This window comes from Eucalyptus grandis, chromosome 11, assembly GCF_016545825.1.
Source record: "Eucalyptus grandis isolate ANBG69807.140 chromosome 11, ASM1654582v1, whole genome shotgun sequence".
In the NCBI taxonomy this organism is placed as follows: domain Eukaryota; kingdom Viridiplantae; phylum Streptophyta; class Magnoliopsida; order Myrtales; family Myrtaceae; genus Eucalyptus; species Eucalyptus grandis.
Window position 1 is genome coordinate 4,369,544 of NC_052622.1, and position 139,503 is coordinate 4,509,046.

At 39.9% G+C, this 139,503-nt stretch overlaps 15 protein-coding genes, 1 long non-coding RNA gene and 3 pseudogenes across 22 annotated transcripts; 10 read left to right on the forward strand and 9 right to left on the reverse strand.

The window, feature by feature from the left end:
• Positions 1-14,959: 14,959 nt before the first annotated feature.
• Positions 14,960-16,868, forward strand: LOC104424534 (rhodanese-like domain-containing protein 14, chloroplastic). Its single transcript, XM_010036996.3, has 6 exons — positions 14,960-15,389; positions 15,543-15,589; positions 15,943-16,035; positions 16,145-16,283; positions 16,376-16,478; positions 16,546-16,868. Exons 1-6 carry the CDS (start codon positions 15,164-15,166, stop codon positions 16,658-16,660), a joined length of 723 nt encoding a protein of 240 aa, XP_010035298.1. The 5' UTR covers positions 14,960-15,163; the 3' UTR covers positions 16,661-16,868.
• Positions 16,869-17,367: 499 nt separating this feature from the next.
• LOC104424535 (vacuolar protein sorting-associated protein 26B) lies at positions 17,368-22,597 on the reverse strand. Its single transcript, XM_010036997.3, has 13 exons — positions 22,436-22,597; positions 22,234-22,347; positions 21,790-21,833; positions 21,603-21,676; positions 21,028-21,102; positions 20,852-20,924; positions 19,861-19,905; positions 19,635-19,746; positions 19,087-19,153; positions 18,931-18,975; positions 18,656-18,711; positions 18,214-18,389; positions 17,368-18,026 (listed from the first exon to the last, which is right to left on the reverse strand). Exons 4-13 carry the CDS (start codon positions 21,645-21,647, stop codon positions 17,845-17,847), a joined length of 876 nt encoding a protein of 291 aa, XP_010035299.2. The 5' UTR covers positions 21,648-21,676; positions 21,790-21,833; positions 22,234-22,347; positions 22,436-22,597; the 3' UTR covers positions 17,368-17,844.
• Positions 22,598-23,515: 918 nt separating this feature from the next.
• LOC120289465 lies at positions 23,516-25,378 on the reverse strand (annotated as a pseudogene).
• Positions 25,379-43,060: 17,682 nt separating this feature from the next.
• Positions 43,061-46,566, forward strand: LOC104424537 (metal-nicotianamine transporter YSL3). Its single transcript, XM_018865771.2, is given in 12 exon segments — positions 43,061-43,181; positions 43,264-43,437; positions 43,538-43,948; positions 44,041-44,213; positions 44,383-44,480; positions 44,580-44,626; positions 44,629-44,713; positions 44,800-44,989; positions 45,080-45,194; positions 45,308-46,054; positions 46,057-46,092; positions 46,095-46,566. Coding segments are annotated over 10 exon segments (1,998 nt in total). The 5' UTR covers positions 43,061-43,181; positions 43,264-43,437; positions 43,538-43,581; the 3' UTR covers positions 46,235-46,566.
• Positions 46,567-47,550: 984 nt separating this feature from the next.
• On the reverse strand, positions 47,551-49,383 carry LOC104424538 (probable 6-phosphogluconolactonase 4, chloroplastic). Its single transcript, XM_010037000.3, has 3 exons — positions 49,092-49,383; positions 48,687-48,822; positions 47,551-48,273 (listed from the first exon to the last, which is right to left on the reverse strand). The coding sequence occupies exons 1-3, from the start codon at positions 49,268-49,270 to the stop codon at positions 47,809-47,811; spliced, it is 780 nt and encodes a 259-aa protein (XP_010035302.2). The 5' UTR covers positions 49,271-49,383; the 3' UTR covers positions 47,551-47,808.
• A 1,675-nt stretch (positions 49,384-51,058) lies between these two features.
• LOC104424539 lies at positions 51,059-52,290 on the forward strand (annotated as a pseudogene).
• A 1,073-nt stretch (positions 52,291-53,363) lies between these two features.
• On the forward strand, positions 53,364-55,180 carry LOC104424540. Its single transcript, XM_010037001.3, has 2 exons — positions 53,364-53,779; positions 54,714-55,180. Exons 1-2 carry the CDS (start codon positions 53,583-53,585, stop codon positions 54,937-54,939), a joined length of 423 nt encoding a protein of 140 aa, XP_010035303.1. The 5' UTR covers positions 53,364-53,582; the 3' UTR covers positions 54,940-55,180.
• Positions 55,181-62,487: 7,307 nt separating this feature from the next.
• LOC120289517 lies at positions 62,488-65,044 on the reverse strand. 4 transcript variants are annotated; one of them, XR_005547550.1, is made up of 3 exons: positions 64,739-65,044; positions 64,195-64,380; positions 62,488-63,860 (listed from the first exon to the last, which is right to left on the reverse strand). It is a non-coding gene; the product is annotated as an uncharacterized LOC120289517 (long non-coding RNA). The 4 variants fall into 4 exon arrangements; XR_005547551.1 differs by having other exon boundaries at positions 62,488-63,643; positions 63,723-64,380; XR_005547552.1 differs by having other exon boundaries at positions 62,488-63,059; positions 63,579-64,380.
• A 1,325-nt stretch (positions 65,045-66,369) lies between these two features.
• On the forward strand, positions 66,370-73,609 carry LOC104424543. Of its 3 annotated transcripts, XM_039305535.1 has the most exons (10): positions 66,370-66,506; positions 66,863-67,449; positions 68,698-68,916; positions 70,244-70,519; positions 71,076-71,145; positions 71,267-71,322; positions 71,484-71,559; positions 71,698-71,734; positions 72,952-73,066; positions 73,159-73,544. In XM_039305535.1, the coding sequence occupies exons 4-10, from the start codon at positions 70,245-70,247 to the stop codon at positions 73,397-73,399; spliced, it is 870 nt and encodes a 289-aa protein (XP_039161469.1). In that variant the 5' UTR covers positions 66,370-66,506; positions 66,863-67,449; positions 68,698-68,916; position 70,244; the 3' UTR covers positions 73,400-73,544. The 3 variants fall into 3 exon arrangements, with proteins under 3 accessions (XP_039161469.1, XP_039161468.1, XP_039161470.1); XM_039305534.1 differs by lacking the exon at positions 66,863-67,449 and having other exon boundaries at positions 73,159-73,609; XM_039305536.1 differs by lacking the exons at positions 66,370-66,506; positions 66,863-67,449 and adding an exon at positions 68,020-68,584.
• Positions 73,610-76,951: 3,342 nt separating this feature from the next.
• Positions 76,952-90,829, reverse strand: LOC104427007 (annotated as a pseudogene).
• A 1,474-nt stretch (positions 90,830-92,303) lies between these two features.
• Positions 92,304-93,254, forward strand: LOC104427008. The gene has a single exon (XM_010040165.2). It carries the CDS (start codon positions 92,304-92,306, stop codon positions 93,252-93,254), a length of 951 nt encoding a protein of 316 aa, XP_010038467.2.
• A 4,292-nt stretch (positions 93,255-97,546) lies between these two features.
• LOC104424544 (auxin-responsive protein SAUR32-like) lies at positions 97,547-98,336 on the forward strand. Its single transcript, XM_010037002.3, has one exon. The coding sequence runs from the start codon at positions 97,678-97,680 to the stop codon at positions 98,071-98,073; it is 396 nt and encodes a 131-aa protein (XP_010035304.2). The 5' UTR covers positions 97,547-97,677; the 3' UTR covers positions 98,074-98,336.
• A 4,066-nt stretch (positions 98,337-102,402) lies between these two features.
• LOC104424545 (CDPK-related kinase 3) lies at positions 102,403-108,179 on the reverse strand. 2 transcript variants are annotated; one of them, XM_010037003.3, is made up of 11 exons: positions 107,255-108,179; positions 105,812-105,942; positions 105,521-105,562; positions 105,309-105,417; positions 105,072-105,150; positions 104,206-104,502; positions 103,956-104,065; positions 103,569-103,673; positions 103,288-103,350; positions 102,954-103,121; positions 102,403-102,868 (listed from the first exon to the last, which is right to left on the reverse strand). In XM_010037003.3, exons 1-11 carry the CDS (start codon positions 107,795-107,797, stop codon positions 102,731-102,733), a joined length of 1,785 nt encoding a protein of 594 aa, XP_010035305.2. In that variant the 5' UTR covers positions 107,798-108,179; the 3' UTR covers positions 102,403-102,730. The 2 variants fall into 2 exon arrangements, with proteins under 2 accessions (XP_010035305.2, XP_039161471.1); XM_039305537.1 differs by having other exon boundaries at positions 107,248-107,379.
• A 3,488-nt stretch (positions 108,180-111,667) lies between these two features.
• LOC120289411 lies at positions 111,668-113,871 on the forward strand. The gene is made up of 2 exons (XM_039304268.1): positions 111,668-111,883; positions 113,474-113,871. The coding sequence occupies exons 1-2, from the start codon at positions 111,761-111,763 to the stop codon at positions 113,567-113,569; spliced, it is 219 nt and encodes a 72-aa protein (XP_039160202.1). The 5' UTR covers positions 111,668-111,760; the 3' UTR covers positions 113,570-113,871.
• Positions 113,872-115,139: 1,268 nt separating this feature from the next.
• Positions 115,140-116,758, forward strand: LOC104424548 (small heat shock protein, chloroplastic). The gene is made up of 2 exons (XM_010037006.3): positions 115,140-115,501; positions 116,166-116,758. The coding sequence occupies exons 1-2, from the start codon at positions 115,246-115,248 to the stop codon at positions 116,594-116,596; spliced, it is 687 nt and encodes a 228-aa protein (XP_010035308.2). The 5' UTR covers positions 115,140-115,245; the 3' UTR covers positions 116,597-116,758.
• Positions 116,759-117,750: 992 nt separating this feature from the next.
• LOC104424549 lies at positions 117,751-119,024 on the reverse strand. Its single transcript, XM_018864756.2, has 2 exons — positions 118,870-119,024; positions 117,751-118,773 (listed from the first exon to the last, which is right to left on the reverse strand). The coding sequence occupies exon 2, from the start codon at positions 118,554-118,556 to the stop codon at positions 118,050-118,052; it is 507 nt and encodes a 168-aa protein (XP_018720301.2). The 5' UTR covers positions 118,557-118,773; positions 118,870-119,024; the 3' UTR covers positions 117,751-118,049.
• A 1,778-nt stretch (positions 119,025-120,802) lies between these two features.
• Positions 120,803-127,150, reverse strand: LOC104424550 (polyadenylate-binding protein-interacting protein 11). Its single transcript, XM_010037009.3, has 11 exons — positions 126,890-127,150; positions 126,218-126,804; positions 125,735-125,845; positions 125,564-125,608; positions 125,408-125,480; positions 125,211-125,323; positions 125,008-125,067; positions 124,879-124,926; positions 124,715-124,783; positions 121,367-121,428; positions 120,803-121,256 (listed from the first exon to the last, which is right to left on the reverse strand). Exons 2-11 carry the CDS (start codon positions 126,347-126,349, stop codon positions 121,196-121,198), a joined length of 774 nt encoding a protein of 257 aa, XP_010035311.2. The 5' UTR covers positions 126,350-126,804; positions 126,890-127,150; the 3' UTR covers positions 120,803-121,195.
• A 5,011-nt stretch (positions 127,151-132,161) lies between these two features.
• LOC104424551 (60S acidic ribosomal protein P1) lies at positions 132,162-133,447 on the forward strand. Its single transcript, XM_010037012.3, has 3 exons — positions 132,162-132,326; positions 132,418-132,627; positions 133,143-133,447. The coding sequence occupies exons 1-3, from the start codon at positions 132,258-132,260 to the stop codon at positions 133,194-133,196; spliced, it is 333 nt and encodes a 110-aa protein (XP_010035314.2). The 5' UTR covers positions 132,162-132,257; the 3' UTR covers positions 133,197-133,447.
• A 1,277-nt stretch (positions 133,448-134,724) lies between these two features.
• On the reverse strand, positions 134,725-138,636 carry LOC104424552. The gene is made up of 7 exons (XM_010037013.3): positions 137,747-138,636; positions 137,198-137,357; positions 136,872-137,048; positions 136,702-136,785; positions 136,419-136,500; positions 135,813-136,255; positions 134,725-135,005 (listed from the first exon to the last, which is right to left on the reverse strand). Exons 1-7 carry the CDS (start codon positions 138,073-138,075, stop codon positions 134,958-134,960), a joined length of 1,323 nt encoding a protein of 440 aa, XP_010035315.2. The 5' UTR covers positions 138,076-138,636; the 3' UTR covers positions 134,725-134,957.
• Between the last annotated feature and the right edge of the window lie 867 nt (positions 138,637-139,503).

A 139,503-nucleotide genomic window follows, 5' to 3' on the forward strand; every position in this document is an offset into this window, starting at 1 on the left:
ATTGGCCCGTTAGCTTTTTATTATACAAGAGAGAGAAATCATATATATTGTAAGATGTGCCTGATCGTTTTAACCGGCTCATTTGTTTGAGAACTTTATGCATGAGCCACATCAATTGCGAAGCTAACTTGGCGTTATGGACAGAACCAATCATATATTTTTCATGATTTTTTGTATGATAAGTAGGGAGTTCAATGACGTCATGTTGACATAACTAATTCTTTCGTAAAAGCGCATAGAAAGATTGAAATGAAATGGATGTGCTCATACTCATTGCTCAAATCACCGTGACATATTGCTACGATATGTATATGACTACATACTTTCAGACACTTCTCAAAAATCCCTGTTGGTCCAAAATAACAAAGGAAATGGTTATATATTGTAAAAGAAAAAACATCCTTCATGCTTGAAAAGAAACTAAAGCAATTTATGAATATTGAAAAAAAAAAAAAAAAGTCAACAAGAAGTCAGAGGCGTCGTGACCCTAATAAAGACGCGTAATTACGTCGCAATTTGTTTATACCATTTTTAAAATGAAATGCACGGCATGATCCCATTTTGTAGAGCTGACTTTCCATCCCACTTGCGCTGGAATCCTTCTCGAATTGACTTTGGTGGATTAAAAAGTGTCACATTTCATCCCCCAAAAAAAAAAGAAAAAGAAAAAAACCAAGCTAACGATGTGATCTCACCAACCTTATGTGGAATCTATCTGAGGATTTTGACGTAAATTGGCACAATCGATGCGGAGCTTCTTAGAAACAGCACTTTTGGAAGAAATGAGGCTCGTCGAATTCGATGACCATGTCTATTTATGAAATAGAGGAGAAATTGTTAAAAAAAAAGTCTTAAATCAATTATATTCGCACCAATTTAATGACAAATCTTTCAATTTGGTTAATTTAATCGTAAATTTTTTGACGATTTGTCAATATAATTATTTCGATCAATTTTGACCGGAATTTGCTTTCGCGGACACCGACACGTAAAATAACTTATGTTGACATGAAATTTTTTATATGTTTTTAAAAATTTATGAGTTTTTTTTTTTTATAAATTTTATTCTTTTTTTCCTTTTTCTTTCCTACCAATTCTAGCAAGTGTTGCCGCCTGACCCTCACTAGTCACAAGTGAGGTTGGGTCGAGCTTAGAAGAAAAATAATACAAAAATATAAAAAAATTAAAAATGTATATTATAAAAATTACCTATGTCAATATAGGCAACGTCACGTCGGACAGTTAGCATTCACATTAGTAATTTCACCTCGAAGTTTGCCAAAAGGGCTACATTGACAAATTATTAAAATGTTTGAAATTTTAACATTGAATTGGAACTAGCACAATAGATTTAAAGTTTTTTTAAATAATTTCCCCTGAAAACAAAGGATCATTGTTCAGCACATATATTTTTGCTCCGATATTGTTTTTTGATTTTTTTTTTTAACAAATTATTAGTGTACAAATCAATTTTTTTTTTTGCTAAAGAAGAAATTAGATAGGGGAATCTATTCTCGTGATATTCTTGCAGCGAGTTGCATATAAGTCAAATGACACTCACAGAGGAGATCGGTCCTTAGCACGACCTTAAAAGGCTATGACCACTGGGAAAGTCCAGGTAGTGGGAGGAATCCCCCACGAAATATATAGGATCCCCAAGGCGCCCCCAGCCACACAACCCTTCGGAGTTGTGGGAGGCCCACCGGTGATCCCTCGCGACGCCTTCCCCCGGTACTACCCCGGGGCGTGGTACAGGGAAATGACCCGGTCCGGGGTGGAAGGGAAGAAATTCCCTTTCACCCCGGTTGGCTGGCTGGCTGCCCTTGACACATGACTTTTGCGGATTGTCGATTTTTTTAATATTAAGAATATATAGGTGACACAAATCTAGACCTATCAAATGAGTGTACCAGGTCAAGGAAAAAATGATTTGATTGAAGTTAACCAATTTAACACATTTTGACTAGATTTCATATAATACATATCTAGTGATCTATATTCAACCCATCTTGCTAAAACACTTTCATAGTTAATCTAATTTAAGAAAACTCATACCCAAACTGAGATTAGAGCATGGGGTGAGCGAGCGTGAGAGAGAATCATAGAAGGGAGTTGAGTCTAAATAAATTGTGAACTCATTTAACACACGCAATATTTTAGGTTTTACCATTCGAAATCCTTTTATACTCAATTATTGAATATAATTAATCCATAGAACAACTCGGCTCATCAAATATGGGTTAAGAAATAGGTCTATGACCCATTTTGATAGGTCTACGGATATCTAAGTAACTTTGTTGACATAGTTTCATATTTTTTATGGGCCTCTCCTCGTCTTTCTCTCTTGATTGTGAAAAATTGTTAGATGTACCAAGTGCATACCTACTAGATTCGTCTTGAACGTTCTGAATTGAATAGTCTCGACCCGTTCGAGACTCTCCTCGGCCTCAAACCTAGTTCTTTTCTGTGCACATATAGAATGTGGGCACCTCAAGTTAAAACCTGAGTTTATTGCTCAAATCACCATGATTTGTTTACGCCATTTTTAAAGGAATATATGACATGATCGATAGCTCTATTGCAATCATGTCTGTCCACTTTTTTCTTTTTTCTTTTCTTTTCTAGAGCTGACTTTTCATCCCCCTTGCGCTGGGATCCTTCTCAAGTTGACTTTGGTGGATGACAAAGTTTCATATTTAATCAGAAAAAGAAAAAAAAAAACAAGCTGGTGATGTGATCTCGCCTGCCTTACATGGAATCCAGCATATTAGGACGTAAATTAGCACAATCGATGCGGAGCTTCTTAGAAACAACACTTCTGGAAAAAATGAGGCTGGTTGAATTTGATGGCCGCGTCTATTCATGAAACAGAAGAGAAATTACTCACAAAAAAAAGTTTCTAGTACATCGCAAACTTTTTTAATTTGGTCGATTCAATAATAAACATTTTAATGATTTGCAAATATAGTCATTTTGATCATTCTTGGTTGAAAATCGCTGATATGAATGTCGACAACAACACATGGGATGGCTGGTGTTGACTTTAGTGGATTGCAGTGTCACATTTCATCCACAAAAGAGAAAACAAAACAAAAAAACAGGCTCACAATGTGCTTTGGCCGGCCTTACATGCAATTGAGAGTTATGACCTAAATTGGCACAATTGACATAGAATTTTTAGAAACAGCACTTTGAGAAAAATGAGGCTTGTTGAATTCGATGACCATGTCTATTTATGAAACGGAGGAGAAATTACTAAATATTTATTAAATTTATCATTTTTTTAATTTAATTTCCCGTACTTCCCCATTTTAGGGTTCTCATCTTATCTTAATCAAAAACCTAAAAGACGTGATGTCCATAACCATGCCTCTCTCTCTCTCCATCCCTCCTGTCTTCATGAAATGAGTCCAAAAACTAGGTCCGATGAACATACTTCCAGATTTGAACACCGATCTTCCCTTTAAAATGTAGATGATGGTACGATCTTGAGCAAGCCAGACAAAGAAGGGTCTTGACAAACAACGAAAAAGTTTACGCAGAGATCCACCGCAGAAATGCGGCAATTGGCACGTTAGGGTTTTGTTATCCAAGAGAGAGAAACCGTGTATATTGTAAGATGCACCCGATGCTTAATTTTGATGGAAGGATTCTGTTTTGACGAACTTTACGCATGAGCCACATCAATTGCGAAGACGACCTGGACGACCTGGACGACCTGGCATTACGGATGGAACCGATCATATATTTTTCATGTTTTTTGTATGATAAGCGGGGAGTTCAGTGACATCATGTGGACGTGACATATATGACCTTTGTTATATTAATTCTTTTGTAAAAATGTATAGAAAGATTGAAATGAAACGTGAAATGAAACGGGCGTGTTCATATATATTGCTCAAGTCACCATGACTTATTACTACGATACATAGATGGTTACGTGTGGTACTATGCTACGTATATGATTACGTGTGGTACTATGATACATTGATACTATGCTACGTATATGGTTACGTGTGGTGCTATGATACATTGATACCTATATGATTAGGTGCCATTGTTGGTCCAAAATTACAATGGAAATGGTTATATGTTGTAAAAGAAAAAATATATCCTTCACGCTTGAAAACAAACTACAACAATTTGTGAATGTTCCTACAAAAGAAGTCAACAAGATGTCAGGGGCGTCATGACCCTAATAAAGATGCGTAATTACTCGCAATTTGTTTATACCATTTCTTAAATGAAATGCACGGCATGATCGATAGCCCAATTGCAATCACGTCTGTCCACTTTTTTTTTTTTTTTTTTTGAGCTGACTTTTCATCTTCCTTGCGCTGGAATCCATCTCGAGTTGACTTTAGTGGGACCAAAACAAGCAAGCTGATGATGTGAAGTGGCCAGCCCTATATGGAATTGAGGATTAGGATGTAAATTGGCACAATCGATATGGAGCTTCTTAGAAACAACACTTTTGGGAAAAATAAGGCTCGTTGTTTATGAATCGGAAGAGATATGACCAAAAAAAAAATAAAGAAATCCTAAATCAATTGCAATGTACTAATTCAATTGCAAACATTTTAATTTGGCAAATTCAGTTGTAATCCTTTTGACATTGATTTTAGCTAGAAATTACTGACGTTGACATTGACGTTGTCAAGTGCTGACATAACTGAGATGAGAGCATGAGGAGAGCAAGCGTGAGACAGAGTCATAGAAAAGAATTAAGTCTAAATAAGCCATGAACTCTTTAGCATACATAATATTTAAGGTTTTAACATTCAAATGCTTTTATGACCCATTCACCAAAAATAACTAATCTACATAACAACTCGACCCATTAAATATGGGATAAGAAATAGGTCTATGGCCAATTTTTACAGGTCTACAAATATTGAAATAATTTTGTCGACAAGATTTCATATTTTCTTCTGACCTCTCCTAATCTTGCTCTCTCGATCACGGAAAATTATTAGATATACCAATTGTGTGCCTACTAGATTCGTCTTGAACCGCTCCAAATTGAATAGCCTCGACGTGTTCGAGCCTCTCTTTGGTCTCAAACCTAGTTCTTTTTTGTGCACATGTAGAATGTGGGCACCTCAAGTTAAAACATGAGTTTATTGCTTTAACACCAATTTTAAATAATACACGACATGATCGATAGCTCTATTGCAATCATATCCGTCCACTTTTTTTTTTTTTTTTTTCTATTCTAGAGCTGAGTTTTCATCCCCCTTGCGTTGGAATCCTTGTCGAGTTGACTTTGGTGGATCACAAAGTGTCATATTTCACCCACAAAAAAGAAAACAGAAGGAAAAAAAAAAAAGGCTGACGATGTGATCTCGCCAGCCTTAAGTGGAATCGAGGATTGGGATGCAAATTGGCACAATCGATATGGCAAGCTGAGGATCTGATCTCGCCAGCCTTACGTGGAATCAAGAATTATGACGTAAATTGGCACGACCGATATGGTAAGCTGAGGATATGATCTCGCCAGCCTTACGTGGAATTGAGGATTAGGACGTAAATTGGCACAATCGACATAGAGCTTTTTAGAGACAGCGCTTTTGGAAAAATGAGGCTTGTTGAATTCAATGGCCACGTCTATTCATGGAAAAAGAGGAGAAATTACTGAAAAAAAAGTCCTAAGTCAATTGCAGTCATACCAATTCAATCACAAACATTTTAATTTGGTCAATTCAGTTGTAAATCTTCTAACGATTTTCAAATTTAGTCATTCCCACCAATTTTGGCTAAAAATGTCTGATGTGAATGCCAACAAGTGCTGGCATGGAAAATTGAGAAGAGAGACACGGGTGAGCAAGTACGAAAGACAGTTATAGAAGTGAGTTGGGTCTAAATAAGCTATAAACTCATTTAGCATATATAATATTTTAGGCTTTACCATTCGAAACCCTTTTATGACACATTCACTGAATATAACTAATCCACAGAACAACTCGACCCATTAAATATGAAATAAGAAATAGGTCTATGGCCCATTTTAATAGGTCTACGGTTATTGAAATAAATTGGCCAACAAGATTTTATGTTTTCTTCTGACCTCTCCTCATCTTGCTCACTCGATCGAGAAAAATTATTAAATTTACCAAGTACATGCCTACAACCACTGGGATTCGCCCCAGTGGCCACCCTTCCAACATGGAATGGGGAGGTGAGAAGTTCAAATCCCCACCTTCTCAGGGAGGGATGGGGTGGGGACACGTAAGTTTCAGGAGTGGGTTTCGACTCCCATTAAGAGTGAGTGTAGAATAGGAATAGAGTGGGATGACAAAAGAAAAAGAAAAAGTACATGCCTACTAAATTCATCTTGAACCGTTCCGAATTGAACAATCTCGACCTGTTTGAGTCTCTCCTCAGCCTCAAACCTAGTTCTTTTTTGTGCATCTCAAGTTAGAACATGAGTTTGTTTCGCTTTCTTTCGGGTCCCTTATGCGATTTTTCCCTTGGATAAAATTTCTTCTACTCGCAATACCTGCCAAAATTTTCAAAGCTTTTCTATACCCCATCCATCAATTTGTGGAGGGCAAATTACATGCAATAATGAGTTACCATGTTTTCTCTTATAAGGAAATTTCGATGGAGGCAAAACTTAATTTTAAGGCCCAAAAAATTGGGTTATAATCGAAAACTCACCAAAACCTTCAATCCAACCTATCTGTCCGTTAGTTTTAATTACATAGGAAGCAAAAAAACTCTCTCGACATGCAGAGCTCTCTTCTACCGCTAATGGTAGTTTTCATTGGTGTCACCCTGTTTTAAACCCTAAATTACAGATTTCGTCCTCTTGCTTTCTGCGATGTTCGAAGTTCCCGTCTCACCTCCTCTTTCCGCTCTTCCTCGGTCTCGGTCCTCATCCTTGGGCTCGTCATCTTTCGCCTTTATCTTGCAAAATTCTCTTCCCACGTTCCAATTCACCAAAGTATGAATCTATCATCGCCCCATCTATCGCTGTAGCTGGTTTACTTGGGATTACCTATCCTTATCTATGCAGTTGTCGTTTGCAGCCTTCGTTTCACCAAACACCATGATCTCCAATTGTCAACCATCTTAGTCTTTCCTTCCTTCGTTGTATTGTCAGCCATACCCTCTGCATGTAGGCTTTTCTTCCTCACCTCGGCATTTTGTATTGATAGTTACTCATGGAACCACATGATCCGGATGAGTCATCTCGCCTTGCTTTGCCTGTGCAATAGATTGGGTAATTTATGGACTGAACAGGAAATTGATGTTTAGGAGGAATTGCCGTCCTAGGAAAAACTTGAAGAATGCCACAGAACCCTAGTTGGTAAGATATTCACCAATTCCACAGTTAATTTACAAGCTTTCCAATCTACCATGAGGATTGCTTGGCGCACAGAACAGGTAGAAATTTCTCAACAGGATATGGGTATCTATGTGGCCAAGTTCAAGCTGGAAAGTGATAAAACGAGGGTTAAAAATGGAGGCCCATGGCGATTTTCTACAAACTTGGTGCTATTTAAACCTTGGAAACCAAATACTCCTCTTCACAGGTACGATTTTTCAAAATGTGCATTATGGATTCAAGTTTTTGGTCTCCCCCTAGAGTGGTCCACTGCTCAGTTGATAAGCAAGGCAGTTAAACGAGTTGGGCGGGTGCTGGAAGTAAGAGTGGATAATCGGGATGGACTTATCTCGAAAGTAGGTCGTGCTAGGGTAGAGTTTAACCTAGACGATCCTTTGAAACCAGGCCAACTGCTTCGGCTTGATGGTAAAGCCTTTTGGCTGGACTTCCGGTATGAACGGCTCCCCCACTTTTGTTATTCCTACGGCAGGTTAGGCCATTATGCAATGTACTGTCAGACTAAACCTTTTAATGAAGCCAAGATGGCGGGTAAAGAAAAAATAGCCTTTGGTCAGTGGCTACGCGCTGAAGTAAAAGAGAATAGTCCATACTGGCGAGCCTTCTATGAAGACGGGTCTACATCCGATGACCCTGATGACGTTATCCCAAAAACTCCACCTTTCTGGACGCCTACTGCTCTTGCTTTGCCATCTGCAGCAAATATTGAGAAGGTAGTTCATCAGGAAGGCATACACGAAAAGAGAACAGTAACTACTTATATGATCCCCCTCTCCTCAAAAATGAAAGGAGTTCAAAATTTACCCCTGGGAAAGGAATCCAGTGTTTCTATCTTCACAGTGGATACTGACGCCGAAATGCAGCAACTGACCCCTATTGTGGAAGCAAGAGATACTGTCCCGACCCTTGCCAGCTATTACGAGAAAGTGCTTTGATTCCAAAGACTGTTCGGGATCAAGGGCATCGACATAAACTAGCAACAGCTGCCAATAAGAAGAAAGCCAAACCATCTTACCTTCCTACTAAAACAGGGACAGCAAAAAAACTTAAAAGGTATAATCCCTACGATCTATCCTCTCATGCATCTGAGCAAGTTGACGATACTCACTTACTTGAAACTCTGTCATGATGGCTGATGAAGTCGATGGAATCGGGCTGAGGTGGCTTGCCCGAAAAAGCCACCGGTGGCAAAATGAAGATCCTTTCCGGAACCATCAAGGTCTTGGCTCTCCCCTGACGGTTCAAGCACTAACAGCCCTAGTGGCTAAAGAGAAGCCGGATGTTATTTTTTTGATGGAAACTAAGAACATAGAGCTGGTTCTTTCTAGAATTCAGCAGAAACTGCGTTTTGTTAACTCTTATACTACTAGCCCTGTAGGCACAACTGGAGGTCTGGCTATGTTTTGGAATTCTCATGTTTCTATACAAGTGGAAATAGCTACTCCAAAATTTTTTGATACTATTTGTTCAGAGACAGGAAGGGGAATTACCATGCGACTGACATGCATACATGCTCCAGCGACTCCTCATTTGCGCCAACCTTTATGGACTGCTCTTAGACGCCTGGCTTTCATCAATTCTTTACCCTGGGTTTGCGTAGGAGACTTCAATGAAATAGCCTACCAGTGGGAGAAGTTTGGTTAGAGACTCCCTGATGTTTCACGAATGCAAACCTTTAGAGAAGTATTACATGATTGTGCATTAATGGATATTGAAAATAAAGGATGCGCTTTTACCTAATCCAACAATCGCGAGGGGGATGAATTGGTTAAGGAGCGGTTGGATCGAGTTCTGTGTACCTGGAACTGGCGGCTAACCTTTTCTAAGGCTGAAGTCTTGGCTTTCCCAGCAGTCGAATCAGATCATAGTCCTTTGCTGATTAACACTGAAGGCCAGCAGCGCCGTAAAGGTAAGATCTTCAAATTCGAAGCTTACTGGTTGCAACATCAGTCTTGTCGGAAAGTTATTCAGGAGGCCTGGTCATTAGCTCGGGCAAAGGGATATAACCTGTCAAAAGTATTAAAACAGGTTAGTTGGGCTCTGTTGCGATGGAGTAAAGTCAGTTTTCCTAAAGCAAATGAACTTATTGAGAAAATTCAGCAGCAACTTCAAACAATTACAAATCAAACACATGGTTCTTATGACAAGCAGTTAGTTCAACAGTTGAAAGACAAGCTCCACGATGCTTGGCAGCAGGAGGAACAGTATTGGGCATCGAGGTCTAGGATCAACTGGCTCCGGTGGGGTGATAGGAATACTAGGTTCTTTCATGCCACCACTATTCAACGCAGAAATAGAAACAGAATTAGGGTGCTGCTCGGTGAAGACCAACGATGGGTTACTAATGATCGAACTCTCAAGCAAATGACGATGGATTTCTTTTCAACGCTTTATAAATCAGAAGGAGCTCGTGACTATGGACCGATTCTTGATAAATGTGCAAGTGTTGTCACAAATGATATGACTATGCAACTCATTTCAGAAATTACCCGAGACGAAGTAAAAATTGCCGTTTTTCAGCTGGGAAAGAATCAGGCCCCAGGCCCGGATGGCTTCAACGGTCTCTTTTACCATCATCATTGGGATATATTAGAAGATGAGGTTTTCTTCTCGGTTCAACAATTCTTCCGATCGGGTTCTATGCCACCGGAGCTAAACCGAACCTCTATCACTCTTATTCCAAAAGTCTCGAATCCAGACAGCCTAGATCAATATAGACCCATCAGTCTTTGTAACTTTGCATATAAGATCATTTCCAAAGTGATTGCTAACCGACTGAAACCCCTCCTACCTGACATCATTTCTACCGAGCAAAGCGCATTTGTCAGCGGTCGCCAAATACAGGACAATATCCTAATAGTGCAAGAGGTTCTACATCAGCTCAAAACCAAAACTCGCAAGCGAAAATTTCAGGCAGTTGTAAAAATGGACATGAAGAAAGCATACGACCGACTCGAATGGGATTTTATCCACGACTACTTACTCAGGTTAGGCTTCCATTCTACTTGGGTTAAGTGGATTATGCAATGCATCACTACTGTTTCAATAAGTGTTAAATTTAATGGGGAATAGTTAGAGTATTTCCACCCCACGCAAGGAATTCGGCAAGGAGATCCTTTATCTCCCTATCTGTTTATTCTTATGGCAAACATGTTGACTACTCTCATCCATCAAGCTATCCACATGGGAAACCTTAAGGGTATCCAACTAAATAGGTGGTGTCCTACATTGACTCACTTGTTTTATGCTGATGATGCTATCTTCTTTCTTCACGGGTCAATACAGGAATGCTAAGAACTATCTAATATTCTAAATCAGTATTGTCATGCAACGGGACAAGCTATTAATAGAAATAAGTCGGGTATTTTCTTTAGTAAAGGCTGCCCTGACCGACTTAAGGACAATTTAGCCCAGGAAATCAGATTACCTATGCTAGCAAATACTGGGAAATATCTTGGTATCCCATCTGATTGGGGACGCTCTAAACAAGACATGTTTGCATGGATACTAGGCCGAGTTAATAGCAAGCTTGACGGATGGAAGGAAAATCTTATCTCTAAGGGGGGAAAGGAAATCCTTATTAAGAGTGTTGTTCAGGCCATCCCACATTACGCTATGTCCATTTTTAAGATACCTATTTCGCTTTGCCAATCTATCGAAAAAAAGATTGCCCGTTTTTTGTGGCAAAATGACAGCCAGAAATCTGGAATCCATTGGAAACATTGGGAGGTTCTGAAAACTGGGAAGAAGATAGGAGGTCTAGGATTTCGAGACCTAGTGGCTTTCAAATGAGCTATGTTAGGTAAACGGGCGGCGTCTAATTGAGAATCCTACTTCTTTATGGGCATCTCTCTTCAAATGTCTGTATTTTCATTCTCAAGACTTTTTAACAACTTCTAAAGATACTAGACCTTCCTGGGGTTGGCAGAGTATCTTAATGGGAAGGGAATCCCTTCCTAAAGGCAGAATAGGCGGAATCTATGCTGAACAAGAACCTGACAGAGTTGCTGATTTGATTGATTCAGATACTAAGCGATGGGATCTGTCTTTACTGGAACGTTTTTATGATGCGGAAACTACTGCAGAAATTCTTAAGCTACCGATCAGGCCGGAATATATGACTGACAAGGTTATCTGGCCGTGTACTGTTCAAGGTGTGTTCACTGTAAAAAGTGCCTATAATGTTCTAAGACAGGAGGATTCTACTCCTATAGTTAACAGAGCTTCTTCCTCATATCACCCACCAAAGCAACTATGGAATACCATATGGAAGATCCAGATTGCTCCCAAACTAAAATTTTTCCTCTGGTCACTCTGTCAGAACGCATTGCCAACAAAAGAAAATCTATATCGCAGGAAAATTAGTGTTTCTCCTATCTGTTCCCTCTGTTCATCCAAGCTGCCTGAAACTATCGAGCATTTATTTTTATGCTGCCCCTGGACCTCACAGGTATGGTCTCATCCTCAAGTCAGAGTTTCTACTCAACAAACAGCAATTCATCGCATCGAGGAATGGTTTAATCATCTGTCTACAAAAAACCAGACGGTACCTGGATTGGAGCTGATCGCCACTCTGTTATGGCAGATATGGAAGTCTCGTAATCGCTTCATCTTTATTCGACAGAGACCCGCCCCTTTCAGGTTGTTGCCCGCTCTCTTGAACAGGTTCGAACGGCGCGTAGCGCGGCTTACTGTACCCGGCATCGGTCAAACCGTCGCGTCCCGATCTCGGTACCCTATGGAGGCCTCCAGATCCGGGCGCTTTAAAGATCAACATCGATGGGGCTTATCAACCAGGAAGCATTATAGGATCAGTCGCTTATATTTGCCGTGACCACACCGGTAATTTGATTGAAGGATTCACGAAGATCGTACCTGCAGATTCGACATTGAAGATGGAGGCGGAAGCCCTGAATATCACTCTGCATCATCTGATCAACACCAAAGAAAATAGGGTTTCTCTCATCGAATATGATTGTCTTCTCCTTGTTGAAGCGGTTCGGAAAACTGATGCATCTCCATGGGAGATCAGACCCTTGATCACCGAAGCTGTAGCTTTCCTCTCGCGTCTTCCCCATCTGTGTGTTCAATTTTGCCCTAGAAAGGCTAATTTAGCGGCAGATTGGGCCGCGAAGGCCTGCAACAGTGGCTCTTTACCTGAAACTTGGGCTTCGTCCCCTCCTGCTCCCTTGTTAGCTTTATTAGCTTCTGATGGTCGTCAAGCAGGTTGTAATTTTCGGTTCAGCTAATGCAATGTTTCTTTCCGTCAAAAAAAAAAAACCTATCCGTCCGTCCCTCTCTCCACCATCGTTCTTAAATTGTAATTTCTTAACAGTAGAATTAATTGTATCCAATTGGTGCCTCTCAAGTGTTGTGAAGCCAAGAGATTCTTGCCATGAGAGGAAGAATCTGTGTATTCTTTCATAAAATTAAGCTGTTATTACGTGAGATATTGTGAGAGGTTAATCGATAGATGACGGCTAGTAATTTTATTAATTTTGGGCTCGGGACAAGTAAGATGTAGGCACTCCCCCCTCTCTTGACATAACAAACACATGCATTGCACGCGTGATGCCACATCCTATTTTTAGAGTTAATCTCAATTTAGAGATATTGTCCAAAAAGTCCTAAATTTATTGTAAGACAGCCAATTTAATCTTCAATATTTTGATGATTTGCCAATTTGGTCATGACTCTTTTGCCAATTTAGTCCCAAAGATTTTTGAAAATTTACTAGTTCAGTCCTACATATTAGGATGATTGGCCAAAAGGACTACATTAGCAAAATAATTAGAATGTCTGAGATTAAATCAACACAAACGAAAAGTTTAGGACTAAATATGACAAATTGTCAAAAATTCTAGGACTTAATTAGCACAATCGAAAGGTTTAAGATTGAATCAACCAGCATATAATAAGTTTAGGACTTCTTAGATAATTTTCTCCCTTGATTTATCTTTAAATTAAGGCTTCTTCTTTTCTTTTTTTTATCTATCTTGTTTTTTCTTAAATTACCCCTACATAAATAACGAGGAAAGATTAACAAGTAAGTTAGGAATAGGGACTCTTGGATATTTTCTTATTTAATTTGCATAATGCTTTATTCAATCTAGAGGTGTCAAAATTGGTATACAGCCCATTTATGGACCCATTTTGTTTAAATGGGTCGTTAATGGGTCAAGCCTTATTTTCAAAGCACCCATATTGGGTTCTAAAACAGAAAGACTGAAATATATGGGTCTTAAATAGATCTAATTTGCACCCATTTAAAACTCATTTATCAACCCATTAAAAATTGACCTAGCAGTCTCCCTCTTAGTTTCCACCCTTCTAGGCTTCCACGAATCTGATTTGCTGCCACCTCCATCGCCTATCGCCGTCTTGCCACCATCGATTTCCGTCGATCTAGCGAGACCCGAACTCACCGATGTCAAGCGAGGCTCGAGCCTTGTCGATCCGGCGAGCCTTGAGCTTGTCGGATCTAGCGAGGCGGAGGCGTCACCAACGTCGGGCGAGCCTCGAGCTCGCGGTGGCCAACCAAAGAAGAAGAAGAACAAAAAAGAAAAAAGAAAAAGAAAAAGAAAATTAAAAATTATATTATGAAAAATAATAAAAAATAATAATTAAAATTCGATTTTTTAAAAAATAATTATTTTAAAAATTATAAAAATTATCCATTAAATTTGTGTTATATAAAACTATATTAGCAATACCAATTTTATATATATATATATATATATATATATATATATATATATATATATATAAGAAAAAGCTTTCTTAAATTTAATTAAATGGGTCGGGTATGAATTATATGGTGGGTCGGGTATGGGTCAAAAATTTTGTACTACAATAAATTGGTCATAAATGGGTTAAATGAGTCGATTTGGATCAGACCATTTATGACTTGACCCACCCATTTAACGGGTCTAATTCAATCTTGCATTAGGGCTCTATTCTTCACAAGTTCCTAAGACTCGGGAAGGGAAGTTTTGTGATTTCTGCCTTCAGATTTAGCCCATCGTAATGAAGTAGACAACAGCTTTTGCCATCGAAAAATGATTTATGCCCTTCTTGTTCTTGTTGTCCATTTCTATGCTGTGTCAATCTGACCATTGTAAGTGGCCACTCTTCCCACATGAAAAAAGAAAGTGGAAGGTTCGAATTCACACTTTTTCGGGAGATTAAAGTGGGAACGATTTAGTTTCAGGTATTAGTTTCGACTTCCACGCCTTACATAGAGACCAGGCAAAAGTATAAGAATGAGAAATAAAATAGAAATAGAGTAGGATCGATAAAATAAATAAATCTGACCATTGCCTCAAAACGGCAGAAGTTAAAAAGTTCAAGACAAACTTGCTTCAAATTGTTGGATTGGGTAGAAGTCACGCGAGATTTATTATTTTCCGCAATTCAAATGCATATCAACATGTATCGCCTCGTGTTGTTACTTCTCGAGCCTCCGTCGTTCTCAATGGGAGGGCCCGCGGGAGAAAGGAAAGCATCGGATGGATGAGGCTAGAATAGCAAAGCCACATCAACAAGTGCAATTTGGAATGTCCACCACAAGTTCAGATTCTGAGCAAGATAAATATCCTCAAATCTCCAATTCAAGTGGCCCCATCGTCCCTAGACCGTCTCGTGTGCAGAAATATCCCCAGAAAACATACCGAAAGAACTCACCAAGAAAATACGAAGTCTCGTTGCCAAATTTCCTTGTCATACTATCAAAAGACCAGTCTTGATTAACACAACAATTTCCAAGTGCTGCGTTGCTGATTGAAGCGCTGGGGATAAGAGAGAAGGAAGAAGAAAATGGCGGGTCTAACTTCGGTCACGCCCCATCCGGCATCTTCATCTTCTTTGCACTCCAATTTCCAGTCCTCGCCTCTCGTTTTCACTCCGAGGGCCGCTCACGACCATGCCCCCTGCCGCGCCGCGCTTGGATCGTTCGGGCATTTGCACAGGAGCTTGTCGACACGATCTGTTGCTGGCGGGCTGAAAGTCATGAGTGCAGCAACAAAGCCTGCAAAGTCACCAGGTATTCATACCGTGGCTAGTTGGCCGCCCAATTCATTGGTAATGTTCATATTCGCTTAGAGAAGCGAATATGTCTCAGGAGTATCTTGAACTCCTAGCCAGTTAGCTTCACCAACACGAACTGATTTTTCTCTAATTTATCTTGAGGGATTAGCTGAAGAAGAATGGAAGGTGAAGAGGGAATTGCTGCTCCAGAAAAGGGTCTCTCTCTCTCTCTCTCTCTCTCTCTCTCTCTCTCTCTCTCGCATACATAGACATGCTCATTCACGTGTGCAAAAGGAGAACAGTCTGTCCCTGGGACAGAGAGGACACTCCATCTGACAGGAATTCTCATGTCTGTTTGAACGTCCAAATGACTTAGACGAACTTAAATAGACATGCCGTCAATCCTAATTCATTTCTGTTGCCTATAATTGTTGGGAGAGATGTCGAATGAAGTAAAACATGACAAGGGGCTTAACTTACTACATATTGGAAAGGGATGGATTTGCTCAGTGATCCTTGATCAGGAAAGTGAATTAGCTTTTGAATTAAGCTGAATATCTTGTTCCCAGGTAAGGAGTGTGGATGTGAAGGAAGCACTGCGCCTTCAGCAGGAAAATAAGTTTGTAATTCTTGATGTACGACCTGAAGCAGAATACAAGGAGGTTAGCTAGTCGATTTGCTGTCTATCATCTTTAATTTTTGCACGACCACGAATTGGATCCATCGGACATGCTGGATTGAGGAAAATGTGTGCTCGTTTTTATATGGTAGGCTCATCCGCCGGGGGCAATAAACGTGCAAATATATAGGCTCATCAAGGAATGGACGGCATGGGACATTGCGAGGCGAGCTGCATTCGCCTTTTTCGGCATCTTCGCGGGCACGGAGGAGAACCCGGACTTCATAACGAGTATAGCCCTGTCGTGCTATCTTGCTTTCGACGGTGTTCCCTGTGTTGCGAAAGATGTGAGACTGATCTTCTTAACCTCCTGTTTGCCACAGCTGTGGAATCGAAAATCGGTAAAGATGCCAAGATAATCGTGGCTTGCTCAGCCGGTGGCACGATGAAGCCATCTCAAAATCTTCCCGAAGGACAACAATCAAGGTAATCATGATTTGATCCTCTAATATGGAGATCGTTCGATAGTTACTCATCAAGCTCTTTCCTGCAGATCACTTATTGCTGCATACCTGCTGGTGCTCAACGGCTACACCAATGTCTACTATTTAGAAGGGGGCTTGTATACATGGTTCAAGGAGGGACTGCCGGCAGCTTCTGAAGAGTGAAAACTCGAGCATCATACCGTCTCTTTTTTGATCATTCTCATTTAGGAAAATCACATGGGATATGGCGGTCAATGTCGCCTGTCGCCTGTCGCCAGTCGTACGATGAGTACTTTGATGACCATGTAAACCAGACAGCTTGATCATTGATATCTTGCAGGAGTAAGACTACAAGAATGCATCTCCAATCAGAACATCGATTTTTTCTTCCCATCCGTCCCAAAATGCATCGAAGTAGAAGAATTCGCGCTTCTTTGAATCCATTCTATACGTGTGGCAAAATGAATGAAGCAGGAGTTGAAAAATGCATCGATTACGAAATTTCCTTTTGTGTGAGAAATGGCCAAAATTTCCTCGTTTATTACCACGCAGCTCAGAGCATCTCCAATTTATCTTCGGCAAAAAGAAAAGTTTCATCCGCTCTCTGGCCAAAGAGGAATTAAGAGACCAGAGACCCTTCATCAGCTCAAAAGGATCAAAATCATTATCGAAAAAAAGAGATATAAAAGACGCTAAAGTTTCAGGCACTATAGACTAGGCAATGTGAATCCGTAACATTTGCAGATTTGCGTCTGTCCAAAATTGCCGGACATTTAATTCCCAGAGTCTAATTGGTAGATATATCTGCCATTCTCCAGTAGTTCATATCTACAATAAATTTCATTAGCCAAGAACATAACATCAGTATCAAGCCATCAACTCCAACGAAAGCCAAGCAAAAATAATGATCCAGTAATATAAAATATATACGGGAAAGAAGCAATGTTAAAACAAGAAGATTGCAGGGTACATCAAGGACCAGAAAAAGATAATGACCAATCAACACATGTCAATGCACTAAGTGTGATATTTTCTGCAAATAAAGTCTAAACGCCATGGAGTATATGTGGTTTCTGCAAAAGCACCAAGGAACCTCACGCTGTACCAGAATATTATTTACGACACTAACTGGTAGATCATCCATAATAAAAGCCACCCAGTCATTCTCTTCATCCCTGCAGGCAACTGCAGCAACAACACCAAAAACAAAGCTGTGATAGAGCCGGTATAACAATCAGCAGTTGCCCTTTACAAGCCAAAAGTTGTCTGTCCCACTATTGAATCCTAAACCTCAAAGGCCTTACAAGATGTCACAAGGCAGTCAATTTCCACTTTCAATAGACCAATTCTGTGCTGATATTCTTGGATCATGACGATGTCTCTTGTAACCTAAATATTGTGATTTCCTGCTGCTTAAAATACCGTCGATCTTCTTCGTCAACAAGAACAAGGTTCAAGTAGTACTTCACGCTAAACTTGTTGTTGACATTCCGGTAGGTTGGTGTCAATTCATAAGGACTAAGAAACAATCTAATGGGTATAGATTCACCTGTACAAGCAAATACATGCTTATGAGCCATTGCATCGAGTGCTCATCATAAGCAACAGGTCTATAGCATCCAAAGACGAGACAAAAAAGACACCTTCCTTAAAAATGACAACATTTCATACAACATGACATACGAGCATAGACGTTTGGTAGTGAAGTACAAAACCTCAAGGTTTGGTAGCTATACCTCTGACGGGAGCACCATCCATAAGTTCAAATTTAGCAAGGGTTTCTGTCTCGACATGAGTATTTTGCCCAGAGCCCGTTGATTCTCGACGCCTGATCTCAAGATCCATGTTTTTAATCTTGATCCTCACGAGAAGAAAATATATTTTTCCAATAATGACATCTTTCAGATGATACCTGCAACACATGCAAATTGCACAGGCAATGAAAAAGTTCCTATTCAAAATGAGAAAACCATCCTCCTTTAGACCAAGAATCTGCGATGTCTACATAGTAAAAGTGTGATGATGGACAGGTGGTCGAGATAATTAGTCTAACAAGAAAACAGATTGCGTCAGTGCATTCTCCTATATTAAAAAGAATGTTTTGCATCTCAGATTACCACAAAGCAAATGAGGTCCGGTAAGATCTTAAAGGAAGAAAGAAAAAAGAAAGGAACTCACTTGCTTTTATTATACTCAAACTCAATGTGTAGGCAATCTTCAATTCCCACTTCCATCTGCATGACACAAAAATAGCAATGAAAATTGAGAATTTTGAGAAACAATTATAGCAATGAAGAGACTATGCATGTGATGTCAAATAAAAGTGAGATAAGGGAGCTCTCAGACTATGGAACAATTTTCCTATGCTTCTATCATATCCTCATATATAGAAAAAACTATGACAAAATTGAAGGCATGTTGAAAACCACTCTTAAACAGAGCATTGCTCCCACCTTGATACTATTGTTTATTGATGGTGGCGGAGTATAATTTCGAACCTGATGAAATAAGACAACCATAAAACAAAAACTTTGAGATGCCATAGTTGACAGTAGCTGTAACTGTGTATAGTAATCGACTATTAATGGCAGAGAAAAGAATAAGTTTACCACAAAATCCTGGTATTCTACAATGCTTCCAGCATAACCACGGTTGATTGTTACTTTCAGGACATACCTGAAAAGAGTGGACAAGAAAACTAAAACAACTTTTACACACAGATCAAAGACTCCTTTCATTTAGAAAAAGTGGATTGGACAACCGCAACCAACAGAAGTAAAGTTGAGGCATTAAGTCAATCACGGCACACATTCATATAAATTGACTGACCAAAATATGGCCTTGTCAGAAACAGAATTTAAAAAAGGGAACCTATGAAGCAGTTTGAGATCGCTATGGACTTGGTCTTAGTGACAGCTCATCACTTGTCAGCATGAAGCAAAAGCAAAAGCACATCATGAGTACATACAGAGATGCTTAGATATATAGACAAACATGTGTGCGCATGCATAGAGCTGAAAGCACTAAAAAGGGCACCAGAAATATAGAACATCTCAAGTTGCCAAACAAAAGATAGTGTGAGATCATGTAAGGAAGTTGTTGGGAATTCCTCCATGTAAACCATATTTCTCTGCGCAGAATTCAACAAAGCACTTACCTAAGCCTCACATGAACTCCATTATATGTCTCATAAGGCATTTCAACCGTAGAAAATTCAAACGAGTATGTTTTCCTTTCATACAATTCACCAGGGACATCCAACTCACGAACTGCAAATGAAAGAACACAAATAAGAATCATTCGATGCTAACAAATGGATCATAACCCATAAAACAACAAAGTAGTTATCATGTTGCACCAGACAGGCCTAAAGTGAAACTCACCAAGAGAAGTGAAATCATAGAAGTTCCCTCTGTCAAAATACATCTCTGAAAAGTAAAACAAGATCAATCATTTAAATACACTGGCCAAAAATGCATATGTTAAACTGACTACAACAAATAATCATAAAAAAAGAAGAGGGAAGATAAAAGGAAGTCAATATGCACAACCAAATATACAAAGTTTAGAGTAGGCATTTTCTCTTTTCCATTCAGAAAAGCTTGCCATTAATAAAGCCAGAAAAAAAAACTTTCAGCACTAGTATCAACTAAAAAGATGTTTGCCTATGACCATTACAATGTTCCATCAAAGCATTGGATTGAATTTATGGCATTCATCTTGATACAAAACAACCTTAAAATCATATTCTTCTTAAGAATCTTCTCAATACAGTAAAATCAACAATCACTATGGATCAACACAAAAATTTGATATGGACCACAGCAATTCACATGACAACTCTCCAACCAACTCGATCAAAAGTACAAGATAAGCACAATTAGACAATCCTTTATAGTCTCAAAAAGGAAAAAGGACTATGGCGTCATGCATTCATTGACGTTATCCTGGAGAGCAATTGACCTCCAACACAGAACGAAATTCTCTCTAAGAAAATACATGAGAACTATCTTTAGAAACTAGAGAAGGCCACTCAAATTGTAATTACAGCTAATTTAAGAAGACAATTTCCGCTTGAGCATAAGATGATTCACCCACTCAAATTTCAAACAATAACACCATCCACAAAAACAACAGAGCCAATAGCTACTGCTACTAGTAGATAACATTTTTGAATGTATTAAAATGAAAACACAAAGACATGCAGTTGCTTGAGCAGAAGAATAAATTAGCAATAGCATAGTCAGATTCAGCTATTTGCTTGCAATGGAGAATGCACCCTTTGATCACCAAATGGGGGGCATGAAAGTCAGAGAAGAGACTTCTCAAAGCACCAGAGCATAATTCTAACATCACATTGTAGCTGGCACTAACCTATCTGACCCAGGAGTTCAACTTTTACACCATTGTGTTCAACCTTTTTCCCTTGAATTGGTTCTATTGATACCTGGATGACAAAACCAATCGAAACCATATTTACATGAAGCTATTTTTTCACAAAATAGTGGGTGTTGCAATACTTGGCACTGAGTACAAAAATAGAAGAATACCTTGCCAGATATATTTTCCTGGCTTTGGAATAGTGGGACCATGGCAGTTTGGCCATTTTCCTTCTTCAGAGGAACCTATGAGGATGCAAGAATTATAGAGATATTGCATAATATAACCCTTTCGCATCAACTGTGATGCACTTATGACGAAGACAATGATGATGAAAAGATAGCTGATAACTAATCTACACTTGAGATAACAGAAAATGAAAAGGTGCCTGTGACTAGTAGAGTCTAACAGTGCTGCAAGCTTGAGGCCTTGGAACCAAATTCGAAAACTTTTGGGCACAATACCAGTGATAAGATGCAGAATTACCATTTACACAATACTTCCAAAGACAGACTTTTGTTCTGATGCTTATGCTACATTCGCAGTATTCTTTATGTTGAATGGTTTTTCCCAGACTAGAGCAACTAATATCAGTGTGCATGGATCTATGTATTCAGAGAACAACCCCCACAAAGGATAAAGATCTCAAAAGTTGGAAATTATTTTGATAACCATTTTCATCAAGCAAGGAGAATCGTTCCACTCCCCAGTAATAATCAGTCAAACAGTAGCAGACTTGGATTACCTGCTTACGGTTTTCCCATCGGCAAATGTGATAAAAATGTTGCATGATGGTTTAAATGCTCCAAGAAGATAATTCTGAAGAAAAAAAAAAGGATAACTATCAAGAACATGCACAGCATCATATTCCACATTCTGTCAGGAAATAAATCAGAACAATCCTCGAATCAAAGGTTCTGCTGATTGCTAACCATATTGCCGCGATGTTACTCCACAAACAAGCGGTGCCTCAAATCTGGACAGAAAATAGAAAGTGGCAAACGCAATTTAGTTGCAAGAACAGACTAAGGGAAAGAATGCACAAATGAGAAGAAAAAAGAAAACAGAGAAAATCAACCGCTCGACGAAAATCACGCCGAGGACGACCCGCATACAATACTCGAAATCACACTAGAAACGATTGCCAGGCGCGGCGTGCAATGTAAGGACATATTATCAAACTCCTAACTTGCAGTCAACAACCACACAACCCTTCTCATTCTCGATTACACAGACACAGGGTAGCTAATCGAATGATACCGGATGAGAAATCGAAGGAAATGAATCGACCGGAGGACGCGAATCCAGTCCCGCGACTAAAGGGGTAAAAAAAAAAAAATCGAATCCGGCAGACTCGAAGACGATTAAGCAAATACCTGGAGAGCGGAAATCAGGCCGCGAAGCAGCCCCAGCACGGACCTCACTCCGTCCGTCGCCGAAACGCCCCCGAACAACACGGCACGCCGACGTCCGCGGGTCAAGCTCGATGGCTACGGCACGAAAGAATTCCCCCCGTGTGAGACGATTCCCTCAATCGACGCTGAAAATTTCACGTCAACGATCGCTAGATTGGCGTACCTCGAGCGGAAGCGGGGGAGAGAATTTGCGGATTTGCTTTGGAGATTCTTCGCGAGGTTTTTGCGGAGCGAAATCGAAGCGAAGCGAGCCGGATCGTCGATCTACTGCGCAGGGCCCCGTACAGATGGAAACGAGGAAGGGGAGACGAGACCGAGACGAAAATTCGCTTCGCTGGCCCTCTGGGGCAGGGAGTCGCGGCAGGTGCTCCGCACGTGACACCCGCCCGCACGCGGCCCGCACGTGGCTCTATGGGCCGTCGGCCCATTTTAGGCACCGTGCGAGCGGCCCGTTTTCTGGTTTGGGTGGGATCCGAATGAAGTCGTTTTGATCACTCGATTGAGACTAACCCAACTATAATTCACAACTACATGACTAATTGCAGAGTGAAAGGAACTTTAAATTAGAGGTGATCAATGGGCGGACCGGTACAACTTTTGCCTGGAAAAAATTCATGTGCTAATATAAGTCTAATTTGACTGGACTTCGTATCTAAATAATCTCATCTAAACTCGTCCAAAAGTGTTTTTTCTGTGGTCGATGTGACTTGAGAGGGCCGGCGGATGACATGCCCATGATGCAATCATTCCCAACATGTCATTTTTCTAACTCTTACAGTATCACACCATCCACTATTTTTAAAAGAAAGGTACCCTCGCTGTTTAGCTCTCGAAGATACTCTGTCTCAGTTGATGGAATGTGCCGCATCACTATTCTTTTCACGTCTTCACGAGCTGACATGACATGTCACTTGACAAGGATTTGTGTTCCGAGTTAATGATGGTAGGCTCCAATTTGAGAACATCATTGGGGAGCAAGCTGTCCACGGGATCCGAGGTCGGGACCGTCAAACACGATTTTCGTACAGGGTGTCGCATTGACAAAAGCGAACGTCTCCCATAAATTCTCCCCTATTATGGTTTACCAGAAGAAGGCAGTGAGAAAAGTCAGACATAAATGCGAGGATTGTCAAAGGCATCATCATCGATCGTTTAAAAGCCTCCGTGCACAAGAAAAGGGATCTGACCGTTTGCCCGCATCAAGCAAAACGTTTCCGAGCTCAGCTCACTTCCCAGCGCCGAAGAAGAAAACAAACGGTTTTCATTGCCATGACTATACAAAGATCAAGCAATTTCACTTATGATTCCTCTGGCGAAAAATAAGAAATAAGCATTAAATTTCCTAGTTATACATCGATGTTAATCTCGAGGTTAACCCGTTTCTAGTCGAATGAACAATTCTGAATGGCCTCAACTCTGGGCTTCATGCTTCGACCCCTCCTTCTCGCCCGAACTTAAGTCCATGGAATTGTCTCTCCTCCGGCTGCCCATCTTCAAAAGCCCGTACAGCTTCCCGAACTCCCTAACCGTGTGGACGCTCTCCCTACAAAAGACTGAAGCGGGCTCGGCAGCCTCCCGCCCGGACCGGCTACCGGTCAATGTAGCCCCATTTTTGCTCAGGACCTCCCGCCCTTCACTGCTGCTCTGCAGGGCGCCGATCACGGTCTTCAGGGCCCGGGTCGGGGAGGACCGGTTCGCGATCATGATCTCGCCGATGTGGGCCGGGCTCAGCCTCGCCCCGGCCTGGAAGATCTCCTCCACCTGCGGGAACAGCTTGTGCTCCTTGAGTCCCAAGTAATTGCTCGCCAGGCCCTTGAAGGCGGAGAAATCGCACAAGGGGAAGTGCACGTGGACGTCTATGCGACCGGGCCTCGTCACCGCCTGATCGATCCGATCCTTGTCGTTCATGGTGAAGACCATCACCCGCTCCTCGCCGCAGCAGGACACGATCCCGTCCATGAAGCTCAGCACGCCGGAAAGGCTCACGGCCGTCGATTTCCTCTCCAGGAAGCGGTCGAGGTCCTCGACGACGATCACCGACCGGGGCGTCGTCTGGAGGAGGAGGGCCTTCAGGTCGGAGTCGTCGGCGACCCGGGAGAGGTCGACGTCGTAGATGTCGTACTCGAGGAACTTCGCCACCGCCGCCGCGAAGCTCGACTTCCCGGTGCCGGACGCGCCGTGCAGGAGGTAGCTCCGCTTCCAGACGCGGCCGAGCCGGTGGTAGTACTGCTTCGACTTGAGGAAGCTCTCGAGGTCCGACTTCACCTTGCCCTTCAGCTCCGGATCCATCACGACGGTGTCGATCGTCGCCGGGTGGGTGAACGGTACCGACAGCCACCGCGGGCCGCCCTCCCGGGCCGCTCGCCCCCGTCGAGGTTCATGAACAGCCGCACCTCGTTCTTCTTCTGCTCGATCTCGTCGGAGACCTGGAAGATGTGCTGCAGGTAAGGCTGGAGGACGCGGCGGCGGTCCCGCTTCCTGATCTTCAGCACGAAGGCCCGCCGCTCGGGCCCGCCGGCCTCGTTGGCCCACGAGAGCGGGGCGCTGAGGAACCGGTCGGCGACGGGCCGGTCGGGGTCGAGGCGGAGGACGACGTCGTTGGAGCGGGCGCCGGAGAAGAGGTTGGTGAAGTCGGAGCCGTCGAGGGAGGCGAGGGAGCTGAGGTAGGTGGAGACCTTGCGGTAGAGCTGGTTCTCCTGGAGGTGCTCGCTGTACTGGGGGATCCGGTAGTGCTGGTACGCGTGGCACCGGTCCTCCACCGATCGGAGGAGCGCCGCCAGTTTGTGCAGGAGCGAGGTCCTGTAGAGGAGGCGGAGGAGGAAGAGGGCGGGGAGGGCGGCGGCGAGGAGGAGGGCGAGCCCGTTGCCGGAGCCCATCATGGCTGGGCGAGTGATGGGTCGATGACGATGACGATTTTCGACTGGTTTTACAGTTGCAGAAACTCCACGGGCGAGGCTGGGATTGACGAACAGGTGGCGATTTGGGGTTGAAGATGGGAGAGAGAGAGGAGGAGGCTTTAATGGGGACGATGGGGAGGTAGGGGGAGGTCCAGAGCCGGCGCCATTAATTGGTCAAAAAAGCCGAATCAAGAGAGAGAGAGAGAGAGAGAGAGAGAGAGGGTTTTAGCAGAGGGAGGTAGCTGTCGATGTTTGGCTCCGGCCGTGAATGTACGACTTGACTTTTTATCTGGTCCATTCTTTTCAAGGATTCGGTTAAAACATTGCCACCTACGCCAGTTAACCAAAATAAAATGGGTAACATCACAAAAATACCAAAATTAATACATTTCTAACAAAATTACCATTTCTAACAACTTTACTTTTTATTAATTTTCATTAAATTAAATTAATAACATGAAAAATCCTAAACCGATACCATGTGTAACAGGTGGAGGATAAAAACTAAAATTAGTACATCCTATCCATTATGGTAATTTAATGATAAAATTTAATAAACTAACGGGAGGATAAAGTTGTGATAAATGTATTAGTTTTGGATTTTTAATGATAAAAAAACTAGTTTAGAGTTATAACCGTACTAGTTTGAAGTTTCTTCATAATAAAAAACTTCTAATTTCAATCTTTTGTGATGTATAATCTAAACTACGAAAATTGAAACTCTTTAAAATTCGTGTTTAGTTAACACCCTGAGAACACATTTGCCCACAGAATTACTTTATTTCGTTAGTTCATTGTTTTGAGCCAATTGTGGGACGAGGCTGAAGGGAGCGGTTGGCTCAGGGAGAGGTTGTCTCAGGCCGGCCGGCAACCCTTCGTAAGTCATATGTAATGTACGATTATAATATATCGCATCACTTGATAAGCTGACATATACTCAGTATTCTCCCCTTTAAAAAAAAAAAAAAAATCTCCAAGACATTGCTTACAGTGCCAGTGGTTCATGGCTACGTTATTTATATCATGAACTTGTGCAACAATTTTTTTATTTTATTTCGAGATGACGTCTGACACAGCATTCATTGCAGCACGTTTTACTTGAAATAACATATATTCTAGTTTGCACTAGAGTACACAGTCGAGTGTGAAGCAAGATTCTTTAAAAAATTAAATTGATTAAAAAAATGAAATAGCATGCAAAAGTTTCATTTGATTTTTATAGTAACTTTAAGCTTTTAACTAGCATCGAAAGAAATACGACTTTTATGCAGAACAATTGCGGCACAATTCCTACCAAACCAAACTCTAAATTGCCGTCGCTATTGTTATTATTATACTCTTCCGTCTGTAGAGTCATTCAAACCTCGAGAAAATATATCATGCGAAAAGCATCCTTTCTATATTTGAATTGTCTAAGAAGACATCAAAGAAATATTATGATCTCAATAGTTTCATAATCAACCTAACATCCCATGATACGTAAATGATACAATAAGACATTTCGGGACCAATCATTAAAGTATTTCTTTATTATATGGTCCTTAACCGTGTCTGTGCAATCTATTCAATGGGCTTGACTCCAACATGGGTCCAATTTGGACCAATTGAACGTTACATGTTTTTTTTTTATATATACTTTTATAAGTTCATGAAATTCTCCTTCGGAGGATCTTTTCTGATCGGATTTGCAATAGAAAATGGAGTGAGGACAAAATTCATGATTGTTTTTTTTTTTTTTAGGTCAAAGGAAACTTTAGACTGGTTATAACATTTGATCCCGTGAAATTTTGCCAACTTTCCAAGCAAACCTCCACCGAAATATTTGGTACGTCCTAAAAGTTTAGTCTTTTATTTAAATGTTGTGCACCCTGACCTGCCCACATTTCATGTCAACCATGTCTTAAAAGATAAGAAACCGGAATTGAATCGCTAGTGTTCTTGTCGCTTGCTTGAGGAATCTTAGGTACTTTTTTCTGACCGCACTACCTCGCGCTCGTACTTTCGAAAAGTTCACACAACTTTGTGTTAGGAAAATAAATATGAGGAAAAAAACAAAAGAACACGGGTATGGCCTTTTTGGGTCGGCAAGAGAAACGTAAGAGCGTTGAAAAATTGGACATTTGACGATTTGGTCAATCTAAAAAAATGAATTTGAGCTTATAACATAACATAAGAAAAGTTTAGCTCATCAGAGAAGGATCAAGGGAGATTTTAATTTTGAATTTGGAAAGAACGAAGGTTTAAAGGGATCAATGAATTTGTTGAAGTGCTAGATATGTGATTGATTTACTTTTGAATGATAATTTTCCCTTGATTGATATCAGTGGAGGAAATTGTCCAATCTATCTTAACCTTATTTGACAAAAGTTGATTCAATCTTAATTTTCTTTTAAATTTTGCCAATCTCATATTAAATCTTTGTGCAAAATTATGTATAATCTTTATGGTCAATTTTCTTTTAAGATCACTAAGGTGGTGATATACCACGCATGACAAACAATGACGAGTAGACTTTAATGTCAGTAATTTTTTATGAAAATTGATTGTAGAAGGTAACATTGGAATTTCCTATAGAGGTGTAAAATTAAATTGATAAAATTGAAAATATTATAATTGAATTCACGTTCCTATGATAAATTTAAGATTGGTTTGGCAATTTCTCCTTATAATGCGGAACAAGTGCAGACTGTACACAACACTATTTAAGTCTCTCTTGAAAAAGGCAGTGGTAAGATTATTATTCACAATTTGTTTTGGATAAGTGTGCTTTTGTTGACTTTTTCCTTATTATTATTTGGTAGACGTGCTCTATTAATACGGTCAACATGAAGCAGCTAATCCATTGAACGTGTCCACCTTGTTGAACGAGAACTAACCAAGGGCCTAATTTTCAAACTACGCTCTCTTAGTTTTCTCCGTATCCAAAGCGTGTACGCCGAGCACATTTTGACTAGCCCCTTTAGCTTTAGTATCATATGACGTCCATTGTTTTTAACATGACTTGATTAGCATGAAATCGAAACGGGCTCAGCGCACTCAACGCAAAACTCGGGCTGAATATGGGAGCACTCATCGAGACCTGCTCAAACTCGCATGATTTACGGTCCATAAGTATTAGGTTCGTGTGGATTTCGTGCTACTAACAAAATTTCAGGAGGTGGACACGTGCCGTCCTCTAGATTGGCCTAATTGATGTGCGTGTGTTTTGCTCGTTTGAATTTCTCTCTATCGGTAACTATGGACACAAACGCATATTTCTGACTATTTAAAGATCCACTGGTTAATTTCAAGCCTTTTGCCTACACATGTGGCTTTAATCAGAGCACGCAGTCGACGGGATTTTTAACAAACGAATTCTACTTCCTAACTGAAAATCATTGCCCGACGCTCCAACTGGCTGAGTTAATAAATTCTTTCAGGGCTTCCGGAGAAAGAAAACTTGCTAAAATATCTTCCTGGAGCAATGATCGTTTCGTCGCAGGATCATCAATATCAGTTTCAATCCAGGGTCGACGCATTCGGTTTTCTTGATTCGGTCTCGTCCCTCGTGGTCGCCGACAAAGAATGCAATCTGACCAGCATCGAAGCACCATTCCCCACCAGAAGTGCGTGGAATTAGTCATGGGATGGAGACATTTATCCTTTCCCCTTCCGCTATCCTATGACATCTTTAAGAGCTCGCCTACAGAAATATCGATCAATTTGCAAGATCTGCTCATTAATTATATTGCCCTTATCGAAATCCCACCGGATCCACTTAGTTACTTCAATGAAGTGGCGATTCCATTCACTAAAATTTCGTGGTCCGTGTTCACCATGTCCCTTTAAAGATATCTCCAGCCCTTTGGATCGAGACAAGGACAAGGGAACCGTTGCTCGTCCAAGAAGTTGCCAATGTACTAAGTTCTCACGACCCAATTATTCTCTGTTGCTTTTGATTGGACCACCTTGAGCAATTTCTTTAGAGAATGTTTAGGTTCTTGGGAAAAGAAAACTTGAATCTTCTGTCAGACTCGAGTTTTGCACGTTCTAGACATGTCCATCCTCAAATGCTCGAATGGTAGTCGGATAGTGAGGGTACAACGAACACCACGTATTTTCTCAAGACGAATAACCTGAGATAAACAGTACATTCTTATCCTGCTTGGACCATGAAGTTGCTTGCTCAGTTTCCCTTATGAGCTTGGTACAGCCCGAGCTTGAACAAGGATTTTAAGGCCCAGCCCGGCCCCTCCAAGGCTCCAACCCGCTGACTGAGCATGGTTGAATGGTATGTACACACGAACAATGATCTCTCAAGTTTCAGAACGGCAGAGTCTCGTGCTAAAAGTGAAAACCAAGAAATGGGTTGGCCCCTTTGAATCCACACCTCGGCCAGCTCTGTATCTCTCTGATCGAGGGCTTAATTTATGCAAAAGCTGCAGCTCGTGAGCCGAAGTAAAAGTCACAAAGAAGGCTGGTCCAGGACCACCGAGCAAAGGCAGGCGGAGCATCTGCAAACGATCCATCAACGCCACAAATAATGAAGCCCGAAAAGACCGACAAAAGCTCAAACAGAATTCATGCCTTTTCTCTTTCAATTTGTATACACATGAACATCACTTACAGCAAAGCACCCAATCATCATGATCAAACATGGGAATGATTATTCATTCAGGATTCCTCGTCTACTTTATCCAAGATTATTGAATCATAACCTTAAAGGATCCAACGACTAGCTTGTGAATGTATCCAGCTGGCATCAGGTATAACCTAAGAACTTAGAAAATGCATAACTAGGTGCTTGAATTTTTATTTAATGCCAGTTGCCGGCGGGACCAGGAACACTTGAAGTATCATGCTGGCAATAGTCACTGCAAAGATCAGTTAAAGAGTCTTGATAACTTTACTTGAAGAGATCGCCAAGAGGGAGCCTAGATTCAAGCCTATCAACATATTCAGTTGAACTCATCTTCACTAAAATACTTAAACCAATGAGTTACGGACCAATTAAAATATATTAACTACTCATCACCACACTAATTCTTTTTTCTTGGATTTTTCTTAACGTAATACATATCAAATCAACTAAGGGAAAATTACCAATTGCATTTCTATCAATTCAGTCATAAACCTTTCAATTTAGCCAATTTAGTCCTAAACATTTTGACAAAAATTACCAATTTAGTTATGAACTTTTCAATTGTGTTAATTTAATCGTAAATATTTTGACGATTTGTCAATTCGATCCTAAATCTTTTATCAATTTAATCATTCCAATCTAATTTGGCCAAGACTTGGTAGCATGATGGTCTAGTCAACGTTGATCGTCCTACATGGCACAATCGGCACTTGCATGGATAATTTTTGCAAATCTTTAATTTTTCCTGAATTACTACTACTACTACTACTACTACTACTACTACTACTACTACTACTATTTATTTTTCTTTTCTCTTTTCTCTTTTTCCTTTTTAACCCTAGGTTGGTGAGGGCCTTGGTTTGGGTGAGGCGGCCCTTGTCTAGATTGGGCAAGGGTTGTTGCCCAACATTGAAAAAAAATATAAAAGAAAAGTTCTAAAATTCAGCAAAATTTATAAATTTTTAAAAAGTTTTAATCTATCGACAGCCGCGAATTTACTCACATGGATAGCTTAAAAATTAAAAAATTCCGGTTGATTGAGATTGAAATAATATGTGGGTTTCTCATAGAAAAACCAATTAAAATGATTATGTAGCAATTAGTGATTAATACAGCAGAAATTCTAAGATTTTTATCACTTGCTTGGCTGACAAGGTATGTGTTTGTGCTTCACGTAACGCAATTGTCTTTCCAGTGGGGTACGTGTTCCCGTCGGTGACCGGAGGAGTGCTGGTTGAAATTTACGATGGGAAGAGGGTGATGGCGTGAGGCGTGAGGCGTGAGGCGTGGGGCTATGGTTGCTAGCCACTCTTCTCACCCCTTGGGCTGCCAACCACTCGACAATCGCCCTTTTGGCCATTTGCGCGTGCGTTCTTCACGCTCGCTAAGGGCGTCGCTCTTCCCTCCACGAGCACCCTTTTGTCAAGGTAAATCCGCCTTGCTTATTGACCTCTCCGGTGATTTAGTGTGGCAATAGACAAGGAGTTAGGGATTCCTGGAAGAACTAACAAATCGTCAAAAAATTTGACTAAATTAGCACAATCGAAATATTTATGATTAAAATTTGGTAAGTTGTCAAATTTTTTTAGGATGAAGTTAGTCAAATGGAAATATTTAGGATTAAATCGGCACAAATAAAATAGATTTAGGACTATTATATATATATATATATATCTCCAATTAACTAATGATATGGTGATTGCTTCTACGTTCTACCGAACTTATACAAGAGTTAGGTTGGCCTACCTTTTCTGTTTCTATTCTTTTGGAGAATCTTCAGCTAACTCAAAGTTGTCTAATGATAGTGACCCTAGGCGTTGCTCAAAGTTAAAGAAACAAGAGTCAAGCAAGGAGGCCTTTCCGTGTGGAAACAGATCAGCCTTCCAAAGCAAAGTGCGACGCAGCTCGCTTCTTCAAGTGACGGTAGAAGTCAGGTAAGTACAGGTTTGATATGCGAATCATAACTACATTAATCTCCCTAACCACTTTCTAGTGTAAGTTAGGGACATTACAAATATCTCTGGTCATCAGGAGGCCGCCCAGATGGGCACCGTCGGCTCAAAGGGCAAAACAATAGGGCACGGGTAGACTGTTCCGTTCTTGGCTCAGTCTGCTCATGCTGGCTCACCAAGGCCTGATCAAATCCATACGACGGAGATTCGACTTTTTTGAATCATGGGCAGGTCTAGGCAATTATTTTTAGGTCCAGCCCGATCACCAATCAATTCTACTTGTGGACATGTTACAGGCTTACCATAAGCAACCTTAACTCACTCATGTGACTAGTAAATTCTATTTGATCAATATTTGAATCTACGGTGCCTAATTGGGCCTCGAGGACATGAAAAGTTCCTCCAAGCAATGTGTGGCCCATGGCAAGTCTTGGACTCCGTTGGGCCTACATCCCGTTATCCTGCTCCCATTCAAATTCTTGAAGTGCTTATTCATATATGATTTATATTCTCTATCAACAGGAAGACATGAGAGTCCCGATCGATTATAATCGAGAATTGTAACAAAGAGTTAAAATGTGCTCATTATAGTGGTCATTTAAGGGTGGATTAGGAAAAATCTCGTGTCTTGATTTCGCTTGCTCACTTTTACTCTTTAATTTGTTGTGTTTGAGTGCTTTCATCTTAATAATCATGCAATGAGAAGAACAAACTGAAACAAATTTAAGCAGATGCTGAGGTCCATGGAGTTGGTCAACCCTCAACATCACATAGTGCCTCAAGAGTCGTGGCAACGCATTCCAGACCCGACAAGACAACTTCCATTATAAGAGCCATTCCTTCCATTAACTCTTTAGACAATATTCTTTTATTCGGCCGTGACGGAACAGGGGATCGCCGTGCCCGAAAGGGATGAGCAGAGCGCTTTATAAAGGTTCGACCACCCAACCGCCATTATCAAATGAATAAATACCTTTTCTAATATGACAAGACTCAAGGAGAACCACTACATTGTCAACTTACCCCATGGGGAGCCGTCGATCACTGAAGAGCATCTATGTTCACGTGAAAGGTGAAACCACATTGGTATTCGAAGTGGCCAAATCGGGTAGTCATCTGGGGGAGAATCAACTGCCAAATAATCAAAACGATGATGTCCTTGTTGTCGGCCAATAGGGCCAGTCAGTCCATTCATCACATGCTAATTTCATTTTCAAACATTGCAAATATTAGTGGCCACTCTTTAGTTATTCCGAGCCTTCCGAGCCTGAGTTCTGTTGACCGTCCGTTTTGTTATTTCGCGAGTCCTCGCACGCAATCTTCATCATAGGGAAATGCATGTACCTATCACTTAGGTTATGATGAACCAAGGTATGTGGCATTTGACATAGGGAATTAGAAAATCGATGGCTTTTTTCGTGGCTTGGTTGGTGGATGCGGTACTTGTACTACTCAAGGGATGTCGAGGAGTACTGCAATCTCGTGAAGGAGGGGCGGCGATCGTTCTCAGGTTATAGCACCTTCGTGTCAGGTCGAATTTCTTCAATAGTGGGGCGCAAAGAAAGAACTAATTGGTAGGGATAAACATAGATACAAGATTGAACATGAAACTTAAGAACTATATCAGTTGAAATGGGAAACCTGTTCCGATTGATAGGTTTCAAGTTCTAAACACCCAAAACTTGAAACTTGGAACAAATCTGTGTTTTTCTTTGTTTTATGTCTTCGCGTAATCCCATAACATTCCATGACGTTCAATAATGAGTTGGTGAACATATTTTGACAAGTAAGTTCTAGGTGCCAAACGTCTAGAACTTAGAATTTAGAACGAGTTTTTGTGTTTTTCTTATTTTGTGTCTTCATGCAATTCTATAACATTTCATGATGTCCAATAATGAGTGTGGACTCTGAAATCACTAATCCAAGTTTCCATTTATGGCGATATATATGACTGAGACTTCTACTTTATTAATATATCATAATTTTTTAGTGTTAAGATGTAAGCTGTGATCAGTGAATTACAGCAAATGGTTGTCCTTAGAGATGATAATTTATTGTAATCATTCAAATAAAAGTATAAATGAAATCTAGATAAATCCTAGAACCAATCTTGAATCTGTGATAAGGTAGGTTTCAAATTTTAAAAATTAAGAAAAATGTTCTGACTGATAAGTTGCAGTTTTTAGATGAAAACTTAGACAGAATTTGGAACTGTTCGCCCCTTATAATCAAAATGATGAGTGAAAGAAGATGTTATCACTGTACAACTATTCGATTGTGAGATAAATCGAATTCTTATTATTTGGAGAAGCCGACCAATCGATCCATGTTGTTCGAGGAGAATAGATAGGACGATAAATGAACCTATACCCATTTAGCCTCTGATCAAATTCAGAATCTTATGCAATTAGCTGGTGTTGATAACGTGGCACTAGGTCTATATGGAATCTCAAAAGGAAATCACCACTTGCTAAATTGAGATGGTCCATATTTTTGCATCCGATACACGCAAAGTATATCCTTATAAAATGGTGGCCCTGGTGGAATGATAAGAAAAGGAAAAGAAAATTCCTTCGAAAAAGTTTACTTCCGTGAATATTCACCTCCGTTGGAAATTTAATATCATTTAACAAATTATGTAATAATAGCAGTTAAAATAAGCGGGGCACTCAATAAAATTTTTGACATATCATAAATAAATCACTTCGTAAATTAGTCCAATATTATTTTTAAATTCAAACTTACTGCCATATTAATTGAAATTATTACACTCTTTCTCCACATTTATTATAGGGACAATACCATTGACAATCTTAAACTGGTAGGTCCAAATAAATTTGCCTCGAATTACTTTCGTATCACCAAAATTTTGAAATTAACATATTTATGATAAGCTTATCCTTTATTTGTTTTTATGGAATATCCTCTTAAATTTTAAACGTGAAAATAGGCGTGGTGAACAATTGGAATTGTGCTACTAATTTTTCATGGCAATTGTTCCCTGCAGTTTGTCTTTTGTCAGCACCGTTAATTTTTTATTGCCCAAGTTGCCAGCCTTCGACCAAAAAAAAAAAATACCGTTTTCATGGACGACCGTTTTCACCCTTTTATATTAATAATCAATTGAAAAGTCATGCCGCCAGTCACATCAACGAAAGCGTGCTAATGTTAACAATGAAAGGACTATTTTACCCCCATCATCCAAGTTAAAATGACCCGATTACCAATAGAAAATTTTAGAATTTAATTGTACATTTACACACGGATATTATCCTAGTTAAAAGATTGATGTATGTCAGTTTTGTCGGTAACTAGCCCCTTCTCCTTTTACTTTTCTCCTCTTTCCAAATAGAATATTTTAGCTTAGGATTTAATTGAAGTTTGTGCAATAAAATATATCCACAAAAATATTGATGTATATAGAGATTGGTGGTACTTAGCCAATTCTCCACTCTCATCTTTCCAAATCACTCATCATCCTTTCGTTTCTCTCCGATTACTTTCCCTCTCTATAAATTGCACGTCTAATTTTTTTTTCCAGTCGAAAAATGGCACATCTAAGTCAATTTTATGGTTTTTTGCACATTTTTTTTATGAGGATGATTAAGAAGCGGCGATTGATTTCTCGAACTCTAACTATATTTGATAGCCAAGATAAAATTCCAAAATTACTAAAGCGGGGGATATCGTGTATGATGGCTAATAACAAATAGACTATCTAATTAGTGATTTTCGATGAAAATTGATCATAAATGATAATATTGAAATTTCGTGTAAGGGTTTAGGATTAAATTTGATAAAATTGAAACATTTGTCACTAAATAAACATATGTACAACATATTTAGGACTGATTAGGCAATCTTCTAATAATGCGAAATGAACAAATACTCTAAGCGCAAAGTATAATACTTGTGTTTGGTTCGACTTTTGGAATGAACTTTGGGAAAATGCTAATGTTGAAAGCTTAAAACTCTTTGGGGAAAGGTGAATTACTTTGGTAAGAACTCTCTTTTAAAGCAACTTTGGGTCAAGTAGAGTTTGGAAAAAAAAAATTACAAAAGGCTTTGGCTACAATTTGTGTGTGTATTTTCTTTTTATTACAAAACACTCAAATCTTTTATTGGAGCCAATGAAAGGCTTAGGCCGCTGGGAACTAGATCTAGCATCAGTGGTTGTCATTTAAGGTCATTCTACCTCTAGCAAGGTTGCACAATCTAGGCAAGGGCCACTTGAGGTCGCCGTGCATGACCCAGCGATCACCACCTAAGGTCACACAACCTTGAACGACCATAGACGAAGATTAGGCAACCCCAAGCAAAGGCTGCCTGAGATCATGAGACCCAGGCGACCGTCACCTAGGTCGACAGAACTGAGCAACCATCGCCTAGGTTTCATGAGGATTGCGTAACCCCAAACAAGGGGTGCCTAAGGTTGCGAAATCTAAGCAACCATTGCCTAGGTAGTGGGAACCTTGTTGCCTTAGGCGATGATTGCCTGGGTCTCGTGACCTCCCCGACCTCTCTCAACCTTGTGTTGGCCATATCTAGCCTTGCCGGTCACCCTCGCGAAGAGAAGATGAACAGTCACATTAAAAAATGAGTGTGGGTTTGGAAAAAAATCATTTAACTCTAGAAAATGGCAATCTGTAAATGTTGAAAGCCAAAATGAGTGAGGAGCTGTTTTGGACTTTTAGCATTGCCAAAGCCACCATTTAGCCAAATGTTGAACTATAAATTGAACAAATACCTCAATTTTTTTAAAAGGGTTTTGAACGTCAAAAGCCTTTTCGAAAAAATTGAACCAAGCACATCTATAATATCACTTCAAAATTGTCGTGCTAAATAGGATTATTATTAGCTATTCTTTTTAGAAATGTGTCCTTTTGTTAACTCTTTTTTATTAGCCGGTAGAGTGCTCTATCATTGCGGTCCGCATGTAGCCGGTAGTCCACTTTGAACAAGTCCACGCTGTCGAACGAGTACGAACCAAGCCTTATTTTCAACTCTCGCTCTCTTAGTTTCCACCGCGGACGCCCAACACATTTTCCAACTCAATCCTTTGTATTTTCTCACACCCATTTTGATTAACCCCTTTAGCATCACATGATTTCCATCGTATTTTCGATAACTTGATTAGCGTGGAATTGGAAACGCACTTGACGTGCTTTACGCAAAACTCGGGTCGAATTTAGCAGCAATCATCGAGATCTGCTCGGACTCGCATGATTTGATAGACACATCCCATCATCTGGATTGGCCTAATATCTCATTCGGATCATGTAGAATTCCCTCCTTTGGACAAGCTTTGCCTTCAATGTGAACGCGCGTACGTGTGTTTCTTTTCTTTTTCTTCTTCTTTTTTTCATTTGAACTCCTCTCTATTTCTTTTTTTTTTTCTTTTTTTCAATTTGAACTCCTCCCTATTTCGATAACTACAGCCACAAATGCACATCTCCGACTATTTGAAGATCTATAAAAGACAATATAAACCCCATGAACCGGCTAATTTCAAGTATTCCGCATGCGCGTGTGGCTCTGATGAGAGCATACAGCCGATGAGATTTGAACAAGCAACCTCTAATTCCTCAACTGAAAATCATCACATCCCATGATGCTCTAACCAGATAAGCAAATCAACGACTATTGGATAAAGAAAACTTGCTAAAAAGCTTGAGTAAGATGACACTTTCATTGAAAAGCTGTTCAATTAAGTGAGATGAATCGAATTTGTACTATTTGGAGGAGGTTGATCAATCAATCAATCAATCCATGTTGATTGAGCAGACTAGACAAGACGACAAATGAATCTATGCCAATTAGCTAGTGTTGCATCCAATATGGGCTAAGTATATTCTTATAAAAAGGTGGGCTTGCGGAATGATAAAGACAAAAAGAAGAAGAAAATTCCTTCAAAAAAATTAGCACTTTTTTAGTAAGTGAAAATTGGCTCACCTCACTTATTCTCCTCCTTCCGAAATTTAATATTCATTTAGTAGATTTTGTAATGATAGAGGTTAAAATAAGTGGTCGCGTAATAAATATCTGACACATCGGTTTGCAAATAATCGCAATAATTTATTAAGATTTAGCCTTACTCTAATACTAACCGAATTCGTGCACTCTTTCTTTGTAATTTTCCTTTTACAAGATCGACATTAAAAATCTCAAGTCCGTGTTCTCGTAACATAGTACAAAATAATTATCATCTCACAAAATATTTGAAATTAATATGCATTTAATCCATAGCCATATTCGTCTTGTAGAAAATCTCAAACCGATATCCCATGATATTTTTATTCCAAATTAGTTTCACAAAATATCCCAAATGGATACCAACCTCACCTCTGTCAAAATGCATACATGTCAATACACATGGATTTTGTTAATGTATTATATGGTATATTTGTAATTATAGTTCTGTCAATGCCCTTTCTATAATTAACCTCTTCACATATCATTCAACCCTAATTGAGATTGAGCCATCATAAACACTTTGTCAGTATTTTCTCTTTGACTCTAAACATCAACAGATTATCCATGTTGGATTCATCTCGCATTGTTTGATATGCATTTTCACACCAATGTATTTTAACAAGAGATCGGGCAAAATGCTAAGGAAGGGAAAATTTGGGCAATTGCTTTTTGTTGGATGACATTTTAGTTTGAAGCAATTGCTTTTTTCATGCAACGGAAATTAATTTGGAGTAAACATGTCATGAATACCAGTTTGATTTTTCCTGTTTTGAGATGAAAATTAACTGGATGTAGCTTGAGATTCGCTCGGACTAATAAATCAGGGGTATTGTGTTGGCAACTAGTTTATTAGTTCGAGCAAAGCTCAACCAACATGGCAGTGGATATTTTACCCATCCTCAATTCACCCTAGGCACAGATGACAACTATATCATCTTACTTGGCGGTAGCTAGAGTCGAAACATTGACGTGGAGTTTACCTTCTCCATCAAAGAGGGCCTCTTGTTCTCACCCAATATTTTTCTTCCAGAGTGAGTGGGAATATAAGAGTGACATTGCAGGGTTTCCCATTCTAGGGCGGATCTCTCGTTTGTTTTTTCCCCTGGAGCTTTTTAAAGACCTGCTCGCAAAAGACAAGCAACATTTAATGATTGTTTGGAAAAATGTCGTTTTAGGATAAGCGTGAGATTGGAAAAATCGAGCATTTAAAAAAAAAAAAAAAAACAAATCATTGAATGCTACTTGTCTTTTGTGAGCACGTCTTTTTTTTTTTTTTTTTGGGGTAAGCGGGAGGATCCACCACCCTCTAGCATCCCACTTAAGACCCCAAGCGACCGTGAGAGGATTCAAACTCCTTCCCTTCGTGAGGGGAAGAGAGCCCAAGCCATCACGGCTATCAAGACGATGATGTGAGCACGTCATTTTTTGTTAATGTACTAACATTGCGTTTGCAATCAGGATAAAAATTAGAGTTAATGTCCTAAAAACCCTAAGCAGTACACCGTGACAAATTTATCCAAAACTATTTTTTTTACCATGAAAAACTCTAAACCGGTACACTTGTGACAAATTTCATAAAAAAAAATCATAAAGCGATACATTTATGACAAATTTACCTCAAACTAATTTATTCGACCGCTTAAAAAAACCCCAAACTGATAAATTTGTGACAAATATACCCTTCGTTAAATTGGATTAATATCATGAAAAAATTACAAAAATTGTAAACTGTAACAAACGGAGCGTAAAATCCTAAATTGGTATACTAGTCAATTGTCACATGTTATTTAACTTAATAATTTGACAGTAAAATTTAATGAAAACTAACATAGGGTAAATTTGTACAAGTGTACTAGTTTAGGGTAAATTTGTCAAAGGTATACCAGTTTGGGGTTTTGGTGGTCTAGTTTAAGGTAAATTTGTCACAAGTGTACTGGGTTTGAGATTTTTAGGGTATTAACCTAAAAATTATCATATCTTACATTTCATACATACTCAAGATAGGATAAAATCGAATGTAAAGGGGTTATAGGCCAAATAAAATTATCCCCATGAGGGAGGTAAGATAAAGGTAGATAAGATTTCTAATATCTATAATTGAAAAAAATTTCTCAAATAAAAAAATTCATAAATTAAGAAATTTTAAAATTATATTTCAAAATAAATAATATTTGAATTATAATATAAGAAATTCAAATTAACAAAAAAACAAAAAAATATTTTTAATTTAATCTTATTTTTATTTATATATTCGAATTTAATTATATCTTATAATATAAAATTCAATATATGAATATATATTTGTATTTATTACATATTTTGGGTATTTTAATATTTTAGGTGTATTAGTAAAAATTTCTTTTAATAAAATTTTATTAGAGAATGATGGAAGGGGAAGAAAGAAATAAAAAGAATTAATTAAAAAAAATAGGAAAATAAATAAAAATAAAAATAAAATAAAGTTGACAATAGTGTTACGAGAGATTTTTTATCATCTTTGTCTGTAAAATATGTGATTAATTCATATTGATATGGCATTTTAATCAAACAATATATAGATGATATAATGTAAATATATATTCAATTTTATTACTACAATCACCAAACAATTGATAGGATATAGCAAAATCTCTTGGATTTCATATCTTATTCTATTAAGTCATATCTAATTAGAAATTCAGATGACCAAAAGTAAGCTAATTTAACTAGCTAATATTACCTTTCCAGCATTTTTTTTTTTTTGAGTGAGTATGTTAGTGATAACAATGAAAGAAGTACCCCCCCCAATTAGACAAATACAAATGATTGCATAAAATTGAAAATCTTAGAATTTAACGTACAATGACATTATCCCTAGTGAAAAAGATTGATGCACATCAAATTCAACATTAATCCAAGTTAATTTTACGACAGTGCTATTTCCACACCATATGTGACTAGATTAATCTCATTTATACTAAAAGGACAAAATAACCCTTAATCATTCAATTGCAAAGTAATGGCCAAGTTTCTTCTTTTTCTTGTTTTTTCAATTTGTATTTAGGATTTAGTTGTCACAATTAAGTATTTTACATTTTTTTTAGTGCATTAAAGAATTTTTTTATTGTATTCATAGTATTCTTATAACGTTCTGCATGCTCTATGTAAAAGTATCTTATTAACGATAAGAAGAAAAGATGGATTCTTTGGTATAGTAAAAAAAACTTAAAATCTTTTGATTTCTTATATAATAATTATTTGTGCCTTGTCTTTTGTCTCAAAAGCTCACTTTCTTGGTATTCTTTTTTTAATTTCAATAGTCTAAAATATATATCCAGTTTCTTTACTAACTACTAAAAAAATTATTATTTTTTCCTTACCATTGGTGAGATATTTCTATACATAACATGTAAGACGTTATATACATATCTAAAAATACACAAAAACTTTATGCACAAAGAGACATCTTGATGTCTTTTCAGATCACTTTATAGATGATATTAATTTTTGTTAATCTAAAATAATGAGATTTCACTGGCATTATAAAAAAAAAAAAAACTCTTATTTTATGCAGTGTTTTGGTTTAATTAATCTCACTTTGAAGTTTTATTTTGGAGAATGCAATAATGATTTCATTTTTGAAAATCTTCAAAGAAAATTCATATATATGATTGAGACTAATGTGATGGGATTTGATAGTGATATACACAACAGAAGTGAATATTTATAAACAGTTAATTGTGCTGAAATTTTGTTTACATTAAATTATTTCTAGATTCTACTTGACAATTTATTCGTAAATTTGATCAATAACTTAGAAATTTAAATAGGTTTCTTGAAAATTTCTTTCTTTGAAAAAACTAATTTTTATAATAGTAAAATCTAACAATTAAAAAAATGTTGTGCCTTTTAATATACCTCTTTTTTTTTTTTTTTTTGCCTTTTTGGTAACTAAATCCTACATGGAAATAGAGAATATAAAAAGGGAAAGTAGATAAATTTGGGAATATCATTTGAAATTGCAATTGAATGATTGGTGAAAATTTATCAACACATAAATGCGCCAAAAAATTGTTTATGTTAAATTATTTTTAGATTTTACTTGAAAATTTATACATAAATTTGATTAACCACATGGGGAAAGAACTAAAGTTTCTTGGAATTTTTTTGACAACTATTTTACGAAAGTAAAATCTAAAAATTAGAAAAACATAACGCCTTTTTTAATATACATGGAAATTTTCTCTTTTTGGTAACTAAATCCAACAAAAAATAGAATGTAAATAAACTTGAGGATACCAATTTAAATTGCTATTGAATGATTGAGGTGAAAATTTGTAAACAAATAATCGTGCTAAAAAATTGTTTATGTTAAATTATTTCTAGATTTTATTTGACAATTTCTTTTATAAATTTGATCAACAACGTAGGAAAAAAAATAGGTTTCTTGGATAATTCTTTTTTTTTTTGGACAAGATTAATTTTTATGGAAGGAAAATCTAAAAATTAAACATAGTGCCTTTTAATATACTTGGAAATTTTGTCTTTTTGGTAACTGAATCCTACATGAAAATAGAATATTTTTTTTAAAAGGAAGTAAATAAATTTGGAGATACCATTTTAAATTGCAATTGAATGATTGAGATGAAAATTTATAAAAAAAAAAAAAAATAAAATAATTGTGCTGCAAAATTGTTTATGTTAAATTATTTCTAGATCCTATTTGACAATTCATCCATTAATTTGATCAATGATGTAGAAAGAAAGTAGGTTTCTTGGAAATTTCTTTTTTTCCGGAAAAACTAATCTCCATGGAAGTAAAATCTAATAATTAAAAATAAATCATAGCGCCTTTTAATGTACATGGGAATTTTGTCTTTTTGGTAATTAAAATCCTACAAAAAAAGCAAAAAATAAAAAGTAATAATAAAGAAAGGAAGTAAATATATCGGGGAACTCCACTTGACCGCACTCCTTCTCGAATCGACGCTACCCACCAGCTTTAGAAAAATCAACACTAGTCGACAACTTCTGTCTCGATGTGGCTCTTGCTCTTGCGGATCTGTTGACTTCCAAAGTTCACACCTTTATTCTTCTTCCTCCATGCGTCACGCTCGAAGCCCCACGCTCGGGAAAAAAGTCGATTCACTTTGTAGGGAAGACGACAAAGGAAGGACGACAGAAACGGATGCCTTTAAGGCCTTGGCTTTCCCAAGTGACGATCGCCCCATTCTATCTATCCACTGCCCACTTCTCGTTTCCTTTCGAGCTTTGATGAAGGTAAGGCGAGGTGGGTTTTTCTCTTTCTTTGAGTCAACTCCAAGGATGAGCAATCACAGCCCAACATGTGTTTGACATTTGTGGAGAACGGTGCTGTGTTGGAAAATTTAGATTTGCGTACTGCAAGGCGCTCGGTCGTACTTCTTTGCAGTACAAAAATTTGACACGCTTCCCCGGTTTTCTCCATTTGGAGTGCCTACCGATTCGGTATAAATTCGTGGGGGTTCTCGCTCTTTGTTGTGTCGTGTGGCCTGTATGCATGCATTGAGCCGAGTGATTTTGTTTTCAGCGCTGCAGTTAATGCTCTGCATCTGGGGGCCTATCGGAAGAGCATTGAATGTTCATATCTGGGTGTTGAGTCGAGAGGCAAGCCAAGGAACAGTCCCTTTTCTATAAATTATAAGAAGGGTCAACTTCAGATTCGCGAAGAAGGAAAGAGATCTGGGTTATTGACGAAACTGAGGTGAGCTTGCTGACTTTTCCGATTTCCTGAGCCGTACTGTATGCGTACGTACAAGCCTGCACATTCTATTGGCATACCGAGATCTAATCTGTGTTTGCTGATAAATTAGATAAGAAGAGGACCTTTCGCGTTTTCGATCGAATAATGGGGAGCATGAACATTGAGGAAGTGCGGGCGGAGGAGAAATTTGACAGAAGCGACCCACAGGAGGGGCGTATCGAGCCCGAGGAGGTGAAAAGAATCGTGCCATGGTGGAAACAGATCACGGTCAGGGGAATTGTCACTAGCACAGCCATAGGAATCATCTACAGCGTGATAGTGATGAAGCTGAACCTCACCACGGGTCTAGTCCCGAACCTTAACGTCTCGGCTGCGCTTCTCAGCTTTGTGTTCATCCGGACATGGACTAAGCTGCTACACAAGGCCGGAATCGTGACGACCCCGTTCACCCGGCAGGAGAATACCATCGTTCAAACCTGCGCAGTTGCTTGCTATGCCATTGCCTTCGGAGGTGGAACTTCTTTTCCTTGCCTTTATCTGTACTTTTTTCATCTTTTTTTTACCTGAATGATCACAATTCCTCATTGATATTTCCTCGAACAGGTGGTTTCGGTTCTTATCTGTTGGGCTTAAACAGGAGAACATATGAGCTGGCCGGTGAGGATACCCCTGGGAATAATCCCAAGGGCATTACGGAACCCGGCATTGGTTGGATGACCGGCTTCCTATTCGTGACTAGCTTCGTGGGGATTACGTCTTTGGTTCCTCTGAGAAAGGTGACTTTTTTTATTACAATGTGTTTGACGACATGCCGTGCTTTTGATGGATGTTCCACGATCTAACTGGCTTTTCGGATGACCGAAACTTTAGAGATCACTCAATTACCAAAAGCGCTTCCAGCGAGCATCTTGAGACAGCATGTTAATAAGTTATTGTGTGTGACAGATAATGATAATAGACTACAAGCTAACTTATCCAAGCGGAACTGCGACTGCCGTTCTCATAAACGGGTTCCATACTCCTAAAGGCGATGAGATGGCCAAGTACGCATACAACCTTCCTAATTTCACCTTTCGATTGCTCGGCTCTAACTCGGTGCGATCCATGGAGCGAATGAGCTTAAACAAGTTTTTGTCGTGCAGGAAACAGGTCCATGGTTTCACGAAATTCTTCTCGTTGAGTTTCCTCTGGGGTTCTTCCAGTGGTTTTACTCAGGTGGACCCAAATGCGGATTTACGCAATTTCCGACATTCGGGTTGAAAGCTTGGCAACACTCGTGCGTGCTCGAACTCTTCGTTTTTTCCCATCCTTAGTGCCACCATTCGAGCCGTCGTAACCAACAGGTGATGTATTGTTTCACAGGTTTTTCTTCGACTTCAGTACGACGTATGTCGGGGCGGGGATGATCTGTCCGCATCTAGTGAATTTGTCTTTGCTTCTTGGCGCGGTTCTCTCTTATGGAATAATGTGGCCGCTCATAGGTGGGCTTAAAGGTAAGTGGTACTCTGAGACGCTAAAGGACAGCAGCATGAAGAGTTTAACTGGCTACAAGGTGAGTATCGAAGCCTCAGACCATCTTGTTAAGCCTGTGCCACGGATATTCCATTAAGCAGTAGTCCTGTTTCTTGATGTGCTTGTGCAGGTCTTCATTTCTATCTCTCTAATTCTTGGAGACGGCCTCTACAATTTCCTCAAAATACTGTTTTTCACTGCCCAAAGCCTTCATGCCAAATTGAACATGAAGAAGAATAAAACATGTAAGCAAAGCAATACAATATGTTGTGTTCTTTATCTTGATAGGGATTTATGCAATGTTTTGTACCTGCTGAAGGTATCTGGCTAACCCAGTTTTACTTTTTATTCTTTTCAGTTCCTGAGAATGAAAACCAGTCTCTTGATGATCTTCAGCGTAATGAAGTTTTCTTAAGAGAGAGAATTCCCCTGAAGTTGGCTTTGTTCGGGTACATTTTCTTCTCCATCATCTCCATCATCGTGGTCCCTCTCATCTTCCCTGAGCTCAAGTGGTATTACGTGGTTGTCGCGTATATTCTTGCACCGTCCCTTAGCTTCTGCAATGCGTACGGCGCGGGCCTTACTGACATGAACATGGGCTACAATTATGGAAAAGTTGCACTCTTTGTGCTCGCCGCGATAACAGGGAAGGAGTCTGGTGTAGCTGCGGGGCTTGTTGGGTGTGGCCTGATTAAGTCGATGGTGTCCATCTCTTCGGATTTGATGCACGACTTCAAAACTGGCCATCTAACCTTCACTTCTCCACGAGCAATGCTTCTCAGCCAGGCACTCGGCACTGCTATAGGCTGCATAGTTGCTCCCCTTACATTCTCTCTGTTTTACAAGGCTTTCAATATTGGGGATCCGAACGGAGAATATCCAGCTCCTTATGCCCTCGTTTACCGGAACATGGCAATTTTGGGAGTAGAAGGCTTCTCTGCCCTTCCAAAACACTGCTTGCAGCTGTGTTACGGCTTCTTTGGCTTTGCTGTGTTGGCCAATTTAGCAAGAGACCTTTTGCCAAAAAACATTGGGAATTGGGTGCCCCTCCCCATGGCCATGGCCGTGCCTTTCCTCGTTGGGGCCAACTTTGCAATCGACATGTGCGTGGGAGCCTGATCGTTTTCGTGTGGCACAAGCTGAACAGCAAAAGGCAGCGCTTCTGGTTCCCGCAGCAGCTTCTGGTCTGATATGTGGCGATGGACTGTGGATTCTACCTTCGGCAATCCTTGCTCTGGCCAAGATTCATCCTCCAATATGCATGAACTTTTTGAAGGGAGAGTAGATTTCAGATCGAAGGGTCAGAGAGTTTTGTTAAGTTTGGTTTTTCTTAGTAAAGCTTATGGCAGAATCAGACCTAGTATGGCAAGTTTTCAAGCACATAAGGTAGAAAAAATGATAGCCCATCATTAGTAGATGACAAAGCAAATAGAGAATGTATCAGCATCATGATGAATAAGGTTGAGATAATTGCTTCACTGCGAGTATATGAGTCTGAAAAGTAAGTCCTTGATGCTATATTGCGTGTGTACATATAGAGCACAAGAATTGAAATTTGCATTAGAATGGCAATCGCTGGTGAGATTCTTATGAGCAATGGATGGTGTTGTTGGCCCATGATGATTTCATTAAAGGGCCTTTTCAGTTGCAGTTTTCATTCTCCGAAAAATTCATTCATGCTTGCCTCCTCGCTGAAACCCGGAGGTGATGAAAAAGGAGCATCTCATGACGCCAAAACAAAACAGGAAAAGAAAAGGAAGTTGCCGGCCGACGGGTAGTAGCAGAGGGCTGATCATCATAAATTTTCAAAGATAAACACGCAATGTTCAAACCTTGACTCGATTACTCCTATTCATGGATTTCAGTAGCAAGTAGCAACCCAAGCAGAGCATCCATCGCGTTTCTTGTTCTTTCTGTGTACGATCAAACGCAACGTCTAAAGAAACCAAGTGATTGTTCGTGATATGCTGCTGCTTTTAGAAGTCACGAAGAGCTGAAGTCAAACAAAAGATTGCGCACAATCGAAAAACTCCACCGTGTTGAGTTTTCTGAGAATAGAACTGGAACTAGTTTTTATCACCTGTGCTCCATTAAGTTTTACACAGCACAAGTTAGTTTTGGAGATTCATTCCTTGAAGGTTGGTGGACGTTGCTCAATGAAGTATGCCCTCTTGCCTGCTCCGACAATATCATTGATGGCAGAACTAAGAAAAACATGTAATTCTTGTCGGAGTAGGAAATATTTGACCCCAAGCACTATCAGAAGATCAAATGAGGTTAGGGCTAATATTGGTTAGTGAAGCTAAATTTGCGAACTTGCGATGTAGGAATGACAGGACACTGTTCTTGGGGGTCTATTTTTCTGCATATAATTGAGGATAAGCAGGGTGGTTAGTGCCAACTGGCTAACTGGATGGTGATCATCGTATGAGGAGAAAGTCCTTAGATTGTGCAACAATACTCCCTCTTCTTTGACTTTTGACAGTTTCTACTTAAGCTTTTGGTTTATGTCCAAATTTCCATCGTTTGGTTTCATTCTTGAGTTTTCATCTGTCTCTATTAGTTAGATCTTCAGAGTTTCATGTCCATAATACTCATGCCTGATCACAGCCTGCACATTCTCTATTCATTGAAAGTCGCAAGGATAGGCCTAAGATAGCATCACTCAGACATGCATATCCGTCTGAGAGTCAACAAGGGCAAATCTTAAAAGTACAGACTTATTCAAAGAGGGAGGTTAAATTGCACACTAATTAAAAAGTTACTTGGAATGCATCAGCACATAAATAAAGCTACTTTGCTGATGAAACCAAGCAACTTACACGCATCAGACACAGATCAAAACGAACACGCCAATCTCTAAAGTTTAGAAGCCGCATCCTTGTCCAGAAACCAAGTTAACTCCCCCTCGGGTGTCACCATTTGTGCAGGTAACTTTTTAGCATCCCCACTGTTCCCTAATGCAGTGTGCACGGCATCCACTTCGCCAGTCCCAGCAACCACGAGAGCGATGTACTCGGATGAATTGATCACTGGGAAAGTTAAAGTGATTCGTTGTGGAGGAGGTTTCGGCGAGTCCTTGATGAAAGTGACCCACCTCTCTTTCTCTTTGAGGAGAGGATGCCCTGGGAACAGAGACGCCACATGACCATCGGGTCCCATGCCGAGCAGCATCAGATCAAACTTCGGGAACTTGCTAGCAGCTGATGGAGCTAATACACCGCTCTCGACTAAGTACCTTAGACAGGCCTCATAATCGTCAGCTGCACCTTCAGCTGACAGCGTATCGTTAATGGCATAAACATTTTCAGGAACAACCGGTACCTGAAGGAAGCACAGATGGTGAGGTTGCTTCATTAAAATCGAGCAAACATTTCATCTTTGTAAGGAGAAACCTTTCCTCAGATCGAAGTACCAAGATTTGGGTCTTATCTAAATCAAGCCAAGAATTATCAGCTCATTCATATCTCAAACTGCTAATCATGCATCTTCCACATTGCTAGAAATCTGAATAGCTAATGAGAGTCCTATTTTCCCTCAAACGAGCATTCGTCCTTATGAGCGATGGTCCAATCTTTCTGGATCAGGGCAATTTACTCTTCTCAAGGGTTCATGGTGGTGAATCTGATAAGCTCTAACAACCATGTAAACACGTAATCATCTGCTAATAGATGATGGTCCAAGATATGAAATAAGAATTTATTGTTTCGTGCCTAGTCAAAATCGAGGCCTTTTACCTTGGAGAGTAAACCATCGGAGGCAAGCTTGTAGTTGCTGTCAGGATGAGTCTTAGGAACCACCCTCTCGTCTAACCAAAAGACATGCCATTTCGACCACTCGACCGATTCGACGTACGGCGGCTCCGCCAGTTTCCTGAAAAAATTCCGGGCATGAGCGTTTACAATAACTTGAAACACATCGCAGAAATTATATCCAAACTAGCCTTATGCACACTTCATCACCAAATAAAGCACATTAGAGTTCCCGGTGATCTCCAGATCAGCTTGCACAATCTACGGTCTATCGATTACGGGGTTGTTCCGTAACTGGGCTGTGAGGCTTTGTCATTATAACCGCGCGTTTATTGATGCATAGAGAATTGGAAGATTCACGGACTTAATTCAAGAAAATGGAGAGTGCACCTGAGGAGGTCGATGAGATAGCCTCCGGAGAGAACGACGGTGAAGAGCCCTTTCTCTCGGACAAACTTATCGGAGAGATCGGCGACGTACTTGGCGAGAGCCGCCGCCAATTCCTCCTCCGAACCCAACACCTCCACCTTCCTCTTCGCCGGCACCGTCGCGGGCACGGTCTCAGCCATTGAATTCTTGGGTTTTTCCCTGGTTTTGCCGAACGAAGGCCGGAAGGGAGTTGATTTGGGAGGAGAGGTTTGAAGGTTAGCTTAAAGCAAGGAAGGAAGCAATGACGCGACATTTCATGTCACGCCTAAAGCATACGCTCTTTGTTAGTGGACTCAGCGTGCAGAAATGACACTGACACTGACAGGCGCTTCCCTCCTCACGATAAAAGGAGCACTTCCCTCAGCATAGGACGAGTTTTATTTCACGAAAAAAGTCATAACTAATATAAGATATTTTCGAAAAATAATCGTTTACAAAAATAAAATTATAAGAGAATAGTTACACATGAATTGTTGTTGACGTTGATTACTTTTTCTAAGCGATGTAATAGATCACTTTTTTTCGGAAAATGTTGTGCGAAAAGCGACCTCATTTCCACCCCTCGTACAACTAAATCCACTTTATTAAAATTGCCATCGATCATTCAATTACAATTTAAAGTGGAAGCCACAAAACCCTTTGGAGAAATGCTGGAGTATTCAACAATCCATCTTAAGGGGCTTTCGGAAGCTCGATACTAGTAATGCTAGTAGAAACTAGCATCGGGTTTTCAACATTTGACCTAATGTTGAAACTAAATTTCTTCTTCCCAAGTTATTCTCACCAATTTTTTTCAATTTTCTAATTTTGTCCTCGTTGCTGTTCATCTCTTCTTGAGAAAGGGCAACTAGTAAGAGCGGTCAATAGGGTGGCTGGAAAAGGGTTGGGTGTCGGCAAAGTCGTGGGAGGGCCGCTTGGATGGCACAACCCTGGCGATGGCCGCCTGGGTTCATGTGACCTTCACCGGGGGTTGTGCCACCTTGGGCAACGGCCGCCAACACCAACCACATCTCGTCGGTGACCTTAGCTCTTTTTGCTGAAGGGTTTTTATTTTTTATTTTTTTAAAAAGCATAAAAATTAGACCCAAAACCCATTGCATAAAAATATTTGCCAAACACTATTTAGGATAATATTAGTTTTGTAAATGATTTTTTACCAAATGCAATTTACATTTTCTCAATTGGTTATAGATCAAAGGTATTTGCATTTCCCCAATGCTCATTTGCAAAGCTTAACCAAGCGCACACTATATTTTTTTAATTGTTAGCTTACTTCCATAAAAAATAGTTTTGTTGAAAAGAGAAATTTCCAAAAAACCTAGGCTGGGTTTGATTATCTTGATTTTTAGCCAAGATAGAACAAATATGATAGGATAAGAAATTTAGAGACTTTCCCGTATCCTATTTACTATATGGTAAATCGCAATAATAAAGTTGTATACTTTCATAACCTAAAAATTATGCAATATGAACGACATATTGATATAGATGAGCTTAAAAATGCACAAACCAATATGGGAAGAATCTCTTATGATTTACTGTTAAAGAAACCACAGGTGCATAAATGCAATATCCTCCTCAAACAATTCATAAGTATTGTACCATTTATATTTTAAACAAAGAAAAAGCTGATTGCAATATTTCAGAGTCACAAGTTCAACCATGATAAAAAAAAATATAAACGGGTTATAGCAACATCGATGAGATTGGTAAGCTAGCAAATGACAAATCTAGTAAAAAGAAAACATGATTATTCAAAATAATCTTTTGACTCTCTCAATATATATATGAGTTTTGAACTGTTGGGCCGAGCGTCTAATGAGAATCAGCCCACCCAATGAAGCCCAATCGAAAGGCCCAAATTCCACCATCGCTTGACGGAACCTCGGGAAAAAGCCCTAATCCAATCTCTCTCCGGCGAGGCTCCATTCTTCTTCCGCCCGAGGCGACGGAGGTGCTATCGGCAGCCGGTGGAGGAAGAGCGGAGGAGGATCGGGAGCGAGAGAAGATGCAGATCTTCGTGAAGACACTGACCGGCAAGACCATCACCCTCGAGGTCGAGTCCAGCGACACCATCGACAACGTCAAGGCCAAGATTCAGGACAAGGAAGGTGCGCTCATGTGGTGAACGATCAGGAATCCCGCCGGACCAGCAGAGACTGATCTTCGCCGGGAAGCAGCTCGAGGATGGCCGCACGCTCGCCGATTACAATATCCAGAAAGGTTCGTTTCTATCGCGATTCAGTTAGGGATGAGATAATTGCTCTTGAATACGGCAAGATCGGAGTTCGGCCGTGCATCAGGATAACCGTGAGCGTGTCTAGGCGCAGAGAAGTAGTGCCGTGAGTGTTTCATCTAGGCTTGTGCTCGAGTAGAAGAGCTCGAAGGAGGAAATCGGCGCGGTTCGATATCTCCAATTGTAAAACTTTCACCGTTGCCAGCTTTATCTATTGGATCTGAATTTAGGGCTTCCGCTGTATATTCAGAGATTGTACTTTGGTTCACGGGATATCTATGGGGAATTTTGCAGAATCAACTTTGCACTTGGTGCTGAGGCTTCGTGGTGGCATCATAGAGCCGTCCTTGATGGCATTGGCTAGGAAATTCAACCAGGACAAAATGATATGCCGCAAGTGAGTGCAAATATATGTAACATTTTTAGGTCAATGATACGTGTGGCTCGTCGTATGTTGCTTGCCACTCATGATGCTGAAGCTGAATCTGGTCTGCAGATGCTATGCGCGCCTGCACCCTCGTGCTGTCAACTGCAGGAAAAAGAAGTGCAGGCACAGCAATCAGGTAGGCAATTGCTCGATCTACCTTCTTGAGCTGTGGATATTGCTTTCTATGGAGAACAGGGACTTATAATCTATCGTCCTGTTTTGCAGCTAAGGGCAAAGAAGAAGATCAAGTAGATTGCTGCCCAGCTGCCAATCGGGTGGCGAATGCTTATGAGAGATGGTATTCTAGAAAGTTTAGATAGGTTTGTAGCTATTGAGATTCAGACATTATGTTGTCTCAAGAGTATCGCAATGTCGATGGTAATATTGGTTTCGATATGATATGACTCTGAGCATGTTTTCGGGTTATCGTGTTCTTTCAGTTTCTGATTTGGCCTTTTCAACTCATTAGTACTACTAGTCCATGATCTTTCCAGTTTCACCAGCCTTTTAGAACTAGTGGATTGGGGTTTTTACTGGAGAGGCTTTGCTTTGGTTCTACTGAGGATGCTTTGCTTCGTTGCCATCTGACTATTTGGAGCCAAGCTCCTGTAGTTGCTCCAAGGTGAACAATAAAAAAAATGGAAAGAATCACATCCTTGATTTCAATCGACTGTCGTGCAAGTTTGCAGCGCTGTGGTGAAAATCGTTCTCTCCTTTTTTTTTTTTTTTTGGTAAAGGTAATGAATATATAGCTTAGGACAAAATCGGTCTCTCCTTGGTCCTAAAGAAGCTAAAGTTGGACGTTTTCTCCGAAAGGAATTGCCCCGTGAGAGGGGGTTGTGGATTTAGCTAGTCTTCGGCTAAACTTTGGAATGCTTTCGGTACCGTCTTTTACCCCGCTCATTTGTCGGGCGTCGAACTCAGCGACCTCCTGATTTACCGCCCCGACCTCCATCCCATGTATGACTATGGTCCACGTCCAACCGCCTAAAGTTCAAGGTCCGGATAGGCGTACGCATGGGGTCAAAGTCAATTCCTAAGTTGAACCATCGCCCACGAAATCTGAAAAGATAGAACCCCTACAGCAACTTCTCTCTTTGTTGATTTTTTCTCTTTGTCTTTTGCACTTTCCCCGTTTCTACTTTCCCCCCGGGGTTCGTTGGAGAAAAAAAAGCCATTGCGAAGATCTGCCGGTTTCACACCAAGATCAAGATCTTGGAAATGGAATTCCAGGTCCACGTGCACCCCAATCTCATCATCTTGAATGTCATGCATGCATGCATGATGTCCATATTGAATCCCCTCCTGAATCTCACCAATGATGGCCCCCAGATCCGACGGCAGATATTTCACTGGGCCATGATTATGTAAAAATTGAATAGACATACATCCGCCCATGTAATTATTGAGACAATGATCCTCACCCACCATTAACCCTACAGCTGGGTTCCAGGCAAGACCACCTGGGCCCCACCCCTCCCCCTTCTCCCCTCTCTCTCTCTCATCGTCGTCATCATCATCATCGTCGTCATCATTCACCGCATTCACATTCATAATCAGCAGGGGGCAAACCTCTCATCTCATTTATTCATTCGATGCAACGGAAAGTAAAGGGATGGGGAGATCAGAGAGAGAGAGAGAGAGAGAGAGAGAGAGACTGGGAGACTAGAAAATAGATTAGATATCACGCACACTCAGGCGCCCAGCTAATCATCAGAGAGAGAGAGAGAGAGAGAGAGAGCAATGATGAAGAAGAAGAAGAAATGGGGAAGTTCAGGTTTTGTGGGGAATGTTGTCTGGTTCAAGGCTTCAAGTTCTTGAGGACTACCCATCAAAGACTCAATCTTGGATTCATTCCAATGGCCTCGGACCAGGCTTCATTCCCCTCAATTCTTGCTTCCGCTTAGATTCCCTCTCCAGAGCAGAGCAGACCGAAGCACCTTCAAGCGCCCGCCGAATCGAATCCATAGTCACAGAGATCCCAAGGTACCTAACCTTCCTCTCTCTCTCTCTCTCTCTTTCTCTCTCTTCTTTGAGCTTTTCTTGTGTTCTACGAGAGATGTGCAAGAATTGATTTTATTTTAGCTTATGAGCTTGTGATTGCATTTGCATGGGACGAAGAGGCTCCCCATGTGTTGCCAGATTGGTGTAATGATGCGGAGCTTTGACTGTCGCTAAGCTATGTCATGCCATGCCCTTCCTTCTGTCTGACACACACGGACCAACCCCATTTAATAAAAAAAAAAAAAAAAAACTATTTTCATCATTAGTCTCTTATTACTTCCCATTCATTCATTCATCATCTTCCATCTTTTCAACATTGTCATCATTCATTTCCTCCCCGGTCTCCGCAGTCTGTCTGCTTCACTTTGCATGGATTTAGATTCAACCATATCGTCTTGCTCTGTCTGTCACAACTCCAGGCCCTCTCCAACCCATCTTCATCTTCCCATTCTTCTGTCCTTTCTCACTTCTTTTCTGGTGATGATACACACCCCCCCAAAAAGAAAAAAAAAAATTCTGCGTGAATCGAACCTGGATGATGAACCTCCTCCGTCGTTTTAGGGTTCAGTATTGCTAAGGTGAAAAGGAAGAATCGAATCCTGGAAATGAAAATGGATCACCGCGTGAACCATCCCTTTTTCTCTTTTGCTTGAATCAGACCATATATGCATTCCAACTTTACCAAATGTCTCCCGCACGATAAATTTCCACCAAATGTCTTATAAAAAATTAATTGTTAGCATCATTCATGACATCCAGCTGCACCGACTACTTCAAGAAGCAGCATTATGGATGTATAAACAAAACAATAATAATTTTCACTATAAGGGCTGATTTCATGAATCTCTTTCAAGAAGAGGGGTCCCTCTTTCTTTTCCTTTTTTGACATTTGGTCACTGAAATATCCCTCCTTTAGATCAATCAAACATGAAGCTTCAATGTCGTCGTTTAGCTCAAGTTTTGCAATAGAGATCTTGTGTACCACAAGCCGAGGATATGAAGGAAAGCTCCTGATTGGGTTCTGGGATGATAGGATTGGAGATAACAAAGGACAGAACCATGAGGCTCCAATGGGATTGGCCAGAGCTGACTGTAGCTCTTGTGGTTTAGGTCATGTCGTGACATCTTGGGACGAAAAGTAGAATGATAAGCGTTGAGTGTCATTCTTGTTTTAACATTGTGAGGTTGTTATATATCTCTTGATTTTGCATTTTCAGTAATTAAGTGCGTAATTGATCACCCACAAATTGTCAGGAATGAATCCACCGTGTGTATGAAGATTTTTTATTTATTTATTGTAACTTTATTTGGCAGATGATATGTGTTTGACCACAATAAGGTGAGTCAAACTTTTGAAAGTAACTTCAATGATGTACTTTTTGATTGGCCTCCTTCGACTTCAATCTGTACTGATTCTTATCAGCTAAGGAAAATTCTTTAATATATCACCCCCGAAATTTTCATGCTCGAATACCTTCTTTTCATATTCCTTTTCATGCTGAGGACAGACGATTGTCTGTGTAATCTAAGTATTATAAAAAATAAAAAATAAAAACTCAGTAGCATATTAAACTCCGAAATCTAACAAAAGAAAAGTGCAAATCGAAAACTTACATACCACAGTGAGATTCTTGTCAATTCATAGATGGAGGTTTGGCACGCATCACGAGAACAAGAATGCTAAACGACGAAAGCAGCACGTTGTCCTGTCCGTCCTTTCAGCCCATTTATGCAAACCGATCATATTTCTTTCTCGCTGATGATCAAATGACGTCGACGATGACAACATCTAAGATAAACCTACAACGCTAGAACCGAATCTACTCTTGAACCAACCCCTTCTCTCTGTCTCTCTCTCTCCCTCCCTCCCTCTCTCCAACGTACACGTACGTGAAGACTTCGAGGACAAGTTGCAGATGTCAGGAGCTAACAAAGCAGAGAGCTTTGCAGTGAATGCTGTGGCAGCTTTCAGCGAAATCGCAAGTCCCAAACTTGGAGTTAAGACTGCTTCTTTCGTGCTTTCGTATTCTGACTTCGGAGAAAGTTCTGCAGCCTTGGATGCATGCATTGGCCTGATTGCGTTTCCTGTTACACGTCTGATTCCCAGACTTTGTCTCTTACCCTTTTCTTGCTTCAGTGTCGTCACCATCGAGAATCACCCGAAAGTTCACTTTTTTTTTGGCCTAGCACGAAAGTTCACTTTGGAGATGCAGTTTCCCTTGGCTGTTTTCGCTCCATCCGACAAGTTTTTCGAAATGTCTTCCTCAAGACGATCTTTGAACGAAAAGGATTTGATAGTACGTCGTTTGCTTGGAGTGCTTAATAGGAAAATATCATCTTGGACTTGCGCAATGACAATGACGAGATCATTCTTCTTCACCACTCACCAGCAATAAGAAAAATAAATACTTTACTTCACATGATGTTTTTTCTATTCAGTTGTTGTTAAAGGGAAAATAATATATGCATAACGGTAAGGGACGGGAAATTGGATGCGAAAGTTTAAGGATAAAGAAAACCAGGAAGAAAATAGACCAGCGGGAGCCCAACGATTCTTGTTTTGATGGTCACTTTCTAAGTTCATCGATTAGTACTCCAAATCTGACAACCTCAAAAGCTACGATGCAAAGGCAAAAGGACAACAAAAATTACAGAAATTCAAATACTGTACACTAGTACATATGTATAATGACAAAACGACAATAACAACGGTAACAATAATAACAACAGTGAAACAAGCTGTTTCCCCTAAAGATTATGCTGTGCAGGCCAGCTTCTCAACTGTAAATGTATTCTGGGCTATCTCACTCTTCAAATACGGTCGATGTTAGCGAAGCAATTATACTTTATTATTGTGGATTCAGAGCAGGCTAAGGCCGGGTAAAATCTGGAATTTTTACTTTGCATGAAGAAGCATATTGAGGACGGCGATATCCGTTTAGCATTTTGGCACTACCCGCTGCTTATTTTTCTCTTTTCTAAGTAGAAATTTATAAAAATTATCAAGCACTTATATACTAATAATCCAAATTGGACCTTCAATATATGTGTTGGAGAAACACCAACATGTTTGCGGTCGTTTGAAACCCTAGGGCCTTAGTGCTATTAAGGAAGGATGTAGAGCATTTCCCATATTCTATCGGCAGTCCCATCTCGCGTGAACTCAATTTGGAAGATATCGAGTTGATAAGATATGGATTTCCTGTTCCCTCACTTTTGCTAACTGGATTCATTCGAAACATATGCAGAAGACATATATCCACGAGTGTCATCTCTAAATCAAAGTTTTTCCTGCATTTCTAAGGTTTTCAGTTCTGTGATTATTATCACAACGACAGATCATCCATACCCAAAACCTAAGCTCGTTCCTTCATCATGATCTTTAGCACCATCAAAAGTCACCATCCCTACGCCACAATATCATGTGAACTCGACCGGCCCTTTTTGCGATACATTCCAATGCCATGTATGGTACTTCGCGAACATTGTCGAAGACTCACCTCGCCCTACTCTTGCTTTCTCTTAATTTTTTAGTACAATTAATCAGATAAGTTTGGACGACATTGACTCCGCAGAAACCTAAAAAGCGAATCAGAGAATCTATGTTTGAGCGATTAATATGTCCTCATAAACATAAGAGAAGAAATTGCACCCTACACTCACCCGCTTCTACTATTCCCCATGCACCTCTGATCAGTAAAAAAAGGGGCTCACATCAGTCTTCATTTCCTTTCCATAGAAATCCTCTTCTTAAATTCATCTACTCTATATAGTTGACTAGCGGCCGAGCCTGCCGCGAGGTGACAGCTGATGTTAGCGGCCAGTCAAAGGCCAAGGAGGGATGGGGGTAGAGGGGACATTACTAGAAGAGTCATAAATTAATTGTAAAAATGTCAATTCAGTTCTAAACTTTTTAATTTAGCTAATTTAATTATATACATTTTGACAAATTACCAATATAACCCTTCCTACCAATTTTGATAAATAAAAAAATCACTAAAATGAATGCTAAATGTTCTTTGTGGCACAATCACAATTTTTTAAAATTTTCGGATTTTTTTATATGATTTTTTTCCTTTTTTATTCTTTTATGTTTTCCCCAATACTCCTGTTCATCTTCCTAGTGCTTAGGAACCCTCATCAGCCATAGGTGATCGTCGCAACCCTCACCCCAGCAAAGGACTTTGCCCAAATTTGGGCAGTGAGGGTTAGGGCCGATTTGGGTGAGTTCGATGGCCACAAGGATGAAGGCTGAGATCTGAGCAAGGGCATTCGCCAATTTGTCGGCCACTAGCGATGGTCGTGACCCTTAACCTTGGTGACGGCCTTTGCCCAAATTTGGGCAGTGAGGGTCAAGGCCCTTGCTTAGATTTGGGCAAATTCGCCAACCACAGCCAATTGTGAGAGGTGTGAGGGATCCTTGTTGGCATGGTGCCTCGGTGGAGGAGTTGGCAGATGGTCCTCCGATTGTTTCACAGACACAATCCTTAGACAGTAATAATTAGATCAAACGAGGAAGACCCATTAGGGATAAGGAGAAAATATTTGGTGATTGCTAACCACCAGGTCAGCGTTCTACGCGGCGCGCGTGCTCCATTGAAATGTCGACACGTGGCCTTAGACTTGGACCGGCAGAAAAATGAAAAAGTCTAAAAAGTGGGTTTTTTTTTTTTTCTCTTTTCTTTGCTAGCTGGCAAAGAAAGGACACAACAATAAGCATGCATGACAAAATTTCTGTTCTAGAAATTGATTTCTGGCCAGAAATTGATTTCTCGATTTCTATTTCCCGGACAAGTTTCTAAAAAAAAAAACCCGTTTGATAATGACTCAAAATTTCTATTTCTAAAACAAAAATCCGTTTGATAACAGAATAAAATTTTAATTTCTAGGAATAGAAATTGATTAGATGACAACATATGAAATCCTCAAATACAAAATAATAGTCGAAATAATACTAATACATTACAAAAGTTGAAAATACAATTTCATGGAATTTCCTATTACATGTGTTTACGTTTCGTATTACATAATATTTTCTTTCGAAAAATAGACAACGTGGCAAAAAAAAATCAATTGAAATTCAATTGTAGTGAATATGTCGTTATGTTTTTGCCGAAATTGATTTCACATTAATCAAATAAGTCTAATGATAGTCATGATTATAATAGTCTAATCTCCTAAAAAAGTCCTAACTTCAAGTCTAATTCCAATTTCTTTCCAAATTTTGTTAAAAAAATCCTCACCATGTTAAAAAATCGTCACCAATTTTTTCAAAATTATCAACACTAGGATTATTTAAAAATTTATTATCAAAATCTATATTTTCATCAACACTCTTACAAGAACAATAGATTCCTTATTAGATCTCTTTTCCTTATAAAAGAAAAATCAGATGAAGCCCTAATGATTTGACCCCTTTTTACCGTCTCAATATGAAGTTTATGATTAAAAAAATAGTTAGCTAGATAGAGCCGTTGTCGGCGTACTACGGAAGACTAGGTGAAGAAAGACTCGTTAGATATGAATGTGGCAAGTTGACTATTACCATGCGTGAAATATCTTGCGTGCAACAAATGAAGCCTTGTTCATTCAATTCCCACCATTTGGCCCAATGGTTAAGATTTTCAATCAATATTGATTGAAAATGATTATATTAAAAAATTAATAAAAAATTTGGACTAAATTAACTATTTCTATTTCTATTTCAATATTAGTGATCTAAAATATTTTGGATTAAATTGAAAAGTTGAGAAAAAAAAATTCTATTTCTGTTTCGGAAATCGAGAAGCTAAAAATTTCAGTTTCGATTTCTTCAATTTCTTTATTTACGGAATAGAAATCTGTTTGAGAAATAGAGAAATCAGATTGCATTACCAAACGGTTTCATTTACAAACTGTTAGGAAACGAGAGAAATAGAAAAATCGAGAAATAGAAATTTTATCATGCGAACCCTAAATGCCCAAATTCTAGCTTAAAAATTTCTCCCTCCTCTTTTCAAGTTTTAGGGCTTTTTGGTTCTCTTCGAGAAGAACAAGCCAGCCGCTTCTTTATATCTTCAGTGTGTCCAGCCACCGTCTCCGCCTTTGCCTCCGCCTCCCCTCTGCCCCCAAAAGCCTCTTGGTCACAACTACTGCTCAAATATGCCTCTAGCACGTCGCCTCCCTCAAGAGCCCCGCCGGTCGCAGCTGGGTCCTGTCGCCGCCTCCGCCTCTCTGTTGCCTCTCGGAGCCCCAACGAGCTCAAGTTAAACCTTGCACGCGCTTCGCTATTCTCTCACTTGAGTTTTGGGAAATCAAGCAACAAAGAAGCTTCTCCATTTTTTGTTTTTGTTTTTGCTTTTTCTTGGCGACATTTCTTCTTGTTTAACCTATATCCCTGTTTCGACATTGCCACTTGAAAAGCTCCTCTGCCATTGGTGAGCTCAAAATGCTCTTGTTCTTTTATTACCACATTCTCTATTGAACTTCATTTCTTTTGAAACTATACAAATACTCTTGTTTTCTTTTCGCTCTCCTTCGCCCGGTTTTGATTTCAAGTTCAAAAACCCCTTATTTTCAAACCTACATAAGCTCAAGATGCTTTACCTTTGTGAGCTCAATCAAATTCGTTGGCTTCCGCATTTTCTAGATTCTTCTCCAAATCCGCTCAGTATGCGGGTAGGTTAAATTTCGATTTTTACTGGCTGCATAATTCTAGTACTGCATAGAGCTACCGAGAGAAGCATTTGGAGAGCAAAATGTCTGTTTTTTCTCTGTGCCAATTAGCTAAATGAGGTAGATAAATATGTGCTTTGAGATGGGTTTTTGAATTATATCGTGTTTAAAGCTAAGTAACTTATGATGGGTCTGTTTGCGATAATGGGTAAATGAGCTTAATCACAGTGACAAGAGAAATGTGTTTTGGGTGATGGACAGGGGTGGTTGTGCCATGTATTGTTGCCATGCCGTTTATAGTGTATGCTAGCTAAAGTAGCTGCGAGTAGTACAACGAGTTAATTCTAATGCAATTAGTTTTAGTTTTCAAGATGAGCGGTTCCATAGGTTTGGTGTAATGACCTGCCATATCTGTGTATCTGTAGGTTCAAAGGAGGTTTGGTATTGTTTTCACTTTATGCTGGAGTGAATGGCAACCGGTGCTCTAGAAATCTTCATTTGGTCAAAGCAAAAGTTCATAATCATGCTGATTCAACTGCGAGTTGAGGCCTAATGATATATCTTTTCCTGCATTGTTTTGTGCAATGAAGGTTGGGATACCGGAGTTTTTGCAGGGTATTGGCGGAGGGTCGAAGCCCATGTTGCCAAGCTCAACTCTGAGATTGGCAACTTCAACAGTTTACTTGTTTCCTGCACACTTAAGCTCAAGAAACTCAGCATCCCTTGCAAATATGTAAACTGTCTTTGCCTAGATCATTGCTTATTCATCTTTATAACACTATTGTGTCTCTTGTATATGCAAAAGTGTGGACATGGCACTACTCAATTTTCGCCCTTCATTTGACTTTGAGGCATTTTACTGGTAGAAGATGATCTTCTGGCATGTTTTATGCATTTATGATCTGGAAACAACTCATTATATATGTGAAGTATTGACTAGGTTCATAGTCTTGCTCTAGAGTCTCCTCATATATAGTTTTTTCATCTAGAAGACTAGAATTAATTTGTTTGTAGATTTTACTTTGATGGCTAGTCTTTTTTATCCAGGGATACCCAAGGAAAAAAAAAACTTTCTACAGTGACTATGGTCTATCGAATAGGCTAAATATGTTTGTGTTATTTGCATAATGGTGGGGAGCTAAATATCTATTCTATTTTTGAGGCATGCTTCAAACATATATTGATAGATGAAATTGAATTTTTCAACACCATCGAAAATTAATGCATCTAAAACTGGTCTTTTTATCTTCTAAGTTGATTAGAAATTGTCTGAGCTCATTTTCAAGTGTGCATGCAGTTGTAACTTTATTGGAAACTTTTTGATTAAGATTAATAAGGAGAATAGTTGCCCCATCCACTAAGTTCTATCATTGGATTGATCTCAAATGACATTAGTTGGACCACTTATAAGGACATTCCACTTTCTTTGTGAAAAGCTCCTAAGTTCTTGTTTGGTTTTCCAGAGGAAGCAGATATCAAAGTATGCCCACAAATACAGGGTTGAACTACTAAGACGTAGAGCTGCACTCATGAAAGCTTAAGAGCAATTTTGCAAAAATTGCTGTAGTTGGCAACTGCCAAAGAGCTCTCCCGTTAGAAATGATATGGCAGAACTTTTATTTCCATGGACAGCTTCTTTGTAGTTCAGTTCTGACGAAAATTGTATATCGTTTACTGCTTTCTAGTGTAGGAAACAATCGGTTTAATTTAGACTGTTCAATCAATATTAATCTGTCAAGTTTTATTGTGGTGTAGATCATTGAATCAGTTGAGAGAGTTGATGTTTTGCTGGGGAAAAAAATAGTCGCTCTTGCTATGTTTCATATGCTGGTGTGATCAAGAATCACTTGTCCACTCATTCCCGATATATGGCTGCAAATTGCCTTCTTTTGAACAAATATCATATAGGGTAAAGTCAACTAAGAGCTTTAAACAGTGCTTGTCAAAGCATATATGGAAATAATCCATGTCCAATGGTGCTCTTGCTCAATAAACTAATTCTAATGAATAGCAAAAATTGAATCTTGACAGAACAATAAACGAGCTTAAGAATAATTAGTTAAAGCACAATAATATTTGTCACAATATCTTATACACAACTGCCAAGAAGTCTTTCTAAACATTGTTCTAAGTAACATGATGGACTAATCCTTTGATCTTCAAGGAAGACCAGATAGGAGTAATCCTTTGATCTTCGAGGAAGGCCAGATTGAATGTTTGACGATAGTCGTGCGACCAGATGCATATCAAGGCCTCCTCCCAAATTGAATGCAAGTTCATCAAATTCATCAGTGTCACTCCTCCAAGCTATTATATAGTCTATTGTTTTTTTTTTTTTTTTAACCTGATAAGCCAGAAGGACGACATAGTTCAGATATTCCGAGCAAATAGAATGAAACTTAGTAGAGATTTGCATACTTTTAAAATGACCTGAGCTACTCATCTCAAACCTTCATTGCCAAGGTTATTGTGATTCTTAAATTTGGGAAAGCTCTTCCCGGCAAAAGCAATTTGTTTATCCTCACGCTTTGTCTGCATCAGCAGAGGAGCCAAAAAAGTTCAAGCCTCTTTTGCATACTCACATTCAAGCACCTGGTAGTCTTGGTGCCTATAATTATAGATGAACTAATTAAGAAAAGTAAGGATAAAAGAGATTACCTAGAGAACTCAATCAGGAAAAGAGAATATTAATTGGAAACCAGAAAGATGATTAAAAAACGTATTGTCATATGTGTCACAGCAAGGACAACTTAAACACTGACTAGAAACTAAACGCACTCTGTAACAAAGTTCCCAAAGAGCTAGAGAATGCAATAAAAACCCGATATAGAACAAAATGAAACACATGCCAAAAGATTGCCGATTCTAATTGACTTTATTGGTCACCATGCCTATGAGATCGGTTAGAGATTGATTATATACCATCTTGCTAAAGCAAAGTCTTTTGACCCCAAGAAAAACTTAATGTCAAAAGGAACCTATACTTCATCCAGACAACCATGAAACTAATTACTGTCTATTGTCTAGCTAGAGAAAAGGAATTTGAAATGTAACTTTCTTTTTCACCGTTCGTTGGGATGTAACATCACACATTTTAATCTGCACATAGCATTTAACTTCAACATACCCCAATCAAAGCAACAATTCATGCCTTTGCAGATTATAGGTCACAAACAATGGGTTCACCAGAATCTACAGTCAAATAAAAAAAGAAAATTATCAAAAATCATTTCCAATCTATCTTAAAAGTTGAAATCATAGACGAACTCACAGACTAGGACTTTCCCCATGGCAGGTGCAGTCAAACAATCCACATATTTCCGGGTCACATCAATTTCCTTTGAACTGGCTTGATAAACTGAGCTGGAATTTTATCCTTGTTTAGGCTCAATTCTCTGATGAAATTGTGCTACAGCAAATGAAAAGGAACTGATGATAGAATACATATCTCGTCAAAATTAACAGTATTCCTCTCATCCATCTCCATGTTATCTTCCTTCATGTTATTGGATAGAACTTATGAGCAGTTGATTCATTTGCATTTGCGATATCTAAGGCATATGGAACTCAAGCATATTCTAAGCTAGCCACAAAGTATTCAGAAAGGGATCTCTCGAATGACCTTTTCTCTATTTCAAATTGAGTGACTAAGCAAGTATTGCAACCCCATTAACCATATCAATCACAATAAAAAAAAAAAATGCATGGATGTGGGACAGACATAGCTCCAAGTCTCGGCTTACCAGCCAAATGTCCAAGCGCAAATTCAACATCGTGAAGTAAATGCAAAAACAACCATCTTAGCTTCTTGGAAGGGATGACTTGGGACCTCCAGTGCATTAGCCACGCTAGGACAACAATTCTGTGAATTTTTGCCTGACTGTTTCTTTGGCAAAATAGCTTGTGAAATCCCACCAAACACAGGCAATCTGAAACAAAAATGGTTGACTCCTCAAACTATTGCGATTGGTCAGTCTGAAACACTATATATGTGCCCATCTATATCTGTGCAAAGCCCTTATCTACCATCTCCTATCTAATTTACATGGACTTACTCTTTCTTTTTGCATTATTATGTCTGTGATTGCATGTTATTGCATTCCACGGAGCTCACAAAGGTAAAGCATCTTGAGCTTATGTAGGTTTGAAAATAAGGGGTTTTTGAGCTCGAAATCAAAATCGGGTGAAGGAAAGGGAAAAGAAAAAAAGAGTGTTTGTATAGTTTCAAAATAAACGAACTTCAACAAAGAATGTGGTAATAAAAGAACGAAATCATTTTGAGCTTACCAACGGCAGAGGAGCTTTTCACATGGCGATGTCGAAACAGGCTTGATTTCCCAAAATCCGGTGAGAGAGAGGAGCGAAGCGCGCGCAAAGTTCAACTCAAGCTCATTGGAGCCACCGATGGGGCTCCAAGAGGCAACATTGAAGGCCTAGGTGGCATAGGACCCAGCTGCAACCAGCAAGACTTTTGAGAGAGGCGACATGCTAGAGGCATATCTGAATAGCGGCTGTGACCGGAGAGGCTTTTGGGGTGGGAGGCGGAGGCGGAGGCGAAGGTCTGGACGCACTTGAGAAAGAAAGAAGTATCTGGCTTCTTCTTTTTTCTTTTTTTTTTTGGTAAAAGGTAAGAAAAAAAGCATCTAGCTTCTTCTTCTCTAATGAAGAACCTAAAAGGCCTAAATATTGAAAAAAGAGAGAGAAAGTTTTAAGCGGGAGTTGGGCGGCAGAGAAAGAGAGAAAAAAAAAGCCCAATTTTAATAGACTTTTTCATTTTACAGCCGGTCCAAGTCCAAGGCCACGTGTTGACATTTCAATGGGGCACGCGCGCCACGTAGGACGCTGACCTGGTGGTTAGAATATTTTCTCCTCACGAGTTGCTTCTCTCTCTCTCTCCGTTCTAGGGGTGAGCATGGTCGGGTTGGTCCGGGCCCCCTAACCCTAGGACCAACCGTACGGTGTCGGTCCTCAATTTTTAGGACCGAGGACCGCCCTATTGAGTCTGGGACCAAGGACCGGACCAACCCAATGGGTTCGGTCCGGTTGGTCAACCCAGGGACCGATCGATAATTTTTTTCGTCTTATTTTTATACTTCCTAAAAAAACAAACCTACAAATTCAAATTACACATCCATCGACAATACGACATTGTGCAATTAAACTATAAATACCAATACATATTTAGCAAATCTAAGATGACACAATAATAAAAATTTCGTATCTACTAACCGCTCATCAAGATATGGGACAAGATGGAAAGTTCTTGTAATAATCTATCTTTAATATTCATAACACCATATGCAAAAGCGTTTTCCTGCATTTGATCACGTAGGGTTCACTCAACCAAAAATGAGCTTCACACCACTTGACTAGCAAATCATTGTATTCACCTGAGTACTACTCTACTCTTCAAAAACTTCTATCATTTGACACAAATTGAAAAGCAAAGTGCAATTCATTAGTACAATTAAACCATAAAAAGTCAAAATACTTAATATAAACCATGAATATATAACTTCACATCTTGTTAATTCACTTGATCTTCTAAACACTGAAAACAAAACAAACTACATATAATTAATACTCAACAAAAGTTTTAAATTGAAATTACTATTAGTGTTATTAATAGAACATCTCAATATAATATAATATAATAGACATTTTACTTAAGTTTGAATATATAAAAAAATTATAAATAATATAATATAATACAATATAATATAATATACGGGGTTGGTCAGGGGTTGGGACCACCTAAAACTTCTTAGGACCAGAGGCCAGCCGTGCGGTGTTGGTCACGGAATTTCGGGACCTAAGGACCGACCAGGTCCCTTGGGGACCGGACCAGACTAGCGGGGTTGGGCCGGTCCAGGGTTGGTCCAGGGTCGACCCTAAACCGCTGCTCACCCCTACTCCGTTCTCCACTTCCCCGTCTCCGTCTCAAGTCACGGCGGCGCCTCCCAGCTCCGATCGACTCGCGGCGGCGGCGCCGCCTCCTTCGGCCGTTCAGCGCCGCCCTCCCTCTCGCTCTCTCGGTCGCTCGCCTCCATTTGCTGTAAGTTCGAATCTCTGATCTTCAATCGACTCGCTAAATCCCGTAAGTTATTCGTTTGTTTTTGGTCGATTTACGTCGAAACCCTAAATCTCTCTCTCCCTCTTCCTCTTCCTCTTCCTCTGTCTGCCAACGATGATGATTTCTCTGCTCATGTCTTCCAATTAAAGACGACGACTTGGCCTTCCTCTATGGATGTCGCCGTTTCGCCCGTATTTCTGCTGAATGTGGTTTTAGCTCCGAATGTGAGCAAGTCCTTCCCCTTCTTGAATTTCCAAAATTGCGATAAACCAATTACCATTTTTCATAAATAATTCAATCTCAAATAGCCGTGTTCTCTAATTGGATTTGGACGACAGAAGAGATGGTCTCTGCAAACAAGGTGACATAAAGAAGGTAGCAGATATTGTGCAGTCGATGACTTCTAATGGCTGTGAACCGTACATTGAGCATTATGAGGACATGTAGAGAATGACAAGGCCGTCATCTTGGCCCCTCGAGCTCTGCAAAGCTCACGGGAGGTCCACATTGAGGCTGCGTAACCTTGATCTGGTCCGAGCCAAAGGCGACAACCATGGCCAACCTTTAATCTGTGCCATGGACGTCACAGCCAGAGGCTCAAATGAACTACCGATATGAGCAGCTTTCTAGCCAGAATCACACCTCCTGGATTCCAAGATAACTTATCGGAACCTCGTAGATTTCGACGTTCGCGAACCTGGAGGAATTGAAAGAAGAGTAATGGTAATGTTCATGTTTCTTCCTCTCGCTTGGCTGTTCTTCCCACCGTAGGTCGAGCGGAAAAAGTTTTTAGACATGGCTTCTTTCCCTCCCTATTGGGAACAAATAAGCGCGGGGAAGAGGGAGATGGGGGCTATCGATTTTTGATATAATTGGACGGAGCTTTCTCAGAGGAACCAGATTGGAGCTCTAAAATCACAATCGTGTGCGTTCTCTACAATCTTTGACTGAGATTATCATGCCCCAAAATTTTCAACCTTTCAAGCTTCTAGAGACATTTGACCTTGATGCCTGTGTTATCAATGGGTGGGTCGGATTGGGTTTCTGTGATTCCCGACCCGACCTGAAACGTGCGCTTGACCCAACCCAAATCGATACCTGGGGCCAGCATTGGTTTTTCCTTTCACTCTTTGTGCATGTGCAACGAGGATGAAGCAGTTAGCTAATTAATTAGACTGATTAGCTAGGTGTTTCGTCGTCATTGCATACGCATGGAGAGAGAAAAAACCCGTGCCGGCCTGGTCTGACCTAGCCCCACCTGACCCGAATTTAACACAAACAATAGCAACACCTAAAAGGCCTGATTCCAAAATACCCTAACTTTAGTGTCGGGCTGTGCGGGGCCGGACCAGGTCAGCTCGGCCGGGATAGGTTTTTTGACATCCCTACTTGATGTTACGAGATGTTAAAGTAGATGTTTGTGAGTATTGTTTTATTGTCAGATGTAAGTTTAGGCATTGCGCAATGATAGGTTTGATGCGAATTTTCGTTACATGACTTGATGTTCTAGTGAAAAGATGAAAAAGGTTTGATATGAAGATGCAGTTCTTAGAAATTTTTGGCATGTAACTTACTGCATGAGTGAGTTTATGCCACTTGATTGTGCAATTTGGTGGGCATAGTTTTGGGCAGACACAAACTTGATATTCAAGTTTTGCTTGACTATTAAATTTTGGCTGCTGGGGGTTTAAGTTGCGACTTCTCTCTGTATGGGCTTCGAAACTCTACCTGGTCTGCACCTACTTCCCGATGACCAAGCCGAGAATTTAAAGAGTACAAAAGAATTTGGTTAATATTCATGATCTGGCTGGTGGGTATTTGGTTTTGGGAGCTTCTACACTGAAAATTGACAGGAAGCTTGGATAGACATCAGGCTTTCAGTGGACAGTGTAATGAAAACAAGATGAGGCATAGCATTCCTCATGATATTAAGGAAATTCAATTTGTTCCTATCTCGTGGGAGGTCGGCAGGTTATGAATGCTGGTCAATGTGCTTTTGTTGCTCGATTTTGACTTTAACTTCATGTGATAAAAGATGGAGCTTCTTAACAGTATCTGAGGTAACTGTAAATGTTTCCTGCCTTTTATCTCTTGGTGCTGACTTGATATGCATGAGAATATGTAATGTGTAATCTCGTATTACCTGCTGAATGGTTTCTATTGCAATATACAGAAGGAAAAGTCGTTCTATATCTCTGTGGCGATGCAAGAGTCGTTCTCCAATAGTGAGGCGTCACAGAAGTCGCTCCCCTACCCCAAAGTGCTATAGAAGGCAAAAAAGTAGAAATTCCTCATTGGCTCCTACTCATAGCTCTTCTAATCCAAGCCTTGGGTCTGTGGAGTGCAAAAGTGCCAATGAGAAATTGAGAAAGGAAGAAGAAGAGAGGAAAAGGTAGATCTGAGTCAAGTTATGTTCTCTGCTGTGTTCTAATTCTGATTTTTCCCCTCCGTTTTGTATCTTTTCATTTTGCTGAGTTTTTTCCATTTTGATCTTTTCATCCAACTGGATGAGGTTTTTTTTTTTTGTTGTTTTTTTGGGGGTGGGGGGGAGTTTGGAGTAGTTCCATTGAAGGGTTTGTTTTTCAGAAAATGCTCTTTCTTGGGTTAGCTTTATGCATCATTTCCTAATCATACAGTAAGGTAAGAATGGCTTGGACTTGTTAGTTTTTATTTCATAGTATATGAGCTGTGTTTGGAATGAGTGCTTTTCAATTTTATTGGGAATTTGTTATGGTTATTTCTTATCGATGGATCTGTTTTTCTTTATCCTTATTAATGAAATTGTTTGAGGATTTAATTTTATAGAAGATTTGTCTGTGAAGAACTAGAAGCACAACAACTAGATGTATTTGCATTTCTACATTGCTAAGAAAGTTTCTTGAGTTTAAATTCCATTGAATGCTGTTGAGTGCCAGCTCATCCAATTTTGAGTAATTTTACATGATTTAAGAGTTGATAATATATTCTTGAGTTGGCGTTGATCATGCCTTGGTTCATTGTCACTTTTCATCGTTTAAATTCGAGAGACATCAAGAAAGTTCACTCTAATGTATTATTATTGCGAGAAGACATTCTTTATGTGGACAAAACATCATGTACATTAAAGAATAGCCAAAATTTTCTCTCACCTGAATTAGTTATGTGGCGGTACTACAACCAGGCCTTAGGGCATGACTATTCCATAAGGAAGGAGTTGAAAGCGTGATCAACGCATTGTCTACGAGTCGGTGACAATTATGAGGTTATTTATGGGGATTCTATAATTGATATCCAAAGCATTATATGCTTGATATGCATCGTGGACAATGTAATATGAATTTTTTGGATAAATGGTTTACACAGCAATATATGCCTGATATGCTCGACACTCTCTCTTGAGCGATTATTTCTATAACTCCTGTTTGTTCCTTGATTAATGATTGATGTATATGCATCCAAGTTACCTGTTTTCACGTACAAGTGTCGATGTACGATGTTAAGATATATGGTATATACATTGTGATACATTTTCTGACAGCTTAAGCTAGTGAGGAAAAATGGTCAGTTCACACGTATTGCATATGCCACTGATGCTTGCTTTAGTGAAGCTCTTAGTTGTGGGGCTCATATTCTTAGGGTATATGGCAGTTTTCAAAAGGCGTTAACATCAATTGTGATCTGGAAATAGAAAACGAATTTTCGTTTTGAGCTAATTGTCTTGGGGGAAAAATTGTTTATAGAATGGACAAGGTAGTGGAGGCTGTTGAAGAAGTGAAGAAGGAATGGGGTGTGGCGTATGTCAAAACCCAAGAGCATATAAAGGCAATTGAGGAGTATGGGAAGTCGAGAGAGGAGAAGAATTCGCTCCCGAGGTTGAACGGTCTGGCGCAGGATGGCTTGGCTCTGTTGAATTTGCTGCAGTTTAAACTTGATCTCCTCGCCCCACAGCTGCCCGCCATTGATTCTGTTGAATCTGCCAAGTCGTTGCTCGAGTCGTGGAAGACCAAGAGCCAAAAGTAAGTTCTCGGTTCTTAATTTGTTGACCTGAGACTCAATGTGTGTAATTTTGTGAACTCTGGAAGATGATTGCTTCTTGTGTTCATGCTGTCATTAGCAGCTGGAGTAGAACTTACGATTGGGAGCCAAATCATTTGTTTGAGAAAAGGGTGTTGGGAAGTGTAGACAAGGAGGAAGAATTTTTGTTTTGAGAAAAGCCAAGGACAGCTTTTGCTTTTGGAATTTCTGTTGCTGAGGGTTTTTTTTTTTTTTTTTGAAAGATATGGTTGGCCCATGTATGTTTGGACTTGTTTAACTTAAATTGTAAGGATTTTGTTTAAGAGTAATCCGAATAAGTCCCAATTGCATCCTTGTGAGTTGAGAAGAGATTTGTGGTTTTCTTGGTTCGATTTTGAGATAGTTTGCCTGTTAACTCTCTTAAAAGTTTATATACATGCTTGACATCCATTGTTTGTGCATTCCTGACTAATCTGAATGTAAATATTTCTACATGAGCAAACTAGTTGTGCATACACCAATATGCAGAAGATTCATAAAGATCATCTCTGTAATCAGCTTGCGAATGAGGTTGAGGAATGCTAATTTGCAAGCAAGGGCTAATCTGAAGAAGGCTGCGCAAGAAGAGGTATGTACAGTCTCCTCTATATGATGCTTTGTTTTTGCTTTGCTCAATCAATGACTTTTCTATGTGGTGATTCCAAATGTGGGCTCAGGAAGATGAACTCATTTAAATTCATGCATTTTAGAGAGAACTGCTTCTTGGCGGCGGAGAGGAATCAACAATTCGGAGACGCAATTTACAGTATGTATCACTTCTTTTACTTTTTTATTTAACTCTGCAATATTTTATTATTCTGAGATGATGTTGCTTTCAATATCTGGAATTCCAGACATCCGTGTGGTTAATCTCTACTGCCTATTGTCATATGAATTACAAGTAGTTGATTTACCACTAATTGTTAGGACAAAGGCTGGAATGACATCTGCTGCAGAAAATATCACAGAGAGCCTTCGCCGCACTCGTCAGCTGATGGTCCAGGTGAAGAGTCAGCTTGCTTTTTATCTTCTTTCCCCACACTTTTTTATTTGTCTGTATCACAGATATTTTATGTTGTTCCAAGTTCCCAACACTGAATTATACGAAGAAGATCATTGTAACACTAAGGCCACTCTGCAGGTGGTGGAACGAAGTGCAAATACGCTCATGACTGTTGGTAAGTATGTTTTGCTCCTGTGAAGAGGTTTTGAAGCAAATACACGTTGTCATGCTTTGCACTGCTAGGCTCCAGATCTTTTCTGATCATTACTTTTTCGTGACAAATCCTTCTGAGTTGGCCCTTTCTCTCTCCGTTAAATGCATAAGCTGTGACCTCAGTTTTCCTTTTATTATGGAAATGTGCTCCTTTCGCTAAGATTAGTAATGGAAAGAGGAGTATAGTCTCAAAGCAACCTACCACTTTTCTATCATAGGAAGTGCTTAGCTAAGATCTTGGATTTTGATGTGTTTTCCTTTTAGGCTATTAAACCTTTTGTCTTTTCTGCAAATAGGAAGAGAGACATAATGAGACAAGGGCTAGTTGAGTGATATGTAAGGCTAGCAGTTTGTGTTTCCTTGTCATAATCATGTAGTATCAATCGTCAAATTAAGATAATTATGAGATCTGTCCTACTTTGAACATGTTTATTAATCTTTTCATATTTTTAAGGTCCTTGCCATTAGATTGGTACGCGATACTTGTTTGCTAGTTGGTCCTCATGTATAAACATGTCATTACAGGAAAGAAGGTAGAAATGCGTTCATGACAAAATTAACTGGAAGTCCAATCAAACTACATTAGCTGTCTTTAGTGGAGTTGAAAGTTACATTGTTCAAATTTGCTCTGTCATCATAATGTAAAACCTTCACTAGGCATATAACTAGGGTTAGAGATTCCTCAGATTGTCTAGTAAGCCTTTTTCTGTCAATTATTGAAAAAGAAGGAAGTATATTTATTCTAATTTTGAGAATTAATTCTGCTTTTGCACTTCCTGCATCAAAGTGAAAATTCACTCGCATACAGTTTGTTGCAACAGAACCATGAGCAACAGAAAATGGTTATATTCCTAGATTATAAGAATATGGGAAAGTGATGATTAAATTATGCAAAGCAGTGTATTGCACATTAACCGGACTATAGACCAATTTAACTTGAGGTAACTATGACCTCACTTCTGGGTTGGAAGCTTGCAGGGATGTGAAGTTTAAAGACTAAAAGCTATAGTACTTGGTAGTTTTTATCCATCATATGTGCCGCATCTATCTATAGTGACACTTTTGCTATGGCCTGGATCTTGGTGAAACTTAATATTTTTTCGTATTTTGTCTCTACAAATAGATAAGTATGACTTTAGAAGAAACTGGAATGTATCATTTTCATGGCGAATTTTGCAGAGGAATCGACTGGAGTCTTAAGAAAGGCTGAAAGTGAGTATAAGGGCCACCGTTCATTGTTGATGCGCACCCGAAGCCTACTTTCTACAATGGGACGTCAAGATGTGATTGACAGGTCTGGATTTGGACAAACTTTTTTCTTTTTTCTATTCATATGACATATTTACCTGAAATTGCCTTGAGCTTATACCTGGTTCTGATTGACAGGATAATAATTGCTGTTGGATTTATCTTATTCTCATGTGCTGTTCTATATGTCATTTCGAAACGCATTGGGATACTGAAATTGCAGAGGAAGGTTACAGCTGCGCTGAAGGCTGGTATGGCAGGACAAGCAGAGACTGGACTTAGAGGCAACCGAGAGGGCATCAATATCCCCCATGTCGTTGATAATGTAATTCCCAATTTGGATCCGCCATTGGATAGACCTATGCACGACGAACTCTGAGTTTGTCTCGGTGCTTTCTGGAGTAAAATTTGTCAACTGGATTCTGCTAATTTGGGGGAAAGTCACTTTCATGGATAAGGAAGACGGAGTGACATACCAAACTTTCTGTCACAATGGTCATGCTTAGGTAAATTTATCTAAATCACTGCCTCTCTTCATTGCTCCTCGCAGCTGGTAAATTCACCCGTCTGGTTGGTGGGTCATGCGTGAGAACATACATTTATACCGACGTTCGCGTTTGTGTATCATGTATACAAACTCATACTAGAAGGACGTATGAATTCATTTCGAGCTTTATGAAGCTACAAAAGAGAAGTCTCCTTTTACAATGACTCAACTAAATAGCAGAGTATTAAATGTCACAAAGCCAAAGTAGCATACATGACAAGAATCCTACAGAACATGGCAATCCAGATTTTGTAACGTAGGCACTAGTTCCAGCGTCCTGCTGGATTCCTATTTCAAGGTATGTAAGATGGATCTCCAAGAGGCCTGCCCATATCATCAAACAAAAAGAAAGAAGACGAAAGGAAAAAGGAAAAAGAAACATATCAAAATCAAATGGTCAAATTTCCCGAAGCTAATCTTCTCAAACGCCTATTGCGACAGTCATGTTTTGAACCGATCGAGACTCACCTTGGCATGAGCACATAGACAAGTATGAAGGCTATAGTCAAGAACAAGCAAATCCCTCCAACAGCCAAATAAGCCGCTCCTAGGAAGTCATTCTTCCCACCTATCCGACTGGCGGTCGATGGCACCAAGTGCTTCTTGCCCTCGAAATCGTAGGTATTGTAATGAGAGTTGATGGCCTAAAATTAGTTGTTACTTAGTTGGAGGTAAGTTGAAATAAACACGGGAATTAAACAAGGAATGAACCTATACAGAAGCCATAGTTTGCAAATTTCGTGCCTTTTATGGATCGATTGCTGCAGATTCGAAATGATGTATGGGGCCTTAATATCTAAGCTTGATAAGAATTTGAGGCTTAACAATGCTTTCGCGATACATACACATGACTAAATAATGTTTTCTAGATTGCCTATTTCAAGAATTTACAACCCTCTAACTTTGTTACTTATATAGGCCATTACCGTTTGGGGATTAGAATGGACTCGAGAAGGTTGCATTAGTGATGCTAAACCTATCGAATGGGTGCATTAAGTCGGATTTGGATGGATCCAAAATGGGTCTGACCCAAATTGATCATTTCTATTTTTTCTTCTTTTTTTCAAGGGCAATTGGTTCTATGATTGGTCATTTCACAACTTGAAACCTAAAACCGGATTGGGTAGGGGATTCTCAATTTGGAACTAACCCTCGTAGCCCTAGGCTAGAACTGATCATAGTTTCCTTTTTTTTTTACCTCTTCTTTTCCTTAAAAGAAAATAACTATTTGTACAAGGAACGTCTAAAGATGATTTCATAAGAGAATAAAATAACTATTTCTACAAGAAATTTCATTGGGGGTTTGCTGAATAAAATAAAATAAAATGAAATGAAATACGTAGGGTTTGTTATGTCAGTCCGGTCCCACCCCAAAACCAGGACCGAACCGGATATCTTCTTGGAATTGGACCAAATCCCGCGAGAACCACTCAATGATTGGTTCAGTCCAATTTCCAATTCAACTCAGTGCTCATCCCTCTTTTTTATGTCATACAAATGTAGAGACCTATGGACGATTTGGTTCAATCCAAACCCAACCCAGGTTTCAATTAGACTTGGAAATTATGATATAGACGTGGACAAACATCACTTAACATGAACTATTTTTTTTTTCCTCAGAAAAATTCCGCAAAGCAAAATCCCAAAAAAATAAAAATAAAATCAAAAGCATAAAAAACATAATAAGACACAGCAATCGCCAATGATACTAGCGCAAGACTTTCAGCCAGTTTTTTGCACGACCCAATACAACTTTGACCGTGAATGAAGAAGGCTGTGCTCGTGTGTGTAGGAATGAGCAATTAAAAAAGAGGTGGTTGCCGGAGGCGGCGGCGGCTGGCGGCAGCGACTCAAGTCGATAGGTCGTGGCGGAGCAACCTGCCCAAGTGCGAAATATGGGTTGAAAATGCTTATGTATTTCATAGACTCATTAAAATTCATATTGAATTGGACCTTACTACTATAAATCCATAAGAACGTAAGAAAATAAGTTAAAAAAGTGTATTTAACTTATTTTGCCACCCCTAATAAAAATTCACATCGATTACCAAAATGAATGTTGATTTCAAGGTCATGTCCTTGAGGATTTGCTTCTGCTTTCTGAATAGTGCATCAGCAACTTCACAAGGGCATGGATTTATTTGATACAATGAGTAAGTCCTTGAACTTTGAATCTACCATGGTGTCTGTTTAACCTAAAAGATACAATCCACCCCTCTCGTAATTCTTCTGGTATTTTCTATGTTTATTTTTCGGTCTTTTTATTGAGAAATATAATTTTCGACATGGTCTTTTTATCGAGAAATATAGTTTCGACGTGCTTGATTCCGACGTATGCTTTCTAATAATTTTGCAATTGGTGAACAGCTGTTGTCTTCTATGATCATTCTACATTAATATAGTCCTTCTTGAGTCCACAAACCTCATACCACAGACCTGAAATTCTGTGAGTCATTTGATTGTCTAGGACATTCGCTGCCCGCTTGCCATGATGATGAAATTTGAGAAGGAATCCGAGTGGCGTCTTCGCTCAGGATGACGACTACAGGGAAGTAAACGGAGAGGGCGACGACAGTAGAGAGGAACGACGGTCACTCGAACTGGAGCTAGAGAGACTGAAAAACGAGTACAATAGCACTCGAAGCCATGCTAGCTCATTATAAGGAGAGTCTAAGATCAAAGCCAACACTGAAGAAGCACAAATGGGAAGTACATCTGGACCTTCTCTCGGAGATTAAGAATGCGAACCCCCCCGTCTATGTCGTGGGACTGTTTCATCAGGTGTTTTCATCCTCTTCTTCTTCACTCTGTTTTCTTTGTCGACAATTCGACTCATGTTGAGATTCTACTTGCATTCTTGAATGATGCAAGACTGAACACACTGCAGGGGGTTAGACGTGATTAATTGAGTCAAGAAGTACACGGTTGCATCTTACTTATTAGAGAGCCAAACTGCAAACCAATTCAACTGCTACAAATCGAGTGCTGTCAACTTCTACGAATTGAAATCCAAATTCAAACGTAGTCCTTGTAAGTCAAACAGATGGGAATGCACATTTTGTACCGAAGCCGAAACTTCATAACATCTGATGCCAAAACTATGCTGCGGCAGCCCAAATTCATAGCCTCGCAACTAGTTCATCAGAAGGAAATTTGTATGCAGACCCTTAGTCACTGAAATTCTGGAGCTAGTGAAAGATTTCAGAATCACCAAGTTTCGTTTAATTAACAGAAAAGCCGATAATTGTACTAACTGGTCAGCTAGGCAATTCAAACGTCCAATGCTTCTTGGGAAGGTTATGCCCCACCACCTTTGTCTGCACCATTGACTTCTGATGTATGGGGGAAAAACATACTTAATATATTTAGTTTCGCTCAATAAAGTGGTTGTATGGATGAAATGAAAGATTTGCAATCTTTCCATAGTTGTAGTTCCAATGAACATGATCAGTGGTAGATTTTACTTACATCAGAACCATCACAATCTTAAGATAGAAAAAGTAAATACATACATAGATGAAACTCAAGGGAGAGTAAAAGCATTGTGTTCATGCAAGTTCGAAGCCAACAAGCTAGCTGTACCGAAGAAATGTTGCCATTCTTTGGGTGCGTAACCACACGACTCCTCTTTGATCTCCACATCTACACTTAGGCTATTGGAAGAACGGCTCCAACAGAGTGCGAATGTTGGTGAAACTGCAAAAACCCATCCAAAGTATCAAGCCCTTTTTGGGTAAATAAAATGGGAGACATCTAAGATTATTAGATTAGAGGTTAGAAAATTAAAACAGTGGTGACATTATTCTATTATAAGATTTTTTAGAGAGAGAGAGAGAGACCCTGCAACATATTTAGCAAAACAAAGTTAAGACTGCGTCTGTTTACATTTCAGGGTAAGGGGAAAAATAAGAAAGGCTTCAAGCAAGTAAGGGCGCGTTTGGTAATATTTCTGTTTAAAAATTGTTCCAGGGAACAGAAATAGAAAAAAGTGTTTGTTTCGGGGAACAATTTTGAACAAAAAAACACGTTTGGTAAACTTTTTCGGGAATAAAAATGAACAGAAACACGTTTGGTAAATTTGTATAATTTTTTTATTTCTTTTAATTTTTTAATATTTTTATTTTTATTTTTTTATTTTCTTTCTTATTTTTCTTATTTTGTTATTTATTTTTCCTTTTTTCTTTTTTTCTTCTTTTGGCCGGTCGCCAACCTCGGCCATGGCCAGCGACCGGCCGACAAGGGCCGGTGGCCTTGCCCGGCTGGTGAGGCTCGCCGGCCCGAGCCTCGCCACCAGGGGCGAGCTCGGCCTCGCCGGGGGCGGCGATGCTCCGGCAAGGTCGCCCGGCCATGGCTGAGGCCGGCGACCGGCCAAAAAAAAAAGAAGGAAAAAGAAGAAGAAAAGAAAAAGAATAAAAAGAGAAAAAAGTGTTTTTAAAATGTGTTCGAAACAAGAAACAACATTTTTTGTTTTTTGTTTCTTGTTTCATTCAGACGTGTTTTGGGAACAAAAAAATAATTTTGGAACAAAAAAGTAAACAAATGCGTTTATGTTCCTTTTTGTTCCCAAGAACGAAAAAACAGAAATTTTTGTTCCAGGGAACAGAAATAATTTTTAACAAACGCAGCCCAAATGGCACTTTAGACACCAATGAATTTTCAAGATGTGATAGGGACATGTTCATCAATGAATTTTCAAGATGTGGTACATACATGTAGTGTTGAGTCATAAGGATGATATACGAATGTACCTCTTTCATAATATCTTCGCATCTACACAATAGCTCTTGTTGTTCAGCTGCACAGGATTCTCTTATTGAATTGGTACTTGAGGTAATGGAATCCACCTAAAAACTCAGAAAGAAGGAAACACATAATCACCACTTTGAAAAATTTCTGAGGCAAGATCATCCAGAATTATCAATTTCAGATGGGTTGTTTTGTGACATAAAAGAAGAGTTTCGATATTGTGCTATACCTCGCCCACCACACTCTCCACCTTCCTTTCTTTCCTCCAATTCATGTTTCCTAGATTTTATTTCCATTTTCATGTTATTGAATTCTCTTGTACCTTCCTCACATTTGGTATGACTTTCCTTTTCTACCTGCTTTCTCAGTTGATCCAATTGTTCCTCTGGCAGAACACACATTTCAGCTCAAGGCATGTGGTGAAAATTAAACTATTGTTGAACAAAAAAGAAGCAACAGAAGCACCTCTTCCCTGCAGCTCAATTAGGTTGGCATCAAATGATTTATCCAAGATTCCATCATTACTTAGCTTAGACTTTAGTGCTTTGAAATCTTTATCAATAGCTTTGGCAGAGTTAACCTACCAAAAAGTGCATTATCGCAAACAGTTAAAAAGCCTACATAAATAGTAAATCTCAGAGAAAACCAGAGATCATTATCATATTTCTTATATTATAACGTCACAATCACCAATGCATAAAAATATCTTAATCAAAAGGCCTGATATCACCTGTTCCCGTATCTTTTGCATCACCATTAAGTGCTTGGACAATTTTTTTGACACATGAAAAGAGAAATTAAAAAAATAAGCAGAAGTGAAACAATACACCAGTGCTGAATCTTCATTATTATAATTAAGAAATGAAATAGAGAGTCTATGGAGATTTCTTTGAAGACAACTTGTTAGCATGTAAGAAGTGAAACCAGGTCATGTGAAAGGATATTAACAACCCTTTGTCTAAGTTGAGGAAGAACTTGAAAGCTGGAGACTACCAATTTCTTGAGATATGCTCAAAAAATTCCTCTCCTCCCTCCAGCCACTTGGAGGAGCAGAGAATTTAATAAGCACAGAATGAAGAACAGAATCTATTGAGATTTTGTGGATCGTAGTCACTAGCTTTAAAAAGAGGAAACACAAGGTTAGCAATCATTCATAAGTTGATTCCCTCAACTTATACCAGAAGGATCGGAGACTTAGAAAGTAATACCAGTGCGATAACAGAAATGCTCAACACCTAAGGATACCCCTCATGATACAGGGCATATGATAGGATAAATGCTCACCCCCTAAGAAATCCACCTTAGGATTTAGGTCAGTAACTCATCACTCAATGGAATCCACCAAAGAGATGTAGAGTTAAAGTGAAATTCTAATCCACGAGTTCAAATAAGAAAACCCATTATTCAAAACAGTAATACACATGAGAAAGCCTTAGAGTGGTTTATGTAGACTCAACTTGAAAAAAACCTTCCAAGCATAAGCAAATGCCAAGTCAATATATTTTTCAAGATGAAGACTAACAGTCCCTAATCAAGACATTAAAACATTAACACTGACTCGACATAACTCTATAAATAAAAAAAACAATGCAATGGACTCAACAAACACTTGGAAATACTAAAAGACCCAATCTCGTATTTCCTTACCACCTCTTAGTACTTTGGGCATATCTTCCTCTAGAAGACTCCCAAATGCATAAAACTTGATTTCTTTGAAACTAGACAAAATAGTGTTTTCCAGCATTTATTATTTGATTACATTGGATTGGAGCACGAAAATCCTATCAAATATCAAAACAAAGTGACCCCTAAAACTCTGCAGAAGAGATGCACTTAACCTCCAAGCAAGTTTGCAGTAACTGTTGGATGAGGTTTAATCTTCTTGAGATGTCCATCATATAATTTCAGCAATAATTATCCATGTACTTTTTCATGCTGTAAACCATCACCAACTGTACCTTAGCTAACCATATATTTAGCAGTCACTCTTGAAAGAGCATTCTATCTGATCTCTGAGTACTTAATCATTTGAAAAGAGAAGCAAAACAAGGAAATATTTCAGATTCAGGTTGACAAACTATAAAATGAAGAATTACTGCAGCTCAAGCATGACATTTCCATTTAATATTTTTTTGGGCATCCCTCCCTCTGCCATTTACAAATTATAGGGAATAAAAAAAAAAGTTTTGTATAGAGGTGGCCACAAGCACTTTTATGTGGACTTGTCAAATATAATGCGAATGGAACCACGGAGGATCAATCCAGTTGAATTCAGGAAAGTCCAAATGGTTGCATCGGTTGCCGATTACGGCAAGCACAGGGGGGACTATTTAAATATGGTGAAAACAGTGTCTGTAAGTCTAAAGGCAGCCTTGTTTTGCAAATCAATTTCCATGACAATGATTTTATGGCCTGTGTAAGTGGGGAGTGCAAAGTGTCACAGGTTTCTATTCTTTCTCATTTAACCATATAGTGACATTTAATATATCCTATGATGAATGCATCATATGGGAGCCCAACTCTTATGCAATTGAAACTTGGAAAGAAGATAAGGAAACTAGCAAGAATTGGACCTTTCCAGTACAATCTTCTAACTGCAGGCACACGAAACAAGTGGAGGCGCACGGAGTTTTTTTGGCATAAACTCTCTTTCATTTATGTAGCAAAAGCAAATGGTTTCACTCGTCACAGTGGTACTCAGGCCAACTGTTCACACACACTCACACACACACACACACACACACACATTCACTCTATAAAATTTTCATAATTCTCCCTTTGCTTTTAACCTACCCGATATAGGTCAGCAGACCAAGGAACCTTTCTAATAAATGAGCTTATTGCATTGAAGAGGACAAGGTCGACACATGGCTAGGATTTAATACGTGTCAGGACGCACACGAATGATCAGATATTCTACCAAAAGGACTACATGTGAAATGCTTTTTTTCAGCTGTGACTACTCATTCAGATTTAAGTCCACTTTGTCAGAAATATTACAAATAACTGATTAAGCCTTAAATAAATTGTAAGTTACAGAAAAAAGGCTGATGGAGATTATGGACATAAACTCAGAAAGCCAAAGATTATCTCAGTAGCATGAGCATTGACGACTTCTAGGAAAAACCTGAATATGCACTATCATGTTGTTCTATAATAGCTTAATGCAACAAACTGCTAGAGAGCTTGAATTAAACAGATTGAAACCTCAAGCAGGCAACCCTGATTTGGGAAATAACATATGGAAAGAGTATCAATTACCTTTGTGAAAACCTCCATAACCGCATTCTTGTCCTCAAAAGATTGTTTTGCTAAGTTTTCAGAATTTTTTGCCTCTTCGCGAACTATTTTTTTCTCTTCCAGAGACCCCTTCATGCAAATACAACTTGAATCTCATACTATATATGCAAAGATAAGGGTGAAGGAGAAAAACCAAAAAAAAATAAAAATAAAACATGGACATCGTATGATGGGTTCTTATCATGTAAACATTGCTACTTCAGAAACTTATGAGCAGGTTAGTACTTGGTAGCAACACACTCAGACAAGAAAATCACACACACAGGTTCGTCTCTATAGATGCCCCTATCTGAGTCACAGAATGACAGGAGACCCCAGAAAACAGCATGCTTAAAAATCATACGATCATGACCTCTAAAATTTGACAAGAGATGGGGCAGCAAATTGCAAAGTTCTACTGCCTCTTACCCTTCAAATCTGGAGTTTTCCAAGTTGGTAGATCGTTGAAGTTGCTAATAGTTCTCCAATGCTGCTGGTAGGACAATATGACTGGTAACTTGTTTTTCAGGTCATCCCTTCGTAAGTTACCGACACTATCAGAATTTTATCAATGTCCAAACAAATTAGTAGATTACTAACTCCTCTGTAGTTTTACAAGGTTCACTAGTAATTTTTCCACCACCGTAATATATTTACCAACATTCAATACAGTTAGTAATTTTTGAAATATTATTTGAAATATTACAAGCATAATTAGTAAAATGCTGACTATATAAAAAATTTACTAACTCCTCTATTTTTAAGTTTTACAGGTATAATTTGTAAACTACCGACTAGATAAAGAGTTTGCAAGTATTCCAATAAATTATTAAACTACCAACCTTTTGAATTTATCAACAATATCAGGAATTTACCAATGTATAAATGAAATAGTAAATTACCAACTCCTAAGAAATTGTACAAATGTCATTAGTAACTTCCTGTGAATATGAAAGATGTAACAATGCTCTACTAAATTAGTAACTTACCAACTTCTTTAAAATTTGCAAGTTTGTTAAGTGAAATACCAACCCTACAAGGAATTTACCCATATTCCAATAAGTTAGTAAGCTACAAATTTTTTTTTCAAATTTTACAATAAATGTTCGTAAAGTACCAACATTGAGGAATTTACCAATAAATCAGTGAATCAAGTTCTTTTAAATTTTACAAGTGTAAATGGTAGATTATGGACATTGTAAGTAATTTACCAGTGCCCAATATTGCGCCAACAGTCCTAAATGTTAGTCAAATCCTATACATTAGAAAAGTGCAATCAAGTCTTAAACATTTTGATTCAATATAATTAAGTCCTTCCAAAGAACGCTCAGCCAATTTTGCTTATGTGGCATGCAAAAATCCAACATGAGACTTTTGTAATAATTATGTACAAATGGTGCCAAGGGCTGACTAGCCCTTGGAAAGTGCCGGTGAGGGCTTGCAGCCTCACGTGATGGTGGCATTACCAATTACTAGGGTCAGCTCGATGGTGGTGAGCACCAGGCACCCTTTTGCAGTGGTGGCAATTGCGCAAAGGCAAGCAGGCAATGAGGGCCTGCCACCCTCATCATGACCTTGACAATGTTCACCAACCCTTGCTGGTGACAAAGGGGGTGGCAGCTTTAACCCTCATCCCAATCCTGTGGTGTCCTTTTTCTTTTTTCTTTTTTCTTTTTAATTTTCAGTTATTTATCAATTGCCAAATTTGATATTTATATTCATTATTTTCATTTTTATCTGTAAAATTTTCTAATGCGGCATCACAAAATTTACATAATTTTGTTTAAACTATTGAAAATAATTTAAAGAAACATGTAGGATAAAAAAAATGATTAAGAAAAGGCTATGTGTGCATTTCCGTCCGCTTGAAAATAGAGGATTTGCTAAACGGACTGAAGTGGATGAAAGCCAAAAGTTTTAGCATTTAAATGAATGAATGGAAATTAGGATAGAGTGCATGAAGTTCACAAGTTTAAGGACTTGCTTGTAACCAGCCCTACTTATTTAATGAGATGTTGACAAATTCCTTGTAGGGAAATTTCACTAACAATACTTGTAAACTTTCAAAAAAGGCAGACATAAGAGACTAGTCATAGATATCAGAAGGCATAGCAACAAGCTTAAGTATTTGAGATGAAAAATAGAACTTAAAAAAGTTTCCCAGCACACCTGAAGTTTATCGGGTGACTGGACTATTTTCGAGCGTGATTCTGCATTGGCTTGAATGCTTTGCACAAGCTCGCGCTCTGCATTAAAGATCTGAAAAGCATGACAATAAGAAATAGTTAACAGGGCATTGATATGAAGCAGGCACCAGGTCTAAAGGGGAGTAGTACTATTTCTACTGCAACTTATCATTAGGCCATAACTGAGAAAAGCAAACAGGATTTCCATTTGTATACAAATGCAAGAATAACCATCACCAGTCTGATATAAAAGCACGGGTCAACTTCATTAGAGTACTTTTCCAAACATAAAAAAAAAAAAAAAACAGAGACTTTGCTACTGTAAACTTGATATGCGTACTCACAGGCAAGACAGACTATGTTATTGCAGCATTGAACCTGGATATTCTATGTTAAGCAGCAGCTGAAAGACCATCTCCCCTCAGCTGGATTTTCAGATAAGAGCTATCATGCTTTCATTGTGCAAATGAAGTGATCTGTCCGTATCCTAAGTAGAGTTTAATCCTCTAAGGCTGATATCTTAGGGTATGCACGTTTCTAATTTCCTTAACCCCCGAGAAAAGCCAATCTACAATCTGTACAAAATTAACAGATAATGAGATATCAATCAAGCCACCAAGAGGGATATTATCTTTGCACACTTCAAAACACGTTATGAAGTAAATATACACAGGGAAAGACATTGAAACATGCAAAGTTTATCCTTTTTAAACTTTCAAAACATTTTTTATTAAAGCTTAACAAGTGCCTGAGGTCACTCTTTAACGTGCTCTATATGTGGAAACAGAAGGTGAATATCACTTTCTTGTCACATAATACCTTTCCTGTTACATAATACTACGTAGCAACTTCCTTTTCAGTGTGGAAACTCTAATGAGATATTGGATGCAAGGCAATCTGCAATTACAACACACTCAATTTTAGTGCTTCTGCTTCCATTGTCAAACTGTCATTCTGCTTACTGATGGAATCCCCGAGACCAACATGTGATGCTCAACCTACAGAAAGGCCTATATCATGATTATGGAGTTCATGCGGTGTGCTAAGCACATTCATTGGACACAATCTAATTTTCTTTAGCTAATTTCATTGTGTGTACTTGATATTTATAGGTTGACAGTTTCCATCATCAATTTGCTTTAAGAAATGAAAATGCAGCTGGTCGTTTGTAGGGTTTGAAGGGAATAACCCACTTTAAAGATAAAAAAAGATGTAGATTATCTAGTAGTTAAACGATGCTACCATACAGCAGGCATCCCGCAGACCCTTAAAGATAGAACTACCGACTTTTAATGCATAATGGAACTGGAGCCCTTCAAAAGCATACTTGTCTCTGTTCAGACAATTCAAGAATAGTTTTAGGGATTCAGATTATCTTTACCAACTTTTGCTTATTAAAGCAAGAGATGAACCCACAAACACAGGTCTGCTGACAGAATTGTCTCGCAGGAAGTGGGATTCCCTTAGTAACAAGCCTATGCACATGACCAAATGACAATCAAGCAACTATTACATCACCTCCGATAAGGATTTTCACCAATTTCTTACTCGTGAAGTGGATTATCACTTTATTAGACACTTAGTGAGAATATCACCAACAGTCATGGCTTTTCTCTGGGGAAAAAGTATGTGGTATCATTAAAAATGCATTAAATGGATGACATTTCGACAATATTTGTGATAACTCGGCCATGATTGATATCTATGCTCTAACCTGATAGGAATGTCTAAAGCTTTATAAGTCTAGAAATTGTTCTGACATCATTACAACTTAGTAAGAGGAGTTATCTTTGGTGAATGGCACTACCGCATTATTCTCTGCTTAGTTCTTCCTTTCTCGCAACGACTCAAACTTGAAAACCTTCCAGCAAAATATATCACCTTGAAAACCCTAATAATGGCATATGCCACAACACCCCAAAGACTGAAGATGTAATTTCTACAAGAAGAACGAGAGATCAAAAACCGTGAGGAAGAAGGGAGAATGGTAGCAGCCAGAGTATTACAAGTCTAAACCAGAAAACAAAGATGGATGCCATACAAGTTATATGGTTCAGACTAATCAAAGTAAGAAAACAAATTATATGATTCAGAACAGGATGCTGCATTAACTTCAGTTTAGTTACTTGCATTGCTCCAGCATTTCTTGTTTAAAAAAAAATTAAATTAGTTATCATAATAGCACCAGAGGACCCCATCTCCGGTAATGACTATAAATCGTAAAGTCAAGACATCTAAATCTACAATGTAAATTCAGAAGGGAGTGCAGAAACAGCAAAGACAACACCTACAAAAAACAGTAAGAAACATGCACTACGGTGGGCTCACCTTAGCATCCATTTCTATAGTCATATCCTTCAGCTTCCGATAGGTAGTTCTCAAAGACATCTGATGATTGTTAAGTTCTGATATTGTCTGGCGCAGTTCTTTCAGTTCTCTATCTACCTCTTGTACAAGAGGTAATTCCCTCTCTCTGGCTTCATTATACTCTGCAATCTCTGCATTCAACTGTATCAAATGTATTATATGAGTTCATGCTTGACTTGAATAGAAATTCCTTTCATTGCAGTTGCATTTTAGGTACCTGTGATAACTTAGCCTCCCATTCCTTCTGTTGCTCATCAAGGAGGTTCAGTTCTTCTACTATAGGTTTTAACAGATTCATTTTGTTGTCTCTGGAGAACGGTAAAAATGTGAAAGGAAAAAACATGTATTAGGTGCATACGAAAGATGAAACTCCTTGGATACTCATTATTCAGATATAAGTCATCTAGAAAACCAAGTGAGATGGATTATGCCTTAATACATAAAGTAAAAAGTTATGTTTTGCTGTACATAAATATACTGTACAAACAAAGAATTTGAATGATCCGTTACAAGACATTGCGTACTTTGCACTAACTTGATCATGTACTAGATGCATAAACAAAGATGTGTGAGCAATTTGGGGAAGTGGGGGAGGGGGGCGGTTGTAGATTCTTGAACTTGGTGATCTAGAAAATATTATTTAGCTGTGTACATTGCGGAAGCATTGTTAAGCCTCAAATTCTTATAAGCTTAAACATTAAGGCCCTATTCATCATTTCAAATTTGCAGCAATCAATCCGCAAAGGCACGGAATTTGTAAACGATGGTTCCCCGACATAATTACTGCACCAAACTCACTTGTGAAAACAGAAATTGAGAATGGCACTGATGAAAATCTCGGTCCGTTCCGCATTGGGCTTGAGCAGATCTTTCACGGTAAACAGCGTGGGACAATGCAGCGAGGCCACGACCTCCTTGACCCTGCTGTACAGGTTCATCCGCGGCACCGAGTCCACGTGGAAGTCCGGGTTCTCGAGCTGCTCGAGCGCCGCGAGAACTCCATTTGCCCATCTTCCCTGTACAATAATGCTCAATCACTCAAACAAACACGACCAACCGCGCGAAATGGTCGCGCCTTTAACGGACTGGGTCGAGATTACGCGGACTCAAGCCGCGAAATTTCGAATTTTGAGGAACTGGGTATCCATGAAAAGGAGGGACTGGAGATGGGTAAGCTTACTCTTGGAAGGAATCGAGGTACATCAGGAGCTGGGTGTAGAGGTCGGCGACGAAGTCCGGGGTGGGATCGGCGAGGTGGTGGGCGGAGACGTTGCTGAAGATCTGGGAATCGACGAGAGCATCTCCGACCGGGTGAGCCGCGGGTACTCGAACCTCGACATCGGAGCGGGCTCCGGGCGGTGGTGAACGGCGGCGAGCGGCGGAGCGAGCGCGGAGGAAGATTGGCTGAGAGAGAGAGAGAGAGAGAGAGAGAGGTTTCCCGCCCAAAGGCCGGAGGCTTCTTTTTCTATGTTTTTCAACCGACGAGGCAACCGGTAAGAGCCGGTTGCCCCCCATTTCTCATTTAAATTTTTATTCTTTTTTTTTCAATTTACCAAACTTTTTTTTTTTTTTTGACCTGTCGGCTTTTATTTATCTTACTTACCAACGCATTAAATTTGCCAACTTTTCTTTCTTTGCAGAATCTACTGAACCTCAATCGTAGCGTAGCGATTGCTGATTTTTTTTTCCGATTAAATAATCAATTTGAGTTACCAACTCTTTTTAGAATTTCTAAATCCCAAGTGGAATGATCACCAACTTTTATTTGATTAAATACCGACTAATTCTATGTTATTGGTCCTTCTTTGAGTTGGTTTCTAATGTTCATTTGTTTTTTTATTTTTAAATTACCATCTTCTTATATCTCAGCCAAAAAAAAAAATCTCTTATTATTTATTGCCTTTTATTTATTATTCTTAACAACTTGAATTTACCAAATATTATATGAAATTATCATTCTTTATTGGTGTGACTTAAGAATTTTTCGCCAATTAAATTAGCCATAATTTAGACAACATTTTTAAGGGAAAACTCTAAATAATTGTTCGAAATGTTCTCATTTTCTTAAATAAAGGTCTAAAGTGATTATGGTTATTTCAAATAAGGGCCTAGCCTCATTAACTTGCTAGTCGACAAAATTTTTCCATTGATCAAGAGTATTTTCGTCCAAATACAATTTAAATTAAATTAAATTAAATTAAATTTTAAATTTAAAAAAAAAAAAGAAGGGAAGGAAAAAAAAAAAAGAGCAAACACAAGTGGAAAGGTGCTCCCTCTTGCTTATGATTGTTGCCCCATCGCCGATGGAGTAGTGGTGAAGGCCAACGGGGTCATCGATGCTTGGGGAGGGCTAGCAACCCTAATCGACCAAAGGCGAGGGTTGCTAGACATAGGAGAGGGCGGTGACCCTCTCCCAAATCTAGGCAAGAGTGGTTGGTGGCGTTGGGTGAGGGCCACCAAGCTTGCGTGATAGCAGGCGACCCTTGCCCAAATTTGAGACAAGGTCGTCGCCTTTTGCCACTCATGGCAAAGGCTTGCCGCCCTTCACCTCTAGTCAACTAGGATCGGCCCTACCCCCCGGCGCTAAAGACACAGCCAGCCTGTGTTGCCGCCCCACTAACGATGGGGTGGCTGCTCTTGCTTGTGTTTTCTTTTTTCTTTTTTAGTTTTTCTAAAAATAAAAAATAAAAAACAAAATTTTAAGTTGGAATGCCAAGCGGCTCTAGATTCAGGGGTTACCGCTTTATAGCTAAACACAAGAGAAAGATCATTTATACCAAAATTCAAAAAGACAAAATTGTCTTTCATATTTGGTAAGTTCTCAAGAATAAGAGACACAGGGTTAAAAAGAGTAAAAAAAGAATGGGAAAGGGCCCGCTGCTGTCCAAGCACCAACGAGGGTTGCCTACACTACACGCATTGCCACCCCAAGCCCTAGTGGTCTTTTCACTGGGTTGACGGTTCTAGTCCTTCATTGACCCCTGACTTCTTATTGAATGCAGATTTCTAGGATGTATTTTGTGACATTTCTGTTCCAAGAATAATTTTTATTTCTATTCCCTCAATAAGTTTCGAGCATTCGAATGTGTTTTCGAACTTTATAAAATTTCTATTTCTAGAGTAGGAAAAGAACATAACTAAGTTTGGTACAATTCTAAATTTTTTTGAGACTTAGAATTTTTTAAAAATTTTCAATAATTTTCTGAGATTTTTCAATTTTTTTTTAATTCTCTTTTTTCTCCCCTTTTCCTCCTTCTCTAGCCGGTTGCCGAGCCTTGGCAATGATTGACGACTAGTCGCCAATGAAGTCGGCCTCGCCATGATTGGTGAGGGTCAACCTCACCCCCCCGCCATGGTGACATTGAGGCTTGCCGAGGGTCGCCGATGCTCCCCAAGGCCAGCAAGGTCGTCAAACCTTGTCTCTAGCTGATCGCCAAGGTTTGTCTTTGGCTATGGTCAAGGCCTAGCAATCAAGTAGAGGAAGAAGAAAAAAAAAATGTCTTATTTTAGAAATTGTTTCCAGGAATTAAGAAATTAGTTTTTTTCTATTTGATGTTTTTATTCCAAATTTATTCCTTGACTACTAATATATTCTATGATATTTTTTCTTTTCCTATTTATGGGGAATAAAGAAAAAAAAAGAATAATTGAGATTCAGAAACGTTACCTAATAGGTCCTTAATTGTCATCACCAATGTTGAACCTCCTCTGGTAGCTTCAACATGGTTTAAGCTTTAGAAGCGTGCGGTGCTTCGGCGTGGGTTGTGGCCCTTGCTTTATAGCCGCAGAGGTCATCAGGCAAGTGACCCCATTGGCCTTTTCAAGGAGATGGATAGTGAGAGAAAAAGAAAAGGAGAAAAGATAAAAATTTAAAAATTACAAAAAAATTCATTGTTCGTGCCAGTCATGCCCCTTAGGATAGCTGAAATTAACTAGAAAAATTACTTTGGCAAATTGTTGAAAGGGTCTAGGATTAAGTTGGTTAAATTTAAAAATTTAAAACTAAATTGGTATCCATACAATAGGTTTATGACTTTTTTTGTAATTTTTCCAAAAGAGAAAAAAATAAGAAAGGAGGAAATGCTTTTAGACTATGTTTGACAGCCCAGATTTAGTTCAGATAGGATAACAATTATCCTATTCAATGTTTGGTGACGTTCTTCAAATCAAATAAACTCGAATACATCCGGATAAATGCCAGATAAGAAATCTGGTTTAGAGGTGGAATAAACCTTGATTGAATATAAAAATAAAAAATTAACTAAAAATTCATAGTTTATCTTTTAACGGAGAAATAAAAGTGATTCATTTGATGTTGCTTTGCTAGCACCGCCACATGAGGACCACCACAAAAATTACCGAGTATCATCACTCTCGACCACTACACGATCGCCATTGACTCCATCATGCCGGTCATCATCGCAAGCCGGCGATCGTGTACCGACGAGTAAAGGTTAAAGGGGGCCTAAAGATGATTGTCATGCTGTCCTTTGCACCCCAGTCACTTACGTCCTTCACGTCGAGCCTCACCTTTCATGCACGACTTTCAATCCAACTGTTCACATGCTGGTCGATGAACAATGACTAGCACACCATTAGCTTCTTGGTGACCACGCTCTCGAGTGTCGAGTTCCAGCATCAAGAACGTGGCGACGGCACCGTAGAACCTCCTCTGCGGGCCCATCCCACAGTCCACATTTCTCTGCTGTGTCCCATTTTTAGCCACTTTCTTTAGCCATGGAGTCTGGTCCTACGACCCACATGAAGTGCCTCCTGCCGTTCCTGAGGCTGTCCCAAAATTATGTGAACTTGTGTTGGTTGAAAGGCGTCATGCTTTGGATGTCCGCATCCCAGAGACGTCGTTAACAGGATTTGAGTATAGGAGGCAAAGATAAGATGAAATTTTAAAGGTTTTCAAAGATTTTAAAATGAGAAGGATTTTCAAAGATTTTCAATCTTATATTGAGTTGTAGATTTGTGAAAATCATCAACAAAAAATTTTCAAAAATTTTAAATCTTATTTTAGGTTGCACCAAACATATGATGGGATATTTTAACAATCCAAAAATATGTGAAGGATTTCAAATTCCCTTTTATTCTATCCTATTTCAATTCAAATCTGGACAACCAAATAAAGCCGTGGGTTGTATTTGATTGGGCATAAATGAGTACAAATTGTCATCTCATGTTTGAAGTCGACATAAGAAGCTATAGTGGAAGACGGATGAGCTTATACGTCCATGCTACCGGTCAAATCTGAGGTAATATCCGTAAAATATAGACATATGCAATTGCAATACTTCATAACTCGAAGATCACATAACATGCGCATGCATATTCCCTTCTTTGAGCATAAGAAATCTAGTAATAAAAGAAGGTCCAAATGAAAATCCGAATTTTAAATTGTGCATACTATACTACGTCCTTTCTGTTTTGTTTACCCGATTTTATTTCCATCCATGTAGATAAACGACGTAAGACCAGCTTTCCCTCCTTAACAACGAATCATACGTGGGGACACAACCACGATTAATCAAATAAAGAGAAACGAATGCGCATGAAAAACATGTCCACGAGATCCCAAATCTCGACGCGAAACGACAGACGCAAAGACAACTTCCAAATTCCCCATCAACCGTCGACGAAACAACGCCCGCTCCACCACCTCAATCGTAACGAATGCCTCGATCTGTCCAGCCATGTCCGAAGCCCTCCTACTCTTTAGCCGTCCCATCCCCGAAATCCATGCCACCCTGCCTCTCTCTGGACCACCCTAATCTTCCTGAATTTCTGATTTCCTCTGCCTCCGTTTCTCTCCGACTGGGGAAAAAAGCCAAAGAGAGATAGAGAGAGAAGAGAGCGATGTGAGGGAAAGAGAGGGAGAGAGAGACACGCACCGAAGAACGCAAACGAAAACTCAGTTTCTATCTCTCTCTCCCCTTGCCGATTCCCATTCCCTCCGGCAAATGCCAATCCCATGCAATCCCATGCACGCCGAGCTTGATCGCTTCTTCATCCCTCGCCCGTCCATCTCCTTCCATACCATATCCCTCTGCAGCTATCAAGATTTCAGATAGTACTCGGAGAAAGAGAGAGGGAGGGAGACGCCGCTCGTCGTGCGCACGGGCCGTTCCCACGGCAGGCCCGTCGACTTTCAGATGTCCGCCGTGCCCACGTTGCCCCCCCTCGACACGGCCATAGACCTCGCTCTCCTCGCCCTCATCACCGTCCTCCTCCTCCTGTCCTCCCTCTCCTTCGCCTGCGTCATCCACCTCTGCCTCAAGTCCCGCTCCGCCCCGCACCTCGGCAACTTCAACTCCCTCTGGACCGTCCGCCTCCTCCTCGTCTCCTCGACCGCCCTCTGGGCCCTCGTCGAGCTCCTCCGCGTGCCCTTCTTCCGCCGCCGCTACCTCGTGCCGTTCCTGCCCTTCTTGACGGAAAGCCAGCAAGCCGACATCTGCAGATTCCATTCCGTCCTCTCGCTAGGGCTCTGCGAGCCCGTCTTCCTGTTAACCGCGCTCTTCCTCGTCAACGTCTCGATCAAGAAGCAGGACCCGTGCCGCCTGTGGGCCCTAGCATTCGTGTTAGGCGCCTGCCTGCCCCTCCTCTTCTTGCAAATCTTGTTCGTGTTCTACCAGCCGATCTACGTGCTGTTGCCAGAGATCTTTGGGCGGAGCACGTACGTCTCCAAGGATGCGTTCGGCAACGAAACCGTCCTGTGCACGTACCCTTTGATGTCCATCATCGTGTTCGGAGCATTCGGGATCACCTACTCCTTGTGCTTCCTCCTGTCATGTTGGAAGGTCATGTCCCTCGTCATCAACAAAGGACTGAGGACTCGGATTTACGTGCTCGCCATGGCGGTCCTGGTGTCGCTGCCCTTGGAGATTTTGCTGCTGGGGGTCTCGGTGATGTGGATGCCGGACCGTGCCGCTTACAAGGTCTTGGAGTTAGGCGTTTTCCTATGCACGTTGGCATGCACCGTGGCAGGGGAGGGGATTTTGGTGATTCGGCCAATTATGGACACTTTGGCGGCCGGCGGCGAGTGCTGCCAGTGGAGCCCGGATCAGCGGCCGGCACGGGAGGAGGACAGGATACCGCAGGCGTAGGAGGTGGGGGTAAAAGTATGAAAAAGGGACGAGATATTAGTGAATCCGTACACTACATTTGATTGGGACGGAAGAGAGGAATTCGAAGTTGCTGATCGTAAGAATTCAATTTTTCGCTTTTTTTTTTTTTGGGTTCTTGAGGCGTAGGAACTTGTGTTCTTAGATTCTCTTTTTAATTCCAGTTCCAAGAATTCTCAGGAAGAGGGAAGGGTGACTTATGTTCAGATGCGAGATCGTCTGCGGGTTCTTTAAACTGGAATTGATCGGTTTTGGTTGAGTCATGAGCATGGGAGATAATGAAACGACGGTCTTAAAACGATTGCCTCGACATTGCTCGATAAAACATTATGCGGAAAAATTACACGCTGCCATCAAATGAACCACGCACGAATGACATGCATTAGGGCGTGGTGATGGAATAAACAGTCGCAACGATGCTTCGGTGTGAATATTGTGCGACATTTTCATGTTTCGACACGTGATATGAAACTCGAAATTGGCGATGCTGATCGGTTTTCCTCCCTTCTGCGTATGCTTGTCGGGACCCTTGAGAGCGTTTTGGAAACTTTGGTTTCTCCGGGTTATTTCGGAACGGGCTAACTCTCTCCGGGTTATTTTGGAACGGGCTATCTCTGGGGTCGACTTTAAAAAAAAAAAAAAAAACTCTGGGGTTGACTTGACTTGGTCAACGGGACAAGATTTACATTGATATCCACGAAAACTTTGGACTCCCACAATTTGCACAGCTTGTGATCCTCAGCCAATGGCATCCTACGATTTGGAATTCTCAACCTTGTGTAAGATAAAAGTCTCATGACACGGCTTTGAATTTAACCCAACAAGTTAAATCCAATTAAGAATGTGAATGATCGTGGAGAAATTATTTAAAAAGTGTTCAATTATACCAATTTAATCTTAAACTTTTACACGTTTTGTCAATTAAATCTATCCGACCAATTTAAGTTAGAAAATCGTTAACGTGAATGATAGCTATCCTACGTGGCAAGACCAAGTTGACATGGATACTTTTAATAATATTTTACAAAAATTAAAATTTTTATGTCCACATCGGTGGTTTCTTATCAAAATTGACTAAATTGACTCGATTAACAAAACGTTAAAAGATTTATAACTAAATTGGTATAATTGAGAAATTTAAGATTAAATCAACACAAGTGTAGTAGATTTAGAATTTTTTGGTAATTATCCCGAATGATTGTCATATATGTAGCACCGATACGGACACAGACACGTGACACGTGACAAGACACGACATGTCATTTCTTAAAAATAGAGAATTTCGACACGTTCCGACACGTTATATATTAAATATATTTTTATATAAATACATAAATAATAATAATAATAATAATAATAATAATAATAATAATAATAATAATAATAGCCTAGAATTAATTTACACAAAAAATATTAAATAATATCATTCATTATTTTAATTTGTTATAATAATACACAAAACTTAGAGGAAAAGAACATTGTTTAAAGAAAAATGTTGAAATGATATTTTTAAACTTATATATTTATCATATATAGCACTTTTTATTACTTCTTTCGAGTAAAAGACTTTAAAAAAATAAACAATTCTAAAAAAATAAAACTGAAAAAAAAAAATTGACCCCGTGCGTGTATATTTATAGCAAATTTATTACTTCTTTTGTGTATATTTATATTTTGACCCATCAGGTATTAGAAATTTTTAAAATTGACCCAGTGTATGTCGGAATCACGTGTCGGAATTCTAGACTCGCGTGTCGAAGCGTGTCAGAAAGAGTTGATTACATGTCGGATTTTTCGACACTCGTTGACCACGTGTCGGGACGTGTCGGAGCGTGTCGGACATGTGTCGGAATGTCGGACACGACACGAAGGCTTTCGGAGAGTGTCTGTGCTATATTGTCATGAGAACACATGAAACAAACGTGCAAAATTGGATTGGATGCAAAATGGGCAAATGAGCTCGGGTCCGTCCATCGGTGCCAAAGGGCATGATGCAATTTTTGCTCTGCGGAGATAACACGAAACTTCGGCGAGCTCCGCCATTGATGGCAAGTCAATTATCGCGACACACACTTATCCATTCTAATGATATCTCGGTGCGAAATCTTGAGCTTGAATCTTGGAACCGACCAATCTTCTTCGTCCGGAGTGGATTGGGTGGTCCTATAAGTAATGATTTCGAGATACACTCCACACAAAAAGTCCGGTTTTTGAGTAGGTGTCCAATTTCCAAGTGGCGTTAGGTGGGAGTTTTACTGCTGTGTTAAACGTGCGAAATTACCATACGAAAATGTACATATTAAAAAAAAAAAAAAAAAAAGGCGAAGACGAAGACGAGACCTCATAATGTCGGCCAAACAATGTTCTTTTCGATCAATTTGGTCAGATTCAAAACATGCTCAAATTCTCCGCATGAGGTGACGTGTGATGACGACCCATCAACCACGGCGGCCCCACGTGCTGATGTTCGCAGCTTGGCACCATACACGTGTCCGAGAAAGTCAAACCTTTGAAATTATGTTCTCCTCGAAATACAGCTGCTACGACGACGTTTCCAGCGGTACCGATGCGTTTCTTTTTCGATTTGGCAGCCTAGGGTGACTATTTCCACAGTTATGATCGGAATCGGATTCCAGCCAGGTCATGACGAACGCTTCCCGGAATTGAACTTGTTCTATTCAGGAATTTAGATTCACATTTTCAACTTTAGCACTCCCACTTGCCCTAATTCACATTTTCAACTTTAGCACACCCACTTGCAACCTAACCCCAATAAAATTTATGCAGATATATTAAATAAAAATAGGCGTAACTTTCTAATAAAGACCCCTATTTTTTTTTTTTTGTCCAATCCTAATTCTGGCCACAACCTTCTTCTTTGTCTAAAAAAATATATCCAAATTCCACTCTAGTCCCATATCTTCCAATGTGTCCAAATATTGCCACTAATTTCTCCAAAATTATCAACATCGAGGTCATTACTAAAACACACATCTTCATTAATACTCTCACCTTCGCATGGAGCAATAGCAGCTTCTTGATAGTGATAATCTTGAGAACTCCAATGGCAATTATTAGACACATAAGCAAATTTAAGATTAGAGTGAAAGTTGTGGATTTTTTTCAAATAAGAAGAAATTGGAGTAGAATTGTAATTGGACCAAAAGTTGAGATTTATTTTTTTAGGGAATTAACCCAAAAAAATATATGGACTTCTTTGGAAGGCACTTATGAAAAAGATTTACTCAATAAAATAATATGGAAAGGACGGAGCTAAAAATTAGAATGGCATTATATCACTGGGATTTATAATAGTAAAATTGTATTAAATATATAAACGAGTCAAACCACAATTTCACATCAGTTTTTCGCTTGTTTAAAAAATTTATGCATGTTTGAGACATCTAATTTCACAGCTCCTGTCATGATAACCCGTCATTCAAAACATTAACAAATGATGATTATCTATAAATCGGGTGCTTTTTTTTTAATCAGTCAAATTGGTATATATGGAAGTATTCTGACGTCAAAAAATTGAGCTGGTCACGAGATTAAAGGCTCATACAGAAGATTTGAAACTTCTTTTGCGTGAGATGTTTGCAATTCGGTAGATATCTTGTGAAGGAATTCTGACCTTCCTTAGTTCCTTGCTCGTTTTGGACATAATCCTTATCCATGTGAAGAAAACCGGGTCGCAGCGTCACCACGTAGTGAGAGAACTCCAGCAAGAGGTCATCAATTCCCATTTGATTTCATCGTCCGTCATTGTACATCTCACCCAAAACCAAAACTGAACGTAATAATTTCTAATCCGCGCGTGCCTAGCAACAATTTAAAAAAAAAAAACACATCTCTACGCATGAAGTTTCAATCACAGAAAGAAAAACCGTCTTTAAAATGTATATATTGTCAACAAATTTAGAGGGTATAACTAGATTATATTGTTAATAAACGTCGGTCTGAATTTTGAAAGTGTTGTTTTTGGGTTTTTGCAGGGATTAGCCTTCCTTAATCACTTCGGAAACGATTAAGAAAGAGGAATCATACTTATCCCAAGGAAAAAATTAACAATGAACGGCAAAGACGAGTTGACCAAGAACTCTCTCGTCACACGCGGACGGCTGCGACGACCGACCCCAGATGCGACCGCTACTCGTCTCCTTCGTCCCTAATCCAACACGCTCCTTCCCATGCACAAGGACTAGAAATCTCTTTCCCCTTGACCTTCCTCCTTCCTCCGTTCACACTCAACCCCTTCGCACCCATATATAACAACGCCCTCCCCCTCAATCCTCTTCCCACTTCTCATTCTTCGATCGGCGAACAAGAAGAATTTCTCCCCCGATCCGGTCTCTCGAGAGGTTTAAGCAGACTCGAACTGGGTTTCCCTCGTTGTTTCCTTAAGATGGTGAGGAGCGTCGACAGGCATCGCCACCACCATCCGGGCATTCACCTCCACTTGCCCCTCCTCCACCTCCACCACTGCCACCACGAGGTGAGGGAGGAGGAGGGCAGCCTGAAGGACGTGCCGAGGGGGTGCCTGGCCGTATCGGTCGGGCAAGGCGAGGAGCAGCGGCGGTTCGTGATCCCGGTGGCTTACGTGAACCACCCGCTGTTCGTGGAGTTGCTGAGGGAGGCGGAGGACGAGTACGGGTTCGACCAGAAGGGCCCCATCAACATCCCGTGCCACGTCGATGAGTTCCGGAACGTGCAGGACTCGATCGACAGGGACGTGAGCAAGAGCCATCGCCACGGCCGCCACGACAACAACGTCCACGGGTGGTGCTTCGGACCTGCTTGAAGGAGGATCTGACGATGTACTTAATCAACATATGCATAGAGTAGAAGGTTTAGCATGAGTATACAATAGTCATGTCACGCGTTTCTCCCACCTCTTTTTTCTCTCTCGGGTCTCTTTAATTCATGTAAATCAAGAAATCAAAAGGACGGATTGGAATGCAGATGTATTTGTAATTCAATGCGTCTTCATTTCGATCACTGGTTGGCCATTCCATGCCTACCAAGTCGATAAGCGAAGCCAGAAAAAGGCAAACTGATTTTCAATGGCCTGTGTCTTGCATCGAGATCTCTTTGCTTCTCATGATCAATGATCGAAATGTACTGCGACAATTGCTCCGTTTTCTTTAGAGAATCGAGCAACGTTCGCTAGGAAAACAACGCGTGATTTCCCGACCAAGTAGTGTGCATGACGAGTCGTGTGCGAACATGTGAGTCAGGACAGTCGAGCAGAACTCATCGAAACCAGCTGGCTCGGTATGGCTACGGCATCAACACGGTCTCCATTGACTGAACAGAGTTTTATTTATGATATGCTTGATGAAATCTCGGGAAGTCTTACGCGATGGGGTCTCTCTTATCCTCTCTCCGCGTGTCGGTTTCTGCTTGAGGAAGAGCTCTTTTGATGCAGGTGCCAATTGCCTGAATATAGTTTTACTTTTTATAGTTTTGATAATTTAGATTTTGCGATTAATACATTTTGACTTCTATTTAAGTCCGAAACACTTGAAACTTTCACTTTAACAATGAATTCACATTGGAATAATATTCTAAGATTCCGTTCGTTTTATGGAAAATAACCTTCCAAAAAAAGGTTTTACGGATTTTTCAATTTTCATTTCATGGAAAATGAATTAGCTAAAGAAAACGTATTCCGCCTCACTTTCTTTTACCAAATACATTTTCCTTTTATTTTTTTTAAATCGAGTTTTAGTTAATTTTTATTCTTTCTATTTCTTTCTTTTTCTTTTCCTCTTATTTTTGGCTGGTCGTCAGCCCCAATGAAGGCCAGCAACTTGCCACTAGCAACTAGAGTTTGCTAGATCGGCGACCCTCGAGCGTCGTCAGACAGTGGCGAGGCTTGGGCCTCAACAAGGCTTGAGCCTCGCTAGTCAACAACGCTTGTGTCGCCAAAGGGCGGCGAGGCCCAAGGCGACGCTTGCCGGCTATCATTGACAACCAATTTACGAAAAGAAAATGAAAAAAAAAAAAAGAAAGGAAAGAAAAGCAAAGAAAATAAAATAATTTAAAAATCGATTTCTAAAATATACAAAATTGAAATTTGAATTTTTTAAATAAAATAATAAATAAATAATAGATAGAATAAAAACAAAAAATAATCAAAAGAAGTGCATGGAGGAGAATCAAATGAGATACCAAATGACGAAAGTTTTTTCACTTCAATTTCAAGTTTCAGCCAAATACCGGAAAATATTATCATTTTCTTGAGGAAAAAGATCACCAAAAATCATAAACTTTACCCAAACCGACAAATTTTCCCCAAACTTTTTTTATGACATGAAAATCCCAAACGTTGCCAACCGTGACACATTTATTCCAAACTTTTTTTTTGTAACATAAAAAATCTTGAACTTATATTCGTGTTACACATTTATCCTAAACCATAGGGCATTTTCGTCTTTTACTTTTTCTTTTTCTTTCTTCCTTTTTCTTCTCTTTTCCCTAGCTAGACTCAAGCGAGGGCCGTCCTCACCCGATGTCAACAAGGGCTGAGTCCGGCTTCCCTCCGCCATGGCCAACGGAGGGAAGAGAGAAGAAGAAAAAAGGAAAAAAAAAAAGAAGAAGGAAAAACATTAAAAAAAAAAAGACGAAAATGCCCATAGTGAGGTAAATGTGTCACAGTTAGTAAGGTTTGGGTTTTTCATGTCATAAAAAAAAGTTTAAAATAAATTTGTCACTTTTAGTAAAGTTTGAGATTTTGGCGGCTTTTTCTCTTTTCTTAGAAAATTACTTCTAGGGAAATATTTCTCGGAAACATTTCATTTTTCACGAACGAACCGAACTTAAATCTTAGTAGAGAGCAAAAGGTTGGATTGAGACAACCATGTATGCTTCTTTTCATTTTTCACGAGTGCATACGTTTTATAATCCACCAATGGCGAGGGAGGAAAATAGGCCTTGCTTTTTAGTTTTGTTGGGAGATGGAGTTGGACCTTAAAAATCCTTGAAAAAATTACCAAAAAAAGTTTTAAATCTATCATATGGCAGCCAATTCAATCATAACAATTTTGATCATGCCTACTTAGTTCTAAACCTATACAAAATTTATCAATTTATTCCTAAATTTTTTGACATTTTGTCTTTATAGTCATTCCAATTAATTTTGGTCAAAAATTACTAGCGTGACAATCCAGCTAATACCGATCTTCCTATATTCCATGGCCGACACTAACATAAATAATTTTTTAATATTTTTCAATTTTTCCTTTTTTTTTTCCTTTCTCTTCTCTCTTTTTTTTTTCTCCTTTCCTTTCTCTTTTTACTTTTTTCCTTATCTCCCTCCGAAGTTTAAAAAAAAATTACAAAAATTACAAAAGATTATCTATATAGTAATTTTTTACCAAAATTATCTAGAATGACTAAATTGGTAAGTTATCAAAAGGTTTAAGGCTAAATTTGTATATTATCAAAAGATTTACAATAAAATTAGCACAATTGAGAGGTTTATAACTAAATTGATTAAATTGAAAGGTTTGAAATTAAACTGATTGTCATACAATAAATTTAGGATTTTTTGGATGATGCTCTTAAAAAACCTTATCAGGTAATAAGAGTGAAAAATGGTAGAGTTATAAGATCAAATGTATCATGCCATTATTCGTTCGTGAATAGCGCTCGCTAAGTTTGAGTGGCCAATCGCTATCTAACACATCACTTCTTAAACTTATCCATATACCAGTTTGTAATTCTAGCGTTGCTCGATACAACTCGCTGGTTGGAAGTGTGCAACTTGGGCTTGTCATAAACTATGCGCCGCCCATCGAAAATGAGATTGAGATCAACTCTGAACTTGAATTTTATTAGGTGAATTTTAAAAAATATTTTTTGTGTTCCCTAGCGAAATATTCTCCTTTTTTTTTTGGCCGAAAAAAAGATACCCAATTTACATATCTACTATCTAGCATTGAGTGTGAAAATTAATTCTAAAGAAAAGTGTTAAAAAAGTTATAAACCTTTTTTTATGCTAATTTAGTCCTGAACATACCAATTCAATCATTTCCGACTAATTTTTGCCGAATTTTGCTGACTAAGTTCTAGCCGGCTAATGTGGCACAAATGCCAGACATTAACGATCGGCGCTGATATAAACAACTTTTAATAACATTTTAATATTTTTGAATTTTTTCTTCTTCTTTTTTCTTTTTTTCTTCTTCTCCTCCTTTCTCCAACCGGTTGCCAGATCTCGGTGACCGACCAAAGGCAATGGCCGGCGATGCTCAAGCCACTAGTCTGGCAACCAGCCAAAGGCGATGGCTGGCAAGGCTTGAGCCCTCACCAGTGGCCGCGATGACGCCCTCACGCTAGGCGGCTTGCCCTCCATGGGAGAGGCTCGACCCCATCGCGATGGCAGCCATGCGCTAGGCGGCTCGCCGACCATGAGCAAGGCTCGACCTCACCGAATTTGGTGAGGTCAAGCTTCTCTCATGGCCGGTGAGGCTAACTTGAGGCCATTATCGTAGCCACTAGCGAGAACTCAAGCCTCACCGGCCACCGGCTGAAGGAAGGAGGAGAAGAAGGAAAAAAACAAGAGAAAAAAATTCAAAATTATTAAAATATTATTAAAAACTATCAACATTAGCTAGCTAACGCTTAGTTAGAAAAATTCTACTAAAATTAGCCGAAAAGAATTGAATTTGTACCAAATAAAAATGTTTAGGATTAAATTGACACAAAAAATATTTATAACTAAATTGGTACAAATGCAAAAAGTTTAGAATTTTTTTAACACTTTTCACCTAAAAGCTATTTGATGAAAGAAATGGATTTGTCAAACGAAAACTAAATGATTCGATAAAAAAAAATTAAAATGTGATCCCTTATATCACTCATAAAAATAAATAAGAGATATTTTCATTGTCTACAAAAAAATTGTTTAGACATAAATAATTGTTGATAATAGAAATATTTTCATTAACTCATAATGTCAAATGATACAAGTGATCATCTTTAGGAAAGTGTTTACCAAATTATTCATTTTCCACGAAAGAGACATCCTATGTTCTAAAAACGTACTCCCTATGCCTTCGTACCAAGCTCAATTATCCTTTTACGTCGGACCACAAAACATGGTAAACGAATGTGCAAGTACAGATTGGGAAGGAGCTTCAAAAAGTTACGACAATCATCCTATAATTATAAAGAATTCAGACCATTTTCCCCTCCATTACAAAGAACCATGGCGTTTCGGGACTCGGAGCCGTTTCAACTTCGCCATCCATGGCCTCGAGGATTTGAAGAACAGAGACAATACATTTCAACAAATCGGCGGTCACAAAAGCATCATACCCTTTATCTACCAACCAATCTCACGCGATTGCACGCCTCAAGATTTGCCAATCGGAGTGTACTTCACCTCTCGAATTGAAAAGGCTATACACTTCAAATCAAAGATTTGTAAGCAAATTCAATACACTTACATGCTATCTCGGTCTCAAGCTAGTGTTTCGAAGTGTCACACCATGTAAGAACTTGGTGTATCCAAGAAAGCTGAGTTTTCCGTCAGTACTTCTGATGCAGTTATCGAGGAGAGACTGAGCTCTGGGATCCAGATTCACCTCCTGCGTGAGGTAAAACATACGTGAATTTGTCAATCCAATTTCTAGGTAAGCAAGAGATGATTTCCAAAGCTACCGATGCACATACACTTGACAACTCATCGAGGGAAATGACCCGGTTTCCTTCTTGTTCAAAATACTCAAAGGCAGTATTTGCAATCTGGTCCCAGTCTTCACGACCCTCTAGCTGATGTGGACTGATTGCCGCAGCACAAAACTCTTCGAAGCCCATTTTCTTATGTGAGAGCGCTTCCATCTTAAATTGTGTAAAATGGAAGTTAGCATGGATAATTATGCAGCTTAAATATACGATATAAGTAATCTGAATATACAAAAGAATGGGGCATGGATGTAAATCTCATCATCATGGATCACTGAGGAGAATTGAATTGCTTCAGACGTTTGGAACAAAAGAATCTTACCGCATCTAAAATTTCAGGAACCCTTGACTCCTTCATTGCCTCGGTCAAATTTTTCATCAAAGCCTGCATTTTCCTTCAGAAATCAATTGCAGCCAAAGCAGACCCAGATTACAGGTACATAAAAAGATGAATCATCAAGAACAGTGACAAAAACTGATCTTGTGCCAGTCAGAAGGTCAAAATAATACTAAATGGCATCGATGACATATATAGATTTGTATTTTCCAAACACAGCCAGATACAAATTGCCAAAAAATCTGTAAAGGTAATGCATCACCCACCACTTTAAAGTTATCGAGAGAAACATATCCATTCTTTGGTTCCAATAGATTATACTGGGCCCTGAGATACACAAGTTCATCCTCCGTTAACGCTTTCGAGAGAGCCTGCATATTTTAAAACAAAAGCAATATCCCTAAAGTTAATTCACATAACCAAATTAGAATGCACAACCTAAAGTCAGATTACTCCAGTATAGAGGTGAAGTGACATTTTTCCACCCACTACAAGAGTAGGCCTCGTACTATTAGCCTGCCCATGTGAATAGGATGCTACAGAACTTCTTTCAGTGTTTGTGTTTTCCATATATTACGTAGTTATTTTAAGTCAAAGGAGCAGAATAACTTCTTCCAGAAAGCAGTATGGTTAACAAGATGAAGAAAGATTACCTTTAGTGCAGACCGTTTGAATGGGGTGGCACGAACATAGTATTTAACTAACTTGTAGATTGAAATATCCAAAGGCACAGCATGTTTTTCATCTCGTATCCATGGGTGAGCTGAAAATGTAGCAAATTCCAGCGATTTAGCTAAGCAAATGCATGAATATCATCCTTGGACAGAATCACTATCGTTAGACAACTAATTTTAAAATGGCTAACTTTACAAGAGTTCCTGCCCTGTCCATAAAAAAACTTACTTAGAGCCTGGGCAGCAGTCATTCTTTTTCTATAATCCTTGTTCAGAAGCCTTTTCACAAAATCTCTAGCCTCAGCTGATACCGTAGGCCAAGGTGAATCATGGAAGTTAGGATCTGCTCTAAGAACAGAGCGAAAAATTCCAGATTCAGTCCGAGCCCAAAATGGTCTGCTTCCACATAGCAATATGTATGTTATGACCCCAATACTCCACATGTCCGCTTCAAGGCTATATGATCTATGGAGAACTTCTGGTGCAACGTAGTATGCACTGCCAACAACATCACTGAGACGTTGACCTGTGAGTGCATGAAATTTCAATTTGTTGAGCTCAAGGACAGAGACGAAAGAATCACACTCACACCAAAAGGAAAAAGAAAACAGCCAAATAATATTGGATCTTTTTTCTGTTCTACTGCATGATTTCAACAATTGATCAGCCAAATGAACTGTGCCAAAGTCAATTATTCATCCAAGGGCTGAAGGAAACTGAACTTTACAATCGTTTTCAGTTACCGGTATAGCTGGTAAAGAGGACCATTTTGGAAAACACATGCAAAAGGGGAATCAAGCTGCGGTATGTAAGATGTCAATTGCTGAGGGGCTATGAAAGACTCAATTATAGGATGACATAGTGCCAACTGAAAGCATCTTAAGCCAAACTTGGTTGACAACTTCTAGAAATTCAGTCCATGCCACCAGGATCATACATAGGAGATGACCAAGACTGAAAGTACTGTGACTGGTAAGACACCAAATCTGTCATACATTTACAAGGAATATGAATTCCAGTGGCTTATGTATTGTACCTTTTCCAACAAAATGACCACAAACCCATAAACATCTCCCTGAAAAATCCAACAGTTACCTGGCCCAATAAAATCAGAGAGGCCGAAATCAATTATCTTCATTGGCGCATCCTCGTCTCTTGTGGAGAATAGGAAATTCTGCCATGAAGTCAAGAGAGAAAAAGAATGGTTGGAAGATGATGACGTTCCGATTAACATAAATGAAAGAGCAGCATACACAATGTGAATATCCTACTTTGAAAGTCTTACATGCAAGAGTAACATATGATAAATTCAAGACATCTATAGCAGCAAACCTCTGGTTTTAGATCACGATGCACAACGCCTTGAAGATGAAAATAAGCAACTACACTCAGAATTTGAATCACTATATCCTTAGCTTCCCCCTCTCTGTATCTACCACCTCTGTAATGAGAGTAGCAACAAATGAAAAACCACAAGTCTAGAAAATAAACTTCAAAGCCTTGAAAGAAAAATCAGTGGCAACTCAAATGGTCATCGTTTTTACCTGGACAAAATACGGTCAAGTAGTTCACCACCTTCACACAATCTGACAGAAAACATAAATCCATACTTTAGAATACAAATTCCCACAAATTGGAAGAATCCGGCCTATAGCAGCTTGTCAGTATATTTCTGCAAGTCTAGTTACATAACATAGCTCACATTCATTAGCTTTCGGACTCTGGGAACCCACATGCAGAAAGAGACAAAAATAAAGGAAGTTTGAACAATGCTAAATCCACGATTCCCATGACATAGCTATTAAAGCTGACGATTGAAACAGAGATGCACGTACTCCATGACTATGTAGACATTGTTGTTGTCTTCAAATGCATCATGAAATCTAATGAGGTGCTTGTGTCCTGCTAATCCCTTTAATATTTTCACCTCCCGACGAACATCTTCAATTGATATCGCTGATGTCATCTGCCAAAAACCACTCATCCAGTTTCCATCAGTGCTCAAGTTAAAATGCTGTGCAATAGGGATTGGGGCGGGGTCGGGGGAGGGAGGTGAGAATTGTGGTCCACTCATTCAACTTTAATTGAGTCTGAAAATCCAGATTAAATAAAAACACAATTTCAATAGAGGAGTATTCGAATTAAAACAGTCCAACAACCACCCGCTTATGAAATTTCGGCACAGGCCCAACAACCACCCAATCATGAAATTTCAGCACAGGTATCTTATATCAGGAACAATTTTCTTGCTCTAGTGTCTAGTGTCCTGGTCGTACATGCAGCAACTATATATATTGTCCCCTTCATCTTGACCAAGTATCTACATTTATGTATGCTCTGTGAAAAGGCAGGTACAATCGACCAAGAACATATTTACAACACCTCAATCTTTCAGTAACGGGTTTTGGTTTCTAACTACTACATTCGTTACTTCTTGTTTAACATAAATTAAATCCTTAGCCTAAGTGATCAGCTCTATTTTTTAGCATCCATGCTCATCTTTCTCGCACTGATGCAGTACATCCAAACCTCTTCAATCTGTTTTGAGATTTAGACAACTTGGTAAATTAGGGTTAACAAGAACGAGTTAATCAAGTCCAAGAATCAGTTCATTAGATCCTGAAACTGATGAATATCCCCACACTTTCAGGAAACCTTCACCTCGCAATGCTCTCGAGTTCAAAATATCAAACCAACAATTCTAGAGATACTTCGCTGCTTCTGTTTCTCTAACAAGCAAGCTCAATAAACCTCAGATCATTCATTCGTCAATTGTCATCCCCAGGCATCGCCGACTTGCCCTCTTCCTGCTGACCAAGTGCTAACCAAAAGCACTTCAGTCACTTTGGTTTGCCTCCTGTTCTACAAGCTGGACCAAATAACATAATTAAGAGCGACCCCCTTGTATTTCTAGTTTTAAAATCATAACATGTCGGCTACCAAAAGTACGCAAACTTCTATGAGCCATGCCATGGCCATGAAAGTTGAATCTGGGGTTACGCAGCTCCCACATTGTAGTCATGAAATACTGCATGTTTTGAGGTCCTGCCCAAGCACGTCTGTTCAAACTCATATTCAATTTAAGTGTACCCTATGCTGCTTACGAATTCCTGCTGAACTGATCAGAGAATTCTCTCTTAACTAGACGATCATAATTTCCCCGAACAACAGAACAGGTCGACAATCGATTCACCTTACAGCTAGATTCAAACAACAGCAACAACAGAGAAAGGCCGCTGAGTTGTAAACTGTCAATAGCAGTAACACATACCACACACCTTAGCTTTTGAAATGATCTTCACGGCCACATTCTGACCCTTGAGCTCTCCTTTCTTTCCCTTAGCCCAGCACGTATGACCAAAATGCCCCCGCCCCACCTCCTTCCCGAGCTCGAACCTCGCGCAGAAGTTCTTCGCGTATCCAAAGCTCTTATCCAGCGGCGGCTCCCCCTCTCCGTCCACCGCCTGCTCCTCCGCTATCGGCCCCTCCTTAGGCGCCCCTCGGCCCCGCCGCTTCGCGATCAACGACATGATCGGCCTCGCCGGCGACGGAGGCGGGAGCGGCCACCGGAACTTCCTCAGCGGCGTCCTCGCCGGCGACGGGGACGCCGCCACCCCGGCGGGCAGCGGGCTCGGGAACGGGCTCCCCGAGAGGGAGCTCACCTCCCCGCCGCCGCCGACCCCGCCGCCGCCGACCACCCCGGATCGCGCTGGCGACGCGGCCGGGAGCGGAGACGGCGGCGGCTTCGGCTGCTCATCGGGCCGGGAGGCGGCGTAGTTGGCGGTCGCGACGGTGCTCTGCTTGCTGCAGCAGTGGCCCATCGCCGGAATGCGGCAGCTCGTCGGCGATCGCCGCCGGTGGTCAAAAGATCGGGACGCCGGGACCTCTCCGGCGAACTCCCCCCCAAAGACGAAATGACGCAGAAGGAGAGCGAGCTAGAGAGAGAGAGAGAGAGAGAGACGAAGTAGCGACGACGGAGCGATGAAAAGGCAGTTGAAATCCGGTTGATTAAAGGAGGAGAAAGACACCGTAGAGAAGCGTGAGGGAGTCGTCCCCTGCGGCTCGCGTCACGGCCAGCATCACACTGACGCGCGGATCACAGCCGTCGATTGGGGATCGGACCGACGGAACGGCCGGTCAACGCCGCACCGGCCGCGGGATATTCAACGCTGCGGAGGTCTCTAGGATGAGCCGTGAATCAGGGGATAAACTGGAGCCGAGAAAACGCGTTTATATTCAAAAGGGGGAAGGAGGGGTTGGTTTCGTTAATTTCATAATTGCTCGCGCCCGTTCCCATAAAAAAAAAAAAAAAATAAAATAAATAAAATAAAAAAACCAAAAGAAAAAAAAGGCAGGCATCGTAACGAAACGACGGACCGTGACTGGTCGTTTCGGAGCATCGGCGGCGATTTGTTTAGTCTTTTGTGGACTTTCCCATCGAACGCATCGCGGCTTTGATTTTTGGCCCGCCTTGTCGTCCGCGCGTTTTGGACGGTCGGGGCTCGGATGGCCAACGGAGGAGGAGGAGCGGAGGTTCGTGGTAGGTCACCCAACCCCCCCTACTGCCCTTTGAAAACAAGAGCCGGCGGCTCCAAAGACCAAGCCCGGTTTCTAGACACGAGTCTCTCGGATTCCCACCCGACCCCGACTCGCATGCATCGATGCGGCCTTAGATCATGTGCATTTTCGGGTGGGACCCCGTCGCAACTAACGATACAATGGCTCGCGCGCATTTATAACGCTCAAGAATAATTTATCAGATTCTGAATTGAATTGGATGGTTTCATTTTCTAAATCGGGAATCAACCGGTCTCATAATTTCTAAATCATACAAGCTATCCAATTCTCGTGCTCATTTTTCTTTTTTGGCAAATTCTCGTACTCCCTTTTAGTAGCATGTATCTTTTATATGGATGATGTAAAAAAAAAAAAAAAAACTTGTATCTATTTTTCGAAAGTTTTCAGTGAAGGCACAAAATAATTATGCTAAAGCAAATAGACCTCACTCTTTTTTATTGTCGGAGTTATCTGTCAACCGGGATTTGGTCTACGCTAGAGTGCCTTTTGCATTATTAAAAAGAGGACGGTGCCTATTAAAATAAAAACCCGTTTTCTTTGACTTTTGCTCATTTTGGTCCAACCATTTATAATTTTTTTAATTGCTGTGACTTCACAAAACATTAAAAAGAAATACAGAATGAGAAAAAGAACGTTCGACTTGGTTTTGAGGATTTTCCTTTTTCTTCTTTTTCGGTATGGCAATGATCCTAGGATGTTCATATGAATTGGTCCTGTAATTGCGTTTTAGTAAATAAATATATAAATAGGTTTGACCGCGCTTAGTGCGAGCGAGCGTAGACCGGGCTTTTGACATCTTGAGAAGATAGAAGCTAATTCAAAACACTTTCTTTTTTTTTTTTTTTTTTTGTCGAAGATAGACGTTGCATTTCGTAAAGATAAACGAGAATTACAAGATAACAATAGATAAGATTCTGAATATAAAATTTCCATAAGGGAAAGGGGAGGGAAAGTCACCCAATTTAGAGGGAGGGTTTTGGTTTGGTGGGTTTTAGCTAGCCAATCCACCGCTCGGTTTGCCTCTCTTTGACGGGCGATTTGGATGTTTTGAGGAACTATACACTGAAAATGAGACGTCATTGGTATTATTTTATGTTTAAATAGGAGGAAATGACACGAATGATTTTCCGAACTTTAGCTTAATATGTAATATCGCTCCCAAATTTTTATTTTGTTTAATCCGATCCTAAAATTTTAAGTATATGTTCAATCTAATCCTTGTACTACATGAAACTCAAGGACTACGTACCAAAAGTTATGGGACTTTCATGTAATCCATAACTAAATTGGATATGTATTAAAAATTCGGAGGACCAAATTAAGTAAATTAAGCATTGAGGGATGATTTTACATATTAGACCAAAGTTTAATGACTATTCGTAAAATTATCTTTTTAAAAAATGGGGACTTGTTGAAAATTCAAGCAGGAGTTAGTAAGATGGGAAGAAGGTGTTTATCCTTTTAGGTTGCTAATTAGCGTTAGGTCTCATAATCAACGCCAAGAATATCTTGAAACATATTGCCAGCATTAGTGTTAGTGGTTTAATGTTATTATGAGGATAACTTAACCGATAACAAGCCCGAAGCGAGAAAGATTATTGAAAATTGAAGCACAATAGAGATAAGGATTGCCTAATTGGGAGTTTCATAGCTTCATACAGCTGCCGCGGCGGTGGCCAAAAGAGAGAGAGATTTGCTATTAGAGGGTGGAATAGGGGGTAGGATAGTTGAAAACCGGATGATCCAAATTAAGATGATTTCCCTTTTCTTTGTCAATCACGGAACATGCCTCGTAACGTGATAACTCACAAGATATTTCGATAGTTTAGATTATCGAAGATATTTATGAAAAAAAAAAGATTATTGAAGATATTAAATGGGTTACGCACTGCAAAAGGGAAGTCAACGTTGTTGCGGATTGGGCCACAAAAGCCCATAAAAATGGGTTCCTTCCTCAAGATTGGGCCACTTCGCCGCCCTCTATTTTGATTGAGCTGCTCTGGTCCAATGCTTTAGCTGCTGGATGTATTGGCTGCACTTATCCTTTATTATGAATATATGCGTCTTTCTTTCGACAAAAAAAAAAAAAAGGGTGAAAGAAGAGTAAGAGATTTGACGACTGCTACTTTGGGTACATAATCGCTTTTGTGACGTTTGTTTGGTGCAATCGACATTCAATTGAAATTTATTACATATGGTGTGGTTTATATATAATAAAGCTAATTGCGTTCATAATCAATTTTACGATTAAAGTAGCATCAATTATTAAGCGCGTGCCTAATTGACAATCGTTATGATCTATTGCGCATTATAATTAGCGCAACAACTAAACTTGTACTGATTATAAAATATTATACCCACTTGCTCACTAATCATGATCTAATATAGAAGAAAACGTGACTTTCCTCTTTCTCGATAATAAGACGGTGAGATCAAGTAGCACTATAGCAACAACCCCCGGTACAAATGGAAAGTTTTTTAAAACCATCTAACTCAACATCGCTACAATTAAAAGTCAGTACAAATGAAATTAGGTGTATTCAAATGACCGAAAAATAGCATTATATTTTTAAAGCCCCGTTTGGTTTGGCTTTCCCAAGGGACTTTGGGGGAAAATATTTTGTGTTAGGTTCACATTTTTGAGTCTCCATTTGTCAAATATTAACATTTGGAATGTTGAAAGCTCAAAGCAGAATGCTGGTATGAGATTTAATAAAAAAAAATTATTTTCAATATAGCCCTTACTAATAATCATGTTTTTCCCTTTTGCCCTCGAAAAATACTGTTTATCGTCTTCTTCCTTGGACTTGCTGCTCCACTGCGAAGCTCAGCTAGTAGGCGGCTCTTAGCTACGACCTCAGGCGGCGTCACCTAGGTTGCTCGACCTCACGCCGCGTTGCCCAAGGCCACGCGACGTCACCTTAAAATTGCTTTGCAAAATATACACAAAAGATGAGTCTTCAAATACACTTATCTTTACAAAATGCCTATTCATTCAAAAATACTTGGAGAATTGCAAAGCCATTTTGCCCTTGAACCAAATGGGCCCTGAGCCCATTATCGAAAAAGAAAAGGCAAACCTTGCCTTCAAGGGCGACGTCGTTTTGCGGGCAAAGAGCAGCGACGAAAGCCAGAGGAAGCACGAAATCGGAAGCGAAACAACGCTACAGAGAAAGAGAGAGGGAGAAAGAGAGGAGGAGGAAAGAATGGGGTACGTATTGCGGGTGAGAATGGCGTCGTTCTTCGCCGGAGCCGCGACGGCGTCGTTCATCGGCCTCTACATCCTCCACAACGACTACAAGGTCGCTCAAGAATCCGTCTCCCACCAGGTAATCCATCCCCGCTTTTCTAGGGTTCGATCCATGTTCTCCGCATTACAATCGATCGTTCTCTACGCCATTCCGTACCGTTGTGTGCATTTCGCTGCGTTGATTTCTTTGGAGTCGGATTCATCACGTTCGTGGGTCGCCCGGTCGTTGGAAAAGACCGATTCCGAGAGCTTTTGGAATTTAGAGTCCCTTCTGGGAATTCGACGTTTTGCGATGGAACCCTTTGCACGTCGCCTCGCATTGGACTTGATGGGTTCGAGGGGGTCCGGTGGAGACGATGTGGACCTGGAATTGAGAAGAGATGGGGATGATCCTTGTTGATTCGTCCCGATTTTCGTGAGCTCGAGGACCCGTGACTAGTTTGCCGCCATTCTTGGGTTGCTTGGGAATCTGGGTTTTGTTGTTTGGGTTTGGATGCGAGTAGTGGTGGCAGCTACGAGGAATAATGTGTGTTGTCTCAAGTTCTCCCTGTGAATGTGCTGCGAACAATCGGGATTAAGAGGCTTGAGTGTGAGAAGAATTCGGTTTCGGCTGTCGATTGGGATTGTCTCGTTGTTGCCTGAGCGTGAAAACGAGATCATTGCTGAAGCAACTGACACCGTTATCTCTTTAAAAAATGAATTACTGAGATTTATGTGGTGAGCTTTGAATTGCTTGTGTGATTCCTTAAACATGCATTGTTTCCCCTTTATCTACATTTTGAGCCTATATGCAAAAGTGGTTTTTCTTGATTCTGAACTACGAGTAGGGACTAATGATCAAATCCTTCTTATTTCCTAGACCTCTCCCCATTTAGAATGGAAATTGTCAGAGCTTACTATTTGCCGTTCCCTCATCGAAATGAATCGAGCCCTCTGCATAAACGTAAACCGTAATTTGTTTTCCACATGGTTCTTCTTTTGACCTTAATTACAAACCAGAAATTGCTGATGTTTTCCGGTGCTTATGAGTGACTTCATGGGTGGTGGAAGTAGGATGATCTAATTTACAGGGAACTGGAAATTCTGATGAGCTACAAGAAAATATTTGAGTTTAGTGATCTATCTTGGTATCCTTGTGCAGGCTCTTTCCAAACTTATTTCCTTGCTACCTTTTCACTAGTGTTGTTATTAGCTAGATGATATCCAGTTGCTTAGAGAGAGACTATCAAGCTGAACCTACCATGCATATGATGAGAATACAGTGGAAGTATAGATCCTGGAGGTGTTTCTCTCTGGAGTTAATCTCTTTGAGGATCATCATGGTTGTTCTATCACATGCATATATTGTGCTAACTTGCATGGATGGGCATTATTCGGACATGTTTGAAGAATTTGTGTTGGATTGCTCAGATAGTTAGATTAAGTGTAAAGACATACATACGTAAAGAGTTGCTCTCTCCTTAGCTTATAAGCATCAATTATATTGAGGCATTGCATGGTCTGTGTTAAGGAGATTCTCTTATACTCTTTCTACTGCTGGACATTGTTAATCCTGGGGAAGTTGGTAGATACAACTGATGTTGAAGCCAGCCTATCGTGTGATGATTATAGGTTGCAATAGCAGGTGTGTGCTTTTCTCACTGGTGATTCTTTTCATTTTCACTTGCAGATGAAAGGGCTTCATGCCTCGCTGGATAGACGAATTTCCGATCTGGAGAAGTTGAAGCAAGCCAATGTTTCTGATCATGCGGAAGCAGCTGAGTAGATCCCTGAGTCATCTTCTTGTTGTTGATGTGCTGCCGTCATTATTTTTGTTTTGCTATGTTCTCACTAGGCAGTTTCTTTCCAGTTTTTCTGAAATTTTAGCCCCTATAAAAGGAAAAAAGAGAATAACAGCAATCAATCCAGCCCTACTGAGATCAATTGACAGTTGTTTCTTGCAAGAAGATCGTCTGATTTTTGGTTTGGTCATAGTGTTGTCGTCGTGCGATCAATTTTCAGTTGCACTTAATCATGCTGCCTTTTTCTATTTGCAGCAATCATAAAGTTTGCTCCTTCGTTCTTCAAGTTCTGCACTTAAATTTTTTGTCTCGACCATTGTGGGTTGGCTACATTCTTTGTGTTCCGAAGTGAGTTTTCTGATAGACTGAAACTGATGTCTCTTTTAATAAGTCCCAGGTGCGATTATCTACCCGTCTCCGGTTTTAATTCGACAGCCTATGTGCGGCTTAACGCTCCCACATAGCTCATTTCAAATTGTAATTCAGTGATCTTAGGCACCAGACTAATCTCTTTACAGGAACAAAGTGGGAAAGATGCATGTCACAAAATTTTTGCCAAGAGTTATCAGTGAAGGGGGAGACATAAAATAGTAATTCACACCCACATCTAGCAAACTTGACTCAGCCTTTTTTTCTCCTGCGCCTCAGCCGTTTCTGAGACCATCTGGCGTGTTCAATGGCGATGTAAATCGTAAAATTACATTTTTTAGATGCATTCATCCCTCATCGATCGGCATAAATAATTTTCATCACAATTCCATTGCCCTAAAATAACATTGCTCGTAATCTCAAAGATAATCGCTAGTTGACAAATTCAAAATGGCTAGTGCGTCTAAAAAGACGATCGATGTATATCGTCGAAGAGTCATTTTCTTCCCATCTAGACTTCAAAATAAGCAGGGTCATTTTCTTCCCATCTAGACTTCAAAATAAGCAGGATTAATATGAAGAAAGTAGGAGTGTACAAAACAGACCTCTCGAATTAAGAACCATCTGAATTAGACCAAACCAAACTAGATCAATTACATATATATTTTTCTATATTTCTTCAAAAAACCCAGCTTTTTTTTTTTTCAAAATTTTTCACAATATATAGCAGTAATTAGTGAAAAAAAAAAAAATTGATCGATTCTATTAGACTGGACCACCTGTTCTTGTCGTAGGACCAATTGACCTTGGAACCGATCACACCCCTAGCAGAGACCCCAGCTAAAATGCGGGTCCATATCTGAAAACAGCAAAAATCCCAGTGACTCACTTGAAAATACGAATGAAAGATAAGAAAGTGACGGATAAACATGCAAACGCGACGAGAATCCATTCGTCGCTGGAAGCGGATGGGACGGGGATGGAGCTCTCCGGAAGGAGCAAGAGAGATCTCGATCGCCATTGTCGCACAGCGCGCGCGCGTGAGGATTTGACAGCGAGCTTCTTCATCATCATCATCATCCTCCTCCTTCTCCCGCCTTCTCCATGGCTCCAGAAACCTCTCGCTCCTTCACCATCTTTCTCTCCTCTCTCTATAAATATATCCCCCCGTAATTCCCACTTTCGGCAGCAGCTTCCTACACAGAACGAAAGAGAACGAACCCGAGAACGAACCCGAGAACCTCCGTTCCCGCGTCTTCTGCTACTGCTCTTTGTGCTGCTCGTCGGACGAATGGCTTCGGCATTGGTATCTTCGCCTTCGCCCCTGGTGGCCGGCGCGGCCCCTCGGTCGGCGCGGGCCCCGATGGCGCCGTGCTCCGTCGCGTTCCCGCGGAGGACCGGCGGCGGCAAGCCGTCGGGGCTGTCGGTGGTGAGAGCCCGGGAGGGCGACAGGAAGGACTCGGCGGTGGACGTGCAGGTGAGCCAGGGGCAGGGGACGTCCGTCGAGAGGAGGCCGCGGCGCTTGGCGGTTGACGTCTCGCCCTTCGGTAAGCACCTTGATCCTCTGTGCTTAATCACCGCAGTAAGTTTTTTTTTTTTCCTTGCTCTGGAGTGCACTGAAACGAGCGTTGGTAGACTTATGTGCGTGCGCCGATTGCGGAAGCTTCAATGTGTGGGAAGCTCAGGTTCATTGACTTCCTTCATGAATCTTTGATAGCGTCTTCATTTGGGGAGTCTGTGGTGATGGGATGTTTTCCTTTCAAACCTTCAATCGATTTTAGGTTCATTCGATGATAAAAGAGGGTTCTTTACCTGCACCAATGAAATGTTCTTCCCAATTTGCCTCGTCAACTTTGTTTTATCTTTACAGTAAGATTGTAAAAATCAGCCATGGATTGTTCCAAGTGTAGGTCTTTTCCCTCTTAAACGCGTTGCTGCATACGTGATGAACTTTGCAATATGGATTTCGTTAACTAATCTCTAAATCAAAACCAAAAGTGGTTGAATATTTTCTGTGGGGAAATTGTTGCCCCGGTTTAGATTTTGGATGGACTGGTATAATTATCTAAATTATGCTGTCTGTTAAGAATTTACTTGGATGGCTGCATATTGCTAAAGCTGTGCCTCGTAGAAGTTCATGTGGTCCTTTGTGTGGAGTTTTGTCATGATGAATTAGAAACCACAGAAAGTACTAATTGGCTTCAATTGCAGGCTTACTGGACCCGCTCTCGCCGATGAGGACTATGCGTCAAATGTTGGACACAATGGATCGGTTGTTCGAGGATGGCATGACACTTCCTGGCAGCAGGAACAGGGCAGTTGGAGAAGTACGGGCCCCATGGGACATCCATGACGACGAGCATGAGATCAGGATGCGGTTCGACATGCCCGGACTTGCCAAGGAGGACGTTAAGGTGTCCATAGAAGATGATATACTGGTCATCAGGGGAGAGCAGAAGAAGGAAGAAGGTGAGAAGGATGTGTGGTCGGGCCAGAGCTTCGGCTCCTACAACACCCGCCTCCAGCTACCCAATAACTGTGAGAAGGACAAGATTAAGGCAGAGCTCAAGAACGGCGTTCTTTATGTTACCATCCCGAAGATGAAAGTGCAGCACAATGTCGTCGATGTACAAGTGCAGTGAAGTGCCACTGAGGGATGTAAGTAACTCTGCAGGGGGCTTGCCATGAACTCTTAGTGAAGGCTATTTTGTCTTCAGGCCTGATGTATGTATGAACTCTTTTTGGTTTTGTATCTAATACCTCGTAAGTGTGAAATAAAGGAAGCCGTCTGCTTATTCCTGCCATCCCCTCTTGTTTTCTTGGAACCGAGGCATTTTCAAGGTACTAATCTCCGGTCATGTGATTTGAGCACGCTGAATCAACTATTCAATCTTCATCATAATTGATCAATTTGTCACCTACCGTGATGAGGGCGGTCGCATCTTATATGCTTATTCCTTGCAAAATCATTGACAGCGTTACCGAATCACCATTGTGGAAAATTGTTTATCCGGCCCCTCCATGGAAGACGGAAGACGGATAAATTCTCAGATATTAATATATCTAAGATATGTCGAGAATGAAATTTAAAAAATAAAAAAAAATCTATCCTTGACATCTATGTTTCTGCCCGAATGGAATATTGGACTTTTCTTATTCCTTAAAATGAATTCCAAACCGCATGTAATCTAAGGTAGTTATGCAGTTAATAGGTGGGATCTCTCCTTCAAGCAAGGTGAGGGAATCTTTTGAGCTTGAGATCCCCGTTAGCTCAAGGGAGAGCTGCCTTGTCTCTTCTGGTTTGTGCTCGAATCTTTCCTTTTCTGCTCTTCTAGAAGCTGACTGCAACTCTGGACACGGTTTTCATCGAACGGACTGGTTCTTAGTATGATTAGTGGTTACATAGAGCATTCCTAGACTCATGAACCGTTCCCTAACCCGACTTTTACCCTTTTCTCCTAATGGCCATATTCTATATCACCTTCAACTTTCTGGAGAATATAATTTAGAAGTAATCCGCGCTAAGTTTCAGCCAAAGGCTGATTAAGATATTGAACCCTACGCTTGAATAAACCTCTAGTACAAAGCTTGCGCAGCTGAATAATATCTAATTTTATGCTCCTCTCATATAGCATGTTTATGAAGAAACTCTTATGCCTTTCGCTGTTGAATCACCACCAGAAAATTACTAGGCTCTTTGAGGGTTATTTTTCAAGATCTACTTGGTTTTAACAACATATGGAGGACAATCCAGGAACCATGTTTTTGCAACTCACGATTCCGTCTCCTTTTTAGCTGTGGAAAAACATTTCAAGCTCACTGATATGGACACCAAATAATGAAGTCACTATCTAATAGGAACACCGCACATGGTGATACACCGAGGGTGACTCTGCTAGACATGAAATTCATGATAGATACATTTCTGCTTGACATGGAAGAGCGTCGGGCTTAAAAATAGGGTAACAGTATGGATCTTCGGTGTATCGACTGTAGTTCTGTTTAGAAATCTCACACATGTGAACAACTATCTGCCTGTTCTGTACTAATTATGTTACAAGTAGCAATGGCAGAAACCAAAATAAAGCGCTGACATCAATCATTACCTTCGGGGATAGAATCAAGCCGAGGCCTCCAGTTTCCAGGAGAATCGAGACCACGGCCCTGGGAAGTTCCTTTCTCGGATCCTGCCAAAACCTCCTCAACAGAAAGACTCTTTGACAAAAGCTGTTGCAGCTGTTGCTTTGTGATGACTATCTTTATCCTCTTTTTCACACCGTCGCTCTGTTCTGACTGGCTAGCTGTAGATGGACCTCTCTCTGGGCTCATTGTAGCAGTAGCAGCAGCATCAGCAGGAAGAACATAATAAACCTTCCCCAGATTCAGCATGTGATTTGGCAGAAGCCGCTTCGAATCTCCCTTCGAAAGGCCGATCCCCGAGCCTCCCAAGTTTCTCGATAAATCTTTAACTAGAACCGGCGCGGTGAGCTTTATTATCTTCCCATCAAGCTTCACAATCTGCAAGAATTTACCCTGCTGTCTTGCGGAGATACTGATGCAAGAAACACAGTTTCCTCTAGAAAGAGCAACAGAGTTACCCATCTCTTGTTTCTTAAGATCACACAAAGATGAAAAGTAGCAAGCGTATCTTCTAAACCAGACAGTTTCTCGGCATTGTCTATGAAAGCAGAGGTTCTTGTGAAAGACAAGATTCCAGAGAGAATGAGGAACATCTAAACAAAGGCCTTCCGAGAGCTAGTACATGGGCATTATATTAGTGGTGAGTGCTGAGAAGATGGAGTTGAGAAAGCTACATTTCCTGAGACAAATGAATTAGAAAAATGTTTAAGGTAGGGGAGACATTTAAATATACGTACAGACTAAGATTCTTTTGTCTAGAAGAGGAAGAAGTTACCGTCCATACGCATGCAAAAAGAGAGGCGGTGGGTTAGTGGAAGGTGATGATGCATTGGGACACTGCTCTTATTTAGCCCCTTAGGTGTCCCCTATGTCAAGTAGAGTCTGCTCTTTTTTATTGTCTCCAACACTTTTTGACTGTACACACATGGCCCAGCATAAATGGTGTAGACCAAGCTTAACTTTAACCTTATAAAGATCGTCCTTTTGGGGCAGAGAGGAGGAAAAATCTTCACAAAAGATGTCCAAGTGGCCATCGAGAAGATTGCCGATATTCTCCATGAATCGCAGAGGCTCCATTTTTGTGGAATATCTTGACCATAATCATCACCTTCCCTTTATTTAAATTGAATATTATCAATTTATGATGAAGATATGGACTCTTTCCCAGGAGTAAGCTTTACTTGCTGAGGTGCTTTGTTGAAGGTGGGCCTGCTGATGACTAGTGCCCATGCCTGCCAAAGTGGTATATAATAATTTTTTAGAAGGTTTTTCTATTTAGTAAATAGTAAACGTGCACCGACCAAAAAAAAACAGTAAACGTGCAGAGGTGTTGCCTGTATGCAAAAAATTGACACTCGAAAGATTAAACCAAATGAATATTTGACTCGTTAAATAATAATATGAATACACAATTTACAAAGGAAATGAATAATTATATATTAAATGATCAACATATTTTGAGATTTGAAATCTTTTTATAAACTTGCTTTTAACTAACAAAAAGGCGGAAAGAGGCGGCTAATACTAGCGACCCTCTCTGAGCATTACCGATGTCTCCATGTCTACTACGGAATATTTGATTTGAACATAACTATTTCACACCATTCATGATCCGAAAGATTGAAATTGATAAACTTGTCCAAAATATTAATAATTGGGAAGTTTCTCTATATTAGATATATAATGAAAAAGTAAGATAGTGCGAGTTGTTAAAAAGACATTTTGAAAAGACAAAGCGACATAGGCTCCTTAAAGGGGGGACGGTTTACTTTGTATAATAATATAGACAGCAAATGATGGTTGGTAATCGGCCATCCCATCAAATAATGTTCGAAATCCCATCAAATTATTCAACAGCTCAATATTTGCAAGGAGAAAAGACTGTCCTAAACCATTTGGAGCTACTCGCCACTTGGCCTTTTGTTTCCTTTGTGCGCCACCGAGGTGAAGTAGATATAACAGATTCTGGTTGGTTTAGGTTCACCTTAAGGATGTTCTAGGATCAGGTGATCCGTTCCTGGAGCTTTCTCTACATACACATCTAGTGCCGTGGCTATAATACAAGTTTTCCTTGCAGATCTTCGACCAAAAAAAAAGAAAAAAAAAGAACCTAGTTATCAATGAAGCCATTGTCACAAATTCAGAGAAGCTACCAAAGAAAAAGGGAACGAAATTCATTGTACTTCAAACCTCTCGATTCTCTGAAAAAAAGGGCTAACAAAATAGATCTTTATTTTAGCAAGGACAAGGCGGTCCACAGAGTTGCGTCCGCATGACGTCGAATTTTAGCAAAGAGAGAGAGTGGGACTGGCGATGGAGATATTTTTCATTCGCTTCTGAGTAGGACGGTGATGTGACAGTGATGCGACAATGCATGTTTGTCGGTTGATGCTCGTGCAGGGGCTCCACCATGACCAAACATCGAACCGCTTTCAGCGAGATGCGCACCCTCCATTTCCATTCCTGACGCCATTATTAAGCACGAAACTGAAGCCTACGGGTTTCCCTTGCCCACCTTCAAGAACCAAATCGAGCCACTCACAGATTTTTTTTGGCTACTGAAATATATGGTAATCTACAGCTAGAGAAGCTGATGCTATAGATCGATGTTGATATAGCGTACCCCTTCAAAAAAGCGGGTGGCAAATGTGTCCTGAGCATAAACATTTCTTCCCCTTTACGTATTAAGGATGAGCAAGTCAGGAGAGTAATCATTAAGTTATCATAGTTCTCTGGAAAGAGCCAAGGATTAGAAGACATTGCAACACAAGCTGCAACAAGAACCCAATGCCAAAGAATGACATTCTGTTCAGGAATCTTAACTCGTGAAAAATTAGACCAGTGACAGCGTTTCGAAGGGGAAATCTTGGATCACTAGAGCAAACATAAAATTCGAAAGTTTGTTCTCAGCTCTCCGAGCTCAGTGAAATAAAAGTTCTAAGGCCGGCAGCAAGGTGCGGAATCTACATGTCGGACACCTTAAGGACATGAGCATTATATATGTACTACGCTAGTGCCATGTGATTGCTCTGGCTCTGTTCATGTGTACATATATATATTTGTGAAGCGGCAAGTGCCCAAACGATGGGCACAGAGCAAACTCAATGCACCGGAGAGCGAGGCAGTGCGCGTGGCCTGACTGGTGTCTTTGATGGGCTCACCCTGCAAACACGAATTGCATCTTGGTTCAGAACTTGTATGAGTATTGCGCGCGAGAGAGCGAGAGAGAGAGAGAGAGAGAGAGAGAGAGAGAGAGAGAGAGAGAGAGAGACCTTATGGGTAATGATCCAAGAACCGCACCACTGCAGCTAAGAGCAGCAATCGCACTTTCTGCCTGCAATTGAGAAAGTAAAAGATGGTTTACAGATTATGATCTGACTCCAATGTTGCAAACAAACAATTATCTCAAGTGCACAATGTGACGCCAGAAGTACGTCCCGAATGTTTCAAGCATGCCAAGGCGAGAGAGAGAGAGAGAGAGATATGAATTTCGATTTTTCACAACAAGTGATATATGCATACAAAGGATCCAACTAACTCTCTTCAGAATATTCAGATTCATTCAATCACAATTGACTCCAATGCTTTTCTTCACGATAACATAAACCAAGTGGATAAGCCATTTTTCCAAAGAGAACTTTGTTGAACTAGACTTTCTCGCATGTTTGAACCATAAGCATTTTGGAGGGAACATAAATTTTCAGATATTTAAGACATTTTCAAAGGAAGAAGGCGACTTTGTAGACAACCGATAAGACAGCTCGATAATTTTTGGATGGCAGGCGCCTGCCTCGTCAATAATCATAGCACATAGGCAACAATTCTTTCAAGACACATTTCACACATCTTGTCATAGGAACTCCATATAATATGAAATCATGGGCACCAGACATAGGATGAAGCAGCTTCCAAAAAAAAAAAAAACAGCAGAGACTTGTAAATACATAGGTTGATGTGATAAGATCAGAATGACACTGAGTGAAAGTGGAAATTCAAAGAAAGACTTGCAGAAGAACATACAGCTAAAGAACATTGAAGGACTGAGCAAGCATGTAGGAAAGTAGTTGGCGCAAGCACCTACAGCCTATTGGGCTTTTTTATCCTTTAGAAGTTAGTCCACTGTCATCATTAATGCATAAACCAGCCAGGTACTTTTCCAATGTGGACCAACAAGGAATTTATCTGTTTAACTAGAGGGCCCAAACACAGACCTAAGCAGTAGTTCCCAATAAAAAAAATGTTCTCTTCTATTCTCTTCTATCTCTACATAGAAGGATACCAACACTCAAGTGAGATACTTGAAGAATGCCATAGGGCCTCAATTCCTGCCATCATGACAGACACTTTATTATTTATAGAAACATGAAACCTGCTACACTATGAATTCAGCATCTAGACCAAGTACTTCCCACAGAAAGGATTGTCAAACATGCTCTCCCAGTTTCTAACACCGATTGAGGACAATCTTGTTCCTTTCTTAGCGTAGTTTATGGTAAGATTTCCTGAACTATCACCCAGTCACTTCAGAGCTAGCTCTTCCAACACAATAGGCCCCACACAACAACAACAACAAAGTAAATCTATTTGGTAACTATGACAATGAGACAAATCCAATCTTGACAAACATTATGGTTGCGCAAATTCAAGTAAACCAGAAATAAGAAATTTGCAGATAACAGAGATCATTGTTGATATTTATTAATTCGTCATCCTTGTTTTGTAAAGAAAGGTTGACCTATGGAGTGAGTATCAGTTTCTATTGCCTTATGACAGCTATTTATACTCTCAACAAACCGCAGCTGCTCTAATCAAGCGTTTGGCAAATTTTTAGAAGTAGAATCAGGCGCAAACCGAAGCAGCTAAAAGCAGCCTGTATACAAAAAGGCATTTCTTTCGACAAATTATTTCAGTCCAAATCTTAAGCAAAGCAGATCTTATCAATCATCACAGCACATTGAAGCTAAACACCTGCGTAACTACAATATCAGCACAATGCAACATAACACGACAAAGTGCCAACGGAGCATAAAAACTATTGCAAAATTCTAATGTATGCTTAAAAAAGTTATTTAACAAATGCTCCTGTGGCACTTGTTCACCATAGCTAATAAAGAAATATGTACATTTTCAATGTACTGGTTGTCCATAACATGAGAAGAAGATTGTTTTGGAAATGACAAACTCTCTTTATTTGGATGTGTAACAAGTGCCTGAAGCACTCTTTAATAAATGCATGCTAAAAGTATAGGGCCATACAAAGATGAAGTCCAGAGATAGAGAGGATATAGCTATAATAATAACATGTTTAACAGATATTTCTCCCAAAGAAAAAAGAAAAGATCAATGCTGCATTAGACCAATAAAAAGCTATAGTACTTCAATTTTTTAAAGCTTTTTCTGAGAAAAACAATGGAGATTTATCAAAGAGCAGAGTGGGCAGCTCTTTAATATACCCTAACTGGAAATTTCTTGAGCATACATAATTTATTATTCATTGTTGTAACTCCCAAGAGTCTCAAGGCACATCGCTAATCGCACAGTGATGTATATATTTGGCTGATCATATGCTACAAAGCACACTGTTCTAATTTAGTTTAAAAACCACACCATATTAGACCTTAGCATATCAACTTAGACAATATCATTCCCTTATGGCATGGCAGGATAAACAGAATAGCCATTCCATTCCAGGACTATTCCTGATGGAATGGATACTCCATTGTGTGGCTCACCATATTCTAATAAGGTCCAGATATATGTTTAGCTTCAGATGGAGAACCTGACAAACTGTAGCTACAAAAAGAATTCCACCCATCTTTGATGGATAGATTATGCTCTTTCAATGGACCACACATTACATTAAGGCTTCCTCATATGAAATTGGTGGAAATCATGGAATTGATGAGAAAAAGTATTATGAACTACTGAGAGGGATGGAAACAAGGTTTTCACCAGAAAATTGTACCCGTACGAGGGCATGGGAGTAAATGGGACATTCTGTGTGGAATAGATAAATCAGGAGACTCACAATTCTTGCCATATATCTATTTACTAATTTTCCTGTTCATACAGACACTCACTTTGTCTCCCTCATCAGCCTCCATTGATGAAGGAGATATTCAACCTTCTTTCCACTGAGGAAACATGCTATTTCATTTGCATGCACACCTCCAACCTATGATTTTTTTTTTTTTTTTTGGCCTTGATAAAGCATTAGATAAGAGAACAGTACAAACTACTTGAGATAAGAGGGGACAGCAAAACAGGATGAATGGGATGAGCAGGTAAAGTCCCAGAGTAAAGACATCTGTGCCGAAGCAGCCAACATATTGCATATTCTATTTGTGTCTTGGCCCTCTTGAGCTACCCAGCCTCATTTCTGTTTGTTTTCTTCATCTTAAATTTCTTTTTGGAAAATTCTGGTTTTCTTTCTTAAAACTTAAGAGAAATTCAGGACATTGACCAACAAGGTCCAATATTGCAAGATAACAAAAACAGTATAAACATGGACAATGTTGGCAAATAACAACTTTCACATATTATGAAGGAACCAGTTTGGTATGACACTGAAAATGTCAAAAATAAGCTCAGGAACTGAAAAAAAGATCAAAGAGCAATACCATCATAAACTCAACAAAAGCAATGCGGGTAGAATGGTGGTAGTCTCCAAGAAGCCTCAGGCGCCGAACCTAGAAAAGGTAATCATATCTCATCAGATTTGATCCAAATAGCCAAAAACTTCACAGTTCTTGGCACTGAAATTTGCTCAGTGAATGAATCATACATCTCCACACGATAATTCAAAGAAGAGCTTGACCTCTCCATGAGTAACCTGAAAAATGTGCATGAGTAGATAAGAAGCCAGTGTGAAAATCTCCATCAGAATCACAAATATGTGGAAATCCTTGACTACCTTCTTGTCAATATTTGTGCAGTAAACAGTTCGTGAGCACATCTCACGTTCATCATCAGACTGAGAAACATAGAGAAAGGTTAACAGCTCAGAAACGACTTAGATTAACAATGTCAAGAAACATATTATTCCTCTTGCCTGTTCTAAGACTAGTAACGGACAAGCATCATTTTTGGAAAAGAAAAAATGTATAAAATCCCCACCCTTGGCAAAAATGTTGGGTTCACAGGTGCAATTGCAGTTTTTGAAGGCATCACCCTGACTGGATAGAAACCAAGCATCATTCCAGCCAAATTCAAGGCAGACTGTGCGCCTTCTGCAAGCGTCAATTTAACTCGCATCAAATGGTTAAAAAATAAGTCATACATAGACAAAAAGCTTTTATCGCGATTATGTTTACCTTCATCAGTAAACTCTATAAAAGCAAAACGAAGACAGGAATTAGGATCGCCACATACACGGCAATCAACAACCTTCCAAAAGAAAGGAAAAACTTTAATAAGCGTAATCCACCACAAATAGATCAAATTTGAATAATAATACAGAAAAGTCTTACCTGTCCACAACTATTAAAGAGGGCAGCAAGTTGTTCTTCAGTAACCTAAAGGTGAGAAATAATTATCAGATGACAATTATCAAACCAAAGGAAAACTATCCAAATACCAAGCAGCATTGAATGCAAAAAGGATACAAACCAGAAGACGACCAACAGACTTGGTCTCCTTACCTGTTGATCTATGTCGGAGACATACACAGTCCTCCTAATCACCTCTTCACGCTGTGCCATGCTGGTTCTATTGTTCATCCTTCGCCGACCATTGCTACCGTTATTCCTTCTCTGGAAAAGAAGCACCATAATGCAACGATAAGCAATAGCAGACACAGAAGCCAAATTGAACGGTTGGAAATAAACCGAAAATTGTCAACCATAAGGAACACAGCAGGAAGAATAATGACATTCAGCTGCATTTCATTCAAAGCGCAGGCAGAAGGTAGAGAAACTTCTGGTATAAAATAAAGAGCCTTTTGGAAAATTGAGGTCATCCAACTTTGGACTAACCAAATCATAAGAAAAGCGTGTCTGCAGGTTTGAACCGTTTCTCATTTCTAGTTCTTGGGTATTAACTCAGCAACCGAAAGCATTTCACAAACGAAGAATTGGGCAAAATAATATGTGCTGACATAAACCGTAGATGGCCATAATGCATACCCTTTTCGGCGAAAAGCCAATAGCATTAGCCACATCATCATGAACTGCCAGATTGTAAGCAAAAGGAAATCCTCCATCTCCCATGTGTCCATGGTTATAAACAAGCGAAGGAGGCACAAACTCCTCAGCCATAGGATTCAACTTCGACAGAATCTCCACCAGCTTCTGAACATCACTTTTACAACAGTCGATCCGAAATTAGTCCCATTCGCAAATCCAACACCCTTGATAGCCATCTGCTGGTTCTTGACTTCGGCGTCCGACCCATTTCTCATCTGACCCACCAGACTCTCGCCATCGAAGGACACATCCCTCGCGCCGACTCGATCATCGGTCAACGCATTAGGAACATAAACGCCGTCACTGGCTTTAACACTGACGTCATTTCTGGGTTTGGGTCTGTCGAAATCTTTCGAGTCCGACGGCCTGGCACTCGCGTCCGGATTTTGAGCCGACGACCCGATCTTCACTCCAGCATTCTCAGGTACCGCCATGATCAAAAGGAGCGAGCTTTTTCCTTTTTTCTATCAAGATTCTCCGCAAAAATTCTCAAAAATTCCTCCTTTCTCCTCTTTTCACTATCTAAACTGATGCAACGAGAAAATCTGAGCACACCCAGATGGAAAAAAAGCCAAAAAAATAAAAAACAAAACACTCCCGGCAATCACTCACCTGCCTCGTCTAAAATTATATCCCCACCCGATCAAACGCCAACGCACAGACGCGCAGCTCCCGCCTCGCCTCCGTGGGCGCCTCCATTCCTCCTCTCAGTGATGATCGCGCATTTCAGAGACGAGAGCTGGGAAAATTCTGAAGAAGAGGGTGGTAACCTTTTCACAGCGAGAGAGAGAGAGAGGAGGGGAGAGAGATGTGCTCTTTGGATGGTCCGGTTCAGCCTGGGACTGCCCTTTTGTGGACCTTCCTCGGAAGAAGGGAGCGATGCGCAGTCAAGAAAAATAAAAATGACACCTTTGAAAAAAATAAAAAAAAAATGGAACAGCAGAAGAGACCGGATGGAAAGTCGGGGGGATTATTATTCGGTATGTCTCGCTGGTGGAGTAATTTTCACATCTCTATATACATTACAGAATATATAAGTATATTATATATATAGGAACAAGAAGAGCTACGAGATCTAATCAAATTTAGCTTCTGTACATAATAGGAATCGAATCACCATGAGATATGATTTCTCATTTATTTATGAGTTCCATGGTAGAACGTTCGGCTAATAACTAATGGCACGAGACTCGAGTCATCAGAAGTTAAAACTGAGAAAACCCTATTGACTAAACCATGCAGATATATATATGTGTGTATGTATCGGTATTCATAATCAAATGTGTTTTGGTTTCGATCGCCACGTAAACATCGTATTGAGATGATTCATAACGTATGTATGTAAGTAGCTTTGTAATTGATTTTTTTAATTTTATATCAACCACTTAATGGTAAATATGTGACTCATTCACTGGGAAAAAAAATTGAAAGTAAAATCCTACCAAATAAAAGAATGTAATATAAATTCGCTAGAGTAAGGTATGGTGCAAGATTTAAAATAAAAAAAAATCATTCTGACCCAAAAAGGCAATTGTGCTTGCATTATTTAATACGCATCGGAGATGGATAGCTTTTGTAATTGTGCAAATCATAAAAAAAGGCAATAAAATTAAGAAGAAAAATCCACACAAGAAATTAGGAAGAATTCCTCATTTTTGTAGCGACATTTTGGCCCCAAAAAACCTCCAATCTCGTTATAGCGTCCGCTGACTTGGCATGTGCAAATCTCTCGCACGGGATCCGATTTTAATAGTTGACTTGGATGTGGGAATTTTACTGTAGATATTATTTGCTTTACTTTTTTGGGGGCAAACGTGATCTCTTTGCTTGATTTTTTATTTACGAATATTTGCACCGAGGAGGTCCTCATATGTAAATAAGACTACATTCAAAGTGATACCAAACCGGCCTGTTTATCTGCCCTACAATAATGCATGTAAAGTTAAGAGTTCCTAAATTAGCATGAAATCCTTCTCTTTTTGTACAAGTGATTCAATGGACAGATAAAAGGGTGATTCTTGGATGAGAATGGGTGTTTTTTTTTTCAAAAAAAATTGGGGAAAAACGTTGGGCCAATATAAAAGACAAAATAAAGAAAGAAAAGTGGGACTCGATATATTCTCTTTAATGATGCTCTCAAAAATATATATATATATATAATTTATATACAAAGCGTGAAGAAAAAGGATGGAGGAGGATGCGGCGGGCGGAGGAGAGAGAGAGAGAGAGAGAGGAGGCCATGTGGGTTTTGGTTTTTTGTTTGGTTTGCATTGGTCAACGATTTTGTGCCCAAACTACTCTGGTTAACGGGAGTTGATATACTCGTTCTAACCATCACTATCAATCGCTCTACAATGGAAGATCGTCGTGATTCATGTCAATCCCGTGGAACAATGAACATGATGCAGTGATAGTAAAAATTGACACATCGAACTTTAAGAAACTCTTATCGAAAATGGGAAGAATTCGTGTATCGTGTTCGGGATATAAACTCATTGTTTATGGATCCTCACCTATTTTCATTTTTAAAATTTTATTAAAATAATCGAATGATTTAATTGTGGAACGGTGCTAATCTCGCTTTATTAATGGGTTAATAAGAATCTCGTGCTTTTTTTTTATCCCCCAAATTGCGCGGTAGGTAGGTCCATACATCACAAAGGAAACCAACCCCTCAAAAAATATTGCGAAAAGAAAAAGAAAAAATACCGGCGGGCCCCACGACCCGGACAGGAAAGCTTGAATGTGAAAAAGGCGAGCGAGCGAGGCCCACCGAATTGGCCCCGCGATCGATCGGACGGACGCGACGCGACGGACAACTGGGTTTCGGCGGGCCCCGCACGGGGCAAACTTTGGAGAGGGCCGGACAGCGACCGAGGTTCGACAAATCCGAAAATGACAGAGCTCTGTCTCCGCCAAGGTTGCGGGGCCCACGTAACCGCACTGCTCGTGTCGAGTTATTGGGGGGGCAAAACGGTCTTTTCACTTGTGAGGTTATATTAGCCTTATTAGGCATTTGTGCCGACCCGGCTTATTGGAAAAAAAAAGGATAATCAGGGAGGCACCCGGCATCGACCGGAGCATATTCTCACAAAAGAAAATCAACCATGATTGATGGAATTTATCAGCGTCATCGCTACATTAAATAAATATGTAGGTATATATATATATATATATTGAGTTAAAATAGGAAGGCGATGAATTTTATACTAAAGTTTCAATTCGTAATGTGATCAAACCGATCCTTGTATTTAAGTCATCGATGGTAAATTTATAAGAAAAAACCACTTCTTCCAAGTGGGGTAAATATTTGACTTTGGATATGAATGCGTGAGGATGTTTGGTGTGTTCCATGTCGATCAAAGTCATGCACGTACTACGGAGTATGGATGAAAAAAGAAATGTCGTATCTTTTGAAAAGTCAAGCTTGCAAAATAGAAGACCGAGTGATGTAATTTTGGACAGTTTATTTTATACTAGTGTCCGGTGATATTTTCATGAAAGATTTCTAGTATCTTTGGTTACGCGTTAGGACTTGTTGATTAGTCAACCAAATATGAAATAAATGAATAAAATGGAAGGTACAGAAGTTGGAAAATTATAGAATAGGCACGGCATTTTACCTAACAATAGCACCATATTTATTATGGTCTAGACCACAAGAGGTTGGCAGTTAACTTCCGGTACCGCAGGGAAGCTCACGTCAATGTCAACCCTAAATTTAACTAATTTTAATTCAAACCATATGAGTTTAGAAATCAATGGGCCAAAAATAAAAAGAAACGTTACACCGCCTATGAATGTTAGACTTATTCCATTCGCCGGAGATCACCAAGCACAAAATATAGGATGTAAGCGATCTCATTACACGTAGTATACAAGCGACCAAAACGGTATTAATTATAAATGTGAATTTCTTATGAATTTCTATGAATCTGCATGATAAAGTAGAATAGTACATATTATGTTTTTTCAGAAGAAGGGACTATACCGGTCGCATCTCGACTGTGACGAAGGGGGGGAAATTGAAAAGATTGAAGGAGTTTTTGCGTTTGAATGGAATCCGGTGATTGAGTAGGTTTTGACCGCACATGGTTGATTTTTTGTTTTTTGACCTTTCCAGAGAATTGCATAATCTTTTGCCTTATACACAGAGCTATGCTTGACTGTTGACCGTGAACTGGTCAACGTTCCATTCCGAATGGCGAAAGCCAAAGTTCAAAGGCCGGTCCACAATTGAATTCCTGGTTTGGATTTCTTTCTTTCTCTATATCCCATTTGAATTAGACTTTATGTTAGATCGGTCTCCCCGCTCTTATACAAGTTTATCTTTTCAGTCTTGGCAAGATAGACACTCGCGTCGGAATTTAGAGATTCGTAGCTTCCTAACAACATGACCCTATGAAATTGTTGGCGATAAGAACCGAAAAAGATGATCCATGCTCCTTCAAAATGCAAATTTTTAGAATTTTTGTTTTCTTGACTAGGTTCTCATATCATTTTCTCATGATGAGTGAACCAGTTTTGAATAGTATCTCACAAGTAAGAGGTAATGCGCTAGTCAAAATTTGTGTAGATTAAAAACGTGAGTCATTCAAGATAATAGTGGGATAATAATTACATTGTAGTTTCTTCTTGTTTTGGCAGGAAGGATGGACTATCTTTTTGAGCTATTACAAATTAGTTCAACGTTGAATGGATTAAAGATCCACACCGGACATTTGACTGATGGCTAATATGATTGGGATCACATTCCAGCATCTTTTGCACCTCTAGAAGCCATTGGACAAATGCTAAACCATTTGGTAATAATATCTAGAAGCCTATTTGAGAAATGCTAATATTTTCAAGGTCCTCCAAAATGCCCTTGTCTAAAGGCCATTGCCCACCGGTATTGGGCATTCAACGTTTCGAATTGCTAGAGCTCATCATTAACTAAACTTAGTATTTCTATTTCGCCCTTTCGTATTCCTCTTTAGCCCTGAGCGCTGCACTGTTCATCTCTCTCACCATTCATCATCCCTCCTTCCCTCCCCCCCCCTCTCTCTCTGAAATAAGGCTGCATGAACAGTCATCAAGGGACGATTGCCGAGTGTTAAGTGTTCAAGGGTCACCAGCCGTGAGGTAGGGCGGGTCTTGAGGGTCACACAATACTCATGCTCACTTTTGAGTCCTAATTGATTGAGACGAGTGTCCCTAGTTAAGCGTGGTCAAGTTTGAGACTAGACATTTGTTGTCCTCGTCAAATGTGACTTGCGAGTTCACACAACTGGGTGTCGACTCTCTCAAGCCGTGTGACCTTAGCTTGGGTTCATCCGATTCCCATGACCAAGGTCACATGATCCTAGGCAAGGGCAATTGATGTTAGATTTGGCAGAAGCCGGCTCATTGCCGTCCGACCATTATCTAAGCATCATTGGTTCATATTTCTTTTATTTATTCATTTAAAATATATAATTAAAGTCATTTACATGTGTAACTCTTTCCAAAAATATTTCCAATCAAAGATAATTCATGCTTTACCAAATATATTTGCATTTCAAGAAAACCCGTCATTTTCCCAAAGATCTTCCTCAAATGCCCAGACCAAATGCAATCTTTGTCCCTTGGATGTTGCTTAAAGTTTAAACTGCCACTTCAAATGTCAATTCCCCTCTCGATCTCCAGAGTCTATTTCGACCCAAGACAAGAAAAGGAAAATAAATCTCACATGCCTATGATTTGGACCCGTTCTTCTTCACTCTAAGCCCAAGCCCAAGACCAAGCCCAAACACGAAAGGCTTAAAACCAATCTGAGATGGGCCCATCACGTGACCACCGCGTGACAGAGGGAGCCGGAAACCCTAGAACCCCAGATCGCACCCCATATAAAATGCCTCCGCAAAACCTCCTCATCCTTTCGAGCGACTGCAGCCGAAGAGAATCGCCTCCTCCGTTCCCTCGAAATCTCGCCGGACCGCCTCCTCATCTGCCGGAAACGATGTCCTTCGGAGAGCTCGCCTGCAGCTACGCCGTCTTGATCCTCCACGATGATGGCATACCTGTCACCGTAACTCTCTCTCTCTCTCCCTTTCTCTCTGTGTATGGATCGCTGCTTGTTTGGGTTTTGATTGAACCGTGCGACGGCGGCTTTGGAACAGGCGGAGAAGATCGCCACTCTGGTGAAGGCCGCCAACGTCAGCGTCGAGTCCTACTGGCCCGGCTTGTTCGCCAAGCTCGCCGAGAAGAGGAACGTCGAGGACCTCATCATGAACGTCGGATCCGGCGGTGGGGCCGCCGCGGTCGCCGTCGCCGCGCCCGCTGGCGGCGCCGCCCCCGCCGCCGCCGCCCCGGCCGCGGAGGAGAAGAAGGTGAAAAGTTCCCTTCTTTGCTGGTTCCTTGATTCGCAGCAGGCAGCTGTCAATGAATTAGACTGTCTATTCTCGAAGACGTCGATGCTATTCTTATAATTTTTAGCTGCGGTTGGTCTATGTTTTTGTAATGAGTTTAGAATTCTCAGAGCTGATCCAGAATCAAGCGCATTTCCGTAATTAGTGGACCTTATTTAGTGAAATGAGACTGAGCTTGTTGATGATGCTGTGTTCTAAAACAAGTAGAGCTAGCTATAGGTGGGTGTAAAGTATAGTTTTTTATGTCTCATGTAGGAGTATGGTTGTGGTTTTCTGTCTCTTTTCCATACGCATCAAGTGCATAATTAGTTGATTTGTTATCACGTATAATTTACAAGGAACTGGGGTCGAAGATTATGATATCATGTAGGATTAATATTGGAGTGTCGACGTGACATTCTTCATCATTTGTTGTTATGCTGGTGAGTTTGTCTGAATCTCATGCTTTTGCTTTTGTATTCTTGTTCTGTGTTCAGGAGGAACCTAAGGAAGAGAGCGATGACGACATGGGATTCAGCTTGTTTGATTAGGAGCATTTTGGTCTGCTAGAAATTCTATTGGAGTGGTCTATTACTTTTAAATTTTGTTTAGTTTTACAAAGTTTGTCAAGCTGTGTACTTTTGACAATTAGTCTCAAACTTAATGTTGGATCATCCTATCGGCAATCGTTTTCTCTACTTTGTATGACTGCTTGATTTACTTAGTCATGAGAATGGGTGAATTTCATGTCAAGACAGTTTTGCTCCTAAGATGCCATAAATCCAGCTGATTATATATCTAATATGCAGAATTATTCTGCTTTTGTATAATGTGGTTTAGTTCTAAGCAGCATCGACATGTGACATTGGTGAAGTTTTATGTTTGATTCAATCTAGGAATTAATCAACAACCTAGTTATTTCAAATGAATGCTAAGATCAAGGTCGACTCTAGGTATAAATGTCTGTTAATTAGCAAATTCGGATCAAAGTGCTGGCGACCAATAGTTATAGACTGTTCTGAATTCTCTGGTTCTCCAAGCTTCTTCCCTGAAAGATTTGAGTTTTGGCAGATTCTCTGTTCAGTGAATGTTGGTCTTTATTTTGCATAAGCCTCTTCTGTGGTTGAGTTATATTGGCATCGCGAATTCTTGGTTAAGAGTGACTTTCTGTTGTTAATTTCCAGTACGTTGAAAGTTGTAACTCTGCAGGAAATTTTGAAGCCATCCATTTGAATTGATATGGGTTGTTCTGAGAAGCTAACATGAATTTGGATTTGAAAGAGAGAAATGTCAGAGTAAATGGCTATTCTTCTTAATTGTGTATTGTGAAACCGTAATGGACGGACATTGATTATGTCATCACAGCATCGTTATCTTTAACTAGACAATAAGTCGAATTATGTGTTTGATTCATTTGGATTTACACAAGAATTCTGTAAGTTGCAATAGAATAAAGTGTGGGATTATTTCTTACACAGGCGATGAACTTAATAAAAATCCCTCAAAAATTGTAAGACCTTGTCATTGATAGCCTTTGCAAAGTGGCTTTATATTTCTTGTTCGTTAAAATGTGTTAATCTATTATGGCCTGTAAGGATGCTTTGCACTTGTCGGACAATTCGCCTTTCAGTTTGGATTTTGATGATACTGGTGAATTCTATGTGACAATAGAAAGTAAGAACCGGTTCTAGAACCTCCATACTGTGGAATCAGATAAAGCATAGTTAGTGAGGGACATTCCTATTGATGTGCTTCGCGCAATATGAATGGGGGGAAGTCGAAATGGTTTAATCGAGTCTAGAGAGTGAATTTTCTATGAAAGAGCAGGAAGCTAAAGTGAAATGAATTCGAAAATTATTGATGGTAGATGTCGGTTTGCAAGTATTGAGCGTATGTAAAGTTTTGCCCACGTAAATTCTAGATTATACCGTAATAAGCGAAGGCCTTGAACTTGATCAGTTCGAGACTTTTGTGCCTAGGTTTTGTCAGCGGGTAATATGGATACTTTGGCAAATGTGTTCTGAAAAGTCATTTTCTGGGAAAATGAAGATATTTCTCAGTGCTTGGCTGAAATCTGAAAAAAAAATATTTTTCGGCTTATTCCATTGTTTTCCTGTACGCTTAAACACTCCGAATCAAAACTCAGCAAAACTCCAGACCGAAGCCTAGCACTTACGAGCGCAATACACATATCATCACGTATTATGATACCAACGAAAGACTTTTATGTATTTACACGAATTGAACAACGGAGCTCACGTACGCAAGAACCATACATGCACCCTTCATACTGATAATTTCGTACACACGTTTTACTCCACGTCTCCGGCCACCACAGAATCTTCATCATCAATTGCTAGCTATCATATATACACAACAAAAGCCATTATGAGAGCACAGAATACAAAAGTGGAAGGGGAACCAAAACAGAGAGATCAAAGCAAAATCGAATATCCAAACAACTACTTGGATATTGTCTAGGAAAATCTGTAAGTTACGAGACGTGATATTTATCTCGTACATTTAGAGAACAAACGGCATGAATTATCAAATTGATTCGAGCAATGACGGCACATAATCCAGAGTTCTGGATCAACTGAATCAAACAATTATATTCAGCCTTGCTCAATCGATTGAGCTTGACACTACAAAATGAGGAGCAAGCATGGCAGGGGACCAGGAGAACCTCTGGAGGGGGAGAGGCGCAGGAGGAGGAAGAGAACTCCGTAGGCAAAGAGAGATGAGGACCAAGTAGGCAAGAAGAGGAAGGTGAAGGAGCGGCAAAGTGCATGAGCATGCTAAGTTTTTGTATGAGAGAGAGTGGAGAGAAAATGATTTCCTTTTCTACGAGAAACACAAACTAGCATAAACTGACATCGACATAGCAAAACAAGAAGTGAATGGATAAAACTTAATAGTACTTTCCCATGATGAATTCGAGTGCTTGTATGGAGGTACTTTCTGTGATTTACAACAGTAATGCTGGTATGGAGGAACTATCTGTGATTTACAACAGTAAACTGTATATATCCTAACACTTGGTATCAAGTTTCTAACGTCTAATCTTTAAGCTCGGCTTCAATAAATCCGAATTGCATATTCCCGCTGAGAAAAGGTAAAAGTAGCAGCCAATGGAGTATTAATACCATCAGATCTTAGTGTCTCACCTCTGGCCTCTTCCTTCTCAAGTTCTCAAACTTTTGGGCGCCGCTAAATATAACCGCTTTAGTCAGAAGCCCGTGGTTGAGACTGAATGCAAGGACAAGGATCCCGCCAATGAATAAAAACTTGGGTAGATTACCACCCTTCGGTTTCTCCACTACATCAGCTTTACCGACTTCAGATGTGTCATCAGATTCTTCCAAAGACTTGACAAACTCCGGGCTTATCTTCGTGTTGATCTGAGCCATTTTAACAGGGTGCGAGAGCGGTGCCCCAGAAGCTCTAGCTTTCTGGTAGGCACGCAAGCCAGGTTCGATCTTCTTGACTGCTCCCCACATCCCCTGCCTTATTCCGAGCTTTGCAATCTCGTTCGGGATGCCCATGTCTTCATAATGGAAGAGCAAGACTTCACATGCAGTCAGCTGCCCATCATTCTTTCTTGACTCGACTGGTGAAATTCGAAGGAAAAAGGGCCACCACAGCACAGTTGTATTAACTCCAGATTGCAAATGGTGGGAAAAATAGAGAGGAAGGGAGAGAGAGAGAGAGAGAGAGAGAGAGAGAGAGAGAGAAGGATGATAGTTAACATTGGAACAGAGAAGAAGATGTACCTGCTCGAATACACCAACTTGAATAATACAAGTCCACACGCCTCGGTTTGTTGCGCCTAGGGATGGAAGGGTAGTCTACTCCCTGAAATTTTGTAAAGTAAAACAGACAGATCACTTAGTACATAATCATAGAAAACAAATCACATCAACAAAAGCATTTTTTTTTTTTTGGGCCAGAAAATCAATGAAGGTTGGCTAAAGTAAACATTGGAAATTCTCTTAAGCAGCAAGAATGTCATTCCTGAATATTCGACATACAAACAAAGAATGTCACTTCTCATACCTTTGTCACGCAAAAATATGACCCCTCATATTCCCATATTCGGCGCCCGATGATATATTCACGGTCACTACAGAAAAAGGGGAACTGCAATGCAAACTATTCACATGAGCATTATGCAACTGAAAGTAATCCCTAAAACGAAAATATCAGCAAAACAGAGAAGATTTCACCTTCCTGATCCAATGAACAACCATGGTTCCCGTGGAGGGACAGTCCTCCACATTAGTTGAACTGGCAAGCATATCATCCCACTTTGACCGAAAGTCATCATCCCAGAAGAAATCCCTCACCATCTCAGGTGTTGCATCCTCAAATACGGTTTGGCTACGATATTGAGGAGGACCAGTCTACATAATCAATAGAAGCAAAGCCAGTCAGTTATTCAATCAATATCTTGATAATAGCATTGAACCGAATAAAATGCACTCAAATTGTAATAAACAGAATTCATGAAATCTTTAGAAATTGAGTGGAAACCATGAAATCCATGCCATACTTTGGGATCTCGCCTCCAGGCTTGGTAGCTCATACTCAACGTGTAACGATCCATCATGTGTATCCAAGAAGGACCTCCATCTTTCATCTCAACAAGATGCCATAACTGCGTCATATCCTCCTCTGACAACAAAGTGGATATTTCTCCGGCCTCTGATGTGCTGCAAGAGTTCCATTAATTTCATGAGGGGTCAATCTATATGCCAGTAGACCTGTCCCTGCCTCATGTGGAGTGGACAATGTCCACTTCTTCATGCACAAAGCTTGTAAACAGGGCGCCCCATTCGCTCGAGGAAAAGAACATTTTCAGCATCATCATGAGTAAAGAATAAGCTCCATCTCATAGTCAATCAGAACATATATTGAATGGCATAATCCCTCCTTTCTGGCTTATAACTCCATCGATATTAACAAACAGAATTTATATTAACTCAATACCAACCCGCGATGCCATTAACAGGCTATAGCAACTGAGAAACAAAGACACGTGAAAAAGATGCAATTCACGGAGCGAAATCACAGTAAAACCAACAGACATCCCGCAGCATACCTGCAATCCTCAAACAAGGCAGGCGATTGAGACAACGGCTCCTTCTTTGTCGCCGCAGCATCTATTCTACGGAAGTCGAAACTCGGCCACTGCACCTTGAATGGATTCAAGCACGGGTCCGACCCGAACCCCTTCAACGGGGACATCACCGACTTCGACGGCAAGAAAGGGAACGAGGAATCAGGCTGCCCCAGCACCGGACAGCTCAACTCGACCCTCCCCAAGCTCGCCCATTTGGGCTTCCACGCCCATCCAACGACGACCCCAACGAGAAAAGCGACCCAAACAGGAACAAGGAACAGCACCACGTCCGCGCACCACCCCAACATCTTTCGACCCTCAAACTGTTCGACGAAATGCCTCAATCACGACCATAACAAAAGGGCGAGGATAAAAACTACGACGGAAGAAGAAGAAGAAGACGACCCAATTCCTGGTAACGAAAAGAAGGCAAAACTATGGCATTTCTTTGTACGTGCAACCCCAGGAGGAGAGGAAAAAAATGTCTGCTTTATAAGCGGGACTTATCCAGAGGAAGACATTTGGCGAGCGAATAAAAAAGGGAGGCAAAAATCAAAACCCGGAAACGAAAATATCACGGGAGCGTCGTGAAAGCGCAGGAAAAAGGGAGCCCTGCCCGAGATTGCCATTGCCCAGAAAAGGACATGTGAGAGAGAGAGAGAGAGAGAGAGAGAGAGAGAGATGTGATGGCGAGAGGAGAGGCGACGACCCAGGAATAGTTCTTGTACGAGAAGACAGTCGACGTCGTGGGTATTGTCGATGCGCTTTTGTGACCAGAGGTTCCGCCGCAGCATCGGTGGACGGGTGGAGGAGACGCTGTGTCTGAATAGCCCACCCAAGATAAGGACTGGTCCAGAATGATCTCCGTAGAAAGGGACGCACAGAGAGAGAGAGAGAGAGAGAGAGAGAGAGAGATTTTCTATATATATTTATAATATATGTCTAAAATATTAATTAGAATAAGGTAGAATTGATAATTTTCGTAATCATCCGTAGAGTTTTTAAGTACTTTGTTGGGAGAAATTGGAATATAAGTTGGCTTTACCAAATAGTTACATTGACGGATTAAATTCGCTCCCTATTGACAATAATGATGAATACTGAATACTAATGACATCGTAAATGTTGATAAATCACGATAAATGCCAGTAAAATTCAAATAAGAGCTCGTCATTTACTTTAGTTGGCATTGATAAGCTTTAGTACAAATTTGATAACTTGTCAACTGCAAATAACTTGCCGATTATTTTGCCAATCATCGACTATTAATGAGCGCAATAAGATTTCACAAATTACCGTTATGTATGGAGTTTTTCCAATCGTGGATAATTTTGTTCTTGATTTCACATAAGGAACGCTTAAATAATCTAGCAAAATAGTACTAAATGTGTATTTTATAATATTTGTTAAATTAAGCGCTCCGTTCGTTTACGAAAAAATGAGCTTATAGGAAAATATTTTCGGATTTTCCAAATTCGTTTTCACATAAAATGAACTAGTCGAGGAAAATGTTTTTCATTATTAGAAAAAAAAAACCTTTAAAAATGAGGAAAATGTACATTTTCCATTACTTCTTCCATCTTACTTATTTTCACTAATACATTTTCGTTTTATTTTCATGATTTCTTTTTCTTTTTTTTCTTTTATAAAAATCAACTTTTTAATTTTTTTTTTACTTTTCCTTTTTATCTTATTCTTTGGCCTTGGCTGGTTGCGCCACGGTGGCGGCGGCGACT

What these genes read in the sequence shown, in the direction of transcription:
- LOC104424534 (XM_010036996.3), top strand. Translation starts at nt 15,164, where the DNA reads ATGGCGGGTCTAACTTCGGTCACGCCCCATCCGGCATCTTCATCTTCT. An exon ending in CTGAAGCAGAATACAAGGAG is followed by an intron (nt 16,036 to 16,144) that starts GTTAGCTAGTCG and finishes TTTATATGGTAG; the next exon opens with GCTCATCCGCCGGGGGCAAT. An exon ending in GAACCCGGACTTCATAACGA is followed by an intron (nt 16,284 to 16,375) that starts GTATAGCCCTGT and finishes TGTTTGCCACAG; the next exon opens with CTGTGGAATCGAAAATCGGT.
- LOC104424535 (XM_010036997.3), bottom strand. Translation starts at nt 21,647, where the DNA reads ATGCAACATTTTTATCACATTTGCCGATGGGAAAACCGTAAGCAG. An exon ending in TGAACTCCTGGGTCAGATAG is followed by an intron (nt 19,906 to 20,851) that starts GTTAGTGCCAGC and finishes TTTACTTTTCAG; the next exon opens with AGATGTATTTTGACAGAGGG. An exon ending in GGATGGTGCTCCCGTCAGAG is followed by an intron (nt 18,027 to 18,213) that starts GTATAGCTACCA and finishes TTGCTTGTACAG; the next exon opens with GTGAATCTATACCCATTAGA.
- LOC104424538 (XM_010037000.3), bottom strand. Translation starts at nt 49,270, where the DNA reads ATGGCTGAGACCGTGCCCGCGACGGTGCCGGCGAAGAGGAAGGTGGAG. An exon ending in TATCTCATCGACCTCCTCAG is followed by an intron (nt 48,823 to 49,091) that starts GTGCACTCTCCA and finishes GAATTTTTTCAG; the next exon opens with GAAACTGGCGGAGCCGCCGT. An exon ending in CCGATGGTTTACTCTCCAAG is followed by an intron (nt 48,274 to 48,686) that starts GTAAAAGGCCTC and finishes TGCTTCCTTCAG; the next exon opens with GTACCGGTTGTTCCTGAAAA.
- LOC104424540 (XM_010037001.3), top strand. Translation starts at nt 53,583, where the DNA reads ATGTTGTCTGGTTCAAGGCTTCAAGTTCTTGAGGACTACCCATCAAAG. An exon ending in ATAGTCACAGAGATCCCAAG is followed by an intron (nt 53,780 to 54,713) that starts GTACCTAACCTT and finishes TCCCTCCTTTAG; the next exon opens with ATCAATCAAACATGAAGCTT.
- LOC104424543 (XM_039305534.1), top strand. Translation starts at nt 70,245, where the DNA reads ATGGACAAGGTAGTGGAGGCTGTTGAAGAAGTGAAGAAGGAATGGGGT. An exon ending in CTCGTCAGCTGATGGTCCAG is followed by an intron (nt 71,560 to 71,697) that starts GTGAAGAGTCAG and finishes GCCACTCTGCAG; the next exon opens with GTGGTGGAACGAAGTGCAAA. An exon ending in AAATACGCTCATGACTGTTG is followed by an intron (nt 71,735 to 72,951) that starts GTAAGTATGTTT and finishes CGAATTTTGCAG; the next exon opens with AGGAATCGACTGGAGTCTTA.
- LOC104427008 (XM_010040165.2), top strand. Translation starts at nt 92,304, where the DNA reads ATGTCCGCCGTGCCCACGTTGCCCCCCCTCGACACGGCCATAGACCTC.
- LOC104424544 (XM_010037002.3), top strand. Translation starts at nt 97,678, where the DNA reads ATGGTGAGGAGCGTCGACAGGCATCGCCACCACCATCCGGGCATTCAC.
- LOC104424545 (XM_010037003.3), bottom strand. Translation starts at nt 107,797, where the DNA reads ATGGGCCACTGCTGCAGCAAGCAGAGCACCGTCGCGACCGCCAACTAC. An exon ending in TCAAACGGTCTGCACTAAAG is followed by an intron (nt 103,674 to 103,955) that starts GTAATCTTTCTT and finishes TAAAATATGCAG; the next exon opens with GCTCTCTCGAAAGCGTTAAC. An exon ending in CCCTCGATGAGTTGTCAAGT is followed by an intron (nt 102,869 to 102,953) that starts GTATGTGCATCG and finishes TACCTCACGCAG; the next exon opens with GAGGTGAATCTGGATCCCAG.
- LOC120289411 (XM_039304268.1), top strand. Translation starts at nt 111,761, where the DNA reads ATGGGGTACGTATTGCGGGTGAGAATGGCGTCGTTCTTCGCCGGAGCC. An exon ending in AAGAATCCGTCTCCCACCAG is followed by an intron (nt 111,884 to 113,473) that starts GTAATCCATCCC and finishes TTTCACTTGCAG; the next exon opens with ATGAAAGGGCTTCATGCCTC.
- LOC104424548 (XM_010037006.3), top strand. Translation starts at nt 115,246, where the DNA reads ATGGCTTCGGCATTGGTATCTTCGCCTTCGCCCCTGGTGGCCGGCGCG. An exon ending in GGTTGACGTCTCGCCCTTCG is followed by an intron (nt 115,502 to 116,165) that starts GTAAGCACCTTG and finishes CTTCAATTGCAG; the next exon opens with GCTTACTGGACCCGCTCTCG.
- LOC104424549 (XM_018864756.2), bottom strand. Translation starts at nt 118,556, where the DNA reads ATGGGTAACTCTGTTGCTCTTTCTAGAGGAAACTGTGTTTCTTGCATC.
- LOC104424550 (XM_010037009.3), bottom strand. Translation starts at nt 126,349, where the DNA reads ATGGCTGAGGAGTTTGTGCCTCCTTCGCTTGTTTATAACCATGGACAC. An exon ending in TATAGAGTTTACTGATGAAG is followed by an intron (nt 125,324 to 125,407) that starts GTAAACATAATC and finishes TGACGCTTGCAG; the next exon opens with AAGGCGCACAGTCTGCCTTG. An exon ending in CTTGGATCATTACCCATAAG is followed by an intron (nt 121,257 to 121,366) that starts GTCTCTCTCTCT and finishes TCGTGTTTGCAG; the next exon opens with GGTGAGCCCATCAAAGACAC.
- LOC104424551 (XM_010037012.3), top strand. Translation starts at nt 132,258, where the DNA reads ATGTCCTTCGGAGAGCTCGCCTGCAGCTACGCCGTCTTGATCCTCCAC. An exon ending in ATGATGGCATACCTGTCACC is followed by an intron (nt 132,327 to 132,417) that starts GTAACTCTCTCT and finishes GCTTTGGAACAG; the next exon opens with GCGGAGAAGATCGCCACTCT. An exon ending in CGGCCGCGGAGGAGAAGAAG is followed by an intron (nt 132,628 to 133,142) that starts GTGAAAAGTTCC and finishes TTCTGTGTTCAG; the next exon opens with GAGGAACCTAAGGAAGAGAG.
- LOC104424552 (XM_010037013.3), bottom strand. Translation starts at nt 138,075, where the DNA reads ATGTTGGGGTGGTGCGCGGACGTGGTGCTGTTCCTTGTTCCTGTTTGG. An exon ending in TTGTTCATTGGATCAGGAAG is followed by an intron (nt 136,786 to 136,871) that starts GTGAAATCTTCT and finishes TTTGCATTGCAG; the next exon opens with TTCCCCTTTTTCTGTAGTGA. An exon ending in CATATTTTTGCGTGACAAAG is followed by an intron (nt 136,501 to 136,701) that starts GTATGAGAAGTG and finishes ACAAAATTTCAG; the next exon opens with GGAGTAGACTACCCTTCCAT.